The 144,179-nt window shown below is 39.4% G+C and overlaps 5 protein-coding genes and 1 pseudogene across 11 annotated transcripts in view; 3 read left to right on the forward strand and 3 right to left on the reverse strand.

The window, feature by feature from the left end:
* Window positions 1–14,461: 14,461 nt before the first annotated feature.
* ZNF248 (zinc finger protein 248) lies at window positions 14,462–35,482 on the reverse strand. Of its 6 annotated transcripts, XM_032883076.1 has the most exons (7): window positions 35,371–35,482; window positions 34,564–34,635; window positions 33,750–33,851; window positions 33,608–33,649; window positions 22,382–22,508; window positions 21,975–22,070; window positions 14,462–17,360 (listed from the first exon to the last, which is right to left on the reverse strand). In XM_032883076.1, the coding sequence occupies exons 4-7, from the start codon at window positions 33,620–33,622 to the stop codon at window positions 15,865–15,867; spliced, it is 1,734 nt and encodes a 577-aa protein (XP_032738967.1). In that variant the 5' UTR covers window positions 33,623–33,649; window positions 33,750–33,851; window positions 34,564–34,635; window positions 35,371–35,482; the 3' UTR covers window positions 14,462–15,864. The 6 variants fall into 6 exon arrangements, with proteins under 6 accessions (XP_032738967.1, XP_032738965.1, XP_032738968.1 ...); XM_032883074.1 differs by having other exon boundaries at window positions 33,750–34,635; window positions 35,371–35,460; XM_032883077.1 differs by lacking the exon at window positions 34,564–34,635 and having other exon boundaries at window positions 35,371–35,459.
* A 4,093-nt stretch (window positions 35,483–39,575) lies between these two features.
* Window positions 39,576–64,467, forward strand: LOC116882597 (zinc finger protein 33B-like). Its single transcript, XM_032883117.1, is given in 8 exon segments — window positions 39,576–39,748; window positions 42,507–42,569; window positions 50,355–50,481; window positions 50,726–50,821; window positions 60,743–62,309; window positions 62,311–62,980; window positions 62,982–63,088; window positions 64,452–64,467. Coding segments are annotated over 7 exon segments (2,598 nt in total). The 5' UTR covers window positions 39,576–39,748; window positions 42,507–42,554.
* Window positions 64,468–82,067: 17,600 nt separating this feature from the next.
* ZNF25 (zinc finger protein 25) lies at window positions 82,068–97,718 on the reverse strand. Of its 2 annotated transcripts, none has more exons than XM_032883084.1 (6): window positions 97,657–97,718; window positions 95,264–95,315; window positions 86,248–86,374; window positions 85,880–85,975; window positions 83,707–83,770; window positions 82,068–83,249 (listed from the first exon to the last, which is right to left on the reverse strand). In XM_032883084.1, exons 2-6 carry the CDS (start codon window positions 95,276–95,278, stop codon window positions 82,199–82,201), a joined length of 1,353 nt encoding a protein of 450 aa, XP_032738975.1. In that variant the 5' UTR covers window positions 95,279–95,315; window positions 97,657–97,718; the 3' UTR covers window positions 82,068–82,198. The 2 variants fall into 2 exon arrangements, with proteins under 2 accessions (XP_032738975.1, XP_032738974.1); XM_032883083.1 differs by having other exon boundaries at window positions 95,264–95,379; window positions 97,657–97,712.
* A 6,778-nt stretch (window positions 97,719–104,496) lies between these two features.
* On the forward strand, window positions 104,497–125,422 carry LOC116882572 (zinc finger protein 33B-like). The gene is given in 8 exon segments (XM_032883063.1): window positions 104,497–105,051; window positions 109,096–109,260; window positions 118,085–118,211; window positions 118,518–118,613; window positions 122,201–123,837; window positions 123,839–123,959; window positions 123,962–124,424; window positions 124,426–125,422. Coding segments are annotated over 7 exon segments (2,568 nt in total). The 5' UTR covers window positions 104,497–105,051; window positions 109,096–109,245; the 3' UTR covers window positions 124,535–125,422.
* Window positions 125,423–136,982: 11,560 nt separating this feature from the next.
* The window catches only part of LOC116882573 (zinc finger protein 33B-like), a 28,112-nt gene continuing 20,915 nt past the window's right edge, over window positions 136,983–144,179 (forward strand). The window contains 2 exon segments of the mRNA XM_032883065.1: window positions 136,983–137,092; window positions 138,250–138,381. Coding sequence (XP_032738956.1) covers window positions 138,367–138,381 — 15 coding nt within the window. The 5' untranslated portion in view covers window positions 136,983–137,092; window positions 138,250–138,366.
* The window catches only part of LOC116882594, a 2,379-nt pseudogene continuing 1,943 nt past the window's right edge, over window positions 143,744–144,179 (reverse strand).

Here is a 144,179-nt window from a genome sequence, read left to right on the forward strand (position 1 = left end):
AGTCCGGAATTGTGATGCCACCAACTCTGGCTTTCTTTTTCAATATTCCTTTGGCTATTCGCGGTCTTTTCTGGTTCCATATAAATTTTAGGATTATTTGTTCCATTTCTTTGAAAAAAATGGATGGTACTTTGATAGGAATTGCATTAAATGTGTAGATTGCTTTAGGTAGCATAGACATTTTCACAATATTTATTCTTCCAATCCAGGAGCATGGAACATTTTTCCATTTCTTTGTGTCTTCCTCAATTTCTTTCATGAGTACTTTATAGTTTTCTGTGTATAGATTCTTAGTCTCTTTGGTTAGGTTTATTCCTAGGTATCTTATAGTTTTGGGTGCAATTGTAAATGGGATGGACTCCTTAATTTCTCTTTCTTCTGTCTTATTGTTGGTGTAGAGAAATGCGACTGATTTCTGTGCATTGATTTTATATCCTGACACATTACTGAATTTCTGTACAAGTTCTAGCAGTTTTGGAGTGGAGTCTTTTGGGTTTTCCACATATAGTATCATATCATCTGCGAAGAGTGATAGTTTGACTTCTTCTTTGCCGATTTGGATGCCTTTAATTTCTTTTTGTTGTCTGATTGCTGAGGCTAGGACTTCTAGTACTATGTTGAATAGCAGTGGTGATAACGGACATCCCTGCCGTGTTCCTGACCTTAGCGGAAAAGCTTTCAGTTTTTCTCCATTGAGAATGATATTTGCGATGGGTTTTTCATAGATGGCTTTGATAATATTGAGGTATGTGCCCTCTATCCCTACACTTTGAAGAGTTTTGATCAGGAAGGGATGCTGTACTTTGTCAAATGCTTTTTCAGCATCTATGGAGAGTATCATATGGTTCCTGTTTTTTCTTTTATTAATGTGTTGTATCACATTGATTGATTTGCGGATGTTGAACCAACCTTGCAGCCCTGGAATAAATCCCACTTGGTCGTGGTGAATAATCCTTTTAATGTACTGTTGAATCCTATTGGCTAGTATTTTGGTGAGAATTTTTGCATCTGTGTTCATCAAGGATATTGGTCTGTAGTTCTCTTTTTTGATGGGATCCTTGTCTGGTTTGGGGATCAAGGTGAGGCTGGCCTCATAAAATGAGTTTGGAAGTTTTCCTTCCATTTCTATTTTTTGGAACAGTCTCAGGAGAATAGGAATTAGTTCTTCTTTAAATGTTTGGTAGAATTCCCCCGGGAAGCCGTCTGGCCCTGGGCTTTTGTTTGTTTGGAGATTTTTGATGACTGTTTCAATCTCCTTACTGGTTATGGGTCTGTTCAGGCTTTCTATTTCTTCCAGGTTCAGTTGTGGTAGTTTATATGTCTCTAGGAATGCATCCATTTCTTCCAGATTGTCAAATTTGTTGGCATAGAGTTGCTCATAATATGTTCTTATAATTGTCTGTATTTCTTTGGTGTTAGTTGTGATCTCTCCTCTTTCATTCATGATTTTATTTATTTGGGTCCTTTCTCTTCTCTTTTTGATAAGTCTGGCCAGGGGCTTATCAATCTTATTAATTCTTTCAAAGAACCAGCTCCTAGTTTCGTTGATTTGTTCTATTGTTTTTTTGGTTTCTATTTCATTGATTTCTGCTCTGATCTTTATGATTTCTCTTCTCCTGCTGGGTTTAGGGTTTCTTTCTTGTTCTTTCTCCAGCTCCTTTAGGTGTAGGGTTAGGTTGTGTACCTGAGACCTTTCTTGTTTCTTGAGAAAGGCTTGTACTGCTATATATTTTCCTCTCAGGACTGCCTTTGTTGTGTCCCGCAGATTTTGAACTGTTGTATTTTCATTATCATTTGTTTCCATGAATTTTTTCAATTCTTCTTTAATTTCCTGGTTGACCCATTCATTCTTTAGAAGGATGCTGTTTAGTCGCCATATATTTGGGTTCTTTCCAAATTTCCTCTTGCGATTGAGTTCTAGCTTCAGAGCATTGTGGTCTGAAAATATGCAGGGAATGATCCCAATTTTTTGATAACAGTTAAGACCTGATTTAGAACCAAGGATGTGATCTATTCTGGAGAATGTTCCATGTGCACTAGAGAAGAATGTGTATTCTGTTGCTTTGGGATGAAATGTTCTGAATATATCTGTGATGTCCATCTGGTCCAGTGTGTCATTTAAGGCCTTTATTTCCTTGTTGATCTTTTGCTTGGATGATCTGTCCATTTCAGTGAGGGGAGTGTTAAAGTCCCCTACTATTATTGTATGATTGTCGATGTGTTTCTTTGATTTTGTTATTAATTGGTTTATATAGTTGGCTGCTCCCACGTTAGGGGCATAGATATTGACAATTGTTAGATCTTCTTGTTGGACAGATTCTTTGAGTATGATATAGTGTCCATCTTCATCTCTTATTATAGTCTTTGGTTTAAAATCTAAGTGATCTGATATAAGGATTGCCACTCCTGCTTTCTTCTGATGTCCATTAGCATGGTAAATTCTTTTCCACCCCCTCACTTTAAATCTGGAGGTGTCTTCGGGTTTAAAATGAGTTTCTTGTAGGCAACATATAGATGGGTTTTGTTTTTTTATCCATTCTGATACCCTGTGTCTTTTGATTGGGGCATTTAGCCCATTAACATTCAGGGTAACTATTGAGAGATATGAATTTAGTGCCATTGTATTGCCTGTAAGGTGACTGCTATTGTATATTGTTTCTGTTCCTTTCTGATCTACTACTTTTAGGTTCTCTCTTTGCTTAGAGGACCCCTTTCAATATTTCCTGTAGAGCTGGCTTGGTGTTTGCAAATTCTTTCAGTTTTTGTTTGTCCTGGAAGCTTTTAATCTCTCCTTCTATTTTCAATGATAGCCTAGCTGGATATAGTATTCTTGGCTGCATGTTTTTCTCGTTTAGTACTCTGAATATATCATGCCAGCTCTTTCTGGCCTGCCAGGTCTCTGTGGATAAGTCTGCTGCCAATCTAATATTTTTACCATTGTATGTTACAGACTTCTTCTCCCGGGCTGCTTTCAGGATTTTCTCTTTGTCACTAAGACTTGTAAATTTGACTATTAGGTGACGGGGTGTGGACCTATTCTTATTGATTTTGAGTGGGGTTCCTGAACCTCCTGGATTTTGATGTTTGTTCCCTTTGCCATATTGGGGAAATTCTCTCCAATAATTCTCTCCAATATACCTTCTGCTCCCCTCTCTCTTTCTTCTTCTTCTGGAATCCCAATTATTCTAATGTTGTTTCGTCTTATGGTGTCACTTATCTCTTGAATTTTGCCCTCGTGGTCCAGTAGTTGTTTGTCCCTCTTTTGTTCAGCTTCCTTATTCTCTGTCATTTGGTCTTCTATATCGCTAATTCTTTCTTCTGCCTCATTTATCCTAGCAGTGAGAGCCTCCATTTTTGATTGCACCTCATTAATAGCTTTTTTTATTTCAACTTGATTAGATTTTAGTTCTTTTATTTCTCCAGAAAGGGCTTTTATATCTCCCGAGAGGGTTTCTCTAATATCTTCCATGCCTTTTTCGAGCCCAGCTAGAACCTTGAGAATCATCATTCTGAACTCTAAATCTGACATATTACCAATGTCTGTATTGATTAGGTCCTTAGCCTTTGGTACTGCCTCTTGTTCTTTTTTTTGTGGTGAATTTTTCCGCCTTGTCATTTTGTCCAGATAAGAGTATATGAAGGAGTAAGTAAAATACTAAAAGGGTGGCAACAACCCCAGGAAAATATGCTTTAGCCAAATCAGAAGAGATCCCAAATCGTGAGGGGGGGGGAAGGGGATAAAAAGAGGTTCAGAAAGAAAAAAAAAATAAAATAAAAAAGAAAAAAGAAACAAATAAAAAAAAGAAAACCAATAATGAAAAAAATATAAAAAGGAAAAAATATATATATATTGGATAAACTAGTTAAAAAACGTTAAAAAAGAAAAGGGTAAAAGTTTAAAAAAATTTAGCAGAAGAAGAGAAAAAAATTGAAAAAGAAAAAAAAATTAAATTAACTGCAAGGCTAAAGAATCATGGGGAGAAAGCCATGAGTTCCGTGCTTTGCTTTCTCCTCCTCTGGAATTCCGCTGCTCTCCTTGGTATTGAAACCGCACTCCTCGTAAGTGAACTTGGTCCTGGCTGGGTTTCTTGTTGATCTTCTGGGGGAGGGGCCTGTTGTAGTGATTCTCAAGTGTCTTTGCCCCAGGCGGAGTTGCACCGCCCTTACCAGGGGCCGGGCTGAGTAATCCGCTCGGGTTTGCTTTCGGGAGCTTTTGTTCCCTGAGCGCTTTCCGTAGAGTCCGGAGGACGGGAAGGAAGATGGCGGCCGCCCAGTCTCCGGCCCGGAGGAGCCGAGAGCTCGGGGTCCCACTCCTCAGTGTGCCCTCAGGGAACAGCGTCCAATTACTCCCGTCTGCCTGGCCTCCGGCTGCGCTCCGAGCTCACCGAGCCTGCGACCGGTTCAAGGTAAGCCCGAGCTGTGAGCTCACTCCTCGGCTCCGTCTCTGTAGCTGGCTTCCCTGTTCTAATACCTGCGAGCTCTGCGACACTCAGACACCCCGATACTTCTGTGACCCTGCGGGACCTGAGGCCACACTGGCCCCGCGTGGGCTTCACCCCAGTTAAGCCTCTGGAGCGATGTCCCTCAGCGGAACAGACTTTTAAAAGTCCCGATTTTGTGCTCCGTTGCTCCGCCGCTTGCCGGGAGCCGGCCCCTCCCCCCGGGGTCTGTCTTCCCGTCGCTTTGGATTCACTTCTCCGCCAGTCCTACCTTTCAGCAAGTGGTTGATTTTCTGTTTCTAGAATTGCTGTTCTTCTTCTCTTCGATCTCCCGTTGGATTTGTAGGTGTTTGCAATCTTTAGATAAGCTATCTAACTGATCTTCCGCAACCTGAAGTAGTCTCAGCTGCTACTTCTCCGCCATCTTGACTCCTCCTCCCATGAATTAAATTTTTTTAAATGTTTGATTTACTTAAGTCTCTGCTGTTTTGGTTTATTTTACTAATTTTATTTGCTCATTCAAGAGGGAAGAACAGGAAAGGGAATGATCTTTACTCAAGTATTTTCGGAATTCAAGACTGAAGTCCTAGCCTGTCAGAAGAAGCATCTGTGGGGCACCTTGGTGGCTCAGTGGGTTAAAGCCTCCACCTTTGGCTCAGGTCATGCTCCCAGTGTCCTGGGATCGAGCCCCGCATCGGGCTCTCTGCTCAGCACGGAGCCTGCTTCCTCCTCTCTCTCTGCCTGCCTCTCTCCTGATTGTAATTTCTGTCTGTCAAATAAGTAAATAAAATCTTAAAAAAAAAAAAAGAAGAAGAAGAAGAAGCATCTGTCACATTTTGCTGCACGTATTTTATTTTGCACAGGTCATTTTCCCCCATTGGGAATAACGTAATTAAGGTTATGTTCCCAAGTAGGGACTCTACACACAATAAAATACAATTATGATATCAAAACAATAATATAGTTATAAGCCTCTATATTTTTTAAGATATTATTTGTCACAGAGAGAGAAAGAGAGGGAGGGAGGGCACAAGCACAAGGGAGGGGAAGCTTCAGGCAGAGGAAGAAGCAGGCTCCCCACTGAGAAAGGAGCCTGATGTGGGACTCGATTCCAAGACCCCAGGATCGTTACCTGAGGAGAAGACAGACGCTGAATGGACGAGCCGTCCAGGCATCCACGCCTCTATATTTAAATACTAGACTTTATAGTCTATTAAACAACTTTAAAATTCACTAGATATTAAAACACTGAAGAACTGCCTCGCACGATATGGAAGCTGAGGCTCATAACCACGGTCCACTGGCCACAAGCTACAGACCCAGGAGAGAGCAGGAGCGTGATTCCAGTCAGAGTCCAAAGGCCCGAGACCTGGAGGGATAAAGCCAGAGGCTCCGGTCCGAGTCTGAACGCCTGAGAACCAGGAACGCCGACGACATAAGCTCCAGTCCAAGGAGAGGAGAAGGCCAGTGTCCAGCTCACACAGACAGACAGACAGACAGACAGAATTCACACTTCCTCTGCCTCTGGGTTCGACTGGGGCCCTCAGCAGACGCGCGAGACCCGTCCACACCGGGGGAGGGCGGTCTGCTTTCCCCGCCCACCGAGTCAGCGGCTCATCTCTCCTGGGGACACCGTCACACACACACCCAGACCTATCGTCTAATGAGAGCTCGGGCACCTCACAGCCTGGCGAGCTGACACAACCTGTCACCGCGGCCCGGGTGCAGTGCCTCGCAGGTGCGTGTCCCAGTGACCGTGTTTATTTTCTCCACAGTGAGGTGGACAAGGATTCTCTGGAGAAAACCCTTGCACAGCTGAAATGCCATTTCACGTGGAACTTACCTAAGGAAGGTGGTGTCTTAGGCGATCTAGAAGACAGAGTGTGTCACCAGATCGAATCGGTAAACGCTGAGTGCAAAGCTACGATGTACAATTTCTTGGCCTACATAAAACACCTGCGTGGTCACCACGAGGCGGCGCTGGAGTGCCTGCGGCGGGCGGAGGAGCTGATCCGGCGGGAGCATCGCGAGCAAGCGGACGCCCGAAGTCTGGTCACCTGGGGCAACTTCGCCTGGGTCTCCTACCACCTGGGCAGACACGCAGACGCGCAGATGTATGTGGACAAGGTGGGACGAGTGTGCGAGACGTTTCCACATCACAACTGTACTGAGTGCCCACTGGTTTCTTCGGTGACCAGAGCTGCCTGGGGCCTCTGCAGGGCGGGGGTCCCTGGGAACTATGGTCTTACCGCCATGTGCTGACACTGGTAGCTCCTGCTCGTCCTTGTTCCTAGCCATCCGTACATGCTTTAGCTTTGCCAGTGTCTGAGTGGAGCAAAACCGAAGGAGGTACTTTGCCTGGGGACCTGGAAGGCTCAGAAAGCTGGGTGCTCACCTGGCTCTTCCCTCCCAGAGAGAACCCTTTCTGGTTGGGAGCTTCCTGTGGGCACTGAGCAGCGCCAGCCAGGGCAGGTGGGATCAGGGGCGGGGGGCAAAATGAAGCTGTCCTCCTCTTTTTGAAAAGTTATTCTCAGGGTTTTTTGTTTTTTTTGTTTTTTTTTTCCACTGTTGCTGAATTTTGGTAAGTGGACACCTGAGCTTCGCTGGAGCTATTTTTATTCATGAATAAAGTATGTAACTGTGGATCTCACCTGGGGTAGGTGGGTTCCCCTACTTCACCATCTTGGTCACATCACTCTCCAACAGAGTTTTGTGTTTCATCTTCAAATAACTCCTAATCAACTGCAAAACCATCTGATTCACATCTATTGATTGATAAATGAACTTACATATTTTATTTTTAAATCTTACAACAACCCCATAAAGTAGTTACTGCTGTCATTCACTTTTTAGTGAGGGAGAAACCGAGGATTTCCGTGGTTAAGTCACCTGTGTAGACCCACAAATGTGCTGAGTGGTAGAGTCTGGACGTGTATGCAGACCAGACTGACCCAAGTCCACGCTCCTTGACGGTGTCTCACCGTCAAGACCCCGCAGCCCCAGCTCCTATTGGACAGCCTTTAACAGCTCTCCTCAGTCACAGTTACGGGCCTCATTCCCTGGCAGATGCAGCTGAAGAAGAGACCTTCTGGGATGGAGGCCCATACATTTTACTGCATATGGGGAGCTCTCCTCAAAGAAAGTGACAGAGGCAATCACAGCTCATCTCCTGCTGGGTGCCAGTCCTCATCCTCTCCCGTGCACCTTTCCCTCCACCTTGAAACAGCAGACGCATGGCACAGCCTATCCTCAAAGGCCTTTCTCTGAGGGTAAGTCCCGGGCAGGCTCAAAACTACACATACTCATATGCCCAATTGAGAAGCATTTGGAGATTGTGAACATGGCCCACTGCAATCCAATTACAATTCTTTTTCTTTCTTTCTTTCTGACTACCAAATTCCATAGAACCCAAAAGAACACAAACTTTCTTTCTAGTTCTCTGTCCAGAACCAGGTGTCCAAAGGATAAAGGCCAGAGCCTCCCAGCTCAGGAGGCTGGAGACAACATGGAACCGCACATGTACAGAGCAAAGAGCTGTGCCTTACCTTCCTGGTGTCATCAGAGGTCCCATTCTTTACAGTTCTAGATTCAGTGCCCATTAGCCTCAATGGCCCCTCCTTCTGAGCTGCCCAAAACAATCTCTTCTCCCTGGAGGTGTTGTTTTTACAATCCCTAAGGACAGGGTTTAAAAGTGGGCTTTAATCATAGCCTGTGTCTGTACTGACATAAAACTACCACAAACATATATCACAGATATATAATTTATGAACATAGGTAAAACATTTAAGAAAAGCTAAAAACAGAGGCCAACAATTTAAAAATGTCATATCCATGATCATCATGATTTCTCTTGGGCTGCAAAATACGTTTGCTTGGGAAAATTATATAAACATTAAAAATGGAAAAACTCTAAAAATATAATCCAAAAGAAGACCCCCTCCTCTTGGAGTTAACTTTAAGTGCAAACTCTGGCATTTTTATAAAGAGCATGATGCTTTGTGACTATCTCTTTATTGAATAGTACATAATGAAAATCTTTATTGGTAAATATATTTTAACAATCTCTAAAATTCCTCCCATATGTTCACGATGATAATATAGTCCGGAGGTTTATGTGTTCAGAGAAAAAAAAACCTAGACATAAACAAGAAATGTATCGTCTGTATGAAAGAAACTTTTGAACTTCAGTGAATAAAAATTTAAAAGCTTCAAGTAATAAAGAGGAACAAATCATTTTCCTAAATAAAAAGATGAAGTATATTATGACACAATATTTCAAAGAAAATCTCCACAGACTTTTGTTTTTTCACATTTTTTGTTGTTGCTAGAAAAAAAATGTAAATTTTATGTAGAATAATAAGAGGCAAACATTTTGTGAAAGGCAGACTGAAGCTGAACCAAAGTGTCTTTAATAGCTATAATAATCTAAATATTTTAGTTCTGAGCTGTGAAAAAGAAAACATGTAAAGTCCTAATATCATGTAAGAATTTAGTGTATGATAATGGTACAAACTGCAAAAGGTAGAAAGAAATGGGCCTCCAAGGGTAACTGATGGTGTGTCTAGATGGTTAGTAAGGATAGATGTTTACTTCCTATACTGCAGTGAATACATACCTGTGTGTAAGTATTCCTAACTGAAATATGAAATTTGAACTATCAAAGTTCAAAAATCACGAGTTTCAAAATTTTAATGCTGAGATGACAGGACACCAACAGCAGACAAAGCTTATTTAAAAGTCTGAATTTATGAAATCTTGACTTCAAAAAGAACCCTTCCATAGACAAATTTGAGGGTGCCTCAAAATAATGAGAAAGGGAATCATATTAATGTGGAATAATATGTTATAAAGTAAAAAAAAACCAAACATTATGTTTAGTTCTCATTGTTGCTATAAACAGAGATAAACTATATAGATTCTTATTACCAAGAACATATAAATCAAGAAAATATAGTGTATTTCTATGACCAACTATTATAAAATGAGCACCTCAAATAAAACGAGGCCAAGGAACCAAAGGCACTGCAGTACTATCACTGCATACACCAGAGCTCTGACAACTGCAACCAGCCTCTCTGGAAGGGGGGTGGGGGGGTGGCAGGCACAGCAAAGGGCCAAGTCATTCTTCCTCTCTTGCTCCCCCTGCTGGGCCTGCCCATGTTGCTAAGAGATCTGGATGAGGCCTTTGCGCTCTGCTCCAGAGGAACCCTGTGCCCTGGTGTCCAAGAGCCCAAGACCATCTGCAGCTTATCTTTCTACAAAACCAGCCTGATGTTAAACAATCAAACTAGACATTTAAAAACTCAATAAATTATAAATAAAAATAAAACGAAGCTGAGGACATGAGCTAACGCTAAGCAAGAAACGGAAGACGAGCAGTCAATAGTGTAGAACTGCTCAATGTCTCTAGAAAATCAATTCAAGGACTATTAGATAAGGTTGGAAAAGCCTGTAAAAGAATAGGACTCATTATGGAAATATGTTTGGAAAACTCACATTTCCAAACTTTGGATGGATCTGAAATTCACATAGCCTTTCTGGAGTCAATTTCATCAGAAGCGAAAATGAACTTATTTTTTAATCCAAAAATTAGTTTTAGAAAGAAATCCAAAGAAGAAAACTCGGAGGAGTGCAGAAAGGTATATGCCCAAAGGCATTCCTCCACAATGTTAATTTGTAATAATAAAAATACTGGAAGCCACCTGAGTATCAATAGTTTATAGATAAAATGGTATTGATCCGTAAGAGAGAATCCTAGCCAGTCATTAAAAATGAGCACGTAAGGGCAGAAAAACCAACACAGACAAAATGTTAATCATATATTGTGAAGCGAAAAGTGGGAGTTTACAGTATATAGTTATCCTAATACTGTGTGCACAGGTGTGTATTTCCAAAAAGAACACAGAAACAGAAGAAGCCAAACCAAATGCCAGAGACAAAGCTACAACCCACCTATGGAGAACAATAGGGAGCAGTATTATTATTTCATTAATTTTCCCATAGAAGTAAAATTGAAAAACACATTTCAGAGAATATAAGTCTATGACTCCTGTATAATATTAAAGTCATTTTATTTATATTTTCTAAGCATTATTATTTTCTCATCCTTACCTACCAAATTAACAGCATGCTGTTTCATAGGTAAAAGTTTTTCACAGCCTTCTACAGTATCTACTCCTCTAAAGTTACTAAGGTTCAGGTGTGTTTTTCATCACAACCACTAACATTAGCAGTTTTAAAACTTTTGGACACATTTTATAGGAATTTTTCAATGTTTCAAACTATAGTAAGGTAGAATATCTACACAAATCACTAAATCATCTGGAAAGAGAAAACTCCAAGAAGCATAAACAATAATAGTTGTTCATCCATAGGCTATTAAAAATTACATGGTTTATTTCTCTTCAGTAGCAATTACAAATACAGCTTGCAAAGCACTGGGCACAATGGCTTTAAAGTTGTCTAATTCCAGGCAACAACATATTATTTGGAAATGGCATGGATACTTTTGATTGCAATATAGAATTTTAATATTCTGACAGTATTTCTGATTTGCTAAAGTCAAATGCCCTTAAGCATCCGGTCTATTAAAACTTCTCTGCAGGTAAACAAATATGGATTAAAATGCATGGGAAAAGGCCTAGGATACATGCTGAACTAAAAACCAACAGTTATTTTAGGAGAGGCAACTGAGAGACGGGGGAGAAGACGATTCCTCTGTTACATTCCAAAGAATATTTATGCCCTCTTCCCCCAACCTGCGCAGCTGGTATGGACCAACAGCACAGGAGCACCCAGTCCTAGGAAGGCTAAGGAAGTCCCACTAGCTCCTGGGCACTAGTCACAGTTGCCACGCTTCTCTAAGTTCCTCTTCTAATTTAAAGAATGTGGTTGGACACCCCACAGAGCAGGACATACCTTCACTAGGGCCTGGAGTTCAAATAGTTCTAAACTCCCCTGCTGTCCTCTCAGGATGTGAATGAACTTCTTTGGTGGGTGTGGGGAGGAGGACAGTGGTGGTTAGACAAGAATTTTTGGTCTGTGTGTCACAGCAAGTAAGCTAAAACTAAGGTCTGCTCTTTCAGATGGGGATAACTATTCCCACTTTGTATATAAGGAAAAGGAACCAGGGAGGATCAACCATCCCAAACTATGAATTCCAGATATGGTGGAGCAAGCAAGATAGCAAGCATCACTTTTCCAACTCGCTAAGTATCTGACAGGAGCTTGCTCTTGAAAAGTGGTGTCTAAGAGCAAATATCAGTTCCTCGTTGTCTGAAAGAGAAGCTTGGGGATGTGCAGAGTCTGAAAGGAGGGGCGGGTGGGAAAGAGGAAGGAGATGGAGATTACGTAGTGTCCCATCGCTCGGTGGCCCATGAAGGTTCCACGGAAATAACAGGAATCAGAACAGGCTAAGCCATCCACAGAAACACGGAGGTCAAAGGGGTAGGGCAAGGACAGCTACAACTGCAGTTCCCTAATGGGGGCAACAAGTAGGTTGGTTGAGGGCATCTAGGATACCCACTGGTTAAACCTTTCCAGAGGCTACGGCTCTACCTTTCCTTGCCAAGTACAGGCGGGATGTGAAGTGACAGGGCACACCAGGCAAGGCAAGGACACATTCCACACAGAAAATGGGCCCAATTCCCAAAAGACAGGTTCTAGGGGGTTACCAGGAAACACTATCTAGGCACTGGGAATGTACATCACTTAGTCATTTCAGAAAACCGTACCTATGACCCAGCCATTCCTCTTCTGATTTTGCACTTGAGCACTGGAGTTTAAGTTCTGGGAGATGACCCATTCATGGGCTGTGCAATCAGTTTAGTAAATGGGTACAAGCATTTCTTTTAACAGAATGTGGTACAATACAAAATAAAATATCAAAGTATTTTACAGGTAATTAGGGTATTGTTTCAGGAAACAAAATCATAGCTATGTAAAATTGTTGGTTATACATGTACATGTATTACACAGACACACACGTGCGCACGTGTGCATGCACACTCTCCAGATAACCAAAAGGTTCACTCCCCCCACTGTAGTCTTCCCAGTAAGGTCGTTCCATCTCCATGCTATGTAGAAGCAAACTTCTGACAACTTTTCCTATTTTCGTTTTACTTTACAGCACTTATCCCTATCATCTTCTCCCTTGCACACACATTTTCTTGATAGGACTTCTCACAGCAACAAGGACACAAACTATCTGGTCATGGTGACTTGTGAAAAATATTCTAGGGTAAGTTCTCATTGGCCTATTTTGTAACAAATAGCCATTCCTGGATCAATACAAATGTGGGTCCAGGAAGAGATGGTACCATCTGGGATAAATGTCAACTCTTGTGTTCACAAGGATGGGCTATATCTTACAGGAAGAATGTAGAAAAGTTGCCTCGAGCAGATGAAAAGCAACAGCCACTACTCATAATATTTAAGTACCTGCTAAAAATGCCCTATCAGGTGGACAAGGAAAGGGGTAAATTAATCAAACGATGCAGGGACAACTGGCTATTTATTTGGAAGAATACACAGCTGCTTATCTCACAACACGTGTAACAGGAAACACCACAGAGGGGTATCTGAATAATGTCATTTAACATAATGTCTGCTTCATACATGTCAACAAAGACATACCTGACACAGTGCTCAGTTCCAAAAGGAATTTACTTATGACACAAAAGCACAATGAAGTAGAAATACTTAACTTCCAACTAGTAGAATGTTTATTTCTAATTCTGGGACTTTACATAGGAGTTTACAAAAAAAAAAACCCCCCCCCCCACCACACACACAAAAACACTGTGCTGCTTATTATCCATTGGCTCCACCCAGACCTCCTCTCCACTTTCTCTGCGCCCACCTGGGCTAACCTGCAGATCGCATCTGGTTGCGTTCTCCAAAGGGAGGCACCAGCAATTCAGTGCCACGATTCTTGGAGGGACAATATCTTCCAGGAGGTGGTCTCTCCTCCATAAGAGTAGCTCTTATTGGGCTCTGGTGACACTAGTCTCCATCTTTGCCCCTTTACGACCTAGAATGCTCACAGTTTCTGGGTGATGCTAGTCTCTAGGTGCTTCAGGATCCCTTGTTTCTGGCCCATACCACCGTAATACATCTACCATCACAATCCTCTTGGTTGGGGTAGAATTCCGTTTTTCATTAGAAGCGGGGCTGATACAAATAGCTATTCTTGTGTTAAGTTGTCAAAAGAAATCATTCTTCCCCGAAATCACTATATAGAACATGAACATTTAGAATGAAGTACTTGTCTGTACCAGCTGGAATGCCTTCAGCTGAAATAACAGACAGCCCTAAGGATAAATAAGCAATCATTATTACCATGGTAATAGAAAGTCCTAGCCGAGAACAGGTCCAGATGGAGTTGTGCAGCTCAACGACGGGAGTCCCCTCTGAGCCAGGCTTTTCCCATTTTGTCTGATGGTATCTTCAGACTATTGCCCTTCAGGGCCACAAGCTATAATTTGGTATGATGTGCCAACATGAAAAAGTCCAGCATAAGAGAGACAATCTCTCCTTTTGTCTTCTCATGTCACAATAGTTTATTACTGAGATCTCTCCCAGAAGTACCGCAGAATATTTTCCAAACATCTCAACAAAATCATTAGAACAGCATCTCCATGATTAACTCAGATTAATCTGGATTTACTCCTAAATCATGTGGGGGAAGAATGGAAAGAGAAACAAAACAGAGCCCAGCAAATCAGCAGCAGGGTGGTGGGTGGGCAGTGTCTTTTGGAACTGCTGATCAGTGTGTTCCAAGGAGGTGTGGGAAAACAGTAGGACAAAGGAGGCAGGGACAGTGCATGACACCCTAGTATTTTAAATACAAATACATAGTTCCTGGGTCACATACAACAGATCATGCCTAAATAGATACAGTAATGAAATACCAAGAGTAGGAAAGTGGCATTCGAGTACATATTTTTATTTGTGGAGTGCATTGAGTGTTCCTGTTCATAAATGATGTTAACCTTTGCAAAATTCATGTAAATCCCACTAACAGTACTTACAACAACATAGACTGACCCAGAGGCAACTGAAAAACCTCAGAAAAATATTATTTGGCTTCTTTGGGAAGTAGTAGTAGATCAGTAACGATGGCCATACTAAATCTTATTTGCCGGCAACGTCAGACGGAAGGTTGGTGGTGAGGTCGTAAAATAACATATACTGGCCAAACTATAAAGAGACTCAGGTAGTATTTACAATTAAGACTGATGCAGAGGTAGTTTAAAAACCTCACAAAAACAAATTTGGGGTTCTTTACTGAAGAGGCAGTTCAACAATAATGGCCATAGCCATTTATTTATGTCAGGATATGAGAGAGGGGTGTACGTAGTCTGTACTTCAAATTGTTCAGATGTATTTTCATATATACACAGTCGTGTGCTGGTAAATATTTAACAACAGGTTCTCTGAGAAAATAAGAACCCCGGTTTGTACAGTTTGCCAATTTCCAGGGTGTAAACACTCCCACTACAGCAGGCTACCCACAGGACGACACTGAGTGCAGAGTTGGGAAGAGATGGGCAGTAGCACATTAGATGGTATTTTTACCATATGACTCAGTAATAAAAGTGACCTAAAGAACAAAGAACAAAATGTTATAAAATAATTAGGAATTGATAAGTGCTGAGAATTTATTACCTTTGTTTTTAATATAATTTAATTTTTAAATAATGACTGTTTAAGTACTGGCTCACAAAATTCCTGAAAATTTAACCATTGGCAGTTGCAAGCCAGTGTGAGCTTACTCTTAACACACCACTACATACGTGTGGGGTATGTGTGTATAAATACATTTACATATACACTATATATACATATATAATTATGGCAACTTATAAAGACACTGGTGGTATTTAGTGTGGAAGATACTAATATAGACCATAATAGCTCTCTAATTAAAAGATATTTTCTCTTCATAAGTCTGTTGGACTACAATATGCAAATCAAGCATACATCTAATTTCTGCTATATTACTATACCCACATCAGGCCTGCAAACATCAGGGACTTTTCATAATTGTTTAATGTTGTTGTGATTCAACTTTTTTTAAACTTCAGATTCCACTTGAATATAGGTATGAATGAATACCATCCACCATATTTACAATAAAATTTGGTATCACATTTGGAATATGACACAACATAAATTCTAGACAAAGAGTTGTATCACATTTCTTAAGTGAAGAAATTTCCCCTCAATATAAATTTTCTGATTAAAAGTTTCAGTTTTTCTTCAGAGCTTTCACATATTCAAAATATCAGTATGGTTTTATGCTAGTATTATTTGAAGTATGATAAGACATTGCTTTCTAGTAATGTGAGGCATTCTTTGGGCTTCATCTCATTTTTTAAAAATGGTATAATAACTTGAAAGAGCAGGTGAAGGCTTCTGGACATCAGGATGTTGAAAGAGCTTTCACCCTTGTGTGAATTCTCTGATGTTTTGTAAGTACTGACCTCTGACTGAAGGTTTTCCCACATCCATCACACTCATAGGGCTTCTCCCCTGTGTGAGTTCTCTGATGTTTAGTGAGAGCTGATTTTTCACAGAAGGTTTTCCCACACTCGTTACATTTATAGGGTTTCTCCCCTGTGTGAGTTCTTTGATGTACAATGAGGTTTGACTTCACACAGAAGGACTTCCCACATTCACTACACATGAAGGGTTTCTCTCCTGTGTGTGTTCTCTGATGGACAGTTAGGGCTGACCTGTGGCAGAAGGATTTCCCACATGTATTACATTCGTATGGTTTCTCCCCTGTGTGTGTTCTCTGATGTTCTGTGAGGTTTGACTTCACACAGAACGTTTTTCCACATTGCTTACATTCATAGGGTTTTTCTCCTGTATGTGTTCGCTGATGGTTGGTAAGGTGTGGTTTCTGACAAAAGGATTTCCCACACTCAGTACATTCATAGGGCTTCTCTCCTGTGTGTGTTCTTTGATGTTGAGTGAGGTTTGACTTCTCCCAGAATGTCTTCCCACATTCACCACATTCAAAGGTTTTTTCTCCTGAATGACCTCTTCGAAGTTGGGTGAGATGTGATTTCTTGTTGAAGTTATTTCCATTTTCACTGTGCTCATAAGGTTTTTTGCCCATGTGTACTATTTGATGTTTAAAAAGGGTTGACTTTTCCCAGGTTTTAGGACCTACTTTATACTCATGGGGAATCTTTCTTGCATAGGCTCCCTGATGGATAATGAAAGTTGAGTTATCACAGAAGGTTTGCCCATATTCATTGTATTCATAAGGAGTCTGTCCTGTAAGAGTTCTCTGATGTCCCAGTCTTAAATCTGTGTAAAAGGACTTCCCACAAATATTGCATTCATATGGCTCCATCTCCAAATGAGTTCTCTGAGATAAACTGAGCTCTAAACTGTGGATGAAGGTTCTTCCACATGCATTATATTTACAGAGTGTCTCTCCTATCTGTATTTTCTTGTTTGTGAAAAAGGCCGCTTCCTCATGGAAGGCTTGTCCATTTTCATTATACTCAGAAGGCTGGTCAAAAATTGGCTGACTGGGATTGTGGCTATGACTGAGCACATTCCTTTTTTGATTATATCTATAAGATTTCCCTCCAGGAGTTTTCTCATGCTTAATATCAAGGAGCAATTTCTCATATACATTAAGCTCATCAGGCTTCTTTCCAGAATAGCTCTTTCTACTAATAATTACGCCTGAAATATTTTTCAAACTCATTTCACATGAGTCACATATCTTATATGGAAAATTCCTTGAAGGAACAGAATCTGTGCCCAGATTGAAAGCTTTTCTTACTCTATCACAACTATCTATATTTAATGTTTTGTTGGTAGTGAAAGCCAGTTGCCAAAAATGTTCATCTTCATTGTCCTGGCTGCTCTCTATCAGGTCATCAACTTTCCAGTCTTCTAGAAATGAGAAAAATAACCACATCTTATGAATCGTAGTACACTTCTAATGAGAATGAACTCCCACAAACACCCTTTCATATAGTCGATTCCTTTGTTTTAGGCTCAGTTTCCTGGCGTGAACTAAATCCAAGCATGCATTTCCTTTATCCTGCTAGTCTCATGGAAAGTAAATACAAGCTGCTGTGGAAACAGGGAATGGAAACTGGCAAGGGCACTTAACATTTTAAATACAAAACTTTCAAAACTGGACAGAAAAGGGTGAAAATGCAAAGCACAGGTTGCTGGGAGTGGCTGATTCAGGGACTCATAGAGAATGGGGTGAGCCAGACAGAGACATTGAACACTGAATAAAGTGATGGTAGAGATGGCTTTCAGAAGATGAACTATGTTTGGGGGAGAGAGAACAGTTCCATCCTAATCCCCTCATGTACAGATTCCTGGGGTAGGATTCCTGCGGGAGCACATGCTTCTACTCTGAGCACCAACACCAAACATTGCTGGGTTCAACCAAGAAGTCCTATAGCCCAGCATCTAGTTTTTCTTTTAACTTATTATATAAGAAATAATTATTTTTTTTAAAAAGCTGTAAAAAGCGGGCTAGAGAAAGTGAAATAAAATCAAGACATAGTAAGCAAGGATTGGGTATTTTCTGAGAGGTATCCGCTTAGGAAGCAGGAAACTCACAGAGTTGTAAAGTTCAACAAGGGGTTTTTTCCAATAAAAAATAAACTACAAATAGACTGTTTGAGAAACACAGTAGAGGAAAAATTTAGAGACAGCTCACAGTTCCCATCCTTATCCTCTCACATCTTGACTACTATGGTAGATTCTCACTAGTATGCATGTTGTCAGTCCCTTTTCTTCCCTTCATTTGATCTATCAGCATTAACAAAAATTTCTCAAAGCACCTACTTCCTCATTTTTTAAGGATCACTGCTTTACCCCCAGACTCTCACTCTCTATCTAGCTGTGATTCACAACAGCACAAATATCGAAAAGGAAATACAAAAATAGATGGGGGCAGGCTATCTCTGCCAAAGGACCGGGTTCACCTTGTTTTCTCACAGCTGCTTATGAATCTCACCATCAAGTCATATGTTGATTTACTTAAATCTGCTGGCTTACTTCCCCCAGAACCATTTCATGCCTGAGACAATGTTGATCTTTAAGTCTGCTTTTATACTTAAGTTTATCTTTTATATCAAGGTTTTCTGCTTTTCTCTCTAGCCTCATCTGTATCTTTTACCTACTTGTGAGACCTGTAAGCATCATGTTTCTCTATATGATTCTAAGACCTTTGGTAAACTTTATCATAAAAATTCTTGGCTGTGTTGCCACACAATGCAATAATATTAATCACTTGTGAAAAAACTTCTAAGGCAGTCCGGAGCCCACTGCTCCAAGGGCCAGATAGTGATAATTATTACCCCCCCAAAACAAATCAAAACAAAACAAACTTTCCACCAACTGGATTCACAGTAGGTGAATCCTGCAGCTGGGCCACTCCCTGAGACACAATATAAGTTGCGCTCCAGCCCTTGCTCTTTCTGGAACCTGGATATCTTTCAGGAAATGCTGCTTTCTTTCACTGACAACGAGCCACAAATATAATAATAAAAGAATGACTGCCAACAAACACTGCAACATCCCTCCCACTTTCAGCCTTCACTCACTATCTTTAAAAGAAGTTTACTGCCTGTAAAATTTACCATAATGTAAGATTAAGTTCCTTGCTCAATGCTATACCCTTTGTCAAGACCACAGTCTAGCTCTTGGCAGATGTTACCAAAATCCTGCTTCCTCTGACCTCATGAAAGAGACACAACATGAATGATTCATAAATGCAATGTGCATATGAATTATTTCCAACCTGTACGTGATAAGCGGTAATACACAAGGACAAAATGGGAATTTTGTATTTTGTATTTTGAATTTTGTATTTTGGAAAAGTACTTCAGAATGCTTTATGAATGGGTGAGAAAAAATGATCTCTTCCAAACTTAGCTGCACAATTCATCAAAAAAGAAATTAGTAAATTATCAGAATTGGGAAAAGAAAGGGCCTTCTCTGTGGGAAAACAAAATCTCATTAAAGAAGAAACCCTAAGCAAGAGTAATATGATTAGTTCTCAGTTTTGAGGATGTAGCCACTAGTGGGTTAGGGTCACAAAATATGGGTTATTTAAGTTACAGGGAAAACAAAGTGAGCTCTAACTTAAAATAGGTGAAATAAGCCATTACTATGTACCATGCAATGTTTAAACACTTTACACATACAATATTAAGTATCTGAAAAGCAAAGTAAACACAAATGAAAGTTGTAGTAGAAGAGAAAGTATTTATATGTGAAATTTAGGATCTAAGACAGTATGGGGTTTAGTGCAAATTCTAGAGAGCAGCTAGAAAGAGACAGGAAGAATAGGAGGACCACACTTTAATAGTCAATGAAAGGAGACTTTAATTTTAATTTCATTTCTTAATAAGCAGCAACTCTGCCAGACTAGTGAAAGATAAAGCAGATGCTTCAGGTAAGAAAATAAAAATCATTTAGGGATTAGATCCAGCCAGGAATGAGAGAACACACAGTTCTGCTTCTGAGTGAGATCAGTGAAAAATGAGAAAACAAAGGGATGCGGGAGCTGGTTTTGAAAGGCAAACAACCCCCAGGAATATGAGGACACTAGTAATAGGGGATAATGGGTTTAATGCGCTGACCACGGAGCTGCCATTTAAGGTAGTAATAGGACAGTAGCGTGTTCCTTATCGATTCCCGGGAAACCAGGCTCTCAGGTTTTCCCCCTGGCTCAGACTGTTCCTCCTTAAGCTCCTCTCGTGATGAGATTTTATGGATTTTCACACCCTGCAGAAGTGGAATTGTTCCAGAACCACTGCTCTCACATGCAAAGCCACCCTCTAGAAAAGGAGCCTGCAAACGATAACTATTGAGCAAGGGTCCTTAAACTACGAATGTTTTTTTACATTTTTAAAGGGAAACGAAAGAAGAGGCAGGAGGGAGAAGTGAGGAGGAAGAAGAAGGAAAAGGAGAACCAGGAAGGGGCGGGGGGAGCAGCAACAGCAGCAGCCAGCCAGGCCACATGTGACTCACCAAACCGAAAACATGTCGTACTGTCTTTACATAAAAGCCCACCAACCTCTGATCTAGAAGCTCTCAACCAGCCTCAGGCCTTTACCACCACCCACCGCTGACACCTCTCACAGGGCACTTCCGGCTCTGGCCTCTGCCACGTGCACCACACTCACACAGAACCAACATCTTATTCAACACAGAGACTGGGTTCTAGCAGTTCTCTCTCAGCGTCTTGTGTCCAAGTTTGGGTATGTCTTAACTCCCCTATAATCTAATTTCCTCCCAATAAATGGCACCCAGTTTTTATCCAGTTGCTTGAGACAAATCAGTTGAGTCATGCTGGACTCCTGTCTCTTCCACACTATCAATCCAACAGCAAATCTTGTTGGCTTCATCCTCAAGATATATGTACAAACCTTCCACTCCTCAGCACTTCCAACATCACCTAAATCATTATCCTCTCTCCTCTGGCGTATATAATAGTCTCAATGGTATTCCTTCCTCACTTGTGCCTAAGCACCACCTAACCACCAGACTGTATTTACTGCATAAACTGCTAAGTCAGATCTGATGATTTAATCTGACTTACATTTACTAAAAAAAAAAAAAAAAAAAAAAAACAAGGCTTTCTCATATCACTCATATCACTCAAAATAAAAATTACAAGGCTTTCTCATATCACTCATATCACTCAAAATAAAATTACCATGGTCCATGCTACTTCTTATGACATCACCTCCTAATACTCTCCCCAACACATACTCACCTCCAGCCGCAATGCCCCCTTACCATTCTTCAAACATCCTAAGAACACAGCTGAGAAGTTTGGCACCTGCCTGTAAGAGCTCCCACTTTCACTGTACTAGGGTCTCACCCTCCTGTGGACCTCATGAAACAGGTTTTCTCTGACTTCCTTACCCATTAGCACATGCCGCCATTCTCTACCCCCTCTCCACTGCTTTAACTCTCTCCATGGTGTTTACCACCACAAATACTGTATGAACACATTCACATGCATGTACTTCACACACACAAACATGCTTCTTGTCCCTTACTATAATACATACTCCACGATAAAAGAAATGCTAATCTTTTAATTACCTAAAAACACAACTGGATCCTAGTGAGTGCCCAACACGTATTTGTTAAATGAGTAGTATCTCAAGGAGAGCATGAAAACAAAAGGTGTCCAAAGAGAATAGAGAGAAAGTTAACAATTTTCAAAGATAAACTAACCTAGAAAAATTACCAAAGATGAAGCCAACTGAGTTTGCATTACAGGTATTAGTAAATCACTCTAAAATATCAAAGAGCAAAGGAAAGCATTTATGAGGGAAAGTGACATGCGGAGGAATGTGATTAAGGTAATGGCAGGATGTGGGCTAACTGTCCTTTGTCACTTCCAAAGGTCTAAAATTTATAAAAGAAATTTCTGAAGAATATTGTACAAGTGATAAACCCTAAACCAATAGCCTAAGATCTCATTCCCTTGTCTTCCATCTGCCTGCGAACTCACTAACTCACCTTGGTGGCAGTGGCTTTGGAATCCTGCCTCTAATATCCAGGGCTCTTCTCCTTGCTCTATCTTGAAGACCACTTCTGGCTTAGTAATGCAATATCCTGTGAAGAAAAAAATAATACAAGATGGTGGCTAAATAGCCTGGCTTCAGGGACTCTGAAAAAATGATGGCGAGGAAAGGTACAGCCTCAGGAGCTACCCAAGGGAGATGCCCAAATGAAGCAAGCCCTGAGGAGGCTACGAACAGAGCATTCTTTATGGAGGCCAGAGAGACTGTTCATCTCAGGGCCCTGAATCTCAAGTGTCAAACAAAATTCTAGAAGCAGTTCATATGTTTCAGCAACCAGAAATGCATGCTACCGATAGTCACAAGGGAAAAAAAAAAACCTTACCAAAGGAAAAAAAATCTTACCAACTGAGACAAAATGGCTGTAATTTTCTAGAATCACATCTCTGTATAGTATCTTCTGAGCAGGATCCAGCAGATACCACTCTTCCTGAGTGAAGTCCACACATACATCTTTGAATGACACTTGTTCCTGTAATAGTATATGCCTTTTCTATATGAAGCCATCAGAACTTATGACATGGAAGAAATTTAAAAGAGCTAACCTCTTTGAAGTTTGCTAAAAACTGACACATAGGATGCCTTCTTTTGTGTTATTTACTATGTAGGATAAAAGAAATATATAAATACAAACAAACTGAGTTTCCACTAAAGCCCTAGAACCGTTCCCCCTGCTGCAAATAGTACTGATGAAAACAAACACTTCCTGTTCTCAAAGTGCTTATGATCTGATGAGATACATACATTAACATTTATTAAATTATACACTGCAGGAGCTAGCAGTATTCACACAGTAGACTGGGAACGAAACCAGACCAAGAAATATTAGATCTTTAATATTATCATTTTTATGATAGAAAAAAAATAGACAATAAAACAGACAAAGCAAACCAAAAGGGGACCCAAATACTGGAAATAATAAACAAGAACTTCAAAATGGATTATGATTAATATATTCCATAAAACAGAGGAAAATATGAACAAAATAAGTGGGAGAAGTTCAATGGATATATGGTATATGTACTGGTCAGAAAAGAATTACTAGAGCAGGCCTGAGACTGCTATCGTTCCAAAGTCTGTTGCTATGAGGGTGTCCCTTGGCTGGCATCTGGGAACTTCAATTCCCTAATAAGAATGGTTCACTGTGGGCGCCTGGGTGGCTCAGTGGGTTAAGCCGCTGCCTTCGGCTCAGGTCATGATCTCAGGGTCCTGGGATCGAGTCCCACATTGGGCTCTCTGCTCAGCAGGGAGCCTACTTCCCTCTCTCTCTCTCTGCCTGCCTCTCCGTCTACTTGTGATCTCTCTCTGTCAAATAAATAAATAAAAATCTTAAAAAAAAAAAAAAAAAAAAGAATGGTTCACTGAGCCTAAACTATTTGTGTAAGCAATATGGGTTATGCGGCACACACGCATTCCTTCTAAGTCCAGAAGTTTCTGTTTCAAACAGAAAGTACCAATGTGATCATCTCCTAACAAAAACCCTGAGCATTGAGCATCTAGTGAGCTTCCCTGGCAGACATTTCACATTTGTTGCCAATCTCATCGCTAGATTTGGAAGAAGACTCAGGTTTGTTCCTGGCTTCCTCTCAACTATGCTCCATGTACCTTTTCCCTTTGTTGATTCTGCTTTATATCCTTGCACTTTAATAAGTCATAGCCATAAGAAGAACCACCTGCTGAGTCACCCTAATAAGTCACTGAGCCTGGGGATGGTCTTGGGGATCTCTGATAAATGTGTATGTAGACACATACATATACCTGTAAGTACATAGATAAAATGGGGATTCTAGAGCTGAGAAATACAACACTGAAATTAAGAACTCATTAAATGGGGATGCCTAAGTGGCTCAGTCGGTTAAGAGTCTGCCTTCAGCTTAGGTTATGATCCCAGGGTGCTGGGATGGAGTGCCGCATGGGGCTCCCCATCAGCGGGGAGTCTGCTTCTCCCTTTCCCTCTGCTTGCTGCTCTACCTACTTGTGTACTCTCTCCGTCAAATAAATAAATTAAAAAAAAAAAAAAGAACTCATTAAATGGGTTCAAAATCCTATTTGAGAAAACATATAAATCTAACAAAAGTATCAAAATATGTATGCATCTAACTAAAGTACCAAAATACATACCCCCAAACCAAGAGAACTGAAAGGAGAAATACATGAATTTATAATCATAGTTGGGAGACTTCAACATCCCTCTGTCAATACTGAGAGATCAAGAAGGAAGAAAATCAGTAAGTATACAGATGCCCTGCAGCACACTATCCATTAACATGATCTAACTGGACTGTTACAGAATACTCTATCCAAAGCAATAAAACACATATTTTATCATTCTACTCTAGCTCATATGTAACATTCACCATGATAAACCATAGTCTTGGCCACAAAACACACCTTAACAAATTTAAAACAACAGCTACAACAAAATACAACAAAATACGTTCTCCGACTACAATGGAATTAAACAGAAATCAATAAACAAGAGATAGCTGGAAAATCCCTCGAACACTTGAAAATCAAACAACACACTTATAAATAGTGTGTTCAAAGAGGTCTCAAAGAGACCTTCAAAGAGGTCTCAAAAGAAATTTTTAAATACTGTACATGAAATAAAAATAAAAATACCACTTATCAAAATTTGTGGGATGAATTGAAATTTTTAAATACTGTACATGAAATAAAAATAAAAATACCACTTATCAAAATTTGTGGGATGAATTGAAAGCAGTACATAAAGGGAAATCTATAGCAAGTGTATATATATTAGAAAAAATCAGTAACCTATTCCATCTTAGAACACTACAAAAAAAAAAGCAAATTAAGCCAAAAGCAAGCAAATATAAAGGAAATACTAGAATAAATCAATGAAATTGAAAACATGGGGAAAAAAAAAATCAATGAAACCGGGGTGCCTGGGTGGCTCAGTGGGTTAAGCCTCTGCCTTCGGCTCAGGTCATGATCCCAGCGTCCTGGGATCGAGCCCCGCATCCGGCTCTCTGCTCAGCGGGAAGCCTGCTACTCCCTCTCCCACTCCCCCTGCTTGTATTCCCTCTCTTGCTGTATCTCTCTCTGTCAAATAAATAAATAAAATCTTTAAAAAAAAATAGCTGCTTCTTTGAAAAGATCAATAAATTAATAAACTTCCAGAAAACCTAACCAAGAAAATAAAGAAAAACAAATTGTGAATCTCAGAAATGATAGGTCAATATCACTGATCCTAAGGATATTAATAATAAAAGAATACTATGAATAATTATATTCCTGAAAAATTAACTTAGATGAAATGGACAAATTCCTGAAAAGACACAACTAATAATTCATACAAGGAGAAAGAGATACCTGGAACAGATCTATATCTGTTAAAAAAAATTGAATTACTAATCAAATCACTCCCAAAATAGAAAGTACCAAGCTCAAATGGTGTCACTGGTGAATTCTACTAAACATTTAAGGAAAAAATACCAATTCTCCACAATCTCCTCCAGTAAATAACACTTACAAACTTGTATTATAAGGCCAACATTATTACCCTGATACCAAAACTAGGTAAAGACATGAGAAACTAAAGACCAATCTATCCCATTAGCATAGACACAAAAATCCTCAAGTATTGGCAAATCAAATCTGACAACATATAAAATGAATTATAAACAATAACCAAGTGGAATTTACTCCAGGAATGGAAGGCTGGGTCAATGTTTAAAAAAAAAAAAAATCAATCAATACAATCCAGCACACAAATTAGCCAAAGAAGAAAAATTACATGATCAAATCAATTGATAAAGAAAAAGCATTTGACAAAATCTACTAGCCATTCATGATCAAAGTTCTCAACAAACTAGAAATAGGGTGAACTTTCTCAGCTTGATAAAGACCATCTACAAAAAACTTACAGCTAATATCATATTTAATGTTAAGACACTAGACACTTTTCCCTAAGGGCAGGAGTAGGACAAGGATGTCTTATCTCATTACTCCTATTCAACTCTGTATGAGAAGTCCTAGCTAGTGCAGTATGACCAAAACCAAACCAAACCAAACCAAACCCAAAACCAGAAATAAAACATACGTGACTGGCTTTTTATCCTGTTTCATTGGTCTTTGTGTCTATTTTTGTGCCAGTACCATACTGTTTTGATTCCTATAGCTTTGTAGTATATCTGGAAATCTGGGATTGTGATCAATTTGTGAAACAAATCCAGCTTTATTTTTCTTTCCTAAGATTGCTCTAGCTATTCAAAATAGAACAGAACAGAGAGACCAGAAACAAACCCATTATTTGGTCAGCTAATCTTCAACAAAGGAGGCAAGAATATCCAACAGGAAGCAGACAGTCTCTTCAACAAATGGCATCTGGAAAACTGGACAGTTACATGCAAAAGAATGAAACTGGACCACTTTCTTACACCACACGCAAAAAATAAACTCAAAATGGATTAAAGACCTAAATCTGAGACCTGAAACCATAAAAATCCTTGAAAAGAACACAGGTAGTAACTACCTTTACATCAGCCATAGCAACTTCTTTCTAGGTATGTCTCCAAAGACAAGGGAAACAAAAACAAAATCAAACCATTGGGACTAAACCAAAACAAGAAGCTTCTACACAGCGAAGGTAACCATCGAAAACAAAAAAGACAACGTACTAAAGAGAGAAGATATTTGCAAATGATATATAAGGACTTGATATCTGAAATATAAAATGTATACAACTCAACAGCAAAAAAAAAAAAAAAAACCCAAAAAACAAAACAACAAATAAGCTGATTAAAAACTGGGCAAAGGACCTGAATAAACATTTTTCCAAATAAGACATATAGATGACCAAGAGACCCATGAAGAGTTGCTCAACATCACTAATCATCAGGGAAACTCAAATCAAAACCACAATGAGGTATCACCTCACACCTGTCAGAATGATGAGAATAAAAAAAAGAAAGAACAAGAGTTGGTGATAATGTGAAGGAAAAGGAACCTTGTGTACTGATGGTGGGGATGAAAACTGGTTCAGCCATTATGGAAAACAATGTGGAGGTTCCTCAAAAAATTAAAAATAGAACTGTCATATGTTCCAGTAATTCCATCACTGGGTATTTACTCAAAGAAAATGAAAACATTTGAAAAGATACGTTTATATTGCAGCACTATTTATAGTAGGCAAGATATGGAAGAGCCCGTCAATAGATGAATGGATAAAAAAGATGTGGTGTATATATAGATATATATATATATCTAATAGAATATTACTTGGCCAGAGAAAAGAATGAAATCTTAACATTTGTAACAACATGGATAATTCTAGAGGGTATAATACTAAATGAAATAAGTCAAAGAAAGACAAATATCCTATGATTTCAATCATATGTGAAATTTAAGAAACAAAACAAAGCATAAAAGAGACAAAAAAGAGACTCACAAATATAGAGAACAAACTGGTGATTACTAGAGGGAAGGTGGGTGGGAAGAGGGCATGAGACAACTAGGGTGTACCATTGAAAAGGAAAAACAAAACTCTATCTGAAGTCAATATTATTGTCTATGTAGAAAATCTCAAGTAACTTATAGAAAGAAAAAAAAATCTATTGGAAGTAATGAGGAAATACCAAAACATCATAGGATACAAGGTCAATATAAAGAAGTCAACTATTTTCCTATATCTGAATAAAGAATTGGAATTCCAAATTTTCAAATGAAAAAAATACCATTTACAATACACCCCTAAAAAGGGTACTCAAGCATAAAATCTAACACAATACATATATACAGGAAGACAAAACTGATGGAAGAAATCAAAGATCTAAATAAATGGAGAGAGAGTTCGTATTCATCAGTAGGAAGATTCAATGTGGCTAAGATGTCAATTCTTTCCAACTTAATCTATGAATTCAATGAAATCCAAATAAAACCCCCCAGTTATTTTGCAGATATTGACAAGAAGATTCTGAAGTTTACATAGAAAGGCAAAAGATCTAGAATAGCCAACACACTGGACACCTGGGTGGCTCAGGTGGTTGAGCATTTTCCTTCAGCTCAGGTCGTGATCCCAGAGTGCTGGGATGAAGTCCTGAGTCAGGCTCCTTGCTCAGAGGGGAGCCTGCTTCTCCCTCTGCCCTCTCTGCCTGTGACATCCCCTGTTTGTGCTCTCTCTCTGACAAATAAATAACCTCTTTTTAAAAAGTTAAAAAAAAAAAAATAGAATAGCCAACACAATGTGGAAGAAAAATGAGAATTCACATCACCTGGTCTTGAGACTTACTATAAAGCTACTAGTAACCAAGACAGTGTGTTAGTGCTGAAAGAGACACACAGATCAACAGAACAGATTAGAAGGACCAGGAATAGATCTACAAAAATAAAGTCAAACATTTTTTGACAAAGGCACAAAGGGAATAAAAGGAGAAAAGATGGTCTTTCAATAAATGGTGCTCGAACAACTGAACACTCATGCAAAAGAAATCAAACTAGACACAGACCTTACACAAGTATTAACTAAAAATGAATCAGAGATCTAAATGTAAAAATGCAAGAATAAAGAATACAGGAGAAAAATCTCTATGACCCTGGATTTGGTGATGAGTTTCTAGATAGAACAGAAAAAGCATATTTCACGGGGAAAAACATGGGTTGGATATTATTAAAAATAAAATCTACTCTGTGAAAGAAATTTTTAAGAAAATGAAAGGATAAGGCACAGACAGAAAATATTTGGAACACATATATCTAATAAAGGCTTTGTGTCCAAAAAACACAAGAGTTCTTAAAGCTTCAATAATAAGAAAACAAATGACCAAATGAAAAATATGCAAAAGATTTGAACAAACATTTCACCAAAGATATAAGGACAGCAAATAAATACATTAACAGATAGATGCTCAACATCACCTCAGTGGGAATATGCAGACAACATGACACAGTTATTGGAATGGTTACATCAAAAATAATGACAATACCAATTTCAGGTCCAGAATCAGAACAACAAGATTCTGATTCATAGTTGGTAGGAACAAAAACTGGTACAGCAACTTTGTAAAAATAGTTTGGCAATTTCTTGCAAAGCTAAACATATATACATACATACATACATACATAACCAACACAGCAATTTCACACCCTCTGTTTCTGAAAACTTATGTTTTAAAACCTACATGTGAATATTTCTAGCACCTTAATTCAAATGGTCCCAAACTGGGAGAATCAAGCATGTGCATTCTGGAATTGAACTATCAAATAAATGAAATTCAGATGTTAGCTGGATTCTCATTGTTAGCGCAGGAGATTACAGACAAGAAAGAAGAGAAGGTTGGAATGTTCTACCTGGTAATGATTACAAGAGGAGACAACAGTGTGAATACTTAGCTTACTATAGAAATAGATGGTTACATACTAAAATATTTATAGACACATGTATATACATGAGTGAGTATACACATATTTCCTGTTCAGTTAGCTGAGAGGGTCTTTGAGCAATAACTTAATAGTCACAACAGACACACCTAGTCCCTCAATCTTGGTTTCTCATACTATGCTCCAATGAAAAAAACCAGAACTACTTAAGGGGGGAAAAATGGCTAATTCTAGGGCAAGAAAGGCATAAGATAAACCTGGAAAGTCTACTGCCACAGAGTAAGGAAGAAGTATTCAAACAGGAACAGGGTATGTCAAAAGACACAGGAACCAACAGAAGGTGCTTTTTAAAAAATTTATTTACTTGTTTTTGAGAGAATAGGAAAAGGAGAGAAAGCATAAGCAGCAGGGAGGAGCACAGGGAGAGAGAGAGAATTTCTATTTATTTATTTATTTACTTACTTACTTACTTACTTACTTATTTATTTGACAGACAGAGATTACAAGTAGGCAGAGAGGCAGGCAGAGAGAGGGCGGGAAGCAGGCTCCCTGCTGAGCAGAGAGCCCGATGTGGGGCTCGATCCCAGGACCCCGGGATCACGACCTGAGCCGAAGGCAGAGGTTTTAACCCACTGAGCCACCCAGGCACCCCGAGAGAGAGAATTTCAAGCAGGCCCCACACCCAGCAAAGAGCCCAACGTGGGGCTGGAGCCCAGGACCCTGAGATCATGACCTGAGCCGAAATCAAGAGTCGGACACTCAACCAACTCAGCCACCCAGGCGACCCTAGAAGATGCTTTTACTAACCAACCTGGAACAACTTGAGCAAAAAAAGGAACAAGGTATCATTGTACTATAACCAAAATATAAAATAACTAGCCATGAATTCATGCTGATATAAATGGATTAGTAAATAGGAGAGAACAGAAAAATCTCCTATGCAGAATTCCCGATAATTTATGTACATAATTATGTAGATACTCCAACAGGAAGGAGGTATAGTGTAAGTGTATAGTGTAATTGCCCACTTCCTTCCAAGGAGTACAGTATGAAGACAGAGAAAACAATGTAGTAAGTCATGTCCGGAGCACTTACCCTTGATATGATAAGACCAAATGACATTTTATCTCTGTGGTCTTCCTCCAAGAAACCCATAACCTCAGTCTAATCATGAAAACAACAGCAGACAATTCCCAATTGAGGGACATTCTACAAAACACCTAACTGTACTTCTCAGAACTGCCAAGGTTATCAAAAACAAGGTAAGTCTGAGAAATTGTCACAGCCAAGGGGAACCTAAAGAAATGACTAAGTGGGGTGCCTGGGTGGCTCAGTGGGTTAAGCCGCTGCCTTCGGCTCAGGTCATGATCTCAGAGTCCTGGGATCGAATCCCGCATCGGGCTCTCTGCTCAGCAGGGAGCTGCTTCCCTCTCTCTCTCTCTCTGCCTGCCTCACCATCTACTTGTGATCTCTCTCTGTCAAATAAATAAATAAAATCTTTAAAAATAAATAAATAAATAAAGAAAGAAAGAAAGAAAGAAAAAGAAAGAAATGACTAAGTGAAATGTGGTATTCTGAAACAGAATACCTGCATGGGGGAAAACACCAGGGTCAACTATCAAAAGACAAATCACATCCCATAAAATAATAGTTTGCAACCCATAAAATGGACAAGCACTAGTATCCCTAATATATAAAGAGCTAGACACTGAAGAAGAAGAAGAAAAAAAAAAGCCAAAAACCTAAGAGCAAAATGGGCAAAAGATATGAACAGAGGGTTCACAGAAATGTAAATACATCTTTCAGATTCATGAAAAAATACTTAACCTCACTCATAGTTAAGAAAATTGCAGATATAAACTTCATAAAATACCATGTTTATCTGTCCACTGCCAAAATTCCAGAAGTTGAACCACATGTTCTATGGGAGAAGCTGTGGACAAACAAGCACTCATGCGGTGTTGATGGGAGTGACACAAAATGATACCATAATCCCGAACGATCAAGTTATCAATTATATGCACCCTTTGACCTGGCAGCGCACTTCTAGGAATTTATCGGATAGAAAAAACCTATATGTACAAGGTCATTCATTAGAACATGGTTTGTACCATAAGTGACTCTCAATCTCACAAAACAAACAGAGGGTTGCTGGGGGGAGGCGGGGTTAGGGAGGGTGGGGTTATGGACATTGGGGAGGGTATGTGCTATGGTGAGTGCTGTGAAGTGTGTAAACCTGGCGATTCACAGACCTGTACCCCTGGGGATAAAAATACATTATATGTTTATAAAAAATAAAAATAAATAAAAATTAAATTAAATTAAAAAGAAAAGAACATGGCAAAAGGTTTGAAATAGTGCATAACTAATAATAACCAGTTAACTAACTATGGAACGTCCATGCTTGAATTACTGTGCAGTTATAACAAAGAAACAATCCATGTTCTGTTTAGAGAAAGATGTCTGGGACGGGCTTTTAAAAAGTGACAAAAAAGCAAAGAAAGAACAGAAAATCATGTATAGACTCGTTACTCAAAGTGTGGCTCCCTGAGCGGCAGAGTCAGCTTCACCTGGGAGCTTTTTAGAAATGCAAAACCCAGGGCCCCCACCAGATCCACTAAATCAACATCTGCATTTTAACAGGATGCCAGTGGTGTACAGCTGCATCTAAGTTCGGAAAGCCCTAAAGATGATGGATTCCCTTCTAAATACAAGTAGGGGGCATACAAGAGTATCTTTTAAATGAAAAAAGAAGCACTGGTAGGACAAACAAGACAGACAGATATCTACAGCAGGATGACCATAACTCCAGTTTGTCTGGGACTGTCCCCATATAGCCAGTTGTCCCATCATAACTTTATGGAACCTCTTTCATTCTCAGCAGAAGTGTCTCAGTTGAGATGAAAAATGTCACCCTTCCTAGAAGGAACATCACTTAACCTTTTAACCATGTTATTACTAATTCAAAAATATTTTATTAAAAAGAGAGAGAGAGAGACGACCAGTCAGGAAAAAAAAGACTGAAAAAAAGCAGTGAGCCAAGGATGGTTGAGCAACAAACCCAAGGAGAGGCAACGTCTGGGGCAAAAGGGAAAGACAACTTTGTGAGGAACAATAAGGGGATGTATCAGAGTTAAGAAAGGAAAACTAGCAGGGAGGTGTCAGAGACAACAGAGACTGAGGATTATGCTGCAGGATGGTCAAGTAAGACAAAGCCAAAAACTGGATTTGACTACAATTTGGTAGCCTTTTCCAGAGCTGACTCAGGTGAATGCTGAAGAAGCAAGAATGCATTCATGAAGTTGAAATGTGAATGAGAAATGCAGAAACCAAAGCCAGAACAGTCGGCTATTCAAGCTAGAAATATGAACAAGCTGACACAAACACTTAGGGAGAGTTATCTGGAGGACGCGTGGTCCCTCCATTCCACCAGATCTTCGAAGTCATATTCCTGGATCAAGCAGGACCATGAGAGAGCTGTCTACTCAAACCTCATTGTTCGGTCCCCTGAAAAGCATCCATACACTTCTAGCACAGTGCTGTGTCTATCAGAAATGATTACAGGCAATTTCAGTGCTGTTATTAGAAAAATCAAAGGAAGTTTTACAACTTGCACAACTCTGTAAAATTAAGAGTCCTGCTTCTCATTCTACCAACTGTTCTTTGAATTTGCTTGATATACTTGATATACTTCCCTTCACGTAATTCTTGCCTATTTCTATTTTTTCATTTTTTTTTTTTTTTAAGATTTTATTTATTCAGGGGCTCCTGGGTGGCTCAGTGGGTTAAAGCCTCTGCCTTTGGCTCGGGTCGTGATCCCGCGGTCCTGGGATTGAGCCCCGCGTCGGGCTCTCTGCTCAGCGGGGAGCCTGCTTCCTCCTCTCTCTCTGCCTGCTTCTCTGACTACTTGTGGTCCCTGTCTATCAAATAAATAAATAAAATCTTAAAAAAAAAGATTTTATTTATTCATTTGACAGAGAGAGAGATCACAAGTAGGCAGAGAGGCAGGCAGAGTGAAAGGGGAGAAGCAGGCTCCCCGCTGAGCAGAGAGCCCGACGCGGGGCTCAATCCCAGGACCGCGGGATCACGACCCGAGCCAAAGGCAGAGGCTTTAACCCACTGAGCCACCCAGGAGCCCCTCTATTTTTTTTGTTTTAAAAATATGAATCCTTTCAAATTTTAGAAAACTCATTTTAAAACAAAGTAGAAACAAACAAACAAAAAGCTCACCTGGGATCTGTTCATTTTCTGCTCTTAGTGAAGGAGGGAGAGCTAAGGAAGAAGGAAGGAAGAAGGAAGTTAGAAGAGACTTGGCCTGCCTTGCAGTTCCTGGATTTACCTGCCTACACAGCTCCACATATAAGATACTTACGTGTCCATGTGTGGCTCCGATATATGTTGAGCTTAGACATGATACTTTTCACTGAGTGAATGTAAACATTTGTTTCTTATTGATTTATTACCAATTTAGGTTCTGTGACACAGAAAAATTAAAAACATGAGAAGATGAGTTTAACATTTAACAGTAACCTAAAGGAGGAAACACTATGGCGTTTTCAGAACTGATGTGGGAAAAATTAAAAATTAAAAATCTCAAGCCACATTGTTAATCTATTTTCCTATTAACACTATTAATCCCCTGAGGTCAGAAAATCCAAGAAACCTCTGGAAAAAAGAGATGGGGGTGTTTAAGGCAAAATAAAAGATAAATGTTTAATGTTTGTTTCTTACAACTTTCAAAAGATCTTTTAATAAGAAACTATCTTTGACTTAATTAACAGTGACAAAATGAGCCATGGCCTGCGAATTTGCAGACCTGACTTTTAACCATGGTTCTGCCACCAACAAACTGCATGATCTTGGTCAGTCACCTTCTCAGACTCAAAAAAATTTTTTTTCATTTTTCAAATAAGGCCAAAACAGATAACCTCTCGCCTGCACTACCATCCTGTATGTCTGTAAAGCCAGGAGAGCAGGAACCTCTCCATCTTTCTAGATGCCATCAACAATGGCAAATGGGGAATGGAAAATGAGGGGAGTAGGGCGTGTTCAGGGAGAGGTGATGACAGAATTTCCTTCGCTATGGCTGGTGAGCCTTTCATTCCCGACCATGCCCTCACAAACTCTCCAAAGAGGTGACATTTCCTGTGTAGCCTGCGTGCCCACCCCTCTCAGCTCCAGCTCACCTCGCTCTTCTTAAATTTGTCCCAGACCTTCCACCGTCACACAGCCTTCGATGGCTTCAGGATACTGTCATGCTTATACATAACAAATAACAAATGAATACATAATAAGTAATAACTGGGGACCTGGGGAATGTTAGAGCCAGGAAAGGGCCTTGGTGGCTAGCTAGTACAGCCTCTTCCCTCTTCCATTGCACAAATGAGTTAACTGAGCAATGGAGGCCCTAGAGAATTGTCAAAGCTCCAGCCGCACGTTATTACATACACAACAAATACAACAGCAGCTAACAAAATGTGAGTGCTCAGAATAATCACGTCGACTATTCGGCCAGAGCAACTCACGCACATCAGACACCCTGCCTGGGTCTCCTACAACCGCGCCCCTCCTAGGAAGCCCGACGCACTTCAGACGCACACTCACACACGTCACAACGCCAAGCGCGCGCGCGCACGTCGCGCACGCGCACTCGCGCCTACCCGTAGCCCCACCCCCTCCCCGTGGGCCCGGCGCACACGTTACGCATGCGCACTCCCCACCCGCGGCCGCACGACGGGGCAGCCAGGTTAGCGCTGCAGCTGGACACCTGCGGGCCTTGCGAACCCGAGAGCCCACGTTCCCACTCTGGACCCTGGTCCCTCAGGCAGAGACGCCCCCGCTCGCCGTCCCTTTAACTCTGCAGGCGGCGCAGACGCCTGGGGTCCCTCCGATACCCGCGGGGCTCCGACCCACAACCGGGCACCCCCGCCCCCGCCGGACCCCCGGGCCGCGCAGGGCCCTCTCTGCCCTCGCCCCCATCCCCCGGGGCTCACCCGCAGCTCCCTCGCCGCGTGGACCCGGAAGCCAGGGAAGGTTTCCCACGAGGGGCTGGAGGCCGGGGAAGGACGAGCCGGGAGGAGAAGGCGGGGATGCACATGCGCAGAGGGAGGGAACGGCGCGGCAGCGGCGAGGAGCTGGAACTCCGCTCCTGGCCGCTTGTGCTGGGAAAGTGCCTCTACCCTTAGGAGGGATATCTCACCCCTAAGTCTTGAAAAGTAAGCTAATCGTACCGAGCTAGCAGGAATTTAGTGAAGAGTAGAGGCGTTTAGGATGTATATCTGGCACATAAATTATTCAGTACCTCTCTCAAGATTCTCTTCCCCGGTGTACACCATGTGCATTTCTTGAGAAACCAGGTGGAGAGTTTCTGCCGACTTGGCTGAGTTGAGAGATTACTATCTGAGATACTCACACCTGCTGCCTGGAGACAGGCTTTTGTCCTTGTCCTTCGACCTATGCATCAAATTTTAGACGCAAGCCGAGAGAAGGAAAGCTGTGTTTGGATTTCATCTGTGTACCTGCTATCTGTGACCAGCATGGTTATTCTCGAATGAGAAAAGCAGCAAGCTAGCAATTCGGTATTAATACTAAAAACCGTTCATGTGTAAAAAACTGTTCGTATACCAAACTTGAAGAAAGCACGCTTTCATCTCCTGCAACCTCCCATATACACTTCATGCAACGTCCCCCAATGTTAACATTTTACAGAGCCGTGGTACCTTTTATCAAAACCGAGAAAGCAACTCGGGTGCAATTGTATTAAGGAAATTACAGAGTTTATTTAGATTCCGTCAATTTTTCCACGAATGCCCTTTTACTGGTCCAGGATTCTGTCCAGATACCTCAAGACATTTAATCATCATGTCTGCTCCAACTTGTAAGTTTTTTGGTCTTTCCTTGTCTTTCATGGCATTCACATGATTGAAGAATAGTGGTTAGGTATTGTGAAAAGTGCCTCTGATGTTTTCTCCTTATTGGACTGAGGTATATATTTTTAGGAAGAATACCCTTGGAAGGATGTGCCCTACCTATGTATCAGGTGACACGTGATAGCAACATTTGTCATACTAACCTTTAGTACTTGGTTAAAGTGGTATCAGTGGGGTTTCTGCACTATATATTTAGGATTTTTCCATATCCAGTCTACACTTAAGAGTGGATTGGCTAAGTCTAGTGCACACCCAGGGACAGAGGAAATTCGCTCCATTTCGAATTTATGGTCATATATAGTAAATTTAAGGAGAAACTCTCTGAGCCTACCCAAGTATCCTGTTTATATTTAGAGTTTTGGCCACTAATTTTTGCTTTCATTGTTGGGTCTTGCCTGCAACCACTTTTACTGTGGTGTTCTAGAAGGAGATTTTTCTGTTTTACTTATATGTTTATTGGGATTCTTCTGTAAAGGAAAGATTTTCATTTTCCTCATTTATTTATTCCATCATTTGTTTATGTCAGTATGGGCTCATGGATAATCTACTTCATTCTCTGTGGTCGTTACTCAACCCCGTCTTTTTCACCCAACCCTTTGATCTGTTTTATGTTTTACAATTTTACCCTTTTCAGAATGTCAACTGCATTATATAATATGTATCTCCTGAGTTTGGCTTTTTTCACCTAGCAAAATTCATTTAAGACTCATTTATGTTAAAAAAAAAAAAAAAAGACTCATTCAAGTTGTTGGTCCTTTTCTCAGATCAGCTCCTTTCTCTCCACTCTTTTCATTTCATCCATGCTATTATTATGTTGCTCAAATTGTCCCAGCTTGGGCATTGAGAGCTATCATAGGTTAGCTTTTAGGTCCGTTTAACAAATCCTTATCATAGTTTCTAAAGGACTTCCTTACTTTTGATACGCAAGGTGCTCCAGGCTCCTTGTATTTTCTGTGTCCAAGCCCTGGAATCAGACATTTTTCCAAGGAGGCCTAGTTCCTTTTATTGGAGAAACCAAGATCTGAGCTCTAGGTGTGCTGATTGGTACTGGGTGAAACTTTCTAGATGCTGTCTGCCTACATATCTAAGAAATAGATGTATGTGTACCAGTCCATGCTAGTCATCTGCCTCACAGTATCCGTATTTCTAGATCGATCTGTATACATATAAATCTGTATACAGATGTGTTACATACACATGACTACATATTTGAAAATTAATGAGCTAACATTGATATCTTTTAGTCTAACTGAGGATTCATTCTAGCCTTCCCACCCACCCCTTGCTTATTTTTAACTTCATCCATACACTGAGATACCTGGTTATCATTATCTACAACATAAGTATTCTTTTTGACCTTGTGTACATGGAAAGTAGTTTCAGAACTGCTAACCCCTGTGAGAATTTACCAGCCAGAGTGTTCTTTTTGTTTTCAGTCTTAATGTATCCAGTCAAAATGTAGTTTTACGGAATTATTTAGGTCAGCTCCTTTTCCCCCCTTTTTAAAATTCAGGTTACGTGATACATACATTTGTAAAAACAGAGTCACTTGTCACAGTCTGCTTTTTATCTGTAAACTATTTGATTCTTTTTTTTTTAATTTAAATTGAGTTACATTCTGTCTTGGTGGTGTACAGCTCTGAGTTTCCACGAATGCATCACCCTGTACCATGCACAACAATCCTATTACTATAAAAATTCCCCTTGGGTGACCTGTTCTTACTCAACCCCTCCTTCCTCCCTTAGCCCCATCCACTGATTTGTTCTCTGTCCTATAATTTAACCTTTTCAAGAATGTCAAAATAGATTGATACAAAATGCAGTTTTTAGGTTTGGCTTCTTTCACTTAAGCAAAAGTCACTTAAGATTTTTCCTATGGTAGGGGCGCCTGGGTGGTACAGTGGTTTAAAGCCTCTGCCTTTGGCTCGGGTCATGATCCCAGGGTGCTGGGATCAAGCCCCACATCAGGTTTTCTGCCCTGCGGGGAGCCTGCTTCCTCCTCTCTCTCTCTGCCTGCCTCCCTCTCTGCCTAATCTCTGATCTCTGTCAAATAAATAAATAAAATCTTTAAAAGTAAATAAATAAATAAAAATTAAAAAATAAAAAAAGATTTTCCTATGGTAGTGTGAGGCATTAATTCATTCCTTTTTTTAAATTACTGAATAGTATTCCACTTATAGATGTCCCGCAGTTTATTCACCTATTGAAGGATATTTGAGTTTTTACCTGTTCCGGTGATTATTAATAGATACTATAAACGTTTGTGTCGGGCGCCTGGGTGGCTCAGTCAGTTAAGTGTTTACCTTCGGCTCACGTCATGATCCCAGCGTCCTGGGATGGAGTCCCACGTGGAGCCTGCTCCTCCCCCTACCTTTGCCCCTCCCCTGTTTGCGCTCACCCATTTACTCTCTCTCAAATAAGTAAATAAATCTTTAAAAGTAGAAAAAACCAAACATATGTGTTAAGGCTTTTGTGTTGACTTAATTTTCGATTCACTTAGGTAAATACATAGGAGTAGGATCACTAGGCTGTGTGGTAATTACATGTTTATAAGAAATTGTAAAACTGTTTTCCAAAATGTTTGTATTATTTTGCATTCACACCAGTAATGAATAAGAGGTGTGTGTGTGGGTTTTTTTTTAAGATTTTATTTATTTATTTGAGAGAGAGCGCGTGCACATGAGCCCAAGTATTGGGGAGGCAGAGGGAGAAGCAGACTCCCTGCTAACCAGGGAGCCTGACATGGGGTTCGATCCCAGGACTCTGAGATCCCTACCTGAGCCAAAGGCAGGTGTTTGACCAACTGAGCCACCCAGGTGTCCCCATGAATTAGAGTTCTTGTTTCTCAAATCCACAGTGGTTTTTTGTATTTCTAGTACGTAAGCGACCCTTTCTACTTAGATCCATAAGGCACGTTGATTTACATTTTTGCCTCCTTTGGTCGCTTGGCGTTCAGAAAGCAAAGTGGTTGTGATACTATTTCTTTGAGGTACTGAAAAAAATTGGTGCTGCATACAGAAGCAACAACCCCCATGCCACTGTCTCTGAATTGCTGAAGAGAGAACGTTTCCAAAATTCTCAAGTCCCGGGCGAGCAGGGTTACGGGAATGGAAGTCCGGAAGTTTGTGAGCCCGCCGCACGCGGTTATGGGAGTTAGTAGCCCGCGGCTCCTTCTGCGCATGCGCAACACCTCGCAGGCGCTTCCAAATGTTCCGGCTTTCTGTGGGAGAAGGTCCGGAGCCTCCAGGCGTTCGGCGGTCTGCATGCCGTTCTCCGAGCTCGTGCAGCCGGAACGGGAGGGTGTGCGAGGCGAGAAGGATGGGGAGATCCGAGAGGGTTCCTGCGTGGCGCCAAGACGCGGTTGTGGGCGACGTTGCTCCGCTGTAGGGAAGAGGCCCGCGGACCCCGGCGGGACCCTTGGCTGTTCTTCTGGAGAGACTGGGTACGAGGAGGCCTCGGTCGGGTGGAGGGATCACGAGACGGGAGACTCTTTACTAGGGGGAAGGTCGGCTTGGAAGGCAAGGAGGCGGGGATTCGGCACCCTCGGAAGTTGCAGACTCCGCGTTGATCTGCCGGCGTGGTTTGTGCGGCAGCGGGGGGCGTGGAGTAGGGTGAAGAGGGAGGCGGGGCGGGGGGGGGGGGAGTGACCGGTGCGCATGCGCGATGGGTGCGCTCGGTCGTAGAGCGGCGGGAATTGAGCAGATGCTTTGATTCGTGGTGGGCTGAACTATCAAAGTATCATCTGCGAACGGTAAACCTGCGTGAGACTTCACGTCTGTAAAACTGAGGATATTAATAACACCTGTCTCGTGGGGTTGTTCAGAAGATTAAATAACATAGCTCAGTGCCTCGCTGTAAATATTAGCCGCTGTTAATAGAATTATTCTTATCACTCGTTGCATTATGCTTTCAACCTCTCACTTAGGTCGGTATAGCTCTCTCTGCCATAACAAATTATAAAATTGAGGTGGAGAGGAATGTTATATACCCTATGTCACAACATTAGCAGATAAACTAGAAAGCAATTTATTATTTTGTTTTTTAAAGATTTTGAGAGGGGAGAAAGGGAGCATGATCGGGGTGAGGGAGAGAGGAAGAAGGAGAATCAGACTCCCTGCTGAGCAGGGACCCCCCCCCCCCCCCCCCCCTCAACCGGAGGACTCGATCCCAGGACCCCAAGGTCATGATCTGAGCTGAAGGCAGTTCTTAACCTATTGAGCCAGCCAGGCGCTCCACTAGAAGACATTTTTTAAAAAATTCATTCATTCATTCATTCATTCAAGATTTTATTTGATAGAGTGATACAGCCAGAGAGCGCAAGCGGAGGGACAAGGAGAAGGAGAAGGAGGCTCTGCACCCAGTGGGGAGCCTGATGCAGGGGGTGGATTCCAGGCCCCTGTGATTATGACTTGAGCAGAACGCAGATGCTTAACCATCTGAGCCACCCAGCCGCCCAAGAAGACAATTTTAGGTGTTTCTCCAAATGACATGGTCTTTGCAGCTTCCGTCTTGGTTATAAAAGCCAGCATGGCATCCTGCAGAGCACTTAGCAGAAATAATTAGCCGTGTGAAGACATGATCTGAACGATTGAATCTTAACCGTGTAGTAGCTCTGTGTATGGGATTTCTAGATGTCTTCAAAGTGTAGTAGCTCTGTGTATGGGATTTCTAGATGTCTTCAAAGCCTCTGATAGAGACGGTATAATTGTATCCAAGTTAGGTTTGTAACAGTTCTCAGCAGCCTTGATTTGAGTTTATGAAAGGTCTGACCTGAGAGTCTATGGAATAACAAATACATTGAACTGTGGGCCTGGGTGACAATTCCAGCTAAAATGAATTTGCCCCTCAGGTGCCTTTCTCATCTATGTTAGAAAAGCACATCTTGTGAAGTAAGAAGAAGGAGTCTCTAAGTATATGTTTTGTTGGAGAGAACCCTCCAACTATTTGAGGTTCTTTCTTTTTTCTTTTCCTTTTTCTTTTCTTTTCTTCTTCTTCTTTTCTTTTCTTTCTTTTTTTTTTTTTTTTTTTTAAGTAGGCTCACTGCAGGGCTGAGCTCATGACCCTGAGATCAAGACCTGAGCTGAGATCGAGTCATTTGCTTATCCGACCAAACCACCTAGGCACCTCTTGAGTGAGTTTTGAGCAGAGTGTAGTTCCCAGAGAGGAGCAGATGCTAGGTTTTCACAGGCGTGTTCAGAACAAGTGAGATTTGGGAATATTGCCCCATTCAGAAGCTCCCAGGCTGCCTAATGGAGAGAAGCCTGGACCAAGGGCAGCTGGGCTGGAAGGAGTGAAGGATGGTTAGGTGACCTGGGAAATAGAACTGCACTGGAGGCATTCCAGGGATTTGCGGGAAAGGGCCTTAAAACTAGATGCGAGTCAGTTTTGTCTCACCAATCCCAGTTCAACCCCTACTCTTTGTTTTTTACTCCCTCTTCCCAGATTCTGAGCTCTGCTCACACAATGAATCTTGCATTTAAAAATGTGCTGTTGAGTTCTTTACAAGACAGCAGTACAAGGAGAGTTACTTATTTTTCTTCTTGAAAGTTGAGAAGAAATTGGTGCTGAGAATGTAAGTGAATTTCCCTGTCTTTGTGTTGGGGCAGAACCCAGAGGAAACGTTGAGCTTTCCTACCCCAGTCCTGTGCTGACCACATCACCACTGGTTTAAAAAAAGATAGCCATTTGAGAAACTGCATATGCTTTAGAAAAATAAAAGGTACACTCACTTGAAAGTGCCTCCATCCTTTTTTTCTTAGCTTTGGTTGCCTTCTCTAACTTGAGTAAACAAAGAAATACAAATGTAATAACAAGTTCTGTTGTACAGCCTTTGCTGAAGGTTTAGTGTTCCTTCATCTAGCATATTATAATTTGCTTAACCAATTTTTCTCATTTTTAAAATTTCTTTGAAACAGAACAAAGGGGTACAGACATTGTTTAAAAATGTCCTAGACAATAGTTCCATTCACCCAATGAAAAATTGCACACCCAAGCTCTGCATGGCCAAATCACAGTCATACGCAGTCGTGTGGGTGGTTTATCATATGTCCTTTCCTGCCCCTTCTGCGAGGTGAAAAGGATATTCTCCCACAGAGGGGTATTTCACCCAGGTGATGTTTGCAGCTTTTTAAGAAGGCAAGTCCAGGAACTGCAAGGCAGTCTGTACCTCTAATGACTTCATTCCTCTTTCTCTATCCCAGCTCTGCCTTCAGAGATTTCTACATTTTTCCAAGGGAGACCAGAAAAATATGAAGAAGTCCTGTGTGAGTTATTGAAGTCATTTTCTGCTTTGTTTTATAATGGAACTTATGAGGATAATGACTCATGTTTAAAATAGAAAAGTAGAAGTAGATAAAATGAACCTGAGGGAAATAGCCTGACACAGTGGTTCTCAGACTTTAGTGTACATCAGATCAAAACTGGGAAGTGTTTTAAACCATAGAATGGGGCCTGAGAATTTCGTTTTGAACAAGGTTGCAGGTGATGTTGAGGTGTGTAGACCAGGAGCATTGGATCAGCAGATCAATAGGGCAAAGTTGGCACACACACACACACCATATAAAGTTAGATGTTTATCAAACTTGCAAATATTTCAGACTTTTAGCCATGACTCCCCCCACACTCCCTCCCCAGCACCCCCCCCCCCCCAAAAAGAAACATGCATAGAAACATCCCTATTCCTTTTGGAGCCTAAAGACTTTCTGGCATCAAGAGCTGAATAAAAAACTTGTTTCTCCTTATATAAATGATGAACAACCTTCTTGTGGCAAACCACAAACTAAATGCCTATAATTATTCTTCAGTGGAAGCAAAAGACAGATTACCAAGCAGAACCCAGTTAATGAGGTTTTTTAGGAGAACATATTACTAAAACGCATGTAGAGAGCTTTCCCCTGGTCTTGGTTTTTGTTTTCCCTTTATAAAACCTCGAATTTTTATAGAGTAAACTGACCGCATGTCCTTAAAATAACTCCAAAACTCTCAGACCCTGGCAACCACTAATCTGCTTTCTGTCAGTATGGACTTGGATCTTCTGGATCTTTTGTATGAGTATAGTCATACAAAATGTACATTTTGTGTGTGTCTTCCTTCACCTAGTGTAATGTTTTTAAACTTCATCATATTGGAGCATGTTACAGACTTCATTGTTTTTCTTTTCTGGCTTTATTAAGGTATATTTGACAAAACTATAAGGTATGTAGTGAATATTGTGATGATTTTGATATTCATATACATTGTGAGAGGATTCCTCCCATCTAATCTAACACATCCATCACCTCACATATTTCTTTCTTTGTTTTTGGGGGGTTTTTTTGGCGAGAGTATTTAAGCTCTGCAGTCAACAGATTTTAATTGTGATATCAACTGTAGTCACTGTGTTATACATGAGATCCTCAGACCTTCATTTTATAGCTAAATGTACCTTTTTACCAAGACTTCATTTCTTTTTATCATTGAAGAATATTCCACTGTGTCGATGGACCCGAGTTCTGTTCATCCACTTACTGGTTAACAGACGTCTGGCTTGTTTCTGCTTTACCACTGTTGTGAATAGTGCTGCTCTAAACATTCTGTGCAAATTTTGGTAGAATACATGTCTTTGGTTCTTTTGGGTATTTACTGAGAAGTGAAAATGTTGGATCATGCATTCGTTGTAATTTTAAATTACCGCGGAACCACCTGTTTTTCACGTGTGCACAATTTTATATTTCCATCAGCAATGCATGAGAGCTCATTTCCCCTCATTATTGACAGCGCTTGTTGTCTTATTATAGCCATCGTAGTGGGTATGAAGTAGCATCTCATTGTGGTTTTGATTTGCTTTTCCCTAATGTATGAAGTAGCATCTCATTGTGGTTTTGATTTGCTTTTCCCTAATGTCTAACGAGTACCTTTTTGTGTGCTTGTTGGATATTTGTATATCTGCTTCACAGACATGTCCATTCAAATCCTTGGCCTGTTTTTAAATTGGATTTATTGAAGAGTATTTTGGGTAATAGATTTCTATCACATATGTGATTTTCAAATATTTCTTCCTATTCTGTGAGTTGTCTCTTCATTCTCTTGAAAGTATACCCTTTGATTCACAAAAGGTTTTAATTTGGTAAAGTCTTTTTTATCTATTTTCCTTTGTTGTGTTTGCCTTTGAGGTCGTATCTAAGAATCTGTTGTCATTCTAAGATCATGAAGATTCACTCCTGTATTTTTCCTAAGAGTCTTACTGTTTCTAGCTCTCACATTTAGGTCTTTGATCTATTTTGAGTTAATTTTTGTATATGATATGAGGAAGGGGTCCATTTTCATTCATTTGCATGTGGATATTCAGTTCCAATACCATTTGTTGAAGAGACTCTTTTTTTCTCTCATTGAATGATCTCAGCACCCTTGTTGAGCGTCAGTTGACCATAGGTGTATGGGTTTGTTTCTGGATTCCCACTTCTGTTCATTTGTGGATATGATAATATCCATATGTGGATATTATGCTGGTTCCTTGTGTTTGATACTGTAGCTTTATAGCAAGTTTGAAGTCAGGAATTTGAGTTCTCCAGTTTGCTCTACTGAACAAATTCTTCTTGACAAACTTGTCAGGATTGTTTTGGCTGCTTTTTTTTTTTTTTTTTTTTAAGATTTATTTATTTATTTACGAAAGAGCGAGAGCGAGAGAGAGCACACACAAGCAGGAGGGGCAGGGAAAAGAAGAATCTCAAGCAGATTTCTTGCTGACCCCGACATGGGGCTGGATCTCACGACCCCGAAATCATGACCTGAGCTGAAATCGAGTGCTGGAAGCTTAACCAACTGAGCCACGCAGGTGGCCCTGTGTTTAGAATTTAATATTGTGTTTAAGATCTATCCAAATTGGTTACTTCATTCCTTTTAATATTCTGTTATGACAGCATACATTTTAGTTGTCTGTTTCTTATGTCATTTCTGTTTATCATTATTATGAATAATTGTGCAGTGACCATCTTTTACATTTTCTCTCCCTGTATAAGAGCAAGCATTTCAAGTATTCTGTAGTGTACACACATGATAAATATTGTTGGGTCAGATAGACTAAGCATTTCTAGTGTCACTTTATGCTGCCGAATTGGTCTAAGTGACCATACAACTCCCACCGGCTGTTAGATGACAGGACAGCTTTCTTCTTGTTTCTTCTTGTTTCTTCTTGTTGACAGTTGATACCGTTATTTCAAAATTATGGCCAGTCTGATGGATGATGAAAACCTCATTGTTTTGATTTGTATTTCTCTGATTTTGGATAAGATTGGGCCTTTCACTTTTCTTCTGTGAAATGTTGATTTATATGTTTTGTATATTTTTACATACTTTTCCGTTAATTTTGTTCTGTATTTCTTACTGATTGATAAATATCCTTTATGAGTGTTGTATAGTAATCTTTGTTCTATTCGTTGTAAATATGTTCTCCAGAGTTTGTCTTATTTTTTTCACTTTGTGGTATCATTGGTAATATGAAAGTTTTACATTTTGATGTGGTCAGATTTGTGAATCTTTTTTCCACGGTTTTGTTTTGTTTTGTTTTAGTTCTTTTATCCTTCAGTGTATTCCCATTGTGACACATAGTCACATTCCTGTGTCTTAAACTTAGCAGGTATTTCCTCTCTGAGGTATACCATCAAATTGAGACACAATTCGATTGATTTCTTTCATTTACTCTTTGTTTTTAGGGTTTTGTTTTCATTTTGATTATTGTTTTTGTATAAGTATTAAAAATATTTAAATTTTTCTAAAGATGGACTGTGAATATAAATTTAGCAAAGTATATTCAGAGATCAGTCTGGCTTCTCTCTGTCCCCTTATCCTACTCCTGCCCTTACCCAATGTGGGTAGCCATTTTTTAAGTTTTTAATTTTTATTTTACTTATTTTTTTTAAATATTTTTATTTATTTCTTTGACAGACAGAGATCACAAGTAGGCAGAGAGGCAGACAGAGGGGAGTGGGGATGCAGGCCCCCTGCTGAGCAGAGAGCCGGATGTGGGGCTCGATCTCATGACCCTGAGATCATGACCCGAGCTGAAGGCAGAGGCTCAACCCACTGAGCCACCCAGGCACCCCTAAGTTTTTATTTTAATTCCAGTGAAATCAACATACAATTTCATATTAATTTTAGATGTGCAATATAGTGATTCTCATTTTGTTATTTTTAATATAAGAAGGCTCATATGTAGATCTTTGTCACATTGTACTTGATTTTTTCACTTAAACTTTGTGGGTTGTTTTTTTTTAAAGAATCAATTAATTGACAGACAGTGAGAGAGGGAACACAAGCAGGGGGAGTGGGAGAGGGAGAAGCAGGTTTCCTGCAGAGTGGGGAGCCTGATGTCGGGTTCGATCCCAGGACCACGACCCAAGCTGAAGGCAGACACTTAACGACTGAGCCACCTAGGCGCCCAGTTCTTTTTTTGTTGTTGTTTTGGGGTTTTTTTTGTGTTTTTGTTTTGTTTTGTTTTTTGCTGTTTTTTTTAAGATTTTATTTATTCATTTGAGACAGAGAATACAGAGAGAGAGCCTGAGCAGTGGGGGAGGCAAGGGAGAAGGAGAAGCAGGTGAGCCGGCAGCCAGATGCTGACGCTGGCTGGATCCCAGGACCTGAAGGCAGACACTTAACCATTTGAGCCATTGAGGTGCCCCTAACTTAAACTTTGTTTTGTCATTTAATAATGTATTATGGAGTTCACTCTGTAGTGCCACAAAGAGATACTCCTCAGTTCCTTTTCCAGTTGCTTAGCACTTCATGGTGTGAGTATAACATAACACATTCCACAAGTTCCTTAGTAATCAATATTTGGGGGTTTTTTAGTCTTTTGCAAATATAAATAGTGATATAACCTCTTCTTTCTTTGATCAGTGTGCCCTTATGGTTGGTCCCCAGAAGTGGGATTTCTGTGTTAAATGGTAAATTCACGTATAATTTAGCTAACTATTGCCATATTTCACTTAATGGTGGTTAATCTTTTTTGTATTTTGAACAGGATATGAGGATGCTTTCATGCATATAACAATTAAGTATGTGTGGTTATTCTTTTGGATTTCTGCCAGTCCAATAGGAGTGAAATAATTCAGTATACTTTTTATTTAAATTTTTCTTTTTAAAGGGTAAGCTTGATCTTCTAAGTTTAGTACCATTTGCATTTCTCTTCCTGTGAGTTTTCTCTTCACAGTTCTTGCCCATATTTAGAGGGTTATTGGTTTTTTCCCTTTTAGAAATTCTTTATATAGGGACCCTAACCTTTCTTTGTCATGTAAGTTGCAGATACTTAATTCTGGGTTGTCATTTTTCTTTTGATTTTGGTTTTTCTTTTATTTTGTAGAGGACTTGGTTGGTTGGTTATGATTTTATGTAGTCAGGTCTGTCAGTATTTTTTTTTATTGCATCTGGATTTTTAAAAGTCTGATGCTCTAGTGACTGAACTATGTGAGCTCTGCATCTGAATTTTTAGTCATAGTTAGGTAAGTTTTATTCTTTCTTAAGTTATGGGGGAACTCACCCATGTTTTCTTCTAGTACTTACATAGCTCTTACTTTTTATTATTATTATTTTTTTACATTTAAGCTTGACCAGTCCATTTGCAGTTGTCCTGATGTATAGACGAGAATGAGTTAGGAGTAGGTTAGCTAGGTTTCTTAGGCATTAATGCTGCAATCAAGGTGTTTCTTGGGACTCCTTATCTAAGGCTTGGTTGGGTTCCCATCTGTACATATGTGGCAGAATTTATTTCTGGACAGCCGTAGGATTCACAGTAGCTTGCTTCTTCTTTGAGGTCAGAAGAAGGGTCTCTGATATTTTACGTTCTTTAAAAGACTCACATGAGGGATGCCTGGGTGGCTCAGTTGGTTAAGTGTCTGTCTTTGGCTCAGGTCATAATCCCGGGGTTCTGGGATCAAGTCCCATGTTGGGCTTCTTGCATGGCAGGGAGCCTGCTTCTCCCTCTGCCCCTCACCCTGCTCGTGTGCTCATGCTCGCTCTCTCTCTCTCTCTCAAATAAATAAATAAAATATTAAAGATAAATAAATAAAAGGCTCACATGATTAGGTCAGGCCCACCCAAGTAAATCTTCCTTTTAGACCAAAGTCAACTGATTAAAGGATCTTATTTATACTTGCAAAATCTGTTTTGCTGTAGAATGTATCACAATCACAGGGACTTAAGTCTCTTCCATTTAAGAGGAGTTTACCTCACGTTGTTGGATCCATTGGAGGTCATCTTAGATTCTGCCTACCATAATTAGTGTGAGTTTATCCATCCTGTTTTCCAAGGTAGCTTTGGTTATCTTGTTCATTCAAGTTTCTATGTAAGTTTGAGAGTAAACTTACCAGTTTCCACAAAAATATCTGCTAAGATTTTAATTCTGATTGTCTTGAATTTATAGGCCAATTTGTGGAGAAATTAGATATTTTTGTAATATTAAATTGTCCAAGCCATGAATATAGTGTATTTATTTATTTAGGTATTCTTTGTTTTTTTTTTTCTCAATAATACCTTATACATTTCTGGAAAATAGTCTTGTTTTTCCTATTAACCAATTTTTAGTGTATGACATGAACATTGATTAGCTATTTGTTTTGATAACCTGGGAATATGTCTCTGTTTCTTCTTGCTATATTTTCCACAGTGGTCATTTCATAAATGGGTGGTATAAAACCTATGAACTGTATAAGATAGTCAATTCAGTTATGGGAAGAAAATACTTGGGTATCTCCCTAGATTTATTGTAATCCATAAAAAGAAGAGTGAAGAAATCTAGTATACAATGAAATGGAGATACACACTAATGTACTGTAATTATGTAATGTGATAAATACAGCTACACTGGCAATCATTATAGTATATAAGCCTATCAGAGTTACACAATGTTAAATGCCAAATATATTCATTTGAAAAAAATAAAAGTGATTTAGGAAAAATAACAATAATGCAATTTTTTTTTAAATATTTATTTATTTGACAGACAGTGAGAGAGGGAACACAAGCAGGGGGAGTGGAGAGGGGGAAGCAGGCATCCCGCTGGGCAGGGAGCCCGATGCGGGGCTCGATCCCAGGACCCTGGGATCATGACCTGAGCCGAAGGCAGATGCTTAACCACTGAGCCGCCCAGGTGCCCCACAATAATGCAATTTAATATATAAATTCACATCGTAAGTTTACTGTTTATAAAAAAGGGTTTCCTAAAATAAAAAAGAAAGAAAGAAAGAAAAGGGTTTCCTAGATGGAACAGTAACCAAACATTTTGGGCACCCTGTCCTACAGGAGTTATGTTCGCAATTATTAAATAACATTTTCCCTGAAGACGACTGTATCTCTTTATGTGAACATAGTCCCAGCAGTCCTTTCCTGTGTGTTCACTTACTCCTTTAACTACATTTTTAAAAAAGATTTTATTTATTCCTTTGACAGAGAGAGAGAACACACACACATAGCGGGAGAGGGAGAAGCAGACTCCCCACTGAGCAGGGAGCCTGACATGGGGCTCCATCCCAGGACCCTGAAATCATGATCTGAGCCAAAGGCAAACACTTAACCAACTGGTGCCCCTTAACTACATATTTTAGAAGGGTACATGGTTATGCTCTTCATGAATGATACTATGTTCATGAATGATACTATGTTATCAGTGAAGCCCACCCTAATAGCAGGAATAGAACTTTTCTCCCCTCTGTAATCTCACTCTACTTTGCACCTGTTTTTACTATAGTAGGATTTTATGCTACATGGTAGTTGGATGCTTCATGCTTGTGTCTGTCAGATTATATGCTCCTTGAGAACAGTGACATGGTTTTATTGGTTTTCAGATTCTCAAGGTAGGAGAGTTCTTTATGGCATGTAGGCACATGATGGGATTCCAGTAACTTATCACACTGGTGAGGAATGTCTGTCATGCTTTCTCCTCCAACCAAGTACAAAGGTAGACACGCCAGAACACATTTTCTAATTATGAATAGTGAACTCCGTAACAGTTCTTCGACAGCTTTTCCATGCCTTCCAATTGTGATTACTTACATTTGAACACAAATGTGCTATTTCAGGAATCCTTATCATTTGCGGATGTGACTGTGGGCTTTACCCAGGAGGACTGACAGCATCTGGACCCTGCTCAGAGGACCCTGTACAGGGAGGTGATGCTGGAGAACTATAGCCACCTTGTCTCAGTGGGTAAGGATTGTTTCCCATGTAGACTCCTAGTATGCACTTTCTTTCTTGGTTTGACACCTCTAGAAGCTTTGTTGAGTTTAATGATATTTAGGTTTGAGATTTCAAGTATTAAACAGAAGGATTATTGAATCACTGTAAAGAATGAAGTGTTGTAATTGGCCCCTGAAGCTTCATCTTCTGTGTTCTTCAAGGGCCCTGAAGCCCATGAGCCTCGCCCAATTCCCATGTCATTTCCCAATTACAGGGTGTTGCATCCCTAAACCAGAAGTTGTCCTGAAGTTGGAGCAAGGAGAGCAGCCATGGATGCTAGAGGAAGAGTCCCCAGGTCAGAGCTACCCAGGTAAGTTAGTATGTATTAAACAGATGGACACTAGGTCACATGGTATGACTTGTTTTTATTCTCAGGTGCTTGCTTATATGTTCATTTTCACATTTAACAAATACTGAGTACCTGCTGTGCCTCACTCAAGTTTTAGGTGCTGAAACACATGATCAAACTGGATTTGTTCCTGACCTCATGGAGCTTACATTCTGATAGGGAAAGAAAAGAAATAAACAAACATACACATACTATGTGCATAATATGTCATAATATACATAATATGTACACAGATACACATACTATATACATAGTATGTCCATAAAATCGCAAGGAAGTTATAAATTGAAATAACGAAATGTAATACTTGAGAAAAGGAGGGCATTCAGGAAGTCATTTTGATGATATCAACTTGAATGAAATGATATAAAATGCACAGGTTTACATGGGAATAAGCATTTGGTTGTATGAGCAGAGGTGATATAGGGAAGACCCCAGGTTGGAGATACTTGGAAATTATTAACTTATGGTAGTATTTTAAGTTTTTAAATTTAGTATTTGAAGCTAAGGGATCAGGTAACCACCTCTCCTTAGAAGTAAGAATGAACAAATTTGAGAGGTATGAAAGCTGTCCCCTGGGACACTAATGTTTAGAAGTGATGAAAGTGAGAGGACTCAGCAAAGACAGAAGGAACAGTCTAGAGATAAGGTGGAAACATACAATATGCTGTCCTGTAGCCAAGTTAAGATGGTTTTCAAAGACAAAATGAACTTCTTGAAGAAGAATGTATAAAGTCAGCATTTTCGCCTTTGTCTGCAAATCATCCAGAAGCACTAAGGGAAGTGAGCAAGACAAGCTTCATTATATGACACTAGTGGATATCTGAAATCCCAAATCAGTATAAGTGTACCTGCAGCAGAGCTGATGACGGGATCAAGGAACGTGTGTATGTTAGCAGGTGGGTAGAAAACAAAAGCATTTCTGATGCGCACGGGGTCTGGCAGTGCGCCTTTCATGAGCAGAGCACATCCACACCTAAAACTTCCATGAACAACAGTGCCATGAACTAGATAGCTGAGCTCCCTTGGAGACAGTTTCGTTCTGCAAAGGAGACATACTGGAGTTTAGAAGCACAAACCACACTTTTCAATAGCCCTCTGTTTCCATGATGGTGCAAGAGAGACTGTACATGAGGGAAAACCACCTCATAGACACTAAATGTTCAGAAATAATCTTACATGCCATCTTAGTGGGTACTCCTCTGACACAGAATTTGATGCAGAAACTTACTTGACAACGGTTGGTTGGGATTTGCAGACCTTCTACAAAAGTGAGGGAAGCATGGGGGACGGCAAGGCTGGTTAGGAGGAGGGGAAAGCTCAGGGGGGTGATTACCTCGTTAACTGTAGCTCTGTAATTAGCACATCTGATTGCTCAGACTAGCAGGACATGTTCCGAGTCTCACTGTGAACCACTGTGTGCCAGAGCAGCTGGTCAGAAAGGTGGAAGGGAAAAGGATACTATCTTTTGTCTTGTTCCTCTCTCTCAGATGAAATTGTTCTGTAGAGTTTTAACTACCTTTCTTTCCTGGATTGCATCAGACAGTTGGTCTAGGCAGATGCTGGGGAAGTCGGAGCCTCCATGGGCCCAGTTCAGCCTCTTGGGCTTGTTTCTGTGAAGTGAGCGCAACACTCAGTTTTCCTCAATTTGGAGCTGCAGCAATGCCAGCCCCAGTGAGCTGACTCTGTGATGACCTAGAGAGCAAGCCATTGGGGAGGCTACTCCCACGAGGAAGGAAGGCACATCCTGGTTGATCTGTAAACTGAGACCAACACATGTGCAGAACCCTTGTTCATAATGAATTACCCCTCTAGCCTAAGGGATGACTCTGTTCCCTCTCCCAGGTAAACCTTTTGCAGTGTGCTGTTCCTTGAAAAGCTATCCTTTGAGCCCAAGTAGTGGAAAAGGAACCAGCACAAAATGCCTGCAAAACTATTATAAGAAAAAAGGGGTGAAAAGTATCAGGAAGAAAGCTAGTTGGTGATAGAATTGTCATCTGATCAAAGTAGTCATAAAGTAGGTAAATTATGTGACCAAATATTAAATCATGAGTTTCCAAAGGGTGAACTAATTGAATTAATTATCTCTGTGATACAAGTATTTAAGAAAGATATTCATAAGGGAATAGCAAACACATGGCAGGGTGTCAAACTGAGAAAAGAGAACAGAATATAAAATTACAGTAAAGAAAGCAAATTGGAAGAATCCCAAGGATGAATACATACGGTCAAAAATCTGTTCAGGGCCGCCTGGGTGGCTCAGTCATTAAGCGTCTGCCTTCGGCTCAGGTCATGATACCAGGGTCCTGGGATCGAGCCCCACATTGGGCTCCCTGCTTGGCAGGAGGCCTGCTCTCCCTCTCCCACTCCCCCTGCTTGTGTTCCCTCTCTCACTGTCTCTCTCTCTTAAATGAATAAATAAAATCTTTTTAAAAAATTTGTTCAGAAAGAAAGGATAGATGTAAGCAAAAAGAAAACGAAATAAAGTTTGAAGATTACATTAAAAAGAGAGTTCACATACATACCATACATAGAATTCACTCCCCAAAAGAGAAAGGAAAAGAAATAGAACAAATGTTTAAAATATTTCAAGAGTACTTTTTGTGGGAGAAGAGATTTGTGATTGAATCTGTGTAAAAGAGCCAGTCCTTAGCAACATTAGGATATATTGTGATAAAGGGACTAGATTTCAAAAACAGTTATTTTGACAACCAGCCAATATCAGAGAAAGTCCAGATAGCCTCAGACTTTTCCATAGTAAAATCTGTAGCTCAGAGTCAGCAGAGCAGTTTCTACAAAATCCTCAAGGTGTCACATTGAGAGTATTACACCCAGTTAAGAAGATACTCTTCAACAAAGACAGCAAGTCTTTTCTGAATAGACAAGAGCTCTAGGATCTTTGTTCCTAGAAGCCTCTGTTAGAGAATGAGTATCAGGTAACCAGGGAGTGACATAAGAAAGCATGGTAAAAAGACTGGTAGTAGACTCGGAATTTAACTGAAGAACTAATTTTATGTTGTTTTTTAGTTTTATTTTTTCTTAAAGTCTTACCTGTTTAAGAAAGAGAGAGCGTGAACACGGTAGGGAGAGAGAGAGAGAAACAAGCAGACTCTGTGTTGATCATGGAGCCCGACGAGGGACTCTACCCACAACCCCGAGATCACGACCAGAGCTGAATCCAAGAGTCAGACAGTCAGCCGACTGTGCCACCCTGACACCCCCCAAAGGACTGACTTTAAAACAAATGTGGGAGCTAGGTGACAGATTGTACGAGTTGCAAATCTAGGCAACACAGAAAGGGTATATATCTATATAGATAAGAGGAGGCTAAAAACAAACGGAGAGGAGAGAAGGTATACAAATACGGTGACTTCTTTTATAACATAATGTGTGTTTTCCTAAAAAAGAATCACTGCTTCATATAAAAAAACCAGCATTTAACTAATGCCCTTCTAAAAGCTCAGGATATACATCAATGAACAAGAAAGTCAAGGACTCTCCTTTTGTTGGGCTTCCATTCAGGAGGGAGGTGTAGAGATAAGGACCACAGAGAAAGAAAGGATGTGAATAAATTAATCCTATAATTTCAGGTCATGCTAAATGCTATGAAGGGTTTTAAAGACCAGAAGATGAGATGATAGTAATAGAGGGTATTGGGGATAAGTAGACTGTTTCAGCCAAGTGGCCAGGGGTAGTCTCTTCAAGATTGTATCTGGAAAGGGCCTAGATTATATGAAAAATCTTGACAGCAAAGATCTGTGAGAAGAGCATTGATGAGAAGAGGCAGGAACGCCCTGGGCAGGAGCACCCTTGACTAATTCAATCGATAGCAAGATGGCTAGTGTGTTTGTATCATGACAAGCACAGTGAGCAATGGCATGAAATAAAGTTGGAGACACCAGCATAAACTTGATCTTGAAGTTCTAGGCCATGCTGCAAAATTTGAGTGTCATTACAAAAAAATGGGGGTCCATTGCAGTTTTTAGTAGTGAAAGAGACTATAATATAACACACACACAAAAACGTTTTTGGTTCTTTGCCCGTGGTTCCTGGCACATAGCTCCTAAAACCCTTGGAATCTCTGGCATGAAAAGAGTGTCTTTTGTATACTGAAATAACTGGTGGCTGGGGGCCGCTAGATCACTTCAGGTGGGGCGGGGGTGGCCATCACACCAGTAGCCAGTGACTTAATCACTCAAGCCTAGGTAATGAAACCCCTCTAGGAGCCTCTAAACAGCAGAGTTCAGGAGGCTTCGAGTGGTGTGCCCCAGAGAGGGTATGGGAGTTCCACATACCACACACATCCCCAACCCTTGCCTATATATCTCTTCTCTTTGGCTGCTCCAGAATTGAATCCTTTATAATAAATTGGTAATACAAGGGGCGCCAGGGTGGCTCAGTCGTTAAGCGTCTGCCTTTGGCCAGGTCATGGCTGAGCTCTGCATCGGGCTCTCCGCTGGGAGGGAAGCCTGCTTCTCTCTCTCCCAATCCCACTGCTTGTTTCCCTCTCTCACTGTGTTTTTCTCTCAGATAAATAAATAAAATCTTTAAAAATAAAATAAAATAAATTAGCAATATATAAGTAAATAGTTTGTTGGGGTTTTTTGAGGTATTCTAGTGAATTACTAGTCTGAGGTGAGATGGCTAGTCATGGGAACCCACGGTTTATAGTCAGAAGCCCTGGAGGCAAAAAAAGAAAACAACATAAATAGTCCCTTCAGCTTTCTTGTAATGTCTATGTGGTGTATCTTTTTCCATCTTCTTACTTTTAATCTATTTATATTTAGAGTGGGTTTCCTATAGATAATATATGGTTGGGTCTTTTTTAACTAATGTGAAAATCTCTCATTTTTTAATGGGAATATTTTAACCACTAAGTGGATGCCTGTGGAATACTATACCTTCAGTCTGTCACAGTCTGATTTCAAATTACATCATTGCTATTTTATAAGAGGCTTACAGTGTTACAATAATATGCTTATGTTCGTCCTCCCTTTCTGTGTGATATTTTACTTCAAACCCCACAAGGCAGCAGCTCTTTCTGCTTACAGGTCTTCATTGTGCAAGATGTTTTCTGTCAGTACGGAAATCTGGATCGACACTTTTCTGTCCTTAGTTGATTTACTTCACTTTCTTCTAGGTTACAAACTACCTTCTCTGATTTTTAAATCTCTGTTTTTCCGTATTTAATATTCTGTTTTCTCTTGTTGCTGTCAAGATTTTCTTTTCATCTTTGGTTTTCAGCTGTTCAACTCTGTTGTTTCCAGATTTACCTTTGATTTGTTTTTTTTAGTGTGGGGGGGTGGGTTTCCTGGTTATTTTGTCTTCTCGGTTTCCTAAATAAGTGGTTTGATGTATTTCATTCTTTTTTTTTTTTTTTAAAGATTTTATTTATTTATTTGACAGACAGAGATCACAAGTAGGCAGAGAGGCAGGCAGAGAGAGAGGAAGGGAAGCAGGCTCCCTGTTGAGCAGAGAGCCCGATGCGGGACTCGATCCCAGGACCCTGAGATCATGACCTGAGCCGAAGGCAGCGGCTTAACCCACTGAGCCACCCAGGCGCCCATGATGTATTTCATTCTTAATTTGTGGCTATATTTGATACTGTTCCCTAGTTCTTGGGTCTGTCATGTCAGAATTTCCTCAGTGTCTGTGCTCCGTTTCCAGCTTTTGGCTGCCCATCCAAGCCTGTGTCACAGAGGATTTACTTCTTTACTCCTGTTTCTCTTCCAGCAGTCAGCTGAGCTCATGCTGCTTCAATGAGAAATAAAGCCAGCCACCAGTTAACAGTGATAGATACAGATTTTATTCAGTAACTGTTGGAATAGGAGGTGAGAAGTTTCAGTAAAACTGAGCTCAACTCCACATAATGCTAAGACAGCTAGGGACTTACAGCCAACAGGCAGAGTGGGGGGAATCACTGGATAGAGGATTAATAAGAGAAACACCAATAGTAGGGGGATTCTTGCTGAATGCAGATCAGGCATTAACCCATCAGGGACAGGGTATAAGGAACTTGATCAGATATCAAAGATGAAGGGACTGTCACTAGACTGACTTAAAAGGGTTCTTGCTGAAACTGAGCTCAGCCCGGATAGACCTGGAAGACCTAGTCAAGGCCTAGTTGAGAATAGGGCTCAGAGGACACTAACTGAGGTTTAGTCAACAGGAGAGTTCGTTTCAGAGTATCATTAAATTCGCGTTGGTAATGAAATAAATTATAGAAGCTGTACCTTTAATTGTGTAATTTCATTGTAAAATTCTAATGGACATACTACAGGAAAAGAAAATGAAACCCAAAAGAATGCTTGAGAGGAGTGGCAAGTGATACGTCATGACAAAACACAGAGGTGATTCTGAACAAATGGATGTGTAGAGTAATTATGATACTAATATGTAGGGCAAAAAAAACATACACGAAGAACTAACTATATAAATGAGGTGAGAGGTGATCAAATTGAGTTTGATGCTTCTGTTCTTCAGAAAGGGAGATCTAAGATAGTGAATTATTCTAGATTTTAAGTTAAATATTCATGGTATGATGTGATGGATAGCCCCTTAAAGGTGAGAAACAGTGTGTATAACTTTTAAAGTTGTAAGGAAGAAAAAATGGAAAAGATAAGAAATTATTTCAAAAAGAAGGAAGAAAAGTACAGTAGAATTGGTAGTAAAATTGTGACAAATATAAAGTACCAAGTAAAATGTGAGAGATGACTTGATATATTTCAGGAATCACCATAAATAGAGACAGACTACATTTACTTGTTAAAGTACAAATTGTCAAATTGGATCTTTGAAATAAAATAATACCTTCCTATAGCTAAGATAATAGGTTTTCATTTGTTCTGCTAACTACATATTTATATTTTTAGCATCTTTTGCCCACTTGACATTCAGTGTTATACCTGTCTGTATATAGCAGATACAGGATATCCTGATCCCTTCAGTGTGGGAAGAAGTAATATCAGTCAGCATTTACAAATCATAAATTTTCCCCACTTCATTTGTTACCTCCTGTGAATCTTCTCTTGTAACTGTGTCCTTGTGTCATGTCATTTTTCTGTCTTCCTTTCTTACTAATGTTAGATCACTATTGTTATATTTTTGTAAACTTTAAAAAAATTCTTTTTATATTCTGTTTGTTCTGATACCACCCAGAACACTTGGGCATACTGTTTTACTCTTTGTTCTGATTCCTAAATGAAGTTAGACTTTGCCTGCCAAGGCATCTAATTTATCATGTTAATATCTTGAGTTGTATTTTGCCCAATACATAATATAGCAAACTTATGTTTTTCTCATTTAATGACCCTTAATCTTTTTTACCCTTTGAAAAAAAAGATTTTATTTATTTATTTAGAGCAAGCACACATGAGTTGGGGGAGGGCCAGCAGAAGAGGGAAAGAAAGTATCTCAAGCAGACTGTGCTGAGGGGCGCCTGGGTGACTCAGTCATTGGGCCTTCAGCTCAGGTCATGACCCAGTGTCCTGGGATCGAGCCCTGAGTTGGGCTCCCTGCTCAGCAGGGAGCCTGCTTCTCTCTCTCCCTCTTCCCCTGCTTGTGTTCCCTCTCTCTTTCTCTGTCTAATAAATACATAAAATCTTAAAAAAAAAAAACAAAAAAAAACTCTGTGCTGAGCGTGGAGCCCTACACAGGGCTCGATCTCACAACCCTGAGATCACAATCTGAGCTGAAATCCAGGAGTCAGACACATAACCACCCTAGCCACCCAGGTGCCCAGTCACCCTTAAATACGGCTATGTTTCCTCTGTGTGGCACAGAACTGGTGCTAGTCCTTCTTTTTAGGATTACCCACAGATATGCTGTCCTGCCATATAAATCTACATTTCATTCCTAACATACTTGGGGATTTTTGTGAGTTAATACATGAAAAGTACATGGAAGAGTGCTTGGCTCATGGTAATGGTTAGTTTTCCTGTTAACTTTTCTTGTTCTTAATATCATTATCATTGGTTTTAAGCACATTTTCAAATTTAAGCTCAGCTTTCCACAGCTTTTAAAATGTTCCTTCACTCCTTTAATTTACATTATCTACTATAGAATCTGATTCCTGGTAGTGTATGGATGTTGAATGAAGAAGCTATTCTCTGGATTATAATTCCTTCAAAGAGAGCATATCTTACTTTGTTATATAACATATAGTGGCTATTGGATCATTACTTAATTCATTAACTGTTCCTCATGATGAGTGAGAGAGCCTTTATATTCAGAAAACACTACAAGGAATTAATTTCTAAATGGACATGTTGGGTTATAAACCTGTAGGTTCTTGTTCAAAATTACAGATTTGTAGAAAACTTGAACTTTATTTTGAAAAAGCACACCACTTGTTAAGGACCATGACTTTCATAATCACTCAGGTGTGTTCAGAGGGAATCAGATATAAATACTTGCCACACCGTAGATCGTAGTTGGAAAAAGAAAAAAGATTACTGAGTATTTCAAATTTCGGCTGTTAACAGGGTATGTTTATGTTTCAAGGGAGTATTAGCCAGCATTCTGATAGAATGAGATGTATAGAATGTGATTAATTTTTTAAATTGATGTATAAGTAGGACTTGAAATGTTTGTGAAGACTTATGAGACAGTGTCATTTTCCTAAAGAGCGAAGTTCTGAGCAAGTCCAAAATGGGAATGTAAGCCAGCTGAGTTGAAAAGTCTTGCTTGAACTTGAATGATTTTTGACAAATTAATAGTCTGGCATTTCTACAAAGAAGACACTTATTATGGACTAGTGAAGCGATCACTTGAATACCGGATATGTATGTAGTTGAGGACAAGTTCCCCCTCCACCCAAGCATTATAACTGCAATATGTTTCCTTTAATGGCACTTGGAGACAATGGGCTTTGAAGAGGTTTTTAAACAGGGTCATCATTGTTACATTGTATGTACTGAGCAAGAAGGTAATATGAAGTATAGCTGAGAATTCTTAGGATGAATAAATATATCATTGAGTGTTTGGGGTCAGGTCTTCCATGGTCATAAATACACATAAAACCAAGAAATGTAGAAATCTGGGTGTAAAAGAAAAATTCTTACTAATAATATGTCAGAGCAACTTTACAGTGGGGAGAAATTAGCATTTGGTGGTAGGGTATCTGACCAAATAAGCTTGAATATACCACAACTAAAAACAACAGAAGGATTTGATTGTCTTTCAGTCTTTTTCCTCATCTTTTTAATTCTACTTTTCCTGGTAGACATTTGTATTTTTTATAAGTAACATGAATAGAAGGAGAATTAGAAACTATAGGACTCTCTTCATAGGCACAAAGAAATCAGTGCTTCCAGAAATTTAATTTGGTATTAACAATATACTAAATTAATGTATATATAACAAAACAGAAGTAGTTTTAAAGGAGGGAGAATGAAACTGGAAACATGTAAAGTTTAGAGAGAATTTAGGTACACTAATGTAAGTATGAGAGGAAAATTATATAAAGTCTGATCCTTCTGAACGATATCAAATCGTTCCTCTATTTCTTTAGGGCACTCCTATCTACTAAGTTTCATGGCCTCTCTAGTTCTCTGCATTTCCCCTTTCTAGATGAGCCTTTTTTTTTTTTCAAAGTCTCTTCTTCACCATGCTTTATACTTATTTGTAATGTATATATTAAGTCTTAAAGTATGTTTTTGTAAATTGCCAAATGTAGATGTGTGTGTTCTAAGTTTTTAATCCCCTTTTCTACCCTTTCAGGTTTTGTTTTTCTAATCCAAAGGGATGGGGCAATATGACTGTTTGGATCACTCTTATTTCACAAAACTAAGTCAGTGATGTAGAAGGGCATTTGTTTTAAGTGTAATTTCATCATAATTAAGATACGATTCATGGCTTATGGTTTGTCTTTTTCATCTTTAGAAGTCTGCAAAGTTGATAGCCAAGCAGAAGAGACTCGAGAAACCCAGGACAGACGTTTCTGGCAAGCTCCATTTATCAACAACAAAACACTGACTGTGCACAGAGGTAATGTATTAGGAAGCATTTTTAATTTCAGCACAGACACAGTTCCTTCCATAAAAATACCGTGTAGGTGTGACTCATGTGGTATGAATTTGAAATGTGTTTCAGAATTAATTATTAGTAAGAAAAACTATTTAAGTAAGAAGGCTGTTGGCCTCAATACATACGGGAAATTGTTCCTTCATATTAACCATGAACAAACTCAAATGGGAAAGAAACCTTGTGAATTCATTCAAAATGGAAAATACCTCAGTCATAATGAAGATTTAATCCCGTATCAGAGAACTAAAAATATAGAGCAATCCTTTATTCAAAGCAATAAGGAATACAAGGAATGTGGGAAAGCTTTCCATGAGATGGCAGTTGTCATCCCATATAACCAAGCTTACATAGGACAGAGCCCTTGTGAACATAATGAATGGGATAAAACATTCTGTAGTAATTCAACCCTCATGGTCAGTAAGATGGCACAAAGAACAGAAAATCATTATGAGTTTCAAGAATATGTTAAAACTTTTGAGAAATCATCTCTCTTGGAACACAGAGTTCATTTAGAGGTGAAAGGTTAGGAGTATATTGAAAGAGTGGATAATTTCAATGGGAGATCAGACTTTCTTGGCACAGGAGAGAGAATATTTGAATATAACAACTTGGGAGAACCCTTTTGGGAGAAGTCAGTTCTTAATGTAACTCAGAGAACACACATAGGAGACAAAGTCTATGAATGTAATGAATGTGGAAAAACATTCTGCAAAAAGTCAAAACTCACCAAACATCAGAAAATACATACAAAAGAGAAACCCTATGAATGTAAGGAATGTGGGAAATGCTTCTCTCGCAAATCTCTCCTCACTTTACATCAGCGAGTCCACACAGGAGAGAAACCTTATGAATGTAAGGAGTGTGGGAAATGCTTCTTTAGAAGTTCATACCTCATAATTCATCAGAGAACTCACACAGGAGAGAAACCCTATGAATGTAAACAGTGTAGAAAAAGCTTCTACCATAAGTCATATCTCACAGTACACCAATGAATTCACACAGGGGAGAAGCCATATGAATGTAATCAATGTGGAAAAACCTTCGTAAGTAACTCAGTCCTCACAATACATCAGAAAACACACACAGGCAAGAAAACCTATGAGTGTAATCAGTGTGGGAAATTCTTCTCTAGAAACTCCTACCTTAGAGTACATCTGAGAACTCACACAGGGGAGAAGTCCTATGAATGTGAGATATGCGGGAAAGCCTTTTGTCACAAGTCAGATGTCACTAAACATGAGAAAACTCATGTAGGGGGAAAGCCTTATGGATGTAATCAGTGCGGGAAAACCTTTAGTCGCAACTCTGGTCTAAAAGTACATAAGAGAACTCACACGAAGGAGAAGCCGTATGACTGTAGTGAGTGTGGGAAATCCTTCTCTGAGAAATCAGTCCTCACAGTACATCAGAGGATACACACGGGAAAAACCGTGTAAGTGTAATAAATGTGGAAAAACCTTCTACAATAAATCAGACCTCACTAAACACCACAGAACTCACACAGGTGAGAAACCCTATGAATGTAAAGAATGTGGGAAGTTCTTCTCTAGGAATTCATACCTGACAGTATACCAGAGAAATCACACAGGAAAGAAACCCTATGTGTGTAAAAAATGTGGGAAGACCTTTTGCCGTAAGTCAGACTTTACAATACATAAACAAACACACAGAGGGGAGAAATCATACCACTGTACTCAGTGTGGGAAAACCTTCACTTGCAGCTCAGTCCTCAGATCACATCAGAGAACTCACACAGGTGAGAAGCCCTATGGATGTAATCAGTGTGGGAAGTCATTTTCTGAGAAATCAGTTCTCACAGTACATCAGAGAATACACACAGGGGAGAAACCTTATAAGTGTAATGCATGTGGGAAGTCCTTCTATCATAAGTCCGATCTCACTAAGCATCAGAGAACACATACAGGAGAGAAACCCTATGAATGTAATCATTGTGGGAAAACCTTCAGTTGCAACTCAGGCCTCGAAGTATATCGGAGAAGACACATAAGAGAGAAACCCTATGAATGTATTGAGAGTGAGAAAACCTCCAAGAAATCAGTTATCACAGTACATCCAAGGTTACACACAGGGGAAGAAAATTTATAAATACAGCAGTGAGAGGAATCTTTTCTCTTGTGATTCATACCTCAAAATACCACAGAAAATTCACAAAGGACATGACCCCTATGAATGTAAAGAATGGCAAATTTGGGGCGCCTGGGCGGCTCAGTGGGTTAAAGCCTCTGCCTTCGGCTCAGGTCATGATCCCGGGGTCCTGGGATTGAGCCCCGTGTTGGGCTCTCTGCTCAGCAGGGAGCCTGCTTCTCTTCCTCTCTCTCTGCCTGCCTCTCTGCCTAATTGTGATCTCTGTCTGTCAAATAAATAAAATCTTAAAAAAAAAAGAATGGCAAATTTTTACCCTAAGTCATCTTCCAAAGTAAACAAGAGAATACTCGTAGTGGAAAAATACTCTGAATTTGTTGAATGTCTGAAAACCTGTTGAAATAAGACAACTAAAAATGACTGTAGAAGAAACCCTATTAATGCATGTAGGAAATATGGGGAATTATTTTATTATGAAGTAGAACTTATTAAATAAGGAACTTACGTAGGAGATAATCCTGTCAAACGTGTGAAAATATTCTTCCAGAATTTGGCCTTAAATAACAATCATACCACACTTGGGAAAAAAGTGTCAACATCTTGTATATTTTTGAGACCTTTATACACAAGTTGTACTCAATGTATGTCAGGGAAATAATAGGGAAGATACCCAAAGAATGCACAAATGTGGTTCAGCCTTTATCGAGAAATGCCATTTTGTTGAGCAAGACAATTGATATCGGAAGACATCGTAAAGATGTTTTGAGTGTGCACGCTTTAACAAAATTCGGACTTTCTTATATCTGAAGATTGTATTGAAGGAAGTATGTCTTTAGGAAATATGGACAGAAATTTTCCTTTAGCTATATTATTTCTGATCTCAAATTTTTTAATAGAAATAAAACTGAATATATAGACATTTATAAAAACATTAACTGTGGAATGTGAAGCTTTTTGAAAAGAACAGATAAACTGAATATTCTTCTCAGACCCTGATTTCACTTTTGGAAAGACATATGTCACTCCATCTCCCTGTCAGAGGGTTTTTGATTAGTCTGTCCCCAACCTTGCTGATACTTCTGCAAATAATGCTTGATGGTCTGGTTCATCCTGGAATCTACTCTAGGGGTTCTCCTCATGGACTAGAGCCAAATCAGGATGTACACTGCCATCAGCCTGGGACAGTTGAGGATGTGTCTGCTTCCTCTTCTTGGGTTCAGGAACCAGAAGTAACATTGAGTGTGTTAATGAAAGTAGAGTACTGCCTAGAGTGCCGGGACTTTTGTGTCCCAACTGAAACTTACAGGAAGCTCCTCATGGCTTAACCTTATTGAATTCAGGCCTGTTGACCCAGTGATAGCCCGCCTTTCCAGGGAGAGAAACTTGGTGGTGTTTTAGTGAAATATTTCATATATGTATCTAATTATGAGGCGTATCTTAACCATTGGTGTGTCTGCCGCAGGTTGGAAGTAATGTAGTGCAAGAATAGTTGAAGTATCTGCATACCATCCTTAAATCCATTCCATATCCTATAACTCCTACCACCTTCAGCACTTTTCTGAATTTGGTTAGTATTGATCTCAGGTCTTACTAGTTTTTCAGTAATATTTTACATTTTACATATATTTCTCTGTGTTTGTGTGTGTGTGTATGTAACATTGTTTTGCTAGTATATCAGTGGGAACTCATGTTTTGCAACTTATTTTTGTCTTCAAATGCATGTTTTGATATTTATACATACTGATATATTTAGGTTTAGTTGATTAACTTTAATAAAGCTTAATATATGACCATAATGATATTGTCTCTTTTCCTGTTTATGATTTTCAGAATTTTAAGATCTTATTAAAATAATAACGCTTCCAAATTTTTAAAAATCAACTCTGGGCAGTAATTGAAATATGGTTAAATATACCCTATTTAAGTAACCAACTTGAGTTTTAATAAGAGTATACTCATATGTGTGACTCCTACAGTTCAGAGGACACACCCATTACCCAGAAGGGTTTCTCATTCCTGGGACTTCCCCCTCCCTCCCTCTTGGCCTCTGGCAACCAGTGATTTGCCTTCTGTAACTAGGTTAGACTGATTTTTTTAAAATACCATTTCACATAAATGGAGATACACACTATGTCCTCTTCCTTGTCTGTCTTTCATTCAGCCTGATTTTGAGATGCATCCGTGTTTTAGTATCTGTCAGTAAAACCTTCATTTTTTGATTAAGTCATATTTTATTGTATGTTTAGTACTACAGTTCTGTTTATCCATTCCCTTTCCAGTTTTTGATTGTTATGACCATAGCTGCAGTGAACTTCATGTGCATTTTAATGTAGGCCTATTTTTATTTCCCTTGGCTAAATACTTAAAAGTAAAGTTTCTCGGATTGTAGGATTAGCATACGTGATGTCAGACTTTTCTGAAGTGTTTGTTCCATTTTATATTTCTGTCACCAGTGTGTAAGAGATGTATTATTTCATGTGTTGGTCAATACTTGGTATTGTTACTTTTTTTTTTTTTTAAGATTTTATTTGTTTATTTGACACAGAGAGATCACAAGTAGGCAGAGAGGCAGGCAGAGAGAGAGAGAGGGAAAAAGGCTCCCTGCTGAGCAGAGAGCCTGATGCGGGACTCGATCCCAGGACCCTGAGATCATGACCTGAGCCGAAGGCAGAGGCTTAACCCACTGAGCCACCCAGGCGCCCCTGGTATTGTTACTTTTAATGTAGCCATAATAATGTGCATAGTGACATTTCCCTGTGCTTTTCATTTGCATGTCCCTGATAAATAATGATATTCATCTTTCACTTACTTATTGGCCATTTGTGTATCTTATTTTGTGAAGCATCTATTTAAATCATTTGCCCAGTTTGTAGGTTGTTTGGCTTATTTTTGAGTTATAAGGATTTTTTTTTTTTATTATTAAATATTTTCCCCCATTCTGTGCCTTTCCCCCCCTAGTTTGTGGCTTTTTAAAAGAAGTTTTTCATTTAGATAAAAGTCCAGCTTACCAGTTTTAATCTTTTCTAAGAGGTCTTAACAATAGTATCAGAGATTTTCCCCCTTGTTTTCTAAATGCCTTAGCTCTGTGTTAGGTATATGATCTCTTTGGAATATATGTATTTTTTTAATTTATTTGACAGACAGAGATCACAAGTAGGCAGAGAAGCAGGCAGAGAGAGAGGAAGGAAAGCAGGCTCCCTGCTGAGCAGAGAGCCCAGTGCGGGGCTTGATCCCAGGAACCTGAGACCATGACCTGAGCTGAAGGCAGAGGCTTTAACCCACTGAGCCACCCAGGCACCCTCTGTGTTGTCTGTATTCCCATATCTTTGTTAATAAGTCTTTAAATGAAACTGTAATTTCCAGCTTTGTTCTCTTGTCCAGAATTGTTTTGGCCCTTCCAAATCTTTTGCATTTCCATGTATATTTCAGAATGAGCTTGTCAGTTTCAAAAAAAAAAAAAACAACAACAACAAAGATTGCCTTAATATTGCTTTTAGGATTTTACTGATTCTGTATGTCTGGGAAAAGTTGACATTTTAATAATACTAACTTTTCTGACCGTGAATATGATCTGTCTCACCATTTAATTTGGTCTTTCTCTTGGCAGCATTTTGTATTGCCGGAGTAATATATATATATATATATAATATATAATATTATATATAATATTATTATATATATATATTATATATATAATATATACTGTTTTGTTAGGTTTATCCCTAAGTCTTTCTTGCTTTGAATGCTATTATAAGTAGTATTGTTTATATAATTTCACTTTTAGTAGTTTTTTGTTAATCTGTAGCAATATGGTTGATCCTTGTGTATTGACCTTGTTTCCTGTAATCTTGATAAACAAACATCGTCTTGGTAGCTTTTCTGATTCCATAAGATTTTCTAATTGTATATGATCATGTCGCCGTACTTGCTTCTTTCTTTTCAACCTTTATGCTGTTCACATCTTTTTTTTTTTTCCCTTTTCTGCATTCTCACCTCAATGCTGAAGAGAACTGGTGACAAAAGACACCCTTGCCTTACTCTCTGTCTTAGGGGACAGCACTGAGTCGTTTACCATATGTTTCATGTCAGCTGTGGGTTTCTCAGGTACAGAATGTTGTTTTTAATTCAAGTTTGCTCAGAGTTTTATCATGAATAAATGTTGATATTTTTTCTTTTGGCCTTTTAAGCACAAAATCTAATAATCGTATGATTCCTTCTGAAATTCTTCTGATGTGATTAATTACATTTACATATTTCTAAATGTTCAAACAACCTTGTATTTCTGTAAAAATCCACTTGGTTGTGATCTTTCATTTATATATTGCTGATTTGATTTGCAGATTCTGTGTTAAAGACGGTTGTGTCATTATTCATAAAGAATGACGTCTGTATGATCTGTGCTGGTTGCCCCTCTCGTTTTTACATTGGTAATTTGTTTTCTCTCTTTTCCTTCCTTGGTTTGGAGGAAATTTATCAGTTTTACTGATTATGTTTTTCAAAAGAATGAACTTTTGGTTTCACTGATTTTTCTCTGTGCTTTTTCTATTTCATTGACTTATGTTCACTTCTCTACTATTTTTATCTTTTCATTCACTATGAGGTTGGTTCTTTTTTTAACTTCATAAAATGAAAGCTGGGTTTTCATTGGCTTTAATAATGTTTTCATTTTAATTATAAGTTTTTTAAAGTTCTGAATTTCACTCCAGGATCTAGAAATTCTGGGAAGTTATGTGTTCATTTTCATTTAGTTAAAAATATTTTCTAATTTACCTTAAGGTCTCTCCACCCACCCTACCATGAGATACTTAGAAAAACATGTGTGATTTCTAAATATTTGGAATTTTTTTCAGATACTCTTTTCATTTCTAACTTGTTTGGTGTTCAGAGAATATAATCTTTATGGTTTTCCTTAAGTTTATCTTTCTTGGTGAATGTTCCATGTGAACTTGGAAAGACTGTATTCTGCTGTTACTGCACAAGATGTTCTAAAATGTGAGTTGGTTGATAATGTTTTGCAGCTTATACATACTCAAGCTTCATTTCCCTTTCAGTTTTATCAATTCCTGAGAAAGGTATGTTGAAGTTTCCAGGTGTAATTGTGATTTTGTGTTTTTTTGTTGTCAGTTTCTCACATAACGAAGCTCTTATTTTAGGTACAGTTGCATTAAGATTGTTGCATCTTCTTTCTCATTGTGAAATTTTCCTCTTTATTTCTGGTGAAATTCCTTTTCCTGAAATCTACTTATTTTTACATTAGTATAACTACTTCAGCTTCTTAAGATTATTGTTTGTATGGTATATCTAATTCCATCTTTCTGTAGTTTTATATTTCTCTTTTAATTTAAAGTGAATTTTTTTTATAGGATAGAGTTGACTCTTGATTTCTTATCCTTTCTGATAATCGCTAGTTTCTATTTTAATGCTTTTATTTGGAGCAAGTTCTGAGGTGAACTACCATCTTGCTATTTTTTTAAATTGAAATACTTCTTTTTATGAGATGACTATAGATTCCAGTGCACTTTTAAAAAACGATATTTGCAAGTCCTGGGAACACTTTACCCAGTTTTCACTAATGGTAACATTTTGCAAAACTGTTGTATAAATATCATATCCAGGATATTGGCATTGATAAAATTTTGGGCCTTAGAAAGATTTCTCCAGTTTTTCTTCTTTTCATTTGTTTTCATACATTTAGTACAGTACAACTTTGTCACTTGTGTAGGTTTTGTGTATCTGCCCCTATAGTCAAAATACTCTTTAGTTCCATTATCATAAGGACCTCCACTGTTGCCCTTTTATAACCACAGCCTCTTCACTCCTGTGTGCTCTGCCACTGTCAGTTCAAATGTTACATAGATTTGTATGTATGTCACTTTGGGATTAGTTTCTTTCCCTCGACATAACACCTTGAATATTCATCTAAGTTATTGTATCAATGGTTCATTCCTTTTAGTTGCCGAGTAGTGTTCCATTTTATTTATTTATTTATTTATTTATTTATTTATTTATTTATTACAGTTTGTTTAATCATTTATTGATAGATCTGCGGTTTTGCAGTTTTTGGCTATTACAAATAAGCTGCTATGAATGCACTGTTTTGTCTTCCCAATAATAAATATAAATTCTTTCCCAAAAATAAATATAAATAATAATATAAATCATCTAGTTTCTCTGCATCTTCACCATCATTTGTGTTAGGACTATTTTTTTGTTTTAACAGTTCTGATAGGGGTGGCTTAGCTGGTTGAGGGTCTGTCTTCGGCTCAGGTCATGATCCTGGGGTCCTGGAATCGAGCCCCTGCATTGGGCTTCTTGTTCAGAGCCTGCTTCTCCCTCTCCCTTTGCCTTTCTACCTGCTTCTTGTGTGTGTGCACACTCTCATTCTTGTTCTCTCTCCCTGTCTGTTTCAAATAAATAAAATCTTGAAAAAACTCTGATAAGTATGTAGTAATAGCTTGTTGTCATTTTACCTTTTTTTTTTTTTTTTTTTTTTTTAAGATTTTATTTGTCAGAGAGCACAGTAGGGAGAGTGGCGGGCTCCCCGCTGAACAGGGAGCCCAAGGCAGGACTCCATCCCAGGACCCTGGGCTCGTGACCTGAGCCAAAGGCAGATACTTAACCCACTGAGCCACCCAGGTGTCCTGCTTGCATTCCCTAATGGTGTTTCAAATGTTTTCATTTGTTTATTTGCTGTCTTGTGTTGCTCTTTGTTGAAATACTTCTTGACTTTTGCCCATTTTCTAACTGGGTGTGGTTTTGCTGATGAGTTTTGAGGTCCTTTGTACATTGTGGATTATAGTTCTTTGTCGGATACACGCATACCTCAGAGATGTTGCAGGTTCAGTTCCAGATCATGACAATAAAGCAAGTGTCACAGTTAAGTGAGTCAAATGCATTTTTTGTTTCCCAGTATTTATCAAAGTTACGTTTATATCATACTGTAGTCTATTAAAGTGCTCAGTAGCATTATATCTAAAGAAAAATATAGTACACACCTTGATTTTAAAATATTTCATTCCCAAAATATGCTACTCATTGTCCTTGAGCTCTCAGGGAATCATACCCTTTTTGCTGGTTGTGGGTCCTCAGTGTTGTTGGCTGCGGACTGGTCAGGGTGGTGGTTGCTGAAGGCTGGGTGGCCGTGGCTGTCTCTTGCGGCAGCAAGGCACATTTTGCTGTATCAGTCGATGCTTCCTTTCACGAACAGTTTTTCTGCAACATGTGGTGCTGTTTGATAGCATTTTACTCACAGAACTTCTTTCAAAATTGGAGTCTGGGGGCGCCTGGGTGGCTCAGTGAGTTAAGCCGCTGCCTTCGGCTCAGGTCATGCTCTCAGGGTCCTGGGATCGAGCCCCGCATCAGGCTCTCTGCTCAGCAGGGAGCCTGCTTCCCTCTCTCTCTCTCTCTCTCTCTCTGCCTGCCTCTCTGTCTACTTGTGATCTCTCTCTGTCAAATCAATAGATAAAATCTTTAAAAAAAACCACATAAAATTGGAGTCTGTCCTTTCAAACTCACTGCTGCTTAATCAGCCACATTCTGTGATAGTCTAGGTCTGTTCTTGACATTTCAGCCATCTCCACAGCATCTTCAGAAGTAGATTCCGTTTCATCCATAAGAAGCAATTTCTCATCTGTTCAGGTTTTATCATGAGATTATAGCAGTTCAGTCATATCCTCAGGCTCCACTTTGAATTCTGGTTCTTGTGCTGTTCCCACCACAGTTGCAGTTCCTTCCTTCCTTCCTTCCTTGCAGTCTTGAACCCCTCAGAGTCCTCCCTGAGGCTTGGAATCAGTTTCTTCCAAACCCCTATTAATGTGGATATTTTGACCTCTTCCCGTGAACCACATGGGAATCTGGAATAGAGAATCCTTTTCAGAAGGCTTTCAGTTACTTTGCCCAGGTCTGTCAGGGAAATCACTTATGGCAGTTATAGCCTTTTAAAATGTATTTCTCTTTTTTTTTTTTCTTTTTTGAGAGACAGAGAGGGAGCACAAGCAGGGGAAGGCACAGCGGGAGGGGGAGAAAGAGAATCTTAAGCAGGCTCCATTCCCAGCTCAGAGCTGACGTGGAGGTTGATCTCATGATCCATGAGATCATGACCTGAGTCAGAATCAAGAGTTGGGTGCTTGGGGCACCTGGGTGGCTCAGTGGGTTAAGCCGCTGCCTTCGGCTTGGGTCATGATCTCAGGGTCCTGGGATCGAGTCCCACATCAGGCTCTCTGCTCAGCAGGGAGCCTGCTTCCCTCTCTCTCTCTCTCTCTCTCTGCCTGCCTCTCTGCCTACTTGTGATCTGTGTCTGTCAAATAAATAAATAAAATCTTTAAAAAAAAAAAGAGTTGGGTGCTTAACCGACTGAGCCACCCAGACACCCCAAAAATGTATTTCTTAAATAGTAAGACTTGAAAATCAAAATCATTCCTTGATCCTTGGGCTGCAGAATGGATGTTGTGTTAGTGGACATGAAAACAAGATTAATCTCATTGTCCCTCTTCATCAGAGCTCTTGGGTGACTGGATGAATGAGCAGGAATCTTTTTATCTGGGTGATACATGTCAATAATTGACTTAAAATATTCAGTATACTGTGATGTAAACAGACGTGCTGTTATGCAGACTTCATTGTCCCATTGATAGGATACAGGCAGAGTAGATTGAGCATACTTATTAAGGACCCCAAGATTTTTGGAATGATAGATGAACATTGGTTTCAATTTAAAGTCATCAGCAGCATTAGCCCCTGCTGAGAGTCAGCCTGTCTTTAAAAACATTGAAGCCAGGCATTGACTTCTCTCCAGCTATGAAAGTCCTAGATGGCATCACCTTCTAGTAGAAGGCTGCTTTGTCTACTTGAAAATCTGTTGGTCAGTGTAGCGCCTTCCTGAATGATCTCAGCTCCATCTCCTGGAAAACTTGCTGCCGCTTCTCCATCAGCATCTGCCGCCTCACCTGGCACTTTGATACTACGGAGATGGCTCCTTTTCTTAAGTGTCATGAACCAACCTCTCTAAGCTTCTAACTTTTCTTTTGCAGCTTACTTACCTTTCTCAACCTTCACAGAATTAAAGAGAGGTAGGACCTTGCTCTGGAGTAGTCTTTGGCTTAAGGGAATGTGGCTGGTTTGATCTTCTGTCCAGACCAACACAGATTTTCTCTGGATCAGCAATAGGGCTGTTTTGCTTTCTTAACATCTACATGTCCACTGAAGTAGTACTTCTAATTTCCTTCCAGAACTTTTCTTTTGCATTCATAACTTGGCTGAGTGTCAGAGGAGGCCTAACTTTTGGCCTGTTTTGGCCTCTGATGTGTCCTTTTCACTCAGCTGAATCATTTCTAGTTTTTTTTTTTTTTTAAGATTTTATTTATTTGCCAGAGAGAGAGAGAGAGAGTACACACAAGCAGGCAGAGAGGCAGGCAGAGGCAGCGAGAGAAGCAGGCACCCTCCCGAGCAAGGAGCCCGATGCGGGACTTGATCCCAGGACCCCGGGATCATGACCTGAGCCGAAGGCAGCGGCTTAACCCACTGAGCCACCCAGGCATCCCTCATTTCTAGCTTTTGATTTAATTTAAGAGACATGTTGACTTTTCGTTTAACACCTAGAGGACATTGTAGGGTACAAACTGGCCTAATTCCAACATTGTTGTGTCTGAAGGAATAGAGAGGCTCTTGGAGAGAGAGAGAGAGAGATATGCGGGAAAGGCTTTTCGGTGGAACAGTCATCGCACACATTTATGATTAAGGTGATCGTCTTGGTTGAGCACAGTTCTGGTTCCCCCAAATAATTAAAATGCTAACATCAAATATGACTGATTACATTGCCATAACAAAAATAATAACAGTGAAAAAGCTTGAAATGTTGTGAGACTTACCAAAAGGTGACAAAGAGACATGAAGTGAACAGATGCTTTGGGAAAAATGGTGCCAACAGAGTTGCTGGACCCAGGATCACCACAAAACTTTAATCTGTAACGAATGCAATATCTGTGAAGTGCAGTAAAACAATGCACAATAAAAGTATCCATGTATTTGAAAATCTTTCAAATTTGGCAGAAAACATAAATACACAGATTGAAGAAGAAAAGTAAACCACCAGAGGATAAATTAATACAAGTCCATGCAGAGACACATTTTAATCAGCCTAAAAACTAATAACAGAAAAAACCTTGAAAGACGTTCAAGAAAAACTGTATTAACTTTTAGGGAGCATCGATACAAATGGCAAGAGATTTCTCACCTGAAACCTTGGAGGCCAGAAGTATGTGGCATAATATTGTCTAAACCATTAAATAATTGTCTACTATGAATCTGTATTTAAAAACAGCTTTTGGAAATAAAAGTAAAATATTTTCTCAGGTAAAGGAAAACAGTTTGTTGCTTGGTGACCTATCTTCAAACAGTGGCTAAAGGAGGTTTTTTTTTTTTTTTCAAGAAAATGATAACAGAAGGAGTCTTGGAAATTCAGAAGAAAAAAAAGGAAATGGGTAAAAATATCAGTAACTATAAAACTATTTTCATAGGTTTCCTAAATTATTTCATATTAGAAGCAAAAATATAATACCTCCTGACGTGGTACTCAGTATATATAGAGAGAAAATACTAAAGACAATTATATTTTGAAATAGGACCTGTAAAGAACATGGGTAGTAATTTTCCATATTTCATTGAGTGATAAAACATCACTACTAGTGGACTGTGAGCAAACAGTAAGAAAATGGTACCTCCTCCCCTCTCCCCCCAATACACTGAGTGTTAATTTTGCCCCGGTCATCCCTGAACAGGATCTGTTCTGAGGCGTGTCCTTTAGCATCCGTCATTCAGAGTCCACAGTCGCATTAGCCACTGTCCTTTCCAGTGGCACTTTATTAACTCTCCCTCCTTAACTGTCCAACTCTGTCCCTCCCCTCTCTGTTTCCCGAGGTGACCTCCAAAATAAACTATCTGTGCCTAATTCCATGTCTGTCTCTGCTTTGGTGCAAACCCAGTGTAGTTCTGGTGGTGCCCGAAGTGGTCCCTTAAATGAGAACTTGACTTGGAATCTAAAACTCGATGGCTTAGTAGTCACATTTCGCTGAAGGGCACCTTGCTGATAGTCTGAGGCTAGCCCTCATCATCCTGCATGGAGGAGGGTGAGGACAGGTAGATTTGTCCTGTGTAGTTGTGGTGGCACATAGAACAGGATGGGGCAATGATAAGTTTATGAGTGGCGGAGTTACTGACTTTCTGCCTTAGAGGCCTCGAAGATACAGGTTCAAGTTAGCTGTCAACTCAGGGCACACAGTAAAGGATAGTAGACCTCCATAAAAGCATTCAGAAGATTCTCCTGTCCTGAGAAGTGAGGTCATGTCCTGTTAAGTCCTGCCTGAGGTTTAACTTCAGGATAGCAGGAGACTGCAGCAGGCAGGCGTTACAGACTTCTTGTTCGAAATCCAGGCATCTCCTAAAGAACGAGCAGAAAATTGGGATCTCGAATGGGGAAATTTGCAGCTGTTCACCCCAGACTCTTGAGCCCAGAGGTTCTGTTTAACTCTTTAGGCTCCCAGAAGCAGCCGTTTCTGTTTAATGGAGAGCATACCCTGCCACTTGCTGGAGACCGTACAGATGCCTACAATGAGGCCAGTGCCTTTCAAGACCATACTTGGCCTTCTTGAAAACTACCATCCCTCTCCTCATTTCCTTCCTTAATATTTAATGTAGCTATTGATGGATTTAGTTCTATACTTCCATTATTTATGTTTGGTCCCTCTTTTTCTGTTCTCTGATTTCTTGCCCTTTTTCTGTTGAATTTGAATATTTTTAGAATCCCACTTTAATTGATCTGTTGGCATTTTAGCAATGTTTCTTTGCCTTATATGTATAACCGTTGCTAGAGCAACTACCTCAGTATACATCTTCAACTTTTCCCCTTCTAGTTGGAGTTAACCAAGTACCATTTCACATAAAATGTCAAAAACCTTGTAGCCATAAAAGTCCCATTTCCCTCCTGCCTGGCCTTGTTCCTTTTGTTATAGTTGTTACATGTGCATTATAAATCCAGATGAGGTCATTTTTGGTTTCCAGTTGTTATGGACTGAATGTTTGTATCCCGCCAGAATTCATTTGTTGAAACCCAGCCTCCCAATAGGATGGTAGTAGGAGTTGGGGCCCTTGGGAATGAATTAGGATTAGATGTGTTCATGGGGTGGGGCCCCCTACTTGCTCTACTTTTGATGGTCAGTGCTGCCACTTGCCTTCTGTGGTGTCACAATTCCGTCATCTTTGGCCTTTGTGAGCAGTTCATAGCAGCGTCTCCTACCATTAGTCTTGGCCTACAGAGGACAGTCACCACTAAGCTCGTTTATTGTACCTGTGCTCCCCTAACTGGTATGCTCCCTCCCACTTTAGTGGCCTCTGGGCCCTACAGAGTTGGCGTGGTCACTTTGGAGAGGACCAGCCCTGTGACCCAGCAATCCCGTTCTTCTTTGTTAACTCCTGGAGCTTTGCTTTTAAAATTGTAGGATGACATCTGTTAATACACTGATCTTTCAGTGGATTTGTTCATATGTTCATAGGCAAGCTAAAATAGAAATAAAATAGTGCATTATAAATAGGGTATCTTTTCAGAAATTTGTTTAGGATATACTTCAATTGTATTTGTATATACTACAAATATTTTGTGTTTCTGCCTTTAATGCTTTTACTCTATGTAGTGACATGGCTCCTCTGATTATATCCTCAGTGTTTTCTCATGTATAATGTCCTTTGAGGACTTCCTTGACAACCAGCACCCCCATCAGTTCTCTAGCTTTCTTTCTTAGGTTTTTTTCCTAGAACTTACCACAGTTTGCCATAACAAGTATCTTACTTCGTACTGCCATAACAAGTATCTTACTACCTACCCTGCCTTCCCCAGCTAGAAGTAAACCTCTGTGAATACATGGAGGTTTTTTTTGTTCACTGCTATAAACCCCATGGCAGGAATAGTGCCTGGTAGATAATAAGTGTTTAAACGTTGTTGAAGGTATGACCACATTTAAGTTCTTGTTGCTCCTGGAGAATACTGCATTGCTTAAAGAGAACTGAAGTTTAAAAAAAAAAAAAAAAGAAAGAAAGAAAGAAACTTACTTAGAGAAACTTACTTAGAATAAGTTTACTTACTTACTTAGAGTGAGTTTCTTAGAGAAACTTTGTAACCTTTTATTTATTAACGGGGGGTAGGTATTATTCTTTTATTATTCTTTAATTATTCTCCATTCTTTTCTGTTTTATAAAGTATTTTATTTTTAAAATGACCAGGCTTCCAGTACCTTGAAAAGGTTATCTGTAGCACAAAACCTGGCACCTCTCCTGGCCCTAGTGCTTCTCTGGGAATTGGACTGGTGACACCGAGGGCACATGTCATGGAGGTTTCCAGAAATGGCAGTTCTTTAGTTTTATGGCATAAACATTTTGCTCCTAGAAGAGGCAGGGGGTTGGTCTGAGGTACTGGAATCACCCACCACCTCTGCTCTCAGTCTCTTCAGGGGAAGATTTTGGTCAATCTTAAAGCTCCCTTAAGGGGGATTCTGGGATGAAATAGATTGGCAGGCACCATGTGGAAAGTTGAGGCCAGTCTTGTCACGGACATGTGAGATGGGATGGTCACAGTCTTGCAAGGACTCCCCCCAGGGTGTGACAAGAGTGAGGGGAAAGACAATTTCAAGCCAAAGGAATGATGAGATGAGATAGTGGGGGTTTTGCTCATGGTGTTGGAGCCTCTGAATGGATATCTATAATTACGGAGTCCATATTCCACCAAAATGCTAATTAAGAGTCTTTACACAAATTTACTCATACAATATAGCTGTGCTAAAATACAGGATTCATTTATGAGGATAAATGGGAAATCATAGATACAATGAGAACAGTGAATCTTAACTATTCTGTTTTTGTAGGTAAACTTAGTATTTTGGCAGCTAACAGAAATCAGTCTGGGAAGTCTACCTTTAAGTAGCTTACCCAGGACATCCAAGAATATATTAATTTTTATGGATTCTCTGAAAAAAAAAAAGTGAGAGTTAAACTGTTAAGTATTACTCACAGGCTGTCTCTGTATAATGTCAGTGTTCTTCTCTTAGCAGTTCCACATTAGTTAGATCTGTATTATTTTCCTCATTAGAATTTCTCAGTTTCCCTCATTTGGTCAAAATGTTTTTGACCATCGAAGCCTTTGGTCTATTCAGTGCAGAATCACCATTTATTGTTGGCTGACCGTACCAGTGGTATGGCAACAGTTAAGCATCTGGGGATCAGACATATATACAAATTCTTTCTGTGCAGTAGTCAGCATAAGTGTTATTTCTTTCTCCAATGAATGGATATATTTTAGCCTGTGGGCCTTTACGACTTAAGCTGTTTTGTCCATTTGTTCCAAAGGTAGAAATAAATAGATCAAATATTCTGGTATTTTTATCTGTGGTTTTATTCTTGTAGCATTTATTATCTAGCGTATAAATACAGGAGATGATCCTTTTCAATATGATTTTAAGACTGACGTTGATTGGTATCTCTTTTAACATACTTAATCTCATTTTAGAACATGTTGAGGTATTTCTGGTGACTTCACTTTTGGAAATGCAGTTCTTACCTTTCAGGCATACACTTTACATGACATTAGATATTTGATAATCCCAATTTATGAGAGGAAAATTCAAGCTGTTTCTCAGGTCATTTAGTAACAATTTCATGAGAGTTTATAAGGATTTTAGAAGTATAGATCACATTATCATTATGGGGAATAGTCTCTTACCTGAAAGCATCATGTATTGTCATGTTTTTTCTGTATTTTATGTTGGGCAATTTTAAAAAGCTTGCTGGCGAGGGAGAGTCTGCCTCTCTTAGAGATGGCCAAGGGCTGGTCCTGGAGTACATTTTCAAATGCAAACCAACTAGTCCAAGCCCCAACCTCCTCCTCTTAACTCTCTCAGGGCAGCCTAGTACTTGCTCTGACCTCTATCAACCAGACAATCCAAAATACCCCTTTGGCCCAGAGCTATAATGCTCCATGAGGGAGGGTCCCAAGCCATGTCTGAACTTCAAAGATAAAGCAAGATCTGGTAACCTGTTGAATCTCTTAAATAGAATCCTTATGGTAAAAAACTGTCTGGATAATTTCCCCATCATTGGAGTTTAGTCTTTCTAATTTCCAGCATACAGCTGTAGTTAAGCTGGGATTGCTTCTCTGTCATGGGGGTAGATTGTTGTATGTGGGTAAATCCTTTTTAGACATCAAACAGTGGTCACTGTAGTGTTATTAATGTGGCAAAACTTCTCAGGGCTTCATATGCTGCATAACTTTTTGAGATAGAAGAGATTAATCAGTATCTACAACAAGTAGATTTGATTTATGGCTCACTTTCTATTTTAGCTATCTATTACTGCGTAACAAAAACACCCAAAACTTCCTGGCTTAAAGTGATTGTTTCTTGTAGGCAGAGTAAGTGGTTTCTCTGCTTCCCCTGGCATTAGCTAAAGTCTTGTTTGGCCGGCTAAATTCAGCCAGTGATGGGCTAGGCCAGAAGGTCAAAGGAAACTTTGCTCCCATGTCTGGAATTATATGGGGCTTTCTCCTCGTGGCTTGAGTTTCCTTCCAGCTTTGTAATTTCAGACTAGTTGAACTTTCTGCCTGATGATTAGCTTCAAGAAGGAAAGTGGAAACCGCCACACTTCTGAAGGGTTGGTCTGGAACTTCTGCCATATTCTACTGAGTCAAAGCAAGTCATGAGGCTAGGGAAGATTGACGAGAATGAGGGGGAAAAAAATAGCTTTTTAGAATGGAATAGAGAAGGAATTGATATTGTCTGATATTGTCTTTCTTTGACCACCATACTAACCAAAGATGGACTATACTTATAAATCAGTACAAGGAACGTAAGAAGTGATAGAAGCCTAGGGAGATAGATTCAGGGATTGGTGGGCTTTCAAAAACAGGAATGTTGAAGGACTGACTGCCTGGCTTTCAGTTGTAAAAGTTTGGTCACTGGAGTGAGGTTGTAGCTGACTTTCTGACTTTACAGAACATAGTCATAGTGAATGCTATTGCTGATTGCCCTTCAGAATTGTGGAGCTCTTGGGTTGGCTGGCCCTCGTAATAAGCATGTGTGCTGATGAAAAACCCATCATTTGATCTGGTGATCAGTTGTCTTTGATCCATTGACTCTTGTGGTTACTAATATCATGGATTAAAACTGTGGCCAAGAGGCAGGCAGTCTCCCTCCACCCTTCTAGACTTTGAAGGCCAGGAATATTTTATTCTCATCAGAGTATCTTTAAAGTCTTTTGATTAGTACAGACTTTATTCTTTTTTTTAAAGTTATTTTTATTAACATAATGTATTATTTGCCCCAGGGGTAGAGGTCAGTACAGACTTTATTCTTAATGACAGGTTTGACAGAGTTACTGGATTTTCCTCAAAAAGCAGTAATTTTTTAATTAACATATAATGTATTATTTGTTTCAGGGCAAAAAGCAATACTTCTTAATTTTTGATTGAGAAGCCAGGGGAAATTAGGAAACATATTTGCTTTCACAGCAGGTTGAAATAAAGAACTTCTCCGAAGACGTAGCTATAATCAAGATGGCATGCTCCTGTCAGTATTGGGTAGAGTATTGGTAACAATCTTTATTGTATTTGAGTATTCAGAAGTTACATAGACGACAAAGCAATTACTGAGTATCACAAGTAGGTGTTCATTAGTGGTAAACAGCAGACAAATCAAGCCATGTTTATGAAGTTGAGCTTCAAGAAAGTCCTCATTTGGAAGGGGCAGAAAGGTGGCAGGATTCAGATCAGAGTGGCATTTAACAGTCATGAAGTTTAGGCAATAAAATAATTTTACTAGTACTCTACTAATACAATAATGGAGCTGGTGGAGTTTGGTATTGTAAGGTTTTTGTTACTAGATTATGCTAGTTAAGTATGACAAAGATGGTCATGGGATAGTGAGAAAATTATAAAATTATATAGGGAACACTGGCCATTAACTTTGAAGAAAATAAGGGAATATTTTTTAAGTAAGGACCAATTAACAATTTGATTTAATTTAGACCATGTTTATTTTATACATGTACTGCTACATTCCATCAGAAAATGTTTCGATTTTATAACAGTTCAACAAATAAAACACACTTATTTGAAAAAATTCAAATGCTTAGGCGTTTAACATATAAATACAAGGTACAAAATAAATACACTGCACAAAACCACCCATCCACAAATTGCTGTATGCATCATTTCTGAAACATAACATATAGAAAAGCACATCATATACATTGATTGTGGTGTTTTCAGCTCTAAGTAACAGAAAAACTTAATTTTGTAAAGTGCCAGATAGTAGCTGTGTAGGCTCTGTGAGCCATACGGTCTCTGTCAGAACTACTCAACTCTTCTCTTGTAGTGCTGAAGGCAGCCTCAGGCAAAAGAGACAAATGATATTTATTAGTGTTCTTGTAGTGTTCTAAACTTTATTTATGGACACTGAAATTTGAATATAATTTTCACATGTCACAAAATATTCTTTATTTTTTTTCCACCCACTTAGAAATGCAAAACCATTCTTGGCTTGTAGGCTATAGAAACGGGCTTTGGGACACATCTGAATATCTGAATCACTTGTGGGAAAATGCACAACCAAGCCAAACCAAGGCACTACAGCAATAAAGTGAGTGGTGAATGCTGGTAGCAAACTTTTTTTCCTCCAGCATAACTGAAGAAATACAAATTATAATGATAATAGTATCTAACATATGCTTTTCTTGTGTCTCAGACACTATTCTAAGTGCTCTAAAAATATTAACTCATTTATACCTCAAAGCAATCCTATCATTATCACTTCTCTTTTATAGAAAAGGAAACAGAGGCACAGAGAGGTTAAGTGGCATGCTCCATGCTGGAATTTGAGCTGTGGCCATAAAGAGTCCAGAGTTCCCACTCTTAACCACTACAATGTTGCTTCCACTGTGAAGAAAAAGGCAGTGAAGAACATTCTTAAAACATACAAAATTCTAATGCAGATAGCTCTGCACCCCACTAAAATATCAACAGTAAGATAGATACTACTTCTTTACATAGCATTGTTTTTAGCTGTTTTTAAAAATAATTTGTCTTTTCTTATGAATAAATGTGTCCCTAATGTAAAATTCACTGACCTTTCTTAAGAATTGGTTCAGTAACGTCTATATTCATTCAAAAATACAAAGAAATAGGAGAAAAAGAAGCATTACAATTTTAAAAGATTATTACATTTAAAATACACATTAGAGTAACAGCAGGAGTCGCTGCCCAGACGTAATGTGAAGTATGTTCACATTTGTGAAAACTACTGAACCAAAGCTACATATTTCCTTATGTACAAATACGGATGGATCCATGTGCACATAAACATCCACAGCCCGTCTTGCGGTGCGCTGACTCACATTGGTTCTACATACTAAAGGATTCTTCACATGTGTGCAAGGATGTCACCTGGTTTTTTCAATGTGTTTGTGCTTTTTAAAAAGCTTCAAATATCTAGACATTGGTAGGTTTCTTTTAAAAAAAAAAAAAAACTCAAAAAACAAAACCCCTCAGAATCCAATTGCTGCAACATGACTTCTGGCATATCTGTTAACCCCACTCAGTACAGATTCTCCTTGAATTTTTGTCAAGAAACTTACACATATTTGGAATGAAAGGTTCTAGCCCGGCGTCGTGGATCTGCAGTTCACGGAAGCAGCACTTCTCGATACAGGCTTCTGTATGTGTTGCAGTCTATGCGGTTACACCTCTGAGTGCTCCAAGTGCACCTGGTGTCAGAGGTTTCTGAATGCTCAGGAAGGGGACTGATAGGAGCTTCTCAGGTGAGCTTTGGCTATCTACTGATGGCTGCCCTGTCAGAAAATTTCCTGATACTCATTTGTTTTTATAGGATTTCTCTCATGTGATTTCTATGTTGTGCAATCTAGTATGACTTCTAAAAGAATGGTCTCCCTCATATTTTATAATTTGTCGGTTGTCTGGTACTTAGTTAAGTCTGCCATGCTGTCAAAATCTCTCCCTTACAGATTTAAAGAATTTCTGTATCTTTTGTTTTCTGTCAAGACAGACTGTGACCAAAATTTTCTGAGATAGATGATATTCCTAAGCTTTTTGTCTTGTGTGAATTATCCAATTATTCTAAAGGATGAATTCCAAAAGAAGTTCCCAATACATACTATTTTTCAGCTTTTTCCCTCTGTGTGTGTCTTCTGATGTGCAGTAAGTTTTGATTTCTGATTAAAAGTTTTCCTACACTCCTGACACTCATAGGGTTTCTCCCCTGTGTGTTTTCTCTCATGTATGATAAAATGTGACTTCTGAGAGAAGGATTTCCCACATTCCTTACATTCATAGGGTTTCTCTCCTGTGTGCGTCCTTTGATGTAATCTGAGGACTGAATTCACGGAGAAAGATTTACCACATTCATGACATTCGTAGGGCTTCTCCCCTGTGTGTTTTCTCTGATGTTTAGTGAGGTCTGATTTATAGTAGAAGTTTTTTCCACATTTATTACATTCAAAGGGTTTCTCCCCTGTGTGAGTTCGCTGATGTACTGTGAGGGCTGACTTCTGGTAGAAGCATTTCCCACATTCCTTACATCCATAGGGTTTCTCTCCTGTGTGAGTTCTCTGATGAGTTTTGAGGTGTGAATTTCTAGAAAAGAATTTCCCACACTCCTTACATTTGTAAGGCTTCTCCCCGGTATGTGTTCTCTGATGTACTGTGAGGTGTGATTTCTGGGAAAAGGATTTCCTACACTCCTTACATTCATACGGTTTCTCCCCTGTGTGTGTTTTCTGATGTACCATGAGGTATGCCTTAACATAGAAGAACTTCCCACATTCATTACACTCAAAGGGTTTCTCTCCTGTGTGTGTTTTCTGATGTTCTACAAGGTGTGGCTTCTGGTAGAAGGATTTCTCACACTGATTACATTCGTAGGGTTTCTCCCCTGCATGAGTCCTCAAATGTCTACTAAGAGATGACAGGTGATAGAAAGTTTTTTTACACTCTTTACATTCATAGGTTTTCTCTCTGGTGGGAGTTTTCTGTTCTACTGTGTGGTCTCCATTTCTAGAGCCAGATTCCCCGCATTCCCTGGGTTTGTCCTTTGAATGAATATGCTGATGTATTACAAGGATAGACTTCTGGCAGAAGGACTTTCCACATTCATTGCATTTATGGATTTTCTCTCTGGCTTGAGTTTGCTGGTGTTTTGTGAGTTCTCCGTTCCTGGAGAGAAATTTCCAAATTCAGTAATGTCTAAGGCACACTCGCTGAGAACCAATTTCTAGAGATTTTTCCTGTCTATAGATACAGAATCTATAGGGTAGATTCACAGTTTCTCCACTATGAATGTTCTCTGACACCCACTGTGGTTTACCATTTGGTAGAAGGAACCTTCCCTTGCATTGTATGCACAGAGTCTCTCAAATCCCTGAGCTCTATCTACAGTGTCTCCCTTACTGTGTACCTCAGAAGAATTAAAAGGCAACTTCAAAGTTTGAATCTCTTGGTCCTAAATAAGATCTCCATTATGGAAGAGAACTTGACCATTTGGGTTATATGCTTCGGAATGCACTCCAGTGTTAGTTTTCTCACATTTAGTGTGAACTAGTGTTGTCCCACTTCCAGTACTCCCATTCTTATTACAAGGCTTCTAATCTTAAAATCAAAATCTTGGACTTGCCTTGAATTTTCAGCTCGGCTTTCCTGGCATTTTGCTCCTCTGTCATGAATTTTCCAGAGATCTTCTATAAAGAAATCCAAAATTTAATACTATATAAATCTCAATGTTATTACTATGGTTATAGGGTTATTTCTTAGGCTTCAGGCCAATCTCCCCAAATAAAGGAACTCTTTTATTCGTCTAACAAATTTCGTCTAACCCACTGGTTTAGAAAAAAACATAAACATTAAAAACTGTGGTACCAGACCCAGGAAGAAACGTAGTTATAAACCTAAGTACTTCTAGCACTTTACAAAAAACATGGCCTTAAAAACTTCGGAGAAAAAGTTAAAGGGGGTGGGGAGAATAGGGAGCAGAGAAGAAAAGATTTTTAGAGTGCTGCTGAAGACTTTGGAACTCAGAATGCTGTAAGCCCGTGACAGACAAGAAAGAGTAAGTTGGGTGAAAAGAAAAATTAGTAGACAGCTGTGTTTCCTGGAAACATCAGGGGAAAGGTGAAACGGGACGAAAGGCTAACAGGTCTCTGTCAGCCCAAAATTAATTTGCTGTGTTATTTTAGCAGACTGTAAACCTCTGCTTGCTTTCCTCTGTACCCGCACGCAACAATTTGCATGCCAACGCTAACGTGATTTTCTGGGCACACCGGTTTCCCCGTGTGTGGAGGAATAGTTTCACACTCTGGGCTCTCACTCGCCATCTAGCAGTCTTAATTTTCACGGGGACAGAAGACCTAAGAACACATATATCCAAAAGGAAAGATGATTAAAAAGAGGATGCAAGCCATCATAAAACACGATGCACTCCCATTTGCAGCAGCAACGATTTTCAAGCCTGATTGCCAAATACTGCATCTCCAGAGTGGTGTTAGCCATGCCTCAGCTCCAGGCTTAGTCTTCTGTTTTCCTAGTTTAGTTCCCACCTCTCTACTTCAATTTACTACATGATCTCTAAAGAATTACTCAACATCATTCTGGAACCCTTACTGACCTTCATATTTATGCATCTTTAAATGCTTGACAGAACGTGAAAGATTACGAGCAGAGGCTTGGGGTTGGAATTTCGTAGTATTTGTGGGGAAGACAGAAGATGCTATTTGATGAGGACCTGGACAAGGCTAACTGGGACACTCAGGAAACAAGATCCTGTGTGTCTCTGGTCTTAGGAAAGGGGGAACCCTTGCAGGAGTTACTGTGAAGGGCACAGAGAAGACAGTGCCTGCCTCTTACTAAAATTCACATTCAGTCTTTCAACAGATACCTAGTGAACAACTACTAAATACCAAGACATTGTTCCTGGTCCCGGCAACACATAAGTACACAAGTCAGGAGTATAAGAAAAGCATTTACAGAAGCAGAATGAGATCATCTTAGTAGTTTTTTGGCTTGTTTTTAGTTTTTTTAAATCTTCATGTTACAGTACTCCCAAGTAAGATGTGGTAGATTTTAGAAGTGATAATAATTAATACTTTGTGTGAAAGACAAACCACATGTAAAAGGAGGCATCAGCTCTGAAATAATGTAGTTGATAAAAGGCATAAAGGTTTATAATCTGATATTTCAGAGTTTAAAGAGAGAAAAGGAAGTTAATAAAACTGGTGTTGAAAATAACTGAGGCATCTCATTGTTAGTAAAAGGAGGGAATGACATTTGGAGAAAAATTTATCATCAGATTTGAAATCACAGTGTTCTAGAATTCTAGTAACTGGGGATTCTAGAAAAAAGATAAAAATCTAAGACAGGGTTAGGCAGTGATTAGATTTTGTATATAGGAAAGAGAAGTTTATTTTAAAAAGTCTGGCAAAGGAGGAATTTATGTGGAAAAACGAAAACTGGAGGTGTGATTTATGGTGCTTGCATATGCAGATCCAAGAATCCTTGGCTTTTTCCAAAGTATAGGGCATTTTATTTTTTTATTATTTTTTTTTTCAAAGATTTTATTTATTTATTTGACAGAGATCACAAGTAGGCAGAGAGGCAGGGAGAGAGGAGGAAGCAGGCTCGCTTCTGAGCAGAGAGCCCGATGCGGGGCTCGATCCCAGGACCCTGGGATCATGACCTGAGCTGAAGGCAGAGGCTTTAACCCACTTAGCCACCCAGGCACCCCACTATAGGGCATTTTAAAAGATGCCTAAAAATATTTCATAATGCAAAAGGCACCATAAGTCCTCACTCACCCGGGTAATTCCGATGTGGAAATTCCACTTCCAATATCCATGGTTCTTTTCCTTGTTTCAGCTTGAAGACTGCATTCGACTTATTCACACGGTAACCTATTAATGGAAAAGTATGTAATATAGATTACTTGGAATTTAGGGATTCTGAAGGATGAGGAAATGCAGCTTTAGCGGAACTATGGAAGGTCCCACTTGGGCTTGGCAGATGTAGATTCTTTCAGTGGGAGGGTGGGGACACATATTTTTCCTGGCACCCAAAATCGATTTGTCAGCTTTGACCCCTGAAACAAAGCTAATATTATGCAGTCCAGCACCTGGGAAAGGAAATGCAAACTACTGGTAGTTACATATGTGGAAGTTTTTCTCACCCACTGAGACTAGGAGACCATAGTTCTCTTGCATCACTTCTCTGTATAGGGTCCTCTGAGCATCGTTCATTAACTGCCACTCTTCCCGGCTGAATTCCACAGTAACATCCTTGAATGTGACTGGTCCCTGTAACAACATATTTCAGTTCAAATTGAAGTCATCAGAGTAGAGTATCAAAAAAGACACTGTAAAGTAGCTGTTAACCTGCCAGCCACATAGTGTACTCTAGAAAGTTAAGATACTTTGCTGCTCTGTACATAGGTGAAGTGTTCAATATGTATTTACTGAGATACCACCCATGCCTGGAACTCTGCTGGAGATACAGCAATGAATTGAAAGCAACCATGCCTGTTGTCATGGAGCTTACACTGTGACGAGGAGGCAAAGACGTAAATACTTGCATGTAATATGCATAACAGGGGCTCTGACAGAAAATGGGGATAGATATTTGCATTATGTATTATCAAATCAGATTTTACTAGGTAGTCAAGCTAACAAACTTTGGGAATAAAAAAAAACAGTTGGCAAAGGCCTTGATGTATGAAAAATGGCAAGTTTAGAAAAGTTACAAATAAGACAGCATGGTATGAGAATAGGAAAGATTACTTAGAAGGTGATACAGTCCAGTCAGGTGACAGAACATGGAATAATTCAGAGTGTGTCTCTGGGCCATTAAGATATATTTTGTATACCCACTTAATGGGTGTCTGCTTATAAACATAAGTTTACAATAATCTTTATTAAAAATTGACAAGTTGTTTTTCTATTTATAAGGAACAAAAATATGAATAGATGTTCTGTTTCACACCATTTTTATACTTTGTGGGGTGTCCTACCACATCTTAGGGATGGTCACCCACTCACAGATAACAGGGAGCCACTGAAGAGACAGATGTGAAGTGCTAGAGTTCCAGGGGGTCGCCTGGTAGTTGAGAAGAAAACACTGAAGTAGAAGAGGCAAAGACCACACCAGAAATATGGAGTGTTAGAAAATTAGAGGCATATGTGAACGGAATGATAAACATTTAAAATAGCCGCAATGAGGGGGAAGAAACATACCTTCATTGGAAATGAATAATCATTGAGAGAAGGGAAGGATAACTCCCACAGTATCTATAGAGTTTGAAAATAGCTAGAACCACAAGGCTAATTATTTTCATTCTCCCATTTTTATTGGTAGGACTGTTTAAGGCTATGAAATTTCCTCCAATCATTGCTCTGCTTATATTCCACAGAACCTGACATGTGAAAACGTGAAGAACTTCTTTGCTGAATATAAGTTCTTGCTTCTTGTTTTATATATATGTTGGCAATAAGAATTATGTCAATATTATTCTCTTTCCTGGGCAAGTGATGTAGACTTTTTTCCCCTTGTGATTTAGAAGACTTTTTCTCTACTTTTAAGTCTAGTAGTTTTAGTAGACTCTCTCTTGGGGTTAACTACCCTGGGTCAGTTCTCTCTGGCACACAGAGCCTTTCAATAATGTAATTCAGTTTCTTTTTTTTTTTTTCATGGAAAGTTTCCTTGGATTAAATATTAGCTCTCTTCCAGTATTTAGGTTTTGTTATTCAGGGATTCTACTTTATTTCCTGTTACTCTCTCTTCCTCTTTCTGGTTGATTCTTACCAGCACTCCCACCCGCTCCCCAACTCCATGGTCTCTTCTAGTTCCTCTGCCACATGCCAGTTACTGGACTTTGGATTTCTCTTCTCCTGAGGTACACTGTCCTTTAATCTTCTAACCTGACAGGATTTTCTATTCTACTATTTCTTTCCTAAATTAATTTACTTATATTTTATATCTACTTATTTTTCAGTTTCTGAGTCTTTAATCTCTGGGTTTTAAATTGATATCCTATCTGAAACTCCCTAATATCAGAAAGGTATACTCTCCTGTACTGTGCGTTTGTTTGGGGAGGAATACTGACATCAGTGGACAAAGTGTTAGTTTACACTTTCTACTTTTTTCTCTTAGTATTGTCTGCATGTTGAGTAACATTTTTTATTCATGATCAAATGAAGATAAAACCTCATTTTATTAAAAAAAAAAACAAAAAACAAAAAACCTCATTTTATGGTGGGAAGGGATGGAAGTGTTACCCTAGTCCTTAGTTCAAAAACCTCTCTCTGTTGCCAGAGTATATTCACATTCTTAAAGGAAACAGCAGTACTGTGGGTGGTATCTTCAGAGTCTGTGATAATATACTCTTTTCTTTAGGACACCTGGTTTCAGCTGCATGTTTTCTGATTTGCCTTCACTTCCAAGCACACGAGGAATTTTACTTCTTTTCCTCTGTATTGCTGACTGCTTGAAGTTGCCGTCTGTTCCTGCACACAGTCTTAAGTCCCTTCCTTTTTTACTCCCAGTGCCAGTCCTTGGATTCCCCAGTCTCAGACCTCTCCTGCATCTCCCCAGTCAGGGTGAGCGCCTCTGCCTGTGGCTGTGCCCACTTGATCTTATGTTGCTCTACAACTGTGACCTCACCGTCTTTCCTCTTCCATCAGTGCCGTTTTGACTTCCTGCTCTGGAGTGAGCTCCAAGCTGTTTTTGTTCATGACAGTGATCTCCCTAACTTATACAGAAACAGAAGTTTCCTCTCTCCTAGCTATACAGCAGGAGTGGGTTGTGGCATGTTGGAACATTTATACCTTGCCAACTAACATTATTCTGTGGCAACTAGGAAATCCATAAAAGAAAACTAGAAGGGGCGCCTGGGTGGCTTAGTGGGTTAAGCTGCTGCCTTCGGCTCAGGTCATGATCTCAGGGTCCTGGGATTGAGTCCCGCATCGGGCTCTCTGCTCGGTGGGGAGCCTGCTTCCCTCTCTCTCTCTCTCTGCCTGCCTCTCTGTCTACTTGTGACCTCTCTCTGTCAAATCAGTAAATTAGAAAAAAAAAAACTGGAAAACAAAAGAATCCATTTGGCAGGAGACAGAGTTGAATTTTGTTCACGCTGTGAAGTGACTGAGGAACAGAGAGCTGGAACTATCCCATTTGGGCAGATATACATGTAAGTAAATTTCAATAAATAATATTGTCATACATTTTAAAAACAGTTCCAGAAGAGTTAGAAAAGAAATCTGAAAGCAGCAACATTCAAGATAATGGTAGCAGAAACTAGGACAAGACTGAAGCCTGGCAGAACTCTAAATAAATGGGCACGTCAGGAGGAGAGTGCTTAGAAGCCAAAGAAAGAGAGACTCACAACTAATGGGCAGTTCTAGTTTAAAACCGAAATGTAAAAGTCCAAGGTAGAGAAACTTTGTAAGTGCACTCCAAAAGAAGATATATGGGTAGGAAATAAGCACATTAAAACATTTTCAATATATTAGTCATTAGGATAAATGCAAATTAAAGCCATAATGAGATACCACTACACAGCTATCAGCACGATTTGAAAAAAACTACTGACAATACCAAATGCTGACAAGAATGCGAAACAGGTAGAACTCTGTACATTGTGGTAGGAACACAAAATCTTACAACTACTCTGGTAAACAGTTTGGTAGTTTCTTATAATCACAATACTGAGTATGAGCTAGGTAAGCACATTCCTAGGTACTTACCCCAAGACAAATGAAAATCTGTGAACACAAAGAAATCTAAATGCAGTTGTTTGTAACAGCTCCTTTTATAATTGCCACAAAGCAGAAAACCCAATGCTTTTCCGCTGGTGAGTGAGTTAATAAATTGGATACATACATATAGCTCAGTACTATTCAGCAATAAAAAAGAATGAACTGTGCATAAAATCAGTATGATTAAATCTCAAATGTATTATGCTAAATGAAAATTGGTAGTCTCAGAAAACTACATACTATTTGATTTCATTTATATGATATTCAGAAAAAGGCAAAATTCTAGGGATAAAGAATAAATTGGTGATTGCCAGGAATAGTGGTGGAGGGAACCAAAATAGTTTTGAGGCAGTGAAACTGTTCTGTATTCACTGTGGTGATGATTGTATGCCTTTATGCATATGTCAAAACTCACTGAACGGGGGGCGCCTGGGTGGCTCAGTGGGTTAAGCCTCTGCCTTTGGCTCAGGTCATGATCTCAGGGTCCTGGGATCGAGCCCCACATCAGGCTCTCTGCTCAGCAGGGAGCCTGCTTTCCCCCTCTCTTTCTCTGCCTTTCTGCCTACTTGTGATCTCTCTCTGTCAAATAAAAGTTTTTTTAAAATCTTAAAAAAAACCCTCACTGAACTGTATACCCACAAAGAGTGAATTTTGCTGTAAGTTAAAGAGTCAAGAATAAATAAGTTAAAGAATAAAGAAGATAAAAGACAGCACAAAACAAAAATGACTTCACACGCATCAGGATGACTACTTTCAACATAGCAATGACAACATAAAAACCTAGGAAAACATCAAGTACTGGCAAGGATATAGAGAAACTGGAACCCTTGTGCATTGCTGATGGGAATGTAAAATGATGCAACTCCTACAGAGAATATAGGACTTGTTCCTCAAAAAGTTAAAGAATTACCGTATGATTCAGCAACTTCACTCCTATATATCCAAAACACTCAAAGCAGGGACTCAGACAGGAATTCGTACGCCAGTGTTCATAGCAGCACTATTCACAATAGGTACAAGGTGCAAAAAAGCCAAGTGTCCATCAAGAGATGACTGCATAAAGGAGAAGTTAGGAAGATGATGGAGCAGGAAGACCCTCAGCTCGCAACCACCCATGGATACAACTAGATAACACCTCAGCGTAAATAACCCAAGAAAACAACCCCAAGACTGGCCAAATTCCACAACTAAAAGTAGAAAAGAGGCTGCATCAAAGGAGGGAAGTGTGAATATTAAGAGAAGTTAACTGGGTGCAAAAGGAAACATGGACCTCATTAAAAAGTATAGAATCATGATTTTTAATAAAACATGTCAAATAGCAGGGGAAGAAAAGGAATGCATAAATAAAATATGGTATATAGAAACAATGGAGTATCATTTAGCTATTAATGGGAAGGAAATCCGGTCACATGCTATACTGATGAACCTTAAGGACATTATACTGAGTGAAATATGCCAATTAAAAGCAGCAAATACTGTGTGATTCTACTTATATGAGGGACCTAGAATAGTCAGGTTTATAGATAGAAAGTAGATTGGTGGTTCCTAAGGGAAGGCAGAATAGGGAGTTATTGTTTAATGGTTAGAATTTTAGCTGTGGGACGCCTGGGTGGCTCAGTCGGTTAAGTGGCTGCCTTCGGCTCAGGTCATGATTCCAGGACATCACGCTCCCTATGTAGTGGAGAGCCTGCTTCTCCCGCTCCCTCTGCCTGCTCCTCTGCCAACTTGAGCTCTCTATCTCTGTCTCTCTGTCAAATAAATAAATAAATCTATCTTTTTTTTTTTAAGGAATTTTAGTTGTGCAAGATGAAAAAAGTTCTGCAGATGGATGGTCATGATGATGGTACCATGATGTGAATGTACTTAAATGCCACTGAATGGATACAGTTAAAAATGGTTAAAATGGTAAGTTTGACCAAAAAAAGTTTTATGTATATTTTGCCATAATTATAAAATAAGTAAGAATAAAAACCAAACCCCGGGAAAATACACTAAGAATGGCTGTGGGAAAGCATCAGATATTACCATCACACCAAAACTGAAGGGACCAAAATCCTAGGAAAAAATAAATTGATTGGGATGAGTCCCATACCTTGAATTTGAATTTTGGGGGCATTTTCAAATTTCATAGGCTGAGCAGAAAGTAGCTTAGAGCTAGCATCTTGACCATAAGGATAAAAAGCTAGTTCTGAATAGAATGTAGAGAGAGAAAAGAGAAATGGATCTCACTCTAACAATAACAACAGGCCCCTAACCTAGTTTTCCAGAACCTATCAGAGAACTGAGAATCCAAAGATGAACAAAGGAAAAAATTCACAAGAGATGAATACTGCAGAAGAGAAAAGAAAACCACAATGACTTTCTCTTTCAGGGGCAAGTAGGGGAGAGAGGGAACCAGCCCCGCTCAACAAAATTTTAATGTTTGCTTATGGATTTCTGTAATATATTAGAATCCCTAAGAACTCCAGTCACAGAACAAGTGAACACCAATATGCCCTGTGGCGTTTTCACATGCAAACGGTCACTAAATGGAAGCTTAGTATCTACAGGACTTTTTTTTACTTCCCATCAAATGTCTCAAAGTGATCATTTTATTATAAGTTGGGGAAGCAGTTTCTGGAACCAGATAGAAAGCTCCATAACCAATACGAATGGTCTGAAATACAAAGAGCCACTAGTTTTCTCCATAAGCCTCTACTGAGTACATGGCAACAACCCTCCACAGGCAGCAGAGCACCAGGGTGGGATGTCTCCCAAAGGAAGTACGATAAATCTCATTAGGATAAAGAAAAATCCATACATACACATCAGAGTTAAAGATATCTTAAAAGTAGCTAGCCCAGAATGCAAATTTACTTTAGAGGTCTGACAAATTAAAAGGTGAATTTTCAGTAGTATCAGTAGGAGACAGTGAATGGTTTTCAAGTTTTAAAATATAAGACTTGTCAACCAAGAGTGCTCTACACAGTGAAAAAGTTGTATTTCAGATAAACCAAACTCAGAATTTTCCACCAGCAGACCTGCATTAAAGCAAGCAAGTGAGAATAAAAACAACATAAAGGATGTTTTCAAACAGAAGAAATGTATGGCAATACAACCTGAAAGATACAAGAAGAAATAAAAAAGGTCATCTCATTTGGCCAAAATGGCAACAAGCAAACAAAAAAATTACAGTATCTGCATAAAATAAACCTTTCCAAGAGTCAGTAGTGAGACTACACTCAAAATTACTTCAAAAAACAAAAAGGCTGACTAGTCATTTGTGCTGTCCAAACTCAAATCTCAGTCAGAGATTTACAGAGCATAACGTGGGGAAAATATTGTGGAACCCCTGAATGAATTTTGGATATGGAGAATGTCATGTAAAAGATGTACAAGACTAAACCACAACTGTTGAACAGACTGGTTTTTTTAGCTTCCTCTTCCATTATTTCTCCCTCTTTCCAGAGCCTCTTTCTCCCCATAATCATGCCCAAAGACTAGGATTTTTAGTTAATAACATAATTACTACCATAAACCACTTCAAAAGCTGCGCTGTAAGAATTACGTAAGACTGACTATATCAAGTGCTTATCAAAGGACTGGGAAATTAATTGGCAAATACAGTTTTTTTTTTTTTAAACATTAAATGATAAAAGCAAAGAAATGGTTACCACAGAAGTCAGGCTTCATGTTTCTCTGGGTAATGAATGGTGAGATGAGAATAAGAAGAGGCACACAGGGGCTTCAAAGATAGTAGTAATTTTCATTTCTTAAGCCAGATAAGGGATACACCTGTGTTTCATCAGTATTCCCTAAATTTTACATATACATTATGTACATTCCTTTGATTGCATAAGTATGATTTTTAAATAAATTGAAATTCAGTGTTTTCTTCAGCCTACAAGGCCCTACATATTCCAGCCCTTTCTCCCTCTTTGATTTTCCCTTTTAGCTCAATCTCCCCTAGATCCGACACTCTGTAGCTTCAGTATTTTGAACCATTTCTGGAACATTTTGAACATTTCTTAGGGTGTTTGTATTTGCTGTTCTTCCTATCTAGAATGCTCTTCCCCCAGAATTCTGCTTGGCTCAGTTTCTCTTTTAACCAGGACTTTCCTCAAATACTACCTTTTAGAGTGGCATTCCCTAGCCAACTTATTTTTTCCTCACTTCTCTATGTCATGCTGTCCTAAACTGCTTCTGAGCACATACTCAAGGGGCGCCTGGGTGGCTCAGTCGGTTAAGTGTCTGCCTTCAGCTCAAGCCATGATCTTCAGGGTCCTGGGATCAAGCCCCATATGGGCCTCCATACTCAGCAAAGAGTTGGCTTCTCCCTCTGCTACTCCCTCTGCTTGTGCACACATGCTCACTCATTCTCAAATAATTTTTAAGAAAATATTACTCAAAATGCAGACACATATAAAAAATATATCACATTTGTTAGTATCCTCACCATTTCTCCTCAGAAAAGTCTTTAAGTATTAGAGGGTGTCAGTTTCACAGTGGAGGATACAAGTTTTCCAAAATTCTATTTCTCTTGAAAGCTCAACTTTTTAACATTGGCAAGAAACACTGAGAATTATTTCCCTTAAAGTGACAGGCTCAGTTTTGCCATTTTTGAGAAAAGGTTTGGTAAATACCCATCCGAATAACAAGTTTGTCTGCCAGTTGCTCTTTCAAGTAAAAATAGTATTCCATGAAAAAGGTCGCTAGGTGAGCTCACGAATCAATCACACAAGTGTTTTTCCTCTAAACAACCGTCATTCCTCAGTATGTAGCAAAGGTACTGTATGTTAACTTCCCATTTCGTCAGACTGAATATTAAAGAGATGTGTATTGGGCGCCTGGGTGGCTCAGTGGGTTAAGCCTCTGCCTTCGGCTCAGGTCATGATCTCAGGGTCCTGGGATCGAGTCCCGCATCGGGCTCTCTGCTCAGCAGGGAGCCTGCTTCCCTCTCTCTCTCTGCCTGCCTCTCTGTCTACTTGTGATCTTTCTCTGTCAAATAAATAAATAAAATCTTTAAAAAAAAAAAAAAAAGAGATGTGTATTCAAGGGTCAAGATTTAATAAAAATCAGTTTCTACTGTTTCACCAAAGATACACCCTTAAGTAAAGGTAGCAGTTTTTTATTGTAAGTACACTGCAGAGAAATACTGCCATTGGTATCATTGTCTTGATTCATGCCAAACAGGCAGCAACCTGGTCTCCACACTCTCACACCATCAGTGTGCAAGGCAGTTTGCATCCTAGTATTATGTTCTGACCTCACAGGCGTCTTGTAAAGGCCCAGGGGTCTGCAGACTACACTTTGGAACTGCTGTGCTATTCAAACAGCATTTTCCCTTAACATGATTTTTAAGTATTTCCATTTTTCGAGTTTACAGTTTGGGCTTTTATAAAACTCACTGAAAATACACACACAAACACACACACACAAAGGGCTAAAGAAATGACTCACCTGATACTTGTTCATTTTCTGCTTCTCTTGGGAAAGGACAGAAACTATGAAGCCAGAACACAGAAAGTTGGAAGACAGGAGTCTTAAAAGACCTTATCTTGCAGCTCAGGAATCACCTGTGACAAATTTCCATACAATTTAGTAAAACAAACTCCTGGGAAAATAGCCCTTTGAGTCATAAAGAGAAATAGAAGGACTGTGATAAAGGAGTACCCACCTGTCCACTGGTGACTCTGATATAATCATGATGAATCTGGGAAAATTTCTGAATCTGAATATTTCTTTCCTACTGACTGTTTTGAAAATTATGTGTCCATTTACTAAATGGACCAAATGTCCATTACTAAAAACACAAAAGAACTGAAAACTTCAACATCCAAAAAACAGTAGGTTAGGCAATGTGTATAATAAATATCTAAGGTGTATGATATATTACCAAAGTATGGACTCTGATGCTGGCATTACAAATAATGTTGAAAAGAAATACTGATATGGAAGTGTTACATAACCATTTTTCCTATTGATATTATAAACTCAGGGCGCCTGGGTGGCTCAGTGGGTTAAAGCCTCTGCCTTCGGCTCAGGTCATGATCCCAGGGTTCTGGGATTGAGCCCCGTATTGGGCTCTCTGCTCAGCAGGGAGTCTGCTTCTCCCTCTCTCTGCCTGCCTCTCTGCCTACTTGTGATCTCTGTCAAATAAATAAAATCTTTAAAAAATAATAATATAAACTCTACAAAGTTAGAAAGTCTTCAGAGCCCTCAAAAATTAACATGTTCTTCTCCCTAAACTGCAGTTTCTCCAAAATCAGTTCTCCACGAAACTTGTTTTGACTTAAACATGGTATACTGGACGACCTGGAGACTTATTCTGGACGACCTGGAGACTTATTCTGTGTTAGTCTCTGCTATTAACACACTTAGTGACTTTGTTTCAATGCTATTATTTAACAGGAGGAATTAGATAATTTTGAACCACCTTTCCTGTACCATTTTGATTCTGTATGTCTTCACTCAATGCTACAAATCCAGACAATACCCTGGAATTCATTGTCCCCTCCAACCTGGTGTGGGCCTTAGGGTAAAAGTTAATTAGGCCTTGTAGAATTTTGACATGATCATCTGCTGATCGTCTGACAGCCACACAAATCTAAACCTTAAAATAATGTGACACCATAAATCCCAGGACACTTTATGTAGGTAGCAAAAAGTAACTAGATGTCATAATGCTGGGACAGCGGAAACCTCTTCCGGCTGGCGTGATGCTTACAAAACGCCTTAAATCCAGACACAAATGGACACCCCGAATAGAGACATTTTATCACTTTTAACATGGAGCCCGGAAGAAATTCCAGTTTCCGTCTTTTAACAAAGTCTGTCCCATTTCCCCTCTCTAGAAACCAGCTTCTTGCCTGGAGAGGATTCCCAGCTTCTCCAATAAAACTTAAAATTCAGGGCTCATCTTACAGTTTCAGTTTACATATTTACAGCCCTCTGAGAATAGAAACAGGTTGGAGAATGCAAGAAGGGCCTTAATTAACCTTTCGACAAAAGAGTTCTGAGGAAGCCTCAAGAATATTTTGCAAATAGAACTCTACGCGGCCAGGTTAGGTCTACTGCACTCCGCAGTTTTGCTCACAGACAATTACTGTACTAAATACAACCGAAGACTGGATTTTTACCTTGGGAAGCAGCATGAACCAGGGTAAAATATGAGAATTTACCCACCCTCCTCCGTTAGTGCTGAGTATACCAATTTATCTCTCAACCTTTAGTACTCGTATTTATTAGAATGGAGCTGATTAATACCGATTCAAAGGATGGTTATGATGATGATTAAATGAGCCAATAATGAAAAGAACAGCATACCTTGTAATCATAAATGCAGCTCACCTTTATTGAGTCCTTATACTTTATATAGACAGCCCTATTTAATACAGCAAACAGCCCCAGTGGTTACTGGAATTATTTTACAGATGAGTGTCCTGGTCGTAACCGAGGTTATCCTGCTCGCTTAGTGGCGGGGGCCGGACGCGCACAGGTCCCCCGGGCTTGACAGCGCCGCGGCGCCAGCAGCCACGCCAGCGCGGACGTGGCTGGCCCAGGGTCCACGTCACAAAAGCCATCCCCCCGCGTCCTCCCCTGCTCCTCCCGCGCCCCGGGCCAACTCGGGCCGCCCGGCTCCGTAGGTCGTGAGCCAAGAAGGAGGACGGCGGGCAGTCCCCCGCAAAGCCCCCTGCCTGACCCCCCTCCCCAGTCCTTCTCGCCGGCCAGTCGGGCGCTCAGAAGGGGGCGGCAGCGGCTTTCAGGTTCTCCGATTCGGGGCAGCCGCGGAAACCTCACTTTCCCCCGCCCCCCACCCCGGCCTCGCACCCGCAGAGAGGCCTACGACACACCTGCAGGGGCTCGGCCACCGCTCCCGGCCAGCGCAGCTTCCAGGCCCCGCCCTCTGTCAGTCCGCGGAGACCTGGAGGCTCCAGAGTCCTCTCCCGCCCTGGGGCGTGAAAAGAGATGGCGACTATCAAAAGAAGGTGGAATAGCGCTTGCGCAAAAGGCCCCCACGCCTCACTCTGGAACTACGCTTCCCAGGAGCCTCCGCAACATCTCCATTTTGGACGACGTATGATATTTGGCCTCTTCGAGCCGCCAGAGTAGTGCTGGGATTTTCTGGCTTCCCCCGTGATCACTCACAGTGATCGGTACTTTGACCTGGCACCCCGCAATCTGGGGGCTTGAAAACAAAATTACCACTTGATAAAGAAAGTACTTGTGAGTACAATAGTACATTCAAAGAACAGTATCCTGTAACATCTGAATTAAAACTTTCAGAATTATGCAAATGATACATGAAACTTGTAATAAAGAGAAAATATGTGTAAGCTAAAACGGAAGACTAGTGCCGTAATACTACTCCCCAAAAGAAAGAAAAAAAAAGTTTAATGTGAGTGCACAGTCAGATTTTTACTCATTTTGTGCTAATGGTATAAAATATATATGAACTCCGTTCACTAGGGAATATATACTGAATATGTAGTGATTTCCTGGTCAGTAACGTCATGACATCTTTCCTGTGCCAACAACAGAAATGAGTTTCCATTCCAAGTAATGACAAAAAACTTTTGGGGGTAAGATTAATTTTAAAACAAAATCCATTATTATATATATATATATAAATACATTATATATATTTATATTTACATTCATATTTGAGTATGTTTATATCGTGTATACATACACAGGTAGCTGGCATTCAGGGATGCAGGACCACCTGGCTGTGGGAGTCCCAAACAGAGCAAGTCCACCACTCACCCCTGACAAAATCCAAAGGCAGAGAGAGGCACCATGGTGTAACAAGAAAGGAATTTATTTCAGTGACGCTAACACAAGGAAGACAGTGGACCAAGCATCTCAAAGACTGATTCCAAAGCTCTGAAAAATATTTCCAAGTTTATATATAAAGTTTATATAAGAAAGTTTATATATAAAATTTATATATAGTTTATATATATTTATAGTTATATTTTTATATATAGTTTATATATATTTATATAGTTTATATATATTTATAGTTATATGTAAAGTTTATATAAAGATATATAAAGTATATATAAGGTTTATATAAAGTTATATATATATAGTTTATATATAGTTTATATATATAGTTTATGTAGGAAAAATGTGGGGCAAAAGACAGTGGTTACTATAGATGGGCAGTGAAAGTCCAATGGATCATTGTCTTGGAGTCAAACATGGGTGGGGTCCTCAGGGCCCCGGGTAGTTCTTATTCTTTAAGGGGGTAATATCTGTTAGGGGTGGGATTTCTTTGCTCTCTTGGTCTTCCACCTGAGTCAAGAGACAAGCTGGAAAGAAGAAACCAACCAGAAAGTTTGAGGTCAAAATGGATGCAGCTGAAGTCCTCTTTCATATACACATAACGTTTTTCTGGATGGGTGGTGTTGGAGAAATAATTAAAAATAAAGGGTCATCTCAGAATTCTGCCCAAAGAAATGATTTCAGATTTTGGCCTGGGGAACCATGGATGTAGTTACTATTTACTGCTGAAGAATAATTCACACATAGATATACAAGTATTTTCACACAGTATCATTTTTATCTACTGTTGTATTTGTTTAGTATTTGCCTTATTCTCAAGACAAATCTGTGGTGGTTATTCCCACAGTTGATGGACACACACAAATATACAAGTCACACAGAAATAACCTCTTTCATAAAAATGCATAGAGACTGACAATAAATACATTTACGTACCCTAACTGGAAATAATGTCAATTTGAGCGCTTATCTTGTGACAGACACTGTCATATCTCCATGAAGACATACATTTTATAGATAGCTCTGCTTTGTTACTGACATATTTTTAGTTCAATATATTTTGAATATCCCTTGTATAATTTAATCTATTTCTATCATATTTAGAGGCTGCTGCTTGTTATTGTACTTTGTGGATGAGCATATTTTACCCATAAATTCTTGAATATTTGTACTGACTCAACTAAAACTGTGAAGAGCATTATTTATATAAATCTTTGAAGTATAGTAGTATATAACCCAAGAAGTGGAATTACTTGAGTGAACTACTTATTTAAAATCTTTTAAGTATGCATATATTTTCTGGCTTAGTTAAAAAAAAATCATTGTTTCCTTAATTTTGAAAAATTCCTTTTCTTCAATTTCGAGACAAACTCTGCTTGGTAGAGATGTTATTTTCTTATTGTATTACTGGATTCTATTTTGTTAACATTTTAATTAAATTCCCTATTCACAAGAACTGATAACTGACAAATATCTTCCTTTTTATTAGTTTCATGTCTAAAAGATACATCCAGTTCTTTTTTCTTTTTTAAAAGATCTTATTTATTTTACAGAGAGAGATTGAGATCACAACTAGGCAGAGAGAGAGGGCAAGCAGTGTCCCCGCTGAGCATAGAGCCCCATGCGGGGCTGGATCCCAGGACCCTGAAATCATGGCCTGAGCTGAAGACAGAGGCTTAACCCACTGAGCCACCCAGGCGTCCCAACTTCTTCCTTCTTTTGTTGAAGTTTCTACTTTCTTTTTTTTTTTTTAATTTTATTTATTTATTTGACAGACAGAGATTATAAGTAGGCAGAGAGGCAGGCAGAGAGAGAGAGGAGGAAGCCGACTCCCTGCTGAGCAGAGAGCCCCATGCGGGGCTCGATCCCAGGACCCTGAGATCATGACCTGAGCCGAAGGCAGAGGCTTAACCCACTGAGCCACCCAGGTGCCCCTCTACTTTCAATCTTAGAATAATAATGAAAAATGAGCACCTATGTACCATTTGCTTTATTTGACAATTTCACATTTTGCCATATTTATCTTGTGTTTGCGAAAACATTTTAAAATAAATATTTCACTCAATACTTCAGTATGTGTCTCCAAAACTAAGTACATTCTTTAAGAGCACATCTATAATCAAACTCCCGTAATGTCCACAAAAGTCTTTCAAAGAGTTTGGGAGTTGGGGGGGGGGGCGGTTCGTTTGTTTGTTTGTTTGTTTGTTTTTACCAAACCAGGATGCACTAAAAGACCACAAATTACATTAGTAGTTCTTATACGTAGGGCCTAACCTCTGGGGATGGAGTAGGGCGCGGCCCCTGAAAACGCCAGAACGACAGACCTTCCACAGCAAGACAGGTTTATTTACACATTTATTTAAAGAAGTGGACGCGAAGGATTATGGTAGACGTAGTCTTGAGATTTTTTGCTTACCCAGCAGAACTTGCGCCCGGGCTGCGGACAGTGCTGCGCACGCGCAGCTTCGCCATCTTCCTGGTCCCCCTCTTGCGCCAACAGGTTTAGTGAAGCCCGAAATCCCGTTACCAGATTTCCCAGTAACGCTCAAGGTCCTGGTTGCCCACCTTCCTAAGAGCAGAGGTTAGAGCGTTGGCTGGGTGGGAAACGGCGGTGGCCCTCGGTGGGGAGGAGGCCCCGGGCCCCTACGGCGGGCGGGGGCTTTTGGGTGCGGACCAGCGGTTTGAGTTAGTGAGTCCTCAGCTGTGAGCGAGTGGTCCTGTCCATACGCCCCGGGACGGGGCGCGTGCGCATGCGTGAGGGTGCGCTCTGGCTGCGTGGGGTGCCCCGTGATTTAGAGTCTGGCTAGGCTTTCAGCACCGTAGCAAGTGCCCTGGACCTGGTCTCCTTTGACTTTGGCGTCAGTGGCTCTAGTTTCTGGGGATAGTAAGTTTCGAGAGATGCAGATATGGGGTGCTGGGTGAGGGCTCCAATATGAATTTGTCCTCTACTCTTTTTTTTTTAAAGACTTTATTAGAGCCGGAGCCGGGGAAAGGGGCGGCGGGAGAAGCTCACTCCCCGCAGAGTGGGGAACCTGACGAGGGGCTGGATTCCAGGACTCTGACATCATGACCTGAGCTGAAGTCAGACGCTTAACCAACTGAGCCACCCAAGCGCCCTTATCCTCTAATCCTACATCCTGATTTCCAAGGAACCGATGGGCCCCTGTCGGGTTACGGAACTGCAACACCAGAAACAGAATTCTCATCCTGAAGAGAGCCCTAGAGACGCTGGATCTCTCTCCAGAGTTCCAGAATGGAGACAGTCCCAGAAAGATAGAACCTAGAACTGCAGGGCATAGCATGGCAGTTCTTTACTTTCCTGTTGAGGTGTCGCTGTAACTGAACTAACCTGGAATTAGCTACTTGGCGAGTCACAGGTAGAAACTCTGCAGTTGTTATGCAAAAGAAAATTTGCAGCAAATGAGATCATGAGGAATAACTTACAAAACCATAACTCCCTGAGATGGTGGATGGGTTCCTTTTATGTAGAGAGGGAATGGATATTTAGAAAGGGGATTCTTGTCATTGTATGTAGAGCAGGCATAAAGTTGTTTGTTAAGGAAACATGCCAGTACATACATACTATGTACAGAGTAGTCATACTATAAATAAATTAGATTCTATGTTATGTTAGTGGTGCATGTGCTCTTTGAGCAGAGATTTTAGTATTGTGATGAGGTAAAAGTGGTGGTCATTCTAGAGGTCACTCCATGGTCCTGCCTGCACAGGTGAGAGTCAGGGTTAAGCCCAAACTGGTCTGGATGAGCTAGACCTGGTCCTGGCAGTCACTGTTGCTTGAGGGGTGATTTCAGTTTCCATTTGCCTGAGTTGAGAGAGAAGCTGGAAAGAGGTTAAGAAACAATGTGGGGCAGAGGTCATTGAGTACAAGCAGGTGGTCAGTAAAAGTCAGGTCTTGGGGTCTAGCAGGTGACAAATCCACCCTCTGGTTTTATTCTGCTGCTCATTCTTCAGGGGCGCAGGGCAAAGGTCTATCTTCTATAGTTGCTTCCTGCTGGGCATAGGGGTGGTCACTGAAATTGTTAACAGAGCAGAATTTTCCCTCAGGTTTTGATGTGTCTGTGGGTCGCCAGGTTTAACCCTTTAACCCTAAGCTGCTCCTATCTTTGGGTTACTACCAGCTGTAATTCTTGGCCCCCAGGCATTCGTAGAGAATTTTATCAGTCAGTTAATAATGCAAAGTCTAAATGGCAGTCTGGGAGCAGTAGGATTATTAGTGGCCTTAGGAAGGGGAGAAACCATGGAGTATTGGGTAACACTGTTTTAATAGCCTGCAGACCTCATCAGGGGAATTTTCCTTTTTGGTTGAAAGTATGTAGCCAGGCTGTCTGCTTGAAGATTTTTAAAATATCTATTTCCACTTCACTTGAGGTATTAATCCAGGTACAGAATGAGCTCCTCCTCCTTCTGCCAATAAGTAGTGTAGGACTAATCATCGTCTAAAGCTATGTTGGCTGAAGAGTTTAGGGACATTACTAAGTTTTCGAGGGCATATCCTGTGTTTTTAGCTAAGGTTCCTATGACATCAGTTAATTTCCTTGCAGTGACTTTATAACCTATAGAACTTCCCCAAGAGGCATCTACTCCCAACAGCCAATCCAACACCAGCCAGAATTAGTTCTGAAGCTCTTTTTATCCAACGGGAAAACCGAGTATGGGTTTTTGGTGGAGCTAGCTAGCCCCGTATTACCATTTTTCTCTTGAGGGAGACTTCACTGTCCTCTTGAAATAATAAACCCAGGGGCACGTGGGTGGTTTAGTCACTTAAGAGGTGGGCTTTTGATTGCCTCTCAGGTCATGATCTTAGGGTTGTGGGAGCAAGCCTCCTGTTAGGCTCATGCTTATCAAAAGTCTGCTTGAGATTCTCTCCCTTTCCCTCTGCCCCTCCTCCTCTTCACTTGAGTGTTCTCTCTCCCTCTAAAATTAAGTAGATAAAATCTTGGGAAAAAAAATAATAAACCCCAAGTACTGTACAGTTTCCTTAGAAATTAGGCCTTTTCCTTGAGACTTTATATATCCTGTCTGCCAGGAAATTTAACATGGATAAAGTATTTTGGTCAGAAACCTCGTGGGTGGGAGTAGCTATCAAAATACCATCTATATACCATAATAACAGTGCTATTTTTCTAAACTTAATTCTCTTAAATCTCATCCCAGAATTTCCCCAGAGATGACAGGGGAAGTTTTTGAAACTCTGAAGTAAAACAGTCCAGCAGTACTGTTGTGTTTGGTGGGAGAGAGGATCTTCCTGCTCAAGCAGATAGTACTTGGAATTCAGGATCTAGTGGGATGCAGAAAAGGTATCCTTTTGCTCTTACACAATGTAATATTTACTATTACTCAGTAAGTTGGTCAGTAGAGTAAAGGGATTGGGTATTACAGATTGTATGTTTCAAGCAGCTTCATTAATAGCTCTGAGGCCTTGAATAAATCTGTATTCCTCACTTCCCAGCTTTTTAATAGGTAAAATTGGGGTGTTACATGAGGATCTACATGACTAATCAACCCCCATTTTAAGAGCCTGTTAATTACTGGGTGGATCCTTTGTATAGCATCTGGGGCTAGCAGTCTGTTTCAATTTCACTTTTACAAATGTGTTGTTAATGGCATGCCCCCGCCTGCCCTCACACCCGGACTTTCGGGTTGACTTGCCTTATGATATTTTGGGGGGAATTTTCTCTTTTAAATATTAGGATATTTTGTGATAATAACATGAGTTCAGTTCCTTGGTACCTAGGAACTTGAATTTCTAATTTGTCCTATTCTGAACCTACTGTGACCCCTAATTTGTCTAAAGTATCTCATCCTAAAAGAATATGAGGCATTCTGGCACATATCAGAAAGAGTGTTTTAAGAGCTTTGACCCTATTTCACAAATCAAGGATCCAGAAACCTTTTCATGTCTCCTTTTCCTGAGATTCCTTTCATATTACAATTTTTGTTAGAAAGGCTACCCTTCTGGGTGTTGAGTACAGAGAAAGTAACTCCGGTATCAAGTCAAAACTCAAACAACTTCCCTCCACTGCCCAGGTTACTCAGGGCTTCTTGTGGGAGATGAGAATCTAATGGTCCAAGACCAGTTGGGGAGCCTTGTGGCCCTATCATATCTCATCTTCAGTGAGGGACAGCCGAAATGATTGCGCTTTGCCCTTCTTTCTGTTCCGGGAGTGGTTTGGGCAGTCCTGTTTCCAGTGCTCTTCCTGGTTACAGTGTGCACATTGATTGGACCCCAACTTTGTTGGTGGTCTCTTGGTCCCATGGAGGGGGCTTGGGGCACGCACTCACGGGTATCATCTTTTCCTCACCCAGGTTACTTCGTGTAGGCTGGAGAGCTCCCACCGAAAGAGCAACTTGCCTTCTCATCTTCTGGTCTTCTTTTACATCCTCCATCACATCCAGTTATGGAACACCTTGAAAGCTAGTTCTGGAAGCTGAGCAGGGTTAGTATCCACACTTATGCCAATTTTGGAGTTTTCTTTGGCTGTCGGGAACAGTTTGAGATAGGAAATAGGTTGTTAAGGGCCATTCAACTACCCTGAACCTCAGGGTCCCAGTTTGTATTTCGTCTGAGGCAATTTTGTAGCCTTTCCAAAAAGGCTGATGGATTCTCATCTGTCCTTTGTTGAATGTCCCATAATTTGGACCAGGAGATCTACTTACCTCCTTCATAGCTTTTAAAAGAAGCCCTCAATAATGGCCAAAATGTTCTCTCTTGTTGTGGGAGTTGGGATCCCCCTCAGGGTCTGTTCTTAGCACTGCCTCATTTGGTCTCTGAGAACTTGATCCTGGCTGAATTTTTTTTATCAGCTTCCTGTCTGGCCTCTGCTAACACAGTAAACTTTTCTTCTGCCATTGAGAGTGGTGAGCAAAACTTGCATATCTTCCCAGATGGGTTGTGAGTAGAAAAGATATCCTCTATTAAATGTATAAATCAATCAGGTCAGCCCATAATAACCCTTTAGTGTGTGCCTTACAGTTATACAGGTCTGAGGTAAAAAATGGGACATGCACATTAGCGAGACACCCATCTCCATCAGGTACCCATCTCAATGGCAACATTCCCATCCTTGGCTTAAAATAAGTCACTAATCTGGTAGTGCTGTCTGATGAAAGGGTGCCGGAGACATCGGGCAAGGCTTTGGAAGTGTTTGCAAAGGATTAGAGCCTGGTACTCATGAAGCTGGGATAGCTGAGGCCCAAGTAGCAGAGAAATGAGGCGGAGGCTTATTACAATCCAGTGGTTTGGAGGAGGAGATGGAGATGGAGACAAAGATTAGCTGACCCCGAGAGTACAGGACGCATTTTTAGGGTTTTCAGTTCTACCTTCATTTCACAAATCTTAAACTTCCTTTGCAACCACTCGTTTTGATATAATGCCATAAAGCACTGACCGTATGGAATCTCTTCCCATTTTTCTTTCTCTTTTATAAAATAAGCTCAACTGTAGTGTCGTAGTAAAATTTAAAGTCCCATTTTCTGGCCACTTCTCTTCATCCTCTAGAGTCTATTATTGTGGCCAGGCTGTGTTAAGGAGGAAAGTCATCTGTTTTAGGATTAAAGGAAGGTAGTCAAATACTTTCCATTTCTGGAGGCTACAGCCCAACGGAGGCTTTCCTTCAGGTGGAATTGTCCCTCCCATAATCTGGAATTCCTTCTTAGGGTCTCCTCTCACCCTCTCTCAAGGTAACTTTCAGTGTTATTGGTGACAAAGGTGCGGTAAACCTTACCCACAATACATATGAGACTCGTTTGACTTAAAACCAAGCCCACAAGGAGAATGGGTTAATGCTAAGGTAATCCAGCTGGGTCTGGGTAGTTGTGCCTTGAGGAGCAGTGGCCTGGTGCATAGGCTGCCCCTCTTCCAGCCCCTCAACGTCCACCTAGTCCTGAAGGATTTATTTGGGGAATGGCTCAGGGAGAATCTGGTTTAGATTCAGTGACTCAAAGCACACCTCTCTTTTTAAGAGGAAAAACAAACCAGGAACAGTGTCAGATGTCCCCAACAAATGTTAACAGGTCAAACAGTAAGATGGAGATATCCTTCACCCTTGCTGATTCTAGACTAGTCTCGTTTGGGCCACTTGCTGATTCTAGACTAGTCTCGTTTGGGCCACTTCTCATCTGCCAGGCTAAAGCATTCAGCCTCTGAATGGCCAGTTTGTGTTATCCTTTGCCACCAGGGATGTCTGGACTCGACTATAAAGAGCGTTTAATCCCCTGCAGTGTTGATCGGAGAGGCCCTGTTCTTAACTGACTGTCGACCTGCTAGACTTTGTGAGACAACTCAAAGAAAATACTCTTAGAGTAGTGCCATAGGATTGGCACCATTTAGTTCTGTGGAGAGATTCTCAGCAAGAGGCTTGGAATGGCCACAGTCTCTTTAAGGGAGCCCAGCAGCATAAGCCCCAAGAAAGGAGAGCCCCCACTCCAAGGATTCCCATCTCCCAGTCCTGGCTAATTGAATGGGTTAGCCCAGAAGGACTGACGGTTCTCACTGCTCTATCCTTTGAAAACCAGGTAACCAGAGGGCAGAACCTCAGAGGGAGAACAGTCCCATCTGGGTTGCCAGATTTGTGAGCAAATTGCTCCTTGGTGTGTCCTAGAACTACATCAGGTGGGGTTGTTACACAAAGTAAAATTTATTTGAAGCAAGTAAGGAGATTGTGGGGAACTTCCAAAGCCCTGACTCTCCTATCAAGGGTGGATGGTTCTTTTGTTTAGGGTTAGTATGAATATTTAGATAGGGAAACCTTGTCATTGTATGTAGAGGTGAGCATAAGGTCAAGCTTATGTCTTAAGGAAACATGCTTATACATAGAGTGTATATTAATAAGTGAGACCGGTGCTCCTTTTTGGGCAGAGATTTTAGTATTACAATGAGATAGAGGTGGCTGTTGATCATTCCAGAGGTTGTTCCACGGTGCATCTGCACAGGTGAGAGTAGGAGGTTAAGCTCCAACTGGTCTGGGTGGTCTGGGCTGGCTGGAGGTTTCATCAGGGCAGTGGCCTGAAGGGTGGTTTCAGTTTCAATTTGTCTAAGTTAAGAGATAAGCAGAAAGAAGAGCTAAAGGACAAATATGACAGAGGTGGGTACAAGCAGGTAGGCTGTGGAGGTTAGGTCTTGGGATCTAGTTGGAGACACCACCACATCAGACATCTAACTGTCATGTTTAACCCTTTATATTTAATGTTATTACTGACTTGGTTATATTTATGCCCACCATTTTGCTGTACTTTCCTTGTGTATTTCATGTCTTTTTTGTTCTTTTGTTTGTCCCCTTACTGCCTTGTTTTGTATTAAGTGGATATTCTTTACATTTTCCTTTGATGAATTTAAGTAATTGTTTTAGAACAGTTTCTAGATTTATAGACTCAAGATCAATATAATGCAGAGATTCTGTTAGAGGCAATTAGCCGGGTTCTAACAGGAGGCTGGGAGGCCATCCACAAAGAAGTCACAGGCAAAGTCGGGGGCCTGAGCGGGAATCACTCCAAAACAAAGCTACAAGAAAGCTGGATTCAATCAAGATAGGTCTGTGAAGGTGGGTGCCATGACAGGAGACTCCTGACCAAATAAGAAGGAGAGGAAAACCTTGCTTCTAGGAAATCCCCACCTCACATAATGAATATTCTAGTCCCTAGTTAACAACTGTCATAAAAGAGAAACCCAGACTCCCAACACCCACACTTCTTGAGCACGCTCGCTCTCTCTTGTTCTCAAATCTTGAGAGTATAGTTTCACTTTAAAATAATAAACTTCCTCTCTCTGTTGTGTCTGGCCTTGAGTTCTTCCTCATGGCTGAGACCAGGAACCTTTGAGGACATCGTTGGGATGGGCGGGCGTGGTTGAAGCCCCTTAACCCAGGGTCTTCTCTAACCCTAACCCTAACCAGTTCACCCAGTTACAACTCCATAGACGCTACATTAATTTCCTCTATTTTTAACATTTAAAAGTAGTATGGTATGTTTGTCCCAATTAATGAACCAGTAGAGTGCATACGTTTTCATATTTCCTCAGTTTTTCTGTAATGTTCTTTTTTCTGTTCTGGGTTCCTTTCTAGGATACTGCATTACATTTAGTAGCTGTTTGCTTAAGCTCCTCATGGCTGTGATCATACTAAAAACTCATGACTGCCTAAGTAATTTCCTTCTTTTCACTGGATTCTGTGTTCTTGAGACTATTTATCTCTCAGTATGGTAAAAATCCTATATAATGGTATGCTATTGCACACTTCTTCCCGGCTGTGCTCGGTGACATTATGTTGGTAGTCTGGAATTGGTCATGGCAGCAGTATTTATGCATCTGAAATTGGCAACTAAAAGTTGAGGGTTTTGGCGGGGGGGATTTGGGGTGGCTTTTTATTTTATTTTGGGGTTTTTTTCAGTTGTTTTTTGTTTTGGTTTGGTTTGGTTTTTTTGAGAGGCTGCTCATAAGTATTTGAATCAATTGGTATTACGTCTGTGTGTCCATTCCCTCTCTTTAGGAACGAACAGGACATTTTACCTGCTGGTATGAAGAGTATCTGTAGGCAAGGAGCTGGAGGGGAGGCAGGATCATTTATGACTCATCTCTGTTCTATTATTTCTCAGTTGTATCTTCACGTGTCTTCATGCTTCTTTAAGAAAAGCAGAAAATGAACAAACCCCAGGTGAGTGGTTTTTTGTTTTTTAGTTCCTACTTTCTTTTACATTAGCTCTTATGAATAAGATACAACCTTTAAAATGTAAATGTGGAAATAGATAAATGTCAACTTTGGGAGAAATATGGAGTAGCAGGGCTGAGGGGCTGTTGTGGTGATGACCTTCAAGTACTTAAAATTGAAGTTGTCAGTGCTGAGCTATACATTTGTCTCTGATAGCGATAGCAAACATTATTACAGGAAGTGCAGTGAAAGTGAGAATAACCCATAATGATTTTTTTTTAAAGATTTTATTTATTTATTTGACAGAGAGACACACAGTGAGAGAGGGAACACAAGCAGGGGAGTGGGAGAGGGAGAAGCAGGCTTCCTGCTGAGTAGGGAGCCCAACATGGGACTCAATCCCAGGACCCTGGGATCATGACCTGAGCTGAAGGCAGATGCTTGACATCTTGACAACTGAGACTCCCAGCCTCCCCAAACGGTAATGATTCTTAATGAGACAGAAAGATTTTCCTGAAATTGTGGGGTGGCATGTTCTACAGATGTCACTTGGGTTTAGTTCAGGGATGGTTTGTTTAGGACTTCTGTATTCTTTTCAGTTATCTTCTTCTATTGATTACTGAGAGAAATATTGAAGTGTCCAACTGTATTAATTTTTTTAAAAGATTTTATTTATTTATTTGACAGACAGAGATCACAGGTAGGCAAAGAGGCAGGCAGAGAGTCGGGGGGAAGCAGGCTCCCTGCTAAGTAGAGAACCTGATGCTGGGCTCGATCCCAGGACCCTGAGATCATGACCTGAGCTGAAGGCAGAGGCTTAAGCCACTGAGCCACCCAGACGTCCCATCCAACTGTATTAATTTTTGTCTGTTTTCCCTTTCAGTCCTATCAGTTTTTACCTCTTAAATTTTGAAGCTGCTTTGTTAGGTACATGTACATTTAATTTTATCTTGGAAAATTGACCATTTGTCATTAATATAATGTGAATTGAATGTGCCTAATAATATCTCCTAATATGTAGTCTATTCTGTCTGATATTAATGCAGCAACTCCAGCTTTCTTTGGATTATTGTTTGTGTTATATTTCCTTACCCTTCTTCTTTTAACTTATGTATTTTTATAATTAAAGTGGATTTCTTATAGGCAGTATATAACTGGTCCTGTTTTTTAACCCCATCTGATGATCTGTCTGGTTTGATTAGAACACTCTGTTTAAAAATTGGTTATTGATATGGTGATTAAATTTTTCCATTTTGCTAGCTATTTTTCTATTTGTTCTATTCTATCTTTTTTCTTTTGAATTTGTTTTGTTGCTCCATTTTATCATTGCTATTGTCTTATTTGATTTGAAGATTTTATTTATTTGACAGAGAGTGCACACACACAGGCATGGGGAGCAGCAGGCAGAGGGAGAGGGAGAAGCAAGCTCCCTGATGAGCAGAGAGCCCGATATGGGGCTTGATCCCAGGACACTGGGATCATGACCTAAACCTGAGCTAAAGGCAGATGCTTAATCACCTGAGCCACCTAGGCATTCCTTGACTTATTATTTATACCTTTCTTTTTTACTTTTAAAATAGTTAGTGAAAGACTTATAATAGCTATTTTTAATTAATCAGAGCCTCCCTTCAAATATTAAACCACATGATGTTATAGTATAACAACTTTATAACAGTATATTCCCAATTCTTCTTTCCTGTCCTTTGTGTTCTTGCACCATACATTTTATGTTAACATGTGCTATATACACATAATACAATACTACTATTTATGCTTTAGACAGTTATCTTTTATTTTTATTTTTTTTTAAGATTTTATTTATTTATTTATTTGACAGACAAGAGATCACAACTAGGCAGAGCAGCAGGCAGAGAGAGAAGAAGGGAAGCAGGCTCCCTGCTGAGCAGAGAGCCTGATGTGGGGCTTGATCCCAGAACCCTGGGATCATGACCTGAGCCGAAGGCAGAGGCTTTACCCACTGAGCCACCCAGGCGCCCCTACAGTTATCTTTTAGAATAAGGATTGGCAACCTGAAGCCCATGGGTGAAATTCAGCGCCCTATCTGCTTTTACAAATTAAGTTTCCTGGGAACACAGCCTCATGCTTTCTTCTATGTATTGTCTGGGGCTACCCTCACAATACAGTGTTTACTATTTAGTTCATTACAGAAAAAAATTTCTAACCTTTGCTTTAGAACACTTAAAAATTGGGACGGAAGGAATTAACTTAAATTTTCCTTTTTTATTCTATTTCTATTACTCTTCATTTTTATGTGTAGATTCAAGTTTCATTGGCACCATATTCCATTAATATTTCTTGCAGAGTAGTTCTGCTGATAAAGAACTGCTTAAATTTTTGTTTTTCTGGGAAGGCATTATTTCTTCTTCTTCTTTTTTTTTTTTTAAGATTTTATTTATGTATCTGACAGAGAGTGAGAGTACAAGCAAGGGGAAGGGCAGAAGGAGAGGGAGAAGCAGGCTCCCTGCTCAGCAGGGAGCCGGGCATGGAGCTTGATCCCAGGACCCCAAGATCATGACCTGAGCCGAAAGCAGATGCTTAACTGACTGAGCCACCAATGCGCCCCTGTTTCTTCATTTTTGAAGATGTTTTCAATAAATAATTCTTGGTTGAAGTTATTTTGGAGGGGGTGTTTGTTTTTATTTTTTAGTTTTGAAATTGTTTTAACTTTTAATATAGTATTGTTGACATATTAAATTAGTTTTAGATGAAAAACAGAGTGACCTATTATATAACATGAAATGCTCATCATTGTAAGTAAATTACAGTATTTTTGAGTATATTTCATAGGCTGTACTTTTCATCCTCATGACTTATTTATGTTACAGTGGGGAAGTTTGTACTTCTTAATCTGCTTCACTAATCTCCCACTTCCCCTCCCCTGTGCTATTTGCAACCACCAGTTAGTTCTGTGTTTATGGGTCTGTTTCTCTCTCTCGTTATGAGTCTGTTTCTCTTTTTTTTTTTTTTTTAAGATTTTATTTATTTATTTGACAGACAGAAATCAACTAGGCAGAGAGGCAGAGAGAGAGAAAGGGGGAAGCAGGCTCCCCAACAAGCAGCGAGCCTGATGTGGGGTTCGATCCTAGGACCCTGGGATCATGACCTGAGCCGAAGGCAGAGGGTTTAACCCACTGAGCCACCCAGGCGCCCCGATTCTGTTTCTCTTTTGCTATTGTTCGCTCATTTGTTTTATTTTTCAGATTCTAAATGTAAGTGAAACATAAGTGAAATTATATGGATTTGTCTTTGTCTGGTTTCACTTAACATAATACCCTCTAGGTTCATCCATGTCACAAATGGCAAGCTCCAATTCTTTTTCATGGCTGAATAATATTACATTCAACCTTATCCATTTTTATCCACTAATCTCTATCTTTATCCATTAGTCTGTCAGTGGACACTATTGCTGCTACCATATCTGGGCTATTGTAAATAAATACAGGGATGCATATATCTTTGAATTAGTAATTTTGTTTTCTTTGTATGAATACCCAGTAGTGGAATTACTGGTTCATATTAATATATTAATTTAATATAATATGTTAATAGTATATTGATATATTAATTTTGGGGGGCCCCTCCATACTATTTACCTTGGTGGGAGAAATACCTAATTTTCCACCATTCTGCCCACTTTTTAATTGGGTTATTTGGGTTGTTGTTTTTTTTTTATGTTTGTGTGAATGCTTTATATATTTTGGATATTAACCCCTTCTCAGACATGTCATTGCAGATATTTTCTCCCATTCATTAGATTTCCTTTTCATCTTGCTGATGGTTTCATTCATTGTGCGGAAGCTTTTCAGTGTGATATATTCCTATTTATTTTTGCCTTTGTTTCCCTTGTACGAGGAGACTGATTCAGAAAAGTATTACAAAGGTTGATATCCAAGAGATTACTACCTGTATTTTCTTTTCAGAGTTTTATGGTTTCAAATTTTACATTTAGGTCTTAAATCTATTTTGAGATTATTTTTGTCTGTAGTGTAAGAAAGTGGCCCAATTTCATGCTTATGCATTTAGCTGTCCAGTTTTCCCAGCACCATTTATTGAAGAGAGTGTCTTTTCTCCATTGTATATTCTTGCCTCCATTGTCATTGATTAATTGTTGTTCTCTCTCCCTCTCTTTATGTGTATTTTTTTTCTGGACTCACAGTTCTGTTCCATTGACCTATGGATGTATTTCTGCAACAGTATCCTACTGTTTTCATTATTGTAACTTTGTAGTATTTCTGGAAATTTAGGATTGTGATACCTCAAGCTTTGTTCTTTCACAGTATTGTTTTGGCTATTTGAGGTCTTTCATGGTTCCATACAAATTTTAGGATGTTTTTGTTCTGAAATACTCTTGGTATTTCTGAAATACTCTTGGTATTTTGATAGGGATTGCAGATCTGTAGACTTCAATCTATAGATTGCTTTGTGTAATAGGGACATTTTAATTTTAGCAATATTGCTTCTCCCAGTCTATGAGGATAGTATACTTTGAATTTATTTGTGTTGCCTTCAGTATTTCATTAATGTCTTAAATTTTTAGAATATTACTCTTTTACATTTTAAGTTAAATTTATTTCTAGGTATTTTACTCTTTTTGATACAGTTGTAAACAGTATTTTAAAAATGTCTTTTTCTGCTCTTTTTTATTAGGGTATAGAAACAGAACAGATTTCTGTATATCGATTTTGTATCCTACAACTTTACTGAATTCATTTATTAGGCCTAATATTTTTTTGGTGGAGTCTTTAGTTTTTTCTATATATAGTATGATATCATTTGAAATATAGTTTTACTTGGACCTTATCAACTCAGATGCCTTTTATTTCTTTTTCTTGTCTGATTGCCATGGCTAAGAATGCCAATACTATGTTGAATAAAAGTGGTTAAGAGTGGATATCCTTGAATGTTCCTGATCTTGGGGAACAGGTTTCAGCTTTTTACCACTGAATATGACATTGATTGATTTGTGTGTATTGAACCATCCTTCCATTGCTGGAATAAATCCCACTTGATCCTGGCGAATGGTTTTTTTAATGTATGTTGGATTTGGTTGGCTAATATTTTATTGAGGATTTTTGCATCTGTCTTCCTGAGGGATATTGGTATATAATTTTCTTTTGTAGTGACTTCAGGTTTCCTGTGAGAATAATGCTGATTTCATAGAATAAGTTAAGAAGCATTCCTTCCTCTTCTGTGTTCTGAAATAGTTTAAAAATGATAGGTATTAACTCTTTAAATCCTTGATAGAATTCACCTGCAAAACCACTGGGTCCTAGACATTTTTTTTTTTAATATTTTATTTATTTATTTGACAGAGAGAGAGAGAGATCACAAGTAGGCAGAGGAGCAGGCAGAGAGTGAGGCGGAAGCAGGCTCCCTGCGGAGCAGAGAGCCCGATGTGGGGCTCGATCCCAGGACCCCGAGACCATGACCTGAGCCGAAGGCAGCGGCTTAACCCACTGAGCCACCCAGGTGCCCCTAGACATTTTTTTTGTTGGGAGTTTTCTTATTACCAGTTCAATTTTATTTCTAATAATTGTGTTTTTTTCCCCAGATTTTTCTATTTCTTCATGATTCAGTCTCAAAAGAGACTGTATGTTCTAGGAATTTATCCATTTTTTTCTAGATTGTCTATTTTTTTCTAGTTTTCCAATGTAATTTTTTTTTATCATAATCTCTTAACAGTCCTTTGTACTTAACATGGTGTCAATTTTAACTCATCCTCTCTCATTTCTTTTTTTTTTTTCTTTTTTTTTATTTGTCAGAGAGAGAGAGCGCGAGAGCGAGAGCGAGCACAGGCAGAGAGAGTGGCAGGCAGAGTCAGAGGGTGAAGCAGGCTCCCCACGGAGCAAGGAGCCCGATGCGGGACTCGATCCCAGGACGCTGGGATCATGACCTGAGCCGAAGGCAGCTGCTTAACCAACTGAGCCACCCAGGCGTCCCTCCTCTCTCATTTCTAATTTTATATGTTTGTGTCCTCTCACTTTTTTTCTTGATTAATCTGGCTAAAGTTTTATCAATTTTGTTTATCTTCTTGGAGGGCCAGCCCTTAGCCTCATTGATCTTTTCTTTGTTCTTTCTTTTGTCTTCTCTGTTTCATTCATTTCTTTCTGATCTCTATTATTTCCTTCTCTCTCTCTCTCTCTCTTTTTAGATTTATTTATTTATTTATTTTAGAGAGACTGCAAAGGGGGAGGGAGGTGCAGAGGGACACACAGAGAGAGAATCTGAAGTAGACTTCTTGCTGAATGCAAAACCCAGCACAGGGCTCACTACCTGAGCTGCAGTCAAGACTCAGACACTTAACTGACTGAACCACCCAGGAACCTCTATTATTTATTTCTTTGTGCTAACTTTGGGTTTTGTTTTTTGTTTTTCTAGTTCCTTTTGGTGTAAGGTTAGATCATGTATTTGAGTTATTTCTTGTTTTTGATGTAGGTCTAAGCACTGTAAATTTCCTTTAGTACTGCTTTTGTTCCATCTCTAAGACTGTTATGTTTTCATTTTCTTTTCACTTCTCTCCAGATATTTCTTGATTTTCTCTTTGATTTCTTCATTGGCCCATTCATTTTTGAGGAACATGTTATTTAGGTTTAGATTTAGATTTCTACATATTTGTATTTCTTCTAGTTTTTTTCTTGTAATTGACTTCTAGTTTTGTCCCATTGTGGTTGTTTTTCATCTCTTACTGTGTTCCCATTTCTAGATTTCCATTTGGTTCTCTCTGCTGAAATTATCCATTTGATTTTGCATGTCCTATACCTTTTGAGTTTTAACATACATTAGAGTCTTTAACATAAAGTTATAATTACTTAAAACCCTGTTAGATGGTTTCAACATCTATGTAATATCTATTTCTGATGGTTACTTTATATCTTTGTAGTATTTTATTAGTTTCTTTCCTTTTCATATGCTTTGTAATTTTTTGTTGAAGTGTATATGTCTTGGGTCAGACTCTAAACTGGGATAACAGGATTTTATTGCTAGAAGTGGCAATTCCCTGTGAGGCCTTTAGTCCATGGGTTCGAGTTTAACTAGTTAGGAGTTGGGCAGAATTTGAGAATTAATTTTCTGTTACTACTCTCAGGGCGGAATAGGCTTTCACTTTCTATAGAGTTACCTTGTGTTTAGGATACAGGTTCATTTATCAGAGCTCTGTCTGTTCATTTGAGTTTTAAGGGTTCTCCTTGCTGTGTATCTCAGAGAGGGTCTCTTTACATGCTTTTATTTATCTCTTGTCTTTCTGTCAGCAATATTCTACTGGTCCTTTTGTTATTCCAAGCTTGTTAGCTTGGTGGTGAGAAGTTATGGGCAGAATATGTTCTCTTACTCCATTGTGGCCTCAGTGTTAAGTCAGCCCTGTCCTTAGGTCATGGGGATGTGGCCTTTTTGGTTCTCTTGGCCCCCACCACCCATCCAGCTGTAGTTGTCGACTAAGTGCATAACCCTGCTCTTCCCCAGGAATAGAGTAAGTGCCCAGTGGGGTTCACAGAGAAAAAGCCTATAAATGGGCATCTGGGTAGCATGGTCAGTTGAGCATCCTACTCTTGGTTTTGGCTCAGGTCTTAATCTCAGGGTCAGGACTTTGGGCCCTGCAGGGAGCTCTGCTCAGTGTAGAATGTGCTTGAGACTCATTCTCCCCCTACCCCTCCTCTCTCTAAAATAAATCAGTAAACCTTAAAAAAAAAGGAAGAAGAAAAGAAAAAGGAAAGGAAGAAAGAAAAGAAAAAAAAAATGCTTGTAAAAAGGCGCAAGTCTTCTCCATGTCTGTGGTCCGAAGGGGTTTCTCATTGTTGTGTCAGCTCACACTCTGTTTTCATTAATTAAATTCCCTCTATTCTGGTTGACTTCTTACCTGTGGTCCAACTCAGGTAGGTAAAAATAGACATTTTATCTCTTCCTGTGCCTATTGTGTCTTCCTAGATTTGGGGTGCTTGGGTGCTTTGTAATCATGCTTCCCCTGTAAGGGAAAAAAATTGTGAATTTGAAATTAGTCTGACTCATTTTCATTGTAGGAGAAAAAGTGATTTTCTTCCTTGCTTTATGCATCCTGGAACAGAAGCAAAGTCAACCCACGTGTTTTTAATGCCTTCAGTGTATGTTGTGTTGCCTCATAGTCATAAAGAACATTTATCCATCACATTTCAGGCCCTACAGCTTTAACTCTTTAATTAAGCACAAGTTGTGATACAAAATAGTTATTTTTTTTTCTTTTCTGACTCTAATATACATTTTACATTTTCTTTCCTTTGCTTTTTTATGTATGCTAATATGTTCTAGTAATACCTTATTTTTAGTTTTGGAGTGTGTTGTGTTTTTGTGTAGTATTTAACTTTCTAGAGAATAAGAACAGTGTTTTATTCTTGTTAATATTCACATTTCAAGGGGCGCCTGGGTGGCTCAGTGGGTTAAAGCCTCTGCCTTCGGCTCAGGTCATGATCCCAGGGTCCTGGGATCGAGCCCCACATCGGGCTCTCTGCTCAGCAGAGATCCTGCTTCCCCTCCTTCTCTCTCTACCTGCCTCTCTTCCTGCTTGTGATCTCTGTCTGTCAAATAAATAAATTTAAAAAATCTTTAAAAAATTCACATTTCAAGGCATAGAGCATTAACAAATTAAAATAAGCATAATTTTTACTTTTACTTTGCTTTTCTTTTTTACTTCTACAAAACCTAATACAAGGTAATGTATGTAATAGGCATATTGTAACATCAATTCTCAACAGTGAACCTGGGAAGAATTTGTTTCCAAATTTCCTTCCTGTGCCACCCCAATTCTGATGACTTCAGACTGAACAGAAATGTGCTCTTCCAGGGGTCACTGTCCTTTGGAGATGTGACTGTGGACTTTTCCCAGGAAGAGTGGCAGCATCTGGACCCTGCTCAGAGGACCCTATACAGGGATGTGATGCTGGAGAACTACCACAACTTTGTCTCAGTGGGTAAGCAGTTTTCATGTCAAATTTTGTATAAAATGCACTTCATTTCTTAGATAACAAAACGTTTGGTCTTTTATAGTTTATGTGGTTGAGACTTTTGCTTCAGGATCTGCGGTTGTTAATCTCTTTTGAGCACAAGGAAGAATTTTTGTATGCTCACATCCCATAAATGTTTAAATAAGCCTCATCAAGGTGCAGCTCCAGAAAGTCTGTCTTCTCTCTCCTTTAGAATTGCTATTTAAAAAAAAGAAGAAGAAGAAGAATTGCTGTATCCCATGTCCAAATTCTGTGTCATTTTTCCTTTTATAGGGTATCCCATTAAAAAGCCAGAGGTGATCTTCAAGTTGGAAGAAGGAAAGGAGCCATGGATATTAGAGGAAGAATTTCTATACCAGAACTACCCAGGTGAGTTAGTGAGTACCAGAAAGGTTAGTGAGGAAGCGAGGGGATATTATAATCTAGGCAGTCAGTTTAGGAGTTAGACATTATTTAAAATGTTTTCTAAGAATCTCTTCCTAGTGGCACCTACTTTAGAAGTAGAGAAATGTAAAATATGTATTATATGTAATATACATACATATATATGTGCTAAAATTGGAAGAGAAAAGGGTAATGCTACAGAAGAATGTAAACTGGTTTTCTGATTATTCAAAGCTAGTGGTCCAAGGATATCATTTATGCAGATAAGCAAGTAATACTGGCTTTATTGTGTTTAATAGCACAAAGGTAAAACTAAGAAAAGTGAGAAAATCTACTAAAATTTGGTTCTTGAGAAGGGAGGAAACACTGTTTCAGTGTTACATGTTGTATTCTAGTACTTGGTACTATTTTTAAAAATTACCTATAAATTAATAGGATTACAAATTCATATTTACCAGATTAATGTAAGAAAATTACAGCCTTAATTTTACAGTTGTACTTCTGTTGGTATCTTAAGAAAATGGGGAAAAGACCTGTTTTAGTGCTTAAAAAACATTTGCAAATAAGTGGAAGTATATGATGCTAAAAGGAAACCTTCAGTAAATCCTAGGAAATAGGAAATAAAACATTCCCTAGTTGTAGTCTGATAAAAGTAGAGGTTGGTTAAAAAAAAAAAAAATTAAGCATACATGACAAACTTGTTCTTTTATATTTTTTTATTTTTGAGTATTTTTTTCTTTGTAAATTTCTGATAGTTTTCATGTTCTTGCTTTATGTCAATATCAGTAAGAACTATATTCCCTCATACTTTTATTTTGTCCCATTCCTAATTGTAGTTGGTGAGAGTTCTTTTGTTGTTGATGGTGGTGTTTTTGTGCTTTTGTTTGCCTAGAACATCTATTTTTTTCAGTAGCGTGACAAAATAAATCTGTGCTCCTCCTGTTTATTTCATGAAATTTAAATTAATGTACCTTTTATTGACAACTGTATTCTAACCTTATTTGGCTGCTCCAGTTTTATTTTTAGGTTGCTTATACTCATGCTAAACATCATTTGATCCACTCGCATTAAATGTCACTTAGGCATCCTGTGTGCTTTCCCATATCACACCTTTCTTCTCTGTGTGCTTTCCTTGACTAGATACTAAATGCATTAATAAATGAAAATTACTCAGAATATTGTTTAGTATATAAGTAGAACTCTATTTTTACTGTTATTATATTGAATGTCGTTATAGTAAAAGTTAAGTGTACCTGCTTCCAAGGAGGAAGAGACTTTGAATGTTTGAGTCAGTGTGATGTCTTCTTTCTCTCAATGCTCAGCATGTAGTGGGTCTTTCAGAAGAAGCAAAAGTAAATGATCTGTTACCTGATAATACCTTTTTTCACACCTGGGGTATGATCTAACAAAGAGAACGGCAATCGTGTTATTCTTTCTTACTTTGGTATATAATCTGAAATGAACATTTGATTAACATGATCAAGGAAAGGAAAAATTTCATATTCTGAAAACATTGTGAAGGAATCTCTGATTACTTACATGAACATATAGTTCCTGATTCATCAGGTATAAAATGGCATAGTGTCTAAAGATTTGTGTTTGAAAATCTTTCCAGGTAATGCTGATACACATAGCTGGTTGAAGTCTATTGATTTCAAATTACTCAGATTTTTTTAAAAATCAGACTTAACAACACCTGTTATGAGCAGTGATTATAAAGTACGGTCTACAGATCTACCAAATGTTTTTGTAAATAAAATGGTTTTGCAACACAACCATACTCCTTCGTTTACATATGGGCTTTCGCCAGTTTCATGCTCTAATCTCAGAGTTTGATATTGTGATAGGCAGGTATGGCCTGCAAGACCTAGAAGATGTACTGTTTTGCCTTTTAAGGAAAAGTTTGCCATCCTTTGGACTGAAGAATGAGAATAAAATTGCATGAAACACTTTTTAAATTCAGCATTTAATTAAGAAAAAATTGTCATTCTCTCAACTCTAAGAAGCCATAGATTGTAACTAGATCATTATGTGATGAACCACTAAGTAAAAAATACCTTGCTCATTGTAGTGTGACCTGCTGAGCACAGATCTGTGATCAATTATAAGAGGCATTTTAGAAAGTTAAATATGTGTATATTATATTGGATGATTTTAGATTTTAGAATGTTAAATATGTGTATATTCAAGAAATACAGTATATTACAAAGCAGTGCTATTTATGACTGTTAAAAAGAGCTCATCTACATTGGAACTACTTTTAGATTTAGAACAAATATAAGTTTGAAAGTTTTAAAAGTATGAAGATTTGAAAAGGCATTCTTGAAGGGTTGGAATAATGGTATTATTATGTCATTTTCCTAGATAGTAGATAGCCTATACCCTAGCCGTGGCTCTGAGTGAGAGAACACACTTTAACTTTATAGTCAAGAATGAGTAATTTAATAAGACAAAGAACTGACTAAACTAGAAGAGAGGATGTTGATTGAGGAGTTGTAGGATGGCAGCTTGAAGATGTGATGTGAATTTAGTAGGTGTAAATTTTGTTTGCTAGAATGATGACTTGTAACAGTCGTCATGTGGTACTTGGGTCAGGCCAGAGGTTTTTTAGATTGGGATAGAATTTGTTGCAGTGGGTAGCAAATGTGGACAATATTTTTTAAATGGTAAATCAATATAAATGTTACTCATTTCATGAGATTTGTTTGGAAACATATGATCCTTAAGTTTTGATAATAAGCAGAAACCTGAAATATGCAAATGTGAGATGTGAAAGATAAAGGAAAATTAAATATTAGTATTTTGGCATAGGTAATGCTATTTTAAGGAAAAATAAGTGAACATAGGTTCACCTGTTGAGTGGCTACAGTAGAGCAATATGAGCATATCAAAGCCAAAATAGGGAGATACATTGAATCTATGTGGGCACAAGATTACTTATTTTGTCATTATTTTGTATTTCATTTTGGGACATTGGCATTCCTGTTGGGAAGGGAATTTGAGTACACTCTGATGACTCCTTGAACATAAGGCCTTTGGTGCTTTCAGAAATTTATCTTGGTGTTGTGTGGGAGGGAAATTTAACTGGAAGCATGAGAACTTGTTTGGATATTACTAAAACAATACAGGTTGGAGCGTATTAGACCTACTCTGTCTCCTTAATGTCACATTTTCCTTCATGAACATCTTTGCCTACTCATTTTTCTTGTTATTCCAATTACTTTTCATCAGCTCAGTTGGACCCATCTTATTTCCTGTGATTTTTCTCCTACCTGGATCTGTCACTCCTGTAGAATCTTTCATCCTATCTTCACTGCTTCTTGAATTTAAATCTACATTTTTGTCCATTTTGAATGTCTTACTTATAAAGTGCTGAATAATTATATGTCTGCATGTTAATAGCTTTTCTTCCTTTTTCCACATGTTTTCTCAAACTAGGTGGGGAAAGAGGCACTTTGATCCTGAGACACTACTGAAACCAAAGTCAAATATATAAAAGCACATTTGTATGTTAATCCAGTTCCATTAGAACTGTAAAATTCTTACGGTTTGTTCAATATTTTCATTTCTAGAAGACAGCAGAGCTTATTACGTAGCAGAGAGAATCCAGAAAAACCAAGACAAATACTTGCCACACGTTTTATTCAACAACAAAAAAGTGACCTCAGAGAAAGTTTATGCTTTAAGGAAATCATCTAATAGAAGTACAGATTTTATTCCTTCAAGAAAAATACCCTGTAAACATGACTTACATGGAATGAATTTGAAAAATATTTTAGTATCAATTGGTAGTAATAGATATTTTTCAAGGAAAAAGCCTCACATGTTAAATGTATATGAGCATTTACTTGATATTAAGCAGGAAAAACCTCATACTCAAGAGGGTTCTTATGAAAATAATCAATATGAGAAAGCCCTTGGTCATAAGAATGGTATTATTCAGCATGTAAATACTCAGTCTTCAGAGAAGACTTTAAAATATGATGGTGGAAAATCCTTAGGAAAAAAGACCACAATAATTCCACACAGGCAAATTGACACAGGAGAGAAACTCTGTGAATATAATGGACATGGAGAAACCTCTGAGAAGTCATCTCTCTTGAAATGTCATGGGGTTTCCTTTGAAATGAAACAATGCAAAGGCAATCAAATTGAAAATAATTTTAGCAGGATGTCACATTTTACTCAAGTTCAGAAAAAAAAGAGATGTGAGGGTCTATTGAAATGTAGTGAATGTGGGAAAACATTCAACTACAAGTCAAACCTCACAGTGCATCAGAAAACACACATAGGAGAGAAACCCCATGAATTTAATTCATGTGGGAAAACGAGTCATAAGTCACCCCTCACAGACCATCAGTTAGCACATATAGGGGAGAAACTTTATAGTGAATGTGGGAAGTCCTTTTGCAAGAAGTCATCTCTTACTCAACATGAGGAAACAAACACAGGGAGGAAACCCCATGAATGCAATGATTGTGGAAAAACTTTCTGCAAGAAGTCAGCCTTCACTCAACATCAGAGAACTCATACAGGAGAGAAGCACTTCCAACGTAATGAATGCAGTAAGACCTTCCATCGCCAGTCAGACATTAAGGTACATCAGAGAATTCACAAAGGAGAGAAACGCTTTCAATGTAATGAATGTGGCAAGACTTTCCATTGGCAGTCAGACATTAAGCTACATCAGAGAATTCACACAGGAGAGAAACCCTTTCAGTGTAGCAAATGTGGTAAAACTTTCTATCGGCAGGCAGATGTTAATGCACATCAGAGAATTCACACAGGAGAGAAACGCTTTCAATGTAATGAATGTGGTAAGACTTTTTATTGGCAATCAGACGTTCATGCACATCAAAGAACTCACACAGGAGAAAAACCCTTTCAGTGTAATGAATGTGGTAAATCTTTCCATCGGCAGTCGGATGTTAACGTTCATCAGAGAACTCACACAGGAGAGAAACGCTTTCAATGTAAGGAATGTGGTAAAACTTTCTATCGTCAGTCCGACGTTAATGCACATCAGAGGATTCACACAGGACAGAAACCCTTTCAATGTAATGAATGTGGTAAAACTTTCTATCGGCAGTCAGACGTTAATGTGCATCAGAGAACTCACACAGGAGAGAAACGTTTTCGATGTAATGAATGTGGTAAAACTTTCTATCGGCAGTCAGAAGTTAATGTTCATCAGAGAACTCACACAGGAGAGAAGCCCTTTCAATGTAATGAGTGTGGTAAAACTTTTTATCGGCAGTCAGATGTTAACGCACATCAGAGAATTCACACAGGAGAGAAACCTTATAAATGTAATGAATGTGGGAAATCCTTTTATGAGAAATCATCCCTCACTCGACATGAGAGAACTCACACAGGGGAAAAGCCCTATGAATGTAATGAATGTAGGAGAACCTTCTGCCAGAAGTCAGCCCTCACTCAACATCAGAGAACTCACACAGGAGATAGACCCTTTCGATGTAATGTCTGTGGTAAAACTTACCGTCATCTGTCAGCCATTAATGTACATCAGAGAACTCACACAGGAGAGAAGCCCTTTCAGTGTCCTGAATGTGAGAAATCTTTTCTTACAAAGTCAACTCTTATTAATCATCAGAGAACTCACACAGGAGAAAAACCCTTTGAATGTAATGAGTGTGGGAAGAGTTTTCGTCATAAATCTACCCTCACTACCCATCTGAGAATTCACTCAGGAGAGAAACCTTATAAATGCTGTGAATGTGGAAAAACTTTTGGCCGGAAATCAGCCCTTACTAATCATCAAGGAATTCACCTAGGGTAGAAACTCTGTAGCAGAAACTTGCTGGGTTTTTCCTCATACCCATTTTTCTTTGTGGTTACCTACTAGTCAAGATTTTGTGGCTTTCCATTCACATGAGGCCTTGTGACCTCTGGCATAAATTCCAAGCCTGTTTGAAATTTTTCCTACTTCCATTTTTCTTTCCATATCAAAGGGTATGGGGATCATCCTCAGGGTACTTGGGAGCTAGTCATTAGATTATAGATTCACAGGTTTGAAGAAACCAGGGTCCTGGGCAGAGTTCTGCCTTCTCTAACATCCCTTGTAAGTCTTGTCATGAACCAGAAATAAATTTCAGATTTGTTCAGACATTACATGTTTAGGGCTTTTTGTTGTCATAGTATATCCTAGCCATCCCTTATTTCATATACCCTGTGAATCTAATGAAGGCATGAGAAACACTGTATGTCAGAGAATTCATTAGGGGGGAAATTGCTCTCAGTATTCTGCATCTTAATAAACTTTGATGAACAAGTCAAGCATTTTGTAAATCAGAAATTTACAAATTGAGACACCCTAAAATGAAATGAATGTAGGAGAATTTTCACAATCTGCTTCTGATTGGCCATGATATAATTGAGAATAGAAGCTAATAACTTGAAAAGCACTTCAAAATTTATTTATCAGAGAATGCATAACAAAGGAAAATTGTCAGTTTAGGAAGTGAGGAAAACATCCTTGTCTAGAAATAATCTTGTTCTAGAAGCAATGTTTTGGATGCAGTACTAAATAATCTTATTAATAATCTACCATGGGATATTTATTTGACCACAATGGTCAACATGTGGCTTTGAGACTGCACAGGTGAGTTGAGACATCAAAGTAACAGCACTAAGTGTGTATGTGAATAAAATAGCAGCACTTTGTAAACATCAGCACTAAGTGTATATATGAATAAAGTAATAGCACTAAGTATATATGTGAATAATATATGTAAACAAAGTAACAGCATTATGTGTTTAGGTGAATAGTAAGCCTCTGAGCTTAATCAGGCTTAAACATGAGTGTGCCCTTCAATGGCTAGATTCTGTATGCTTGATTTTTGTTTTAGGTTCCAAAATAGTTACAGTAGGAACAATGCACTCTTACCTAAATAATTTTTGTGACATACACTATGTTTTCTGACACCAACTGGTATTGTCCCATCACATACTTATACCACAATATGTATTTTTTAAAGAAACGTGGAATGCGTGAAATACTACATGTTGTGTATATTTTCTGCTTTCTGGTGGCACATGTAAATCAGTGCAGGAGGCATTGTTAACAAAACGTTCTTTTAGTAAATAAGCCAAATAATGACTGATAAAATCAAGATTTACTTGATGTATACAGTGATTCAGTACACATTTAAAATACACACCTGAATCAATTTTCAACATTGGTCTTGAACGTTCGGTATAGATTGAAAGCAGTGCCCACTGAAGAAATTTTCCCCACTTTATATTTGTGTTATGTTTTAAGAGTGAAGTTCAAATTTTATGTGAGCAAAGAACTATCTGCATTTGTATTTAGTGTAGTAGAATGCTACATATTTCCTGCTACAGTTATACATGGTCTTTTCAGACAAGCCATTCTGTGTGTCACTTATTATTTGAGTGACCTATGTAGTGATTTAATCTCTGCCTCAATTTCCTCATCAGCAAAATGGAGATGATAATATCTACCTCACAGATACTGAACGGTTAGGGTCAGAGTTTTCTGTTATTAGAGCTAAAGGCATTTATGTTTAGAACTTGAACATTAGAAATAAAATGGTCTGTCATCCTGCAGTATGAAATGTGTTTCTGCTTCTTGAGTTGGTACGAGAAAATTCTTATTAAAACCTTCTGTTTTGTCAGGTTTGTCCTTAAAACATACGAAACAAGTATGTTTAAAATAAGTGGAATAATCTACTGATCTCTTTCTGTTGTCGATTAAATATGGTGTAAACTAAAAACCCCAACTTCGTTTTTTTCCAAATGAATAGCCAATTGATCTTTCACCTTTTGATTCATTCACCCCTATTTCACCGATTTGAAACCACATTTTTATTGTATACAGATGTACCCTTTGATGTGGCTGTTACATTTCTAGGCCCTGTATTCCTGTCCCCATTATTCTACTGGTGGTACACAGTGTGGATGGGCCAACCATAGGACACCACCCTACTGCCCCACACTGATGAATTCACTGTTCTTCACTCTCTGCTTTTTGCCGCTGTGTATAAACTCATTGTGAATTTCAGTGGTTCTAGTAACATTTTGTCATGTCACACTTTGTGCCTTATCCTGAGCACTATTCCTTTATTAAAACCAGCAAAATGGGGGCACCTGGGTGGCTCAGTGGGTTAAAGCCTCTGCCTTCGGCTCAGGTCATGATCCCAGGGTCCTGGGATCTAGCCCCACATCAGGCTCTGTGCTCCACAGGGAGCCTGCTTTCTCCTCTCTCTGCCTGCCTCTCTGCCTACTTGTGATCTGTCTGTCAAATAAATAAAATCTTAAAAAAAAAAAAATGGTTTTGGGTTACATCCATGTTTACATATGTAGCTCTGGCTACTTTTTAGCGTCTTATATTCCGTTCTATTAAAATATCTTAATTCTGTTGAAAGGCCTCTTGTTTCTAATTTTTCATGATTATGAACAATACTATTTTGGACATTGAGTATTTCATACAGAGTAGAGCTGAATCCTCAACCCACAGTGAGAAGAAGGTTTTAGTGACTGTAAATACAAACATTTGTTGATTCGATCAGTATTTATTAGTCACGTACTAAGTAGAGGGCATTGTACAGCAGTGAATAAAACAAAAGTTCTCCTCTTCCTGAGATTCAGTTCCAATGAGACATATCAGGGTTGTCAGAAAACAGAAACCATAGCAGTGATTTGAACAAAAACGATATGATAGCATTGTTAACTTGATGTACAGTTGTTAACTAGGGATCTGAAAGGGTAAAAAGGGAACACTGAGTATCATGAAGATGGCAGGAATCTGAAAGGGAAGAATAAAGGTCAAGTGTATCACTAAAGTAGCAACTGCAGGCAGCAGCTACCAGCTCTAGACTGGTCAGATGGAACGGGAGGATCCCTCAGAGCTGAAATGCAGGCCTCTGAAAGGAACCTGTTCCACTGATGTGGGGGTCCGAGCCCAGAGCAGGGGCCTCACGGGATTAGGGCCCATACTGGCCGAGGAGAGAGTGCTGGCTGCCTGGCACCGGTTTCTCTGATGGGGCATGAGGACGCCAGTATCCATGTGTTACCAAAACCACAAACTGAATTTAGCTGCTGCTCTCAGAAGACTCTATGTCTGACTGGCATGACACAGTATTGCTAAGGTGCTGATGGCTCAGGATGCTGATGGGAAGCCCACAGGAGACAAATGGGAAGAAGCATGTCCCTTTGCCCTCCTCCATCCTTGCAGCCCTCAAGCAAATATTGTTGGCCAGCATGACAGCCGGTAAAGCCTCAGTGTGGTTACAGTAGAAAAAGGCGGAGGGCCCAACCTAGTCAAGCGATTGAAATTAACATGAATAATACGTTTGGTGTCACTCAGTAGTAGTGAATTTGTGTGCCATCTAATAGGAGACAATGAGAATACAGCCAAAAGTGTCTAACCTGAGTCTAAGCAGGAGGGACCATCAAACAAACTCACAGTGAGGTGCGCTCTTTAAAGTAAGTGGCTCGTAATCTTCAAACATCTCAAGTTCATGCAAGTCAAGAAAACTGAGAAAGTGTTCCAGGTTGAAGACTGAAGAGAGATGAAATCACAACGTGTGATCCTGGATTAAATCATTCAGCTGTAAAGGAAGTGATTTGGAGAATGGGTGAAAAGTGAATGGTGTCCGAGGATTAGGTGGTAGGTGTTAGTGTTAGTTTCCTGATTTTGATGTTTGAAATGTGATTATATATGCTTGTTACTAAAGTACTTGGAGCATGTCGACAACATGCTCTCAGTAATTTGGAGAATAAAAGGTTATTTGCACTATTGTTGCAAACTGTTCCTAAGTTTAAGATTATTTTCAAAGAATAATATAGTTTGTGCTTGATAGATAATTCACCTAATCTTTGTTTCTTTAACTTCGTTAATAATGTTAAGCTATAAATTAAAATTGGTTAATTTTAGGCTTGGTTAAAAATTAAACTGGTTCTAAGAGGCTTCTCTAGAGGAAGCTCACGTATCCCGAGCAGAAGAGCCTGGACTCTGAGCTGATTACTGTGTACTTAGAACTCATATCTCTTCCATGTGTTATTCCTCACACATGGGTCTTTGGGTCACTTTTTTTAAAAAGTAAAGGGAGGGGTACCTGGGTGGCTCAGTGGGTTAAAGCCTCTGCCTTCGGCTCAGGTCATGATCCCAGGGTCCTGGGATCAAGCCCCACATCAGGCTCTCTGCTCAGCGGGGAGTCTGCTTCCCACTCTCTTTCTGCCTGCCTCTCTGCCTACTTGTGATCTCTGTCAAATAAATAAATAAAATCTTAAAAAAAAAAAAAGTAAAGGAAATTGGAGGGCATTGGCAGCTGTGACTGGTACCCATGTTTACTTATGAGTTGGTGGTCTCTGGGCTCAGGCATTTTGTTCTGGGCTGGCCAGCCATTATATTGGGAGGAAGAGGCTTTGTGAATGTCCTGTGTGGATGAAGGGAGTGGCTGGGTTATCTAAGGTAACTGTCCCTCTCTGGGCCCTCTGTATAGTGACTAAAACGTATGTTACTGAACACTTACTTTGTGTCAGGTCTTGAGCTAGAAATAGTCAAATTTAACTCATACTGAGCCAGTGAATGAATGGCTGTAGTAATGATGATGAGAATGTGAATCAGGGAGGAGAAACCACTGTCAGCAGCCTGTGGGATGTAGGAGCTAAATGTGGGAACCTCCTAGAATTCTTAAGGTGACCCAAAACTCTAGACCCATGTTGTATAATTGTACATCTTAGTTCATTCAGGCTGCTATGATGAAGCCCGTAGACTAGGTGGTTTATAAGCAACAGATATTTACTTATCCCATTTCTGGATGCTGGGAAGTCTAAGATCATGGCACTGGCAGAATTTGTGTCTGTTGAGGGCCTACTTCCTGGTTCATAGAAGCCCCTTTTGTCCCTGTGTCCTCACAAGGCAGACCTGGTAAGGGATCTCTCGGGTTTTTTTCTTTCTTTTTTTTTTAAGATTTTATTTATTTATTTGACAGCGATCATAAGTAGGCAGAGAGGCAGGCAGAGAGAGAGGAGGAAGCAGGCTCCCCGCTGAGCAGAGAGCCCAATGTGGGGTTCAATCCCAGGACCCTGGGATCATGACCTGAGCCGAAGGCAGAGGCTTTAACCCACTGAGCTACCCAGGCGCCCCTGGGGTTTCTTATTTAAGGACACTAATCCCATTCGTTGAGGGTTCTACTCTCATGACCTAATCATCCCCTAAAGGCCCCACCTCCAAATAGTAATACATTGGAATTAGTTCTGCCACAAGATTTGTTTTGGAGGGAACAGCTGAGATGGGACATAAACATTCAATCTATAGTGTTATTTCTTCATTTTATTATTTCTGTTTTACAGATAATACTGTAATGGGTTCTTTTTAAAAATTACATCTATTCCTTTCTTTTCTCTTCCCTTCCCAGCACAGGGACAGCAGTCCCATTGGAGGTCAGTGAGGTCAAGACCTTCTCTCTTGAGGTCTCTCAAGAGAGAATGTCCACACAGAGGAGCAGAGTAATACAACGGTTCCTATCACAGATACATGGGACACTGGGAGTTGGCAGCTAAGGAGAATATAGACAGAGGAAATTGCTGGCATGGTTGGAGATGGATCACATTGAGGGGAAGATGAATGTATTGAAAATAGGAGCCAAGTTTCTTCCTGTTGAAAATATTTATAAATATAGAAAGGCAGAAGACTGAACAGAACCCTGAGTTGTTGAATCAGAATTGGAGGTATTGGTAGGAACTGATCATTTTTTAAATATACATGCATTGATAGATACATTTATGGGTGTGTGTGTACATATGTGTGTAGACACATGCACATGTACATGCAGGTATACGTGTGTGTGTGTGTGTGTGTGTGTGTCGTCCTTACACAGATTTCCTAGCTCTTTATGCTGAGATTGCTTAGGAGCAACTCCATCCCAGTAGCAATGAGGCCTGGCTTCTAGAGTTTGGTTTCTAGATACTATTTTCCACTTGAAGGAAGCAGAACCCCTTGGTAGGCCTGGACTTGGAAAAGCAGATGAACCTAAAACATCTTCCTGTGAGAGAAGGCAAGGAATGGCTCAAGGAATAATGGGGGGCATAGCAAAAGTGCATAAAAGCCATCTTGAAGATGCTTCTTTTGGCCAGATATGGAACAACTTGATCATAAAAATGAATAGTAACTTTGGAATATAACCTGCATTATAAAACGGAAAGCTATGAATCCATATTGATATAGAAATAAGTGGGGAGAAGGGAAATCTCTTCCTTCTAGTAAATGTATGAGGAATAATGGAAGTGGAAAACCAGTATTTGTTAACCATCATAGTGATTGATTCAGGTGAGATTATTAATACTTAGATTGGTGAGTGGATGAGGAACGGATTATTGGCATAATCTCAGAATATATATATATATGCACAATTACCAATTTCAAAGGGCTTAATGGTGCTATAATGGCAGGGAATCCTGGCAGATACCAGAATGACAAGATGATCCAGGCTAATGACACCATGGTCATCAGCACTGTGTGGCCCCTGACATGGTACTGACTGATCCATCTTTTCTGTGGTGACTATCAAGAAAGCATGACCTAAGTCTGGTAATGAAGAAACAACAGGACAGATCCAGACTGCTGGGATCCAGGACTAGAAAGGAAAGACTTTGTTGAGACAGTTGTTGAGATTGGAATGGGGTTTGTGGATTTGACAATGGTGTTCTGTCAAGGTTGATTTTCTGACTTGCTTATTTAGTCAGTAGTTCTGTAAGAAAGTGTCTTTGTTTTAGGAGCATGCCTAGTGGGGCCTTAGGAAATGTGGTGTATGACGTTTGCAGCTCTACCTAATATACTCAGGAAGAGAATAATGCTGATAGGATAGTTGATCAGACAGATATGAAACATGCAGGGAAATGTTAACAGTTGGGGGATGTAGGAATGGGGGATATGGGATTTTTTTGCACTGTTCTTGCAACTTTCCTAAAGTTTGAAACTATTTCAGAATAAACCATTAAATAATTAGTTTCTCTGGACGCCCCCTTATACATTGGTAGTCTTCTTTGCCGTAACCATTGCTTTTAGTTCAGTGTGTAACCTTTAACATCTTCCTTTCCTGTATATTTAAAACCCACATGTATGTACATAGAAAGAATATATAATAAGAATACCATGTCTAAGATTATTTTTAGTATGCAAATTTTAAATAATACAGCAACATTCATGAAGTCGTATTTATTATTACAAATGTTGAAATAATACAATTGCTGAATTATTAATTATTAATTATTATTAATGATTAATAATTGATGATTAATAATTATTATAAAATGTTAAAACTAACTTCCCAAATGAAACCGTGCCTCTGGTTGCCATGTGGTAATGATATTTTAACTAGTAAGCCTAAATGTATTTTATAATTGTTGGTATCCTGTGAATGAGCCCCACTCTTACATGAGTGCATAGGAGGTTTTATGGGTGATTTAATGATGTGGGCTTCTTTTAAATTACAAATTAAAATTGAAAATATTTCTTAAAAATCTTTAAAAGTCATCTAAATGAAGGAAATAAGAAAACCATCATAAGGTAAACCACACATCAATGATTAGAGCATACTGCTCATATTGAGATATTAGTTAAATTTACAATGGGAAACATAGTAACTTTATAGCAGAGGACCCTGACAGACATAACTTTAACCGAGTGGTTAACATATCTTGTCATATGACATGGCAACATGATAAAATCCCTGATAGGATGCTCTGACAAGCACACATCTCTCAAGTGGTATACTTGTCCCACACATACATCATCCCAATCATGAGAAAACATCAGGCAAACATAATGGGGGACATTCTACAAAGTAACCAGTAACTATTCATCAAAGTGTCAAGGTTGTGAAAGACCAGGAGGATTGAGGAGCTATCCCTTCAGTCAAGTGACATATCCCACACAGACTGCTGGTATCACCTCCTGCAGCTCCAGCTGGTCCTCCCTTATGAACCTGGGATCATGGTCTTTGATGGCTTCTGAGAATGGCAACATCCTGCAGGTTTTGCCCACTTCTTGGGAGATAAATAACAAATTCTGATCACAGAAATGCAAGGTAAGCTCTTTTGGGGGGTTCTGTCTCTCTGATTTAGCTCAAGAGAGAGAGAGAGAGAGCTCAGGTAAGAGAGTTTTATCTTCCAGTTTGGATTCTTGTTCATTGTGATCTCTGACTGTCAAATAAATAAATAAAATTTAAAAAAAAAGAGTTGCCTGCTCTACTGACCAAGCCAGCCAAGCACCCCTCTCTTTGTCTTATTTTTAATGTGATCTTGTCTTAAATATTCTTATATAAACCAAATTCTTAATTTCAAGGTATTTTGTAATCAACCCCCTATGTAAGTTAGTACACCTCTGCATTACCAGTTTCTTTTTGTTGAGCTTCATAGCGTCTTAGCATTCCACTATATGGTCTTAATTTTATTTTACTTACACAAACTAAAAGGACATTTTGTTTCTAGTATTTGCTTTTATAAATTAAGTTTTACAGAATCCTCTTTTTATTTTTTTTAAGATTTTTATTTATTTATTTATTTATTTGACAGAAATCACAAGTAGGCAGAGAGGCAGGCAGAGAGGAGGAAGCAGGCTCCCCGCCGAGCAGAGAGCCCTATGCGGGGCTAGATCCCAGGACCCTGAGATCATGACCTGAGCCGAAGGCAGAGGCTTTAACCCACTGAGCCACCCAGGTGCCCCCAGAATCCTCTTAGTTATAGCTATGTTGTTATAGCTTAGTTGCACTATACCTAGAATCCTCTACTGTGCATTGGGATATTGGTGCTTGGACTGTGTAAACCACATTTCATACTTACCGGGCTGCCTGTTAGGCTTTTCCCTAGGAGATCCTACAGGAAGTTTGGAGGACAGGGTTACTGGAGGACCAACTTCCTTCTTCCTGTTTGCAGAATGCTTCCTTAACAGCACCCCAGCAGTGGTTCTTTACCTTGGTCACTAGTGTTACACTACAGCTTCTTTTATTGAATTATTTAAAAATTGAGATATAATTCACAAATCTTTAAATTCACTCCCTTAAGAGCAGAAAATTCAGTGGTTTCAAGTATATTCACAAAGTTGTGCAACCAACACTAGTACCTAATCCCAGCAGGTTCTCTCACTCTCCAGCTTCTTTTAGCTCTCTCACATGTAGCCATATTGATCCCTCTCTGACAGGCAGCACCAGCTGAGCAGGACACCCCTGAGAGGCGTTATCCTCCCCCTTCTGACAGGCCTGCAGGAACTGGACGGCCCCCCTCTGAAGGTCTGAATTCCAGTTCTGCTGGGTTCTTCTCTCCATATGTACGATAACATGCCCCAGGCACCTCCCCTGCTTCAGGTGTGGAATCCTCTCTTGAGGGCTAAGTTTGGATTCTTCGACTTCTTCCATCATGTTACCCTGGTATGGTAGCTGCCGTCTGCCATTATCCCTGTTACCCTGGTGTTCACTTTTGCCTTTAAAATACCTGCTTTAAGGGCGCCTGGGTGGCTCAGTGGGTTAAAGCCTCTGCCTTCGGCTCAGGTCATGATCCCAGGGTCCTGGGATCGGGCGCTCTGCTGGGGCGGGGAGCCTGCTTCCCCCTTCTCTCTCTGCCTGCCTCTCTGCCTACTTGATCTCTGTCAAAGAAATAAAATATTTAAAATAAAATAAAATACCTGCTTTATTCTGTTAAATTTCCTCTCTTGGGGTGCCTGGGTGGCTCAGTGGGTTAAGCCTCTGCCTTCGGCTTAGGTCATGATCTCAGGGTTCTGGGATCAAGTCCTGCATTGGGTTCTCTGCTTTGGCAGGGAGCCTGCTTTCCGCCCACCCCCGCCTGCTTGTGATCTCTCTCTGTCAAATAAATAAATAAAATCTTTTTAAAAAATTCCCTCTTGTCATATTTGGTTTCTGTTCCCATCTGGACTTTGACGGAGGTAAACATTCTTGTATGTACATCAGTGGAAATTAATTGCATTATTATAAAGTCATGTAGTTGTGGAATTGGAATTGCCAGATTTAAATTCCTTCAGAGGGGCGCCTGGGTGGCTCAGTGGGTTAAAGCCTCTGCCTTCGGCTCAGGTTATGATCTCAGGGTCCTGGGATTGAGCCCCGCATTGGGCTCTCTGCTGGGTGGGGAGCCTGCTTCCTCCTCTCTCTCTGCCTGCCTCTCTGCCTACTTGTGATCTCTGTCTGTCAAATGAATAAATAAATAAATCTTTAAAATTCCTTCAGAATTTGATAAAAATGAACCTCCAGCGAGTTTACATGAATTAAACCCTCAGTAAAAGTGAATAGGAATAAGTATTTTCTCAAGCACACACCGTAACTCTGTATTACTCTTTTTAAAAAATATGAGTCTTATACTTCAAAATGGAATTTTACTTATTCATGATTTCCCCAAATTGGAAGTTAAGGTCGCTTGGCTGGGGAAGAAATAAGTGAAGTGTGGTGAATTCATACCATGGAGTAGGACTTGGGAAATAAAAGCCGAAAGTGTATTGGTACACGAAACAACATCGATGAATCTTAAATGTATTGTACTAAGTAAAAGATAACAGATTCATAAGATTACACATGGTAAGATTCTATGTATGTGACTTTCCAGAAAAGGCAAACTGTAGGCATGAAGAAGAGAGATTAGCTGCCAAAGGAGAAGAGTGGTGAAAAAGTTTGATTTCAAAAGGGTAGCATGAAGGAATTTGGGGGGCTGTGATGAAACAGTTCTGTATTTTGACTGTGGTGGTGCTTACACAGAACTATGCATTTGTCAAAATTCATAAAACTACAGAGTGAATTTTTGTGTACAGAAATTTAAAAAAATTAAACCTCAATGATATCTTACATGTTTTTATTTAAGCATTTGCATTGTTTCAATTCTGATAATGGACTTTTATATACATTTTTCATTCATTTTCACTTTATATATTGTCATTCATTATATTAGTGCTTAGTTCTGTACCCCATTTTAAAATTTTCTTTCTGTTGATTTAAAGATCTCTCTTTAAATTAATACATCTTTTCTTTCAAATAGTAAAAATATAATTTCCTGGTTTGTTTTTAGCTTTTAAAAAAATAGAGCTGAGTTGTTATTTTTCTAATGTATCACATACTTAATTTAATGGTTTCTATTTTTGGTGTCACAACGTGTCACCTCTATTTTTATTAAACTTAGTGTTTTATTTTAAACTTGAATCCATGTGAATTGTACCATGTGTGATCTATGTACATAACTTTACTCCAAATTGTTAGGAAGGGATTGCTGTTTGGAATATTCCATTGTTTCCTCAGTACTTTGAAGTGCTACATGTATTATACTACATTCAAAACATACACCTAATCATGGCTTTGTTTTCAGGAAGTAGATGGCAAACTATCTTTAGTCGAGTAAAATTATGCATACTGATACTTATTAGGTATTCTTTTTTTTGAAATGTTTTCTGTTACTTTAGATTTTTCTAAATTATTCTAGATGAAGTTGAGAATGCTTTTATGCTTTTATGAAGTACACTTAAGGTATACAAAAATCAAAGAGAAAAAGATGTATATAAAAGTTTATGAGATTCATAGTGGAATGTTTTCAAAGAATATTGATTCTCTGAAAGGGTAGATCTTCATTTATTCAATAATCAATGTCGCAGAGGAAAGAATATGTTTATGTTAATGAATATATATATTTTTGGACTGTTTTATGATTTATCTACAATTTTCGTTTCTTGTTTTCATGATTTTTGATGAACTAGCTTTCTTGACCCCGCCCTCGCCCCCTGGATTTTCATTTTTTGAGAGAATCGCTGATGATCAGATACAATTTTTTAAAGCATTCTTTTATTTTTTTTTAAAGATTATATTTATTTATTTGACAGATTACAAGTAGAGAGGCAGACGGGGAGGGGAAGGGCCGCGGGGGGAGCAGGCTCCCTGTCGAGCAGAGAGCCGATGCGGGGCTGGATCTCAGGACCCTGAGACCAAGGCAGAGGCTTTAACCCACTGAGCCACCCAGGCGCCCGTAAGCATTCTTTTATTGTATTGGTGGAATCTCCTGCCTAGTACTTGAAAAAGTGAACGTTACATGCAATTTCCCTTTCCCTGACAGCTCTAAATTGCACACTTGCACAGAGAACTCAGCTGTAATCCATAAGTTGTGGGGAGTCCCTGACGGGCTCTGATTGCTTGGAGAGCTATCTCAAGAGCCCCAAACTTTCTCGTGGTCGACAGAAGATTGCACTCTGAGCCAATCTCGCACCGCGGGTACCAGGGAAAGGTAGTTCTAACTGGTAGCACAGATTGCCCGGACTGCCAGGTTCTGCGCATGCCTGTTTCTGCGCATGCCTGGTTCCGCTTTCTGCCTCGGTGCACTTCCTTCCACCGCTCCCTCCCCCCCCTTCTATTCAGGTCTCGCGTGGGAGGCGATTCCTGCACCGTTGAATGTCCGCGCTTTTCTGGGGCCAGTCCCTCCCAACGAGGAAGCGACAGGTGAGTCCGGGACAGCTGGACAAAGGCCGAGGTGTGGCGCCGCGCTGCCCGGGGGGTCGCGGGTCGCTGGTAGGGGGTCGGTGCCCAGTAGTGTGGAGGAAATCCGCGGGCCCGCCCACGGCAGGATTTGGACGTCTGCATCAAGACTAGGGGTCGAAGACCCCACGTGATCGGCCCCTGCGCGGAACGTGCGGGGCTGTTCGTGGGGCCCCGTTTTGGAGGCCGAAGGAGGAGGGCGTGTGCGCATGCACGGTGGGTATGCGGAACCCGTGGGTGGGCGGAACCCGTGGGTGGGAGACGGCGCTGCGGGGAGGACGTCTACGCGTGCGCGGTGGGTGCTTACGTGCGATGGTCGGGGAAGCGGGCCGCGCCGTTATCGCCCGGGCTGTGCGGTTACCGCCCGGGCTGTGGCTCGGGGAGACCCGTTCCCTCGGCTCTCCCCTATATTCTTCCTGGAGGCTGAGCTGCCCACTAGCCGTGCCGAACACTGCGTCCCGATGTGCGCCGTTAATCAGGCCTGACTTGCCCTGGCATTTACGAAGGGTCGTCAAGAATTCTCTGCTTTTGTCTTATTTAATGGCAAAAAAATTAAAAAAAAATAAATAAATAAATTCCCCTCTTGAAGGTTAGCGACTTGTTCAGAATCACCCTGTTAGTGGCGAAGACTAAAAGTGTCTCCTGACTCATGAGAGAGAACTGTCTGCTTTTACACGCAAGGAAAAGCAAATTACATTTAAAAGGTCCTTTTGAAAAATGGCAACAAACCTACAGAAATTGAAACCTAGACCTTTCCTTAAAGCACTGCTTTTTATAGCTTTCTGCGGAATCACTAACCAAGGGTTTAGTAACAGTAGGGAAATTGATAAACAGGTTAGTCCGGAGTATTTTTTAAACAGTTTTAGTGAAGAGTTAATGTTATTTCACTGGCTGTATTGTTTGGTCTAAACTAGTTTATTTAAAAATTTTTGTGTGTGTGAGCATCAGGGGAGGTTTAAACTGTTAAATCCTCAGGGAGCAAATATTTACATTTACCCAGTGAAAAACGTTATGTCCAGGAGCTACTACATGATAATATCAGAGTCATGTTATATAGGGGGTGTTTCAGCATCCGAAGGTCGGAGGTACTGACATTCTTCCTGTCTGTTGGATGTGTGTAGTTTTTTAGGGCAGGAGGATTCTGGAGCTGCTAGGCACACCAGAACTTCCATGGCCCCTTCCCTCTTGTAACCCAGCACATCTTCAGAGTTGTCTGCATTTATCCAAGACAGCAGAAAATGAACAAGTCCCAGGTAAGTTATTTGTTCATTCCCCACTTTTTTTTTTTTTACAGTGGACTTTGTGAGATTTGTAGGAGTCCATATGTTAAGATGTGGAAAATTAGTAATTGATAAAAATCTTACTTTAAAATATAAAGTAACAGATCAGGAGCAAGGCCAAGTTGGCTTATAGATACAGACTGATCATTATATATCTTAGAGTTTCTAAGCTGATCCACAAATACGTCTCTGCTGTTTCTGATAACCATGGAAAAAGGAAGACACTGTATTTTGGATACAGACAGACTTTTTTTTTTTTTTTAAACACAAAGACTTCTTGAAAGATATAATTTTTGGTCTTAACATAGGGACACATAGTGGATAACCTTCCAGTGACAGCCCTGAAAGGAGTGCCTAAAGCCATTCCTCACTGAGAGTAATAGGGTCCAAGAGATAGTTAAAGTAGTGAATTTATAATGGTCTTATCTGGTCCTGCTATAAAAGCTGGTATGTTCGGAGGAATGAATGCCTGCATGCCTGTTTCAAAAACTCTCCGCGAGAACTTTAGCCAGCTTGTGTATTTAAGTTGCACAGCCAATGGTTCAGAGGTAAATTCTCTTGTAAGTATGTCTGAGCTTCCCAGTCAAATTCTTCCCATAGAATTCTGTCCTGGTCTTTCCCCTCTGCTATTGGGATCTATCCAGGTAAATGTGGCCAAAGATTTAATTGTAATTGCTTTCCTTGAAGAACTGCTGCATTACTCTACTGCAGCTCCTGGGGCAAGTCTTCTTTGTCCTCTTCTGGTATCAGTCTTCTGATGGCCCTTTCGTGGAGTCTTCCTCATTGAGCCCTGTGGTTCGGTTCCAATTTTTCATCCTTTGTCTACTAGCTTTATCATCATATCAATACACAAACATTGAAAAGATAGGTAGAGAGTTGAATAATAACTGTTCATTGTTTTGCATACTTCTAGAAATGTATAAATTATCTTCATGTATATGCAATGGACATTTTCCCCCTCAACTGACCAGTAATTTGAGATCTATTCATATGTAGTTTATCCCTTTTAATGCTCTATTTTTCACACTGTACGGGTACACTATATTCTAAATACTATATTTTATTGATAGGCATTTAGGTAATTTCCACTTTTCATTAATATAAATGCTACTGTGAATATCCTTGTTCTCTCTGCATAGATGCAAGTGTATCTCCAGACTCTGGAGCAGTGCTTCTCAAAGTTAGGTTCTTTGGCCAGAAATGGCAGTATCACCTTGAAACTCGTCAGAAATGCAGATTTTTATGTATGCTCCCAGACCTTCTGGAAGAAAAATTGGGGGGGGGCGAGGCCCAGCAATCCATATTTTTAACAAGGTGTGTATATGATGCTGATACACATCAAGTTTAAGAATTACTGCTCTATAGTCCAATGATTAGTATTTTTGAGTTACAGGATATGAGCATTTCTAATTTTTCTAGGTAAACTTATTCATTAGAAGACTACTTTTCCTCTCTCCTTTCCAGATATAAAAAGTATTTTTACACTAAGGGGTGAAAAACTTTAATTTCCATTTTTCTGGTTGTTGAGTTTTTTTGACTTTCATAAATCTGGCATTTTTAAGGTCTTTCAGACTTTAAAAACTTTGAGTTTTGTGAGAATTCTTATGTATTTTAGGTGGTAATCTTTTTTTTTTTTTAAGATTTTTTTAAATTTATTTGACAGAGATCACAAGTAGGCAGAGAGGCAGGCAGGCAAAGAGGGAGGGGAAAGCAGGGGCTTGATCCCAGGACCCTGGGATCATGACCTGAGCTGAAGGCAGAGGCTTTAACCCACTGAGCCACCCAGGCGCCCCTAGGTGGTAGTCTTTCGTGATAATTTTTACCAATTTTCTTCTCTCCATATGCTTTGTTTTTTAATATAATAGTATTATTTCTGGAAATTTTACATTGTGATACAACCCTTTTGCCTCTTCTATTTTTTATTCTTGTTTTCCTGACCCTGGGGGCCTGATGACATTTTTCTGTATTCTGTCTTTTTTCTAATAAGACTTTTTTTTTTTAATATTTAGTACCTTAATCTAGAATTTTTTTTAGTATAATGTGATGACGGGATCTGATTTTATATTTGAGCATCTCTAAAAAATAAGCAAAACAATAAAAGAACTAACACAATGCATGTGAGTGGGAATTCCTGCCGTGTTTCTTCTCCATTATGCATGTTGCTGACTTTGGACTGAGGGGGGTTTGTCATGTTCACAGAGTATCCTTGGAGTCTTATTTTATTGAAAATTAGAATAATTTTTCCAAATGCTTTCTGAACATTTTATGGGAATGATGATATAATTTTTCTTTTTAGATCCGTTATATTTCCATATTTCTAAAAAACTAATCTTTATTTTTTTAAAAGAAGCCCTACTTGGTCAAAAAGTATTACTCTTTTGATGATCACTGTAATTCTGTTTGTCAGTATTTTTTTCCATAACCTTGTCTATAGTATTCTTAATCATTTAAAAAATATTTAATTTGATTTCACTCATATGTGTAATTTAAGAAACAAAAGAAATGAATATATGGGAGGAAGGAAAGGAGAGGGAAACAAGCCATAAGAGACTCTTAAGGACAGGACAAACAGGGTTGGTGGAGGGAGGTGGTGGGGATAGACTATATGGGTGATGGTATTAAAGAAGGCACTTGTGATGAGCACTGGGTGTTGTATGCAAGTGATGAATCACTGAATTCTGCTCCTGAAACCAGTATTGCACTGTATGTTAACTGACTAGAATTTAAATAAAAATTCGGAAAAATATTTAATTTGTTCCTTATTATTCCTAATGGCTTTTCTAATTTGTTTGGACTAATATTTATCACAGATACTATTTTATCCTTCATGGAGCCAGCTTTTGGTTTTACTGATTTTCACTCTGGTTTTTTTTCCCCTTTAAAAAAAAAAAAAGATTTGGGGCGCCTGGGTGGCTCAGTGGGTTAACCCTCTGCCTCCTGCTCAGGTCATGATCTCAGGGTCTTGGGATCGAGTCCCGCATCGAGCTCTCTCTTCAGCAGGGAGCCTACTTTCTCCTCTTTCTTTCTCTGCCTGCCTCTCTCCCTACTTGTGATCTCTCTGTCAAATACATCAATAAAATCTTAAAAAAAAAAAAAGATTTATTTATTTGAGAGAGTGAGCACAGGTATGCATGAGCCCAGGAAGCCGGGCACAGGGAGAGGAAGAGGGTGTCTTAAGCAGATTCCATGCTGAGCCTGGAGCCCAATGTGGGGATCAGTCTCACAACCCTGAGATCATGACCTGAGCAGAAAGGCAGAGACCGATGCTTCACTGACTCTAGCAGCCAGGCGCCCCTCTGTTATTTTTTTTTTTTTAAAGATTTTATTTATTCATTTGAGAGAGAAATCGCAAGTAGGCAGAGGGGAGGGGGGAAAGCAGGCCCCCCGTCGAGCAGAGACTCCCCCCCCCCTTGCGGGACTCAATCCCAAGACCCTGAGATCAGGACCCGAGCCGAAGGCAGAGGGTTAACCCACTGAGCCACTCAGGCGCCCCTGTAACTGTTATTTTTATTAACTTCTGCTTTTACCTTTATTCTTTCCTTCAGATATCTTTGGTTATAGGATGTTTTTTGTAACTTTTTGTTGAAGATGAGTTTATTGTAAATCTCTTTATTATGCCCATGTAAGGATATAATTTCCCTCTATTACTACTTTAGCTGCAGAATCAGTATCAAGTATCAATATGTGGTGCTTTTTTTCCTACGCAGGTTTCTGTTTCCTTTCTGATGGTTTCTTTGATCACTAACCTAAAATGTATTTCATTTTTTAATCTTATTTTTATACATAGAACAAATGTTTTAAAAAATCCACAGATTATTAAGTGTAGAGCCCAGTGAATTACCACAAATCTAATGCCCGTGTAACTAATACGTAGGTTAGAGCAAATACTGGCAGCACTTCCAAAGCCTCCCTTGTGCTCCTCTTACAATCCCTACCTGTTACTATGCTGGTCATTCATTTGTGTGCAATCAGTGGCTTCAGTGGTAGCATGAAGTAGTGAAATGATGAAGACCATCTGGCCCTCGAGACGTAAAGTATTTGCTGTCTGGCTCTTTACAAGGAAGACTTTCCAGATCCTTGGATTAGTTTATTAAATTTATTAATGTTGCTGTCATTTGTGTCCTGTTTAAAATTATTTTTTCTACTCTAAGGCCAATAGATAATCTCCTCTGTTATTATTTAAATGTATTTTTTTTTTTTGGCTTTCACATTTATGCCGTTTTAATGGACTTGGTATTTACTTTTGTTTGCTTAGAAAATTTTTTTTTAAGATTTTATTTATTTATTTGACAGACAGAGATCACAAGTAGGCAGAGAGGCAAGCAGAGAGAGATGGGGGGAAGCAGGCTCCCTGCTGAGCAGAGAGCCCAATACGGGCCTCGATCCCAGGACCCTGAGATCATGATCTGAGCCAAAGGCAGAGGCTTAACCCACTGAGCCACCCAGGCACCCTATTGAGAAATCTTTTTATCATTAGGGCATTGCATCTTTTTCAGAACAAGTATAATTTACAGAAATTATAGAAGGCAGCTTTTTATCAAATATCAATGTTTTAGCAGTGTTTTGTTTTGCCAGAATATTATTTCAGTTGTAAAAACCATCTTCAGCTGCAAAAAGTAATCAGAAACCTTAGTGGAGGGTGCTTAGGCAGTGCATCCAGTTAGGCATCTGACTCTTGTTTTCCGCTCAAGTCAGTGTTGAGGTGGTGAGATCGAGCATTGGGTTCTGTGTTTAGCACAGAGTCTGCTTGAGATTTTCTCTCCCTCTTCCTCTGCCCCTCCTGCTTGTATGCTCGCTCTCTCTAAAATAAATAAGTAAATCAAGGGGCGCCTGGGTGGCTCAGCGGGTTAAAGCCTCTGCCTTCAGCTCTGGTCATGATCTCAGGGTCCTGGGATCGAGCCCCACATCGGGCTCTCTTCTCAGCGGGGACTCTGTTTCCCCCTTTCTCTGCCTGCCTCTCTGCCTACTTGTGATCTCTGTCAAATAAATAAATAAAATCTTAAAAAAAAATAAGTAAATCTTAAAACACAAAAAACTCTTTGGATTTAACTTGGTTTTACTGATATCCTAAGAAGTCTTAAGCTAAACAGTATTTTAAGTAGGAAAACATGAATTTTTAAATAGTTTGGTTTACTATTTCTTGGTTATAAACATATATCAACTGGTTTCTTTTATAGGAAACCGGATGAGTTTATCTCATCAAGCATTACATAATCCAGGACAAGAGCTAATTACCTTCTAACTAAAGTACTCTATGTAACAATTGCAAATATCAAAGGTATTTACTGGTTAATAATTGCTACAAAATTTGAAACAAAATATGTTTACTGGATTGTTATTCAGATTGCAGCTGCTCCTTAAGGATTTCCTGTAAATAAAAGCTCCAAAGCAATTCATGTAGGGCTTAGTTTAGATCAGTACTTTTTTTCTCGTTATCACTTTTTTTCTCCCCCCTCCACGTCCTACCCCCCTGCAGTTGCACCATATTATTAAAAACACTAAGTGCCTGGGATATATGCTTCAGAAAGACAATGATTGAGTAATTTCAAATAACGTGGAGTTCTTCATGTAAAAAAGTTTTTTTTTAATTTTTAATTTTTTATTAACATAATGTATTATTAGCCCCAGGGGTACAGGTCTGTGAATCACCAGGTTTACACACTTCACAGCACTCACCATAGCACATACCTTCCCCAGTGTCCGTAACCCAAACACCTTCTCCCCAACCCCCTCACCCTGGCAACCCTCAGTTTGTTTTGTGAGATTAAGAG

Source organism: Lontra canadensis, unplaced genomic scaffold (genome assembly GCF_010015895.1).
Source record: "Lontra canadensis isolate GAN:19392208 unplaced genomic scaffold, GSC_riverotter_1.0 scaffold85, whole genome shotgun sequence".
Taxonomy (NCBI): Eukaryota; Metazoa; Chordata; class Mammalia; order Carnivora; family Mustelidae; genus Lontra; species Lontra canadensis.

Excerpts from the sequence above, each read along its gene's own strand:
- ZNF248 (XM_032883076.1), bottom strand. Across the intron at positions 22,071-22,381 it reads CAGCCATTTTGTCTCAGTTG|GATATTGCATTACTAAGCCA; the intron begins GTAAGATTTTTT and ends TTTTCTTCACAG. Across the intron at positions 17,361-21,974 it reads CCAAAGCCACTGCCACCAAG|AAGACTGGAAAGTTGATGAC; the intron begins GTGAGTTAGTGA and ends TCTCATTTCTAG.
- ZNF25 (XM_032883084.1), bottom strand. Across the intron at positions 83,771-85,879 it reads TCCACATCGGAATTACCCGG|AAGATCTCTGGAAAATTCAT; the intron begins GTGAGTGAGGAC and ends ATTTCTTTATAG. Across the intron at positions 83,250-83,706 it reads AGCCGAGCTGAAAATTCAAG|GAACGGAGAACTCACAAAAC; the intron begins GCAAGTCCAAGA and ends ATTTCTCTCCAG.